This window comes from Felis catus, chromosome D1 (assembly GCF_018350175.1).
Source record: "Felis catus isolate Fca126 chromosome D1, F.catus_Fca126_mat1.0, whole genome shotgun sequence".
NCBI lineage: Eukaryota > Metazoa > Chordata > Mammalia > Carnivora > Felidae > Felis > Felis catus.
The window spans coordinates 112,680,520-112,819,929 of record NC_058377.1 but is presented as its reverse complement, the minus strand read 5'-3'; the positions used below and the strand labels follow the sequence as shown (position 1 = coordinate 112,819,929).

The 139,410-nt window shown below is 59.0% G+C and overlaps 2 protein-coding genes across 17 annotated transcripts in view; one reads left to right on the top strand and one right to left on the bottom strand.

The window, feature by feature from the left end:
• NADSYN1 (NAD synthetase 1) overlaps window positions 1-33,291 on the bottom strand; it is a 37,438-nt gene extending 4,147 nt beyond the window's left edge. For 2 of the 12 annotated variants that reach the window (XM_045039693.1, XM_045039691.1), the window contains exons 1-18: window positions 33,135-33,291; window positions 31,324-31,384; window positions 28,257-28,373; window positions 26,429-26,482; window positions 25,925-26,014; window positions 21,400-21,451; window positions 18,109-18,197; window positions 17,887-18,004; window positions 17,072-17,203; window positions 14,617-14,691; window positions 13,748-13,872; window positions 13,227-13,275; window positions 12,707-12,809; window positions 12,140-12,308; window positions 11,283-11,418; window positions 10,335-10,480; window positions 1,669-1,800; window positions 1,054-1,123 (exon numbers count right to left, since the gene is read on the bottom strand). In XM_045039693.1, coding sequence (XP_044895628.1) covers window positions 1,054-1,123; window positions 1,669-1,800; window positions 10,335-10,480; window positions 11,283-11,418; window positions 12,140-12,308; window positions 12,707-12,809; window positions 13,227-13,275; window positions 13,748-13,872; window positions 14,617-14,691; window positions 17,072-17,203; window positions 17,887-18,004; window positions 18,109-18,197; window positions 21,400-21,451; window positions 25,925-26,014; window positions 26,429-26,482; window positions 28,257-28,373; window positions 31,324-31,384; window positions 33,135-33,219 — 1,803 coding nt within the window. In that variant the 5' untranslated portion in view covers window positions 33,220-33,291. Of the gene's footprint in view, window positions 1-434; window positions 665-1,053; window positions 1,124-1,668; window positions 1,801-10,334; window positions 10,481-11,282; window positions 11,419-12,139; window positions 12,309-12,706; window positions 12,810-13,226; window positions 13,276-13,747; window positions 13,873-14,616; window positions 14,692-17,071; window positions 17,204-17,886; window positions 18,005-18,108; window positions 18,198-21,399; window positions 21,452-25,924; window positions 26,041-26,428; window positions 26,483-28,256; window positions 28,374-31,323; window positions 31,385-33,134 lie in introns of those variants that run through there. The other 10 variants (XM_023238968.2, XM_023238965.2, XM_045039694.1 and 7 more) reach the window with 9 other exon arrangements.
• A 2,964-nt stretch (window positions 33,292-36,255) lies between these two features.
• Window positions 36,256-96,844, top strand: DHCR7 (7-dehydrocholesterol reductase). 5 transcript variants are annotated; one of them, XM_045039699.1, is made up of 16 exons: window positions 36,256-36,399; window positions 40,476-40,605; window positions 43,563-43,666; window positions 44,229-44,451; window positions 45,817-45,907; window positions 46,708-46,921; window positions 49,095-49,299; window positions 49,719-49,850; window positions 71,604-71,741; window positions 75,870-75,998; window positions 79,178-79,288; window positions 83,692-83,776; window positions 87,187-87,348; window positions 88,137-88,325; window positions 90,166-90,347; window positions 96,549-96,844. In XM_045039699.1, the coding sequence occupies exons 3-16, from the start codon at window positions 43,569-43,571 to the stop codon at window positions 96,690-96,692; spliced, it is 2,103 nt and encodes a 700-aa protein (XP_044895634.1). In that variant the 5' UTR covers window positions 36,256-36,399; window positions 40,476-40,605; window positions 43,563-43,568; the 3' UTR covers window positions 96,693-96,844. The 5 variants fall into 5 exon arrangements, with proteins under 5 accessions (XP_044895634.1, XP_044895637.1, XP_003993820.2 ...); XM_045039701.1 differs by lacking the exon at window positions 36,256-36,399 and adding an exon at window positions 36,421-36,545; XM_045039700.1 differs by lacking the exon at window positions 36,256-36,399 and adding an exon at window positions 40,141-40,259.
• The last annotated feature ends 42,566 nt before the right edge of the window (window positions 96,845-139,410 follow it).

Sequence of the window (139,410 nt, the reverse complement as noted above, 5' to 3'; positions counted from 1 at the left end):
CAGAGCGTGAGCGGGAGAGGGGCAGAGAGAGAGGGAGACCCAGAATCCAAAGCAGGCGCCAGGCTCCGAGCCGTCAGCACAGAGCCCGACGCGGGGCTCGAACCCACGAACCGCGAGATCATGACCCGAGCCGAAGTCGGCCGCTGAACCGACTGGGCCCCCAGGCCCACTTACGCTTACACTCTGAGAACAACAAAATGTCGCTGACGGACCCGGACGCCCGGGGCAAACAGGACACCCCCGTTCGAGCCTCAGAAGGCCTAATGTGGTCACGGAGCCAACGGCCACCAAACGCAGCTACGGATTCAACACAACTGCCACAGAAGCCAAGCTGTGGGCATGGCAGAAAATGACTCCAAGTTCACACAGAAACTCAAAGGGCCCAGAAGAGCCAGAATTGCGCCGAAAAAGAGGAGCGCCGTCGGAGGACTCACACTTCCCCGCGTCACAGCTCACTGCAAAGCCGGGTGGCACCGGACAGGGACGGGCGCTCACGGCAGAACGGAGCCCGGAAGCACCTCTCCACGCCACGGGCACCGGACAGTCGGTGGGAGAGACGTCCGTCCGTCCGCACGCGCGAGGCTGCAGCCGGGTCCCCTCCGCACCACACGCGGCGAAGTCTGCCGGGTCGCAGACTTGAATACGAGGGCTGAAACCACAAACTCTTGGAAGAAGAGGCAAAGTCGATCTTCGTGACGAAGGAGCCGGCAGCGACAGGAGGAAGAGCGCGGCCCTGCCCAGCCCCGACGGCTCGCGGGCCGGCACGGACAGAGGGGTCGGGAGCGCTTCTTTCGAGGTGGCGCCCCCCCCCCACCCGCAAGGGACCTGCCCCTCTCACCCCCCCTCCCGGGCGTCGGCCTCAAGGAGCCCGAGTCGAACGCACGTCAGAGGCCGGCGGCGGGACCGGCAGTGGGCGCGGGGCTCCCCGGCCAGGAGCCTGGAGATGGGAGAGGGGTCCCCGCGGCACAAAGGAAGCAGCAGAGGCGCCCGGCAGACACGAGGAAGTGGGGACACGGGGAGGGAGAGCGGTGACCGAGCCACCACTGCCACTACCTCGTCCGTCTGGGACACCCGTCCGTCGGCCAAGGGCTCCAGCTCTGCGGTGGCCGGTGCTGCCAGGATGCTGCGGCCAAGACACACAGACGTCAGTCCTGACGGCTGCCTGGGCGCTCGCGAGCCCCGCGGGAAAACCCCACACCGGCTGTCCCCGGGTGCCCCGGCCAGTCCCCGGCAACGCCCCCCACCCACCCACCCCCCGCCAGTCACATGAGCACCGCCGGGCCGGGGCTGGCGGTGCTGGGCTTGCCCAGGGAGACGGGTGTGGATGCCGGGGGGCTCCACGCCCCGGGGCAGGAGGGGACGGCGGGAGCCCCCACACGGGGCTGCTCCGCTGAGCACTCTGCACGTGGGGACGGGTCATGCTTTCTTGTGGGGCCAGCCTGGGCGCCGCAGGGTGCCCGGGAGCATCTAGCCGCCGGGATCCCCAGAACGGTCCCCAGGTGCCGCCCCATGGCCAGGGGGTCTGGGGGAGCCCCCGCCCGAAGGCGCCGGCCTGGCCGCGGGACCCCAGGTGCCCGCTGAGGGCAGGGCTGTTGTGGTCAGGCGGCAGGGAGGCGTGGGAGGGGGCTGTGCCGGGCGCGGAGGGCCCGTCTGGAGGGTGGCACTCACCCCTCCAGGGCGGGGAGCTGGAAGTGCTCGAGGCAGAAGTGGACGAAGGCCCTGAGGTCCGTCTTGCTGATGCCGCCTATGGGGTTGATGTCCGCGCTGGAGCAGTCGTACTTGGTCAGGTAGCCGAGGAGGCTGCGGGGACAGAGCACACGGTGTCCACGCGGCTGAGCCGAGGCGCCGTGAGGCCCGCCTGGGGTCCGGTCCCGGGCGAACACACCCGGAGCCAGAGCTTGGCGGGCTGGAGGGTCTCGGAGGAGGGTGGCCTGCCGCAGCGGTCGGTCCACAAAGGGCGGAGGCGGCAGGCGACCGGGGGAGGCACTTGAGCCGCCCGGGAAGGCGTCGGGGCCAGGAGACCGATTCGGGAATGGCCAGCATCCAGCTGGGAGCGGCGCGTCTGGAGGGCGGGGCCGGGGCCGGTGGGACATGGGACCGAGGTGTGAGGTCCTTAGGAGGGAGGGCCCCCTCCACAGCTGTCAGCACCCCTCCCAGATACCCCTGCGGCGGGCGGAAGATGGCCCCCAGTCACCCCGTCCTATACCCAGAACCCGAGAACGCGTGACCTGTGGGCAAAAAGGACTTCGCACAATTGAGTTGAGGCCCCTGAGGCGAGATGGTGGCGGTGTTTTTGAGGGAGGGAGAGCGAGCGAGTGCATGTGAGGGGGGAGGAGCAGAGAGAGAGAGACAGACAGGGACAGAGGGGATCCCAACCGGGCCCTGCTCTGTGCCATCACAGGGCCTGACGCGGGGCTCGATCCCACAGAGCAGGAGACCCTGATCTGAGCCGAGATCCAGGGTCGGATGCTTAACCGAAGGGGTCCCCCCGGCGCCCCTCGCGGGGAGGTTTTGACCTGGATTACCAGGTGGGCCCTGAACGAAGTCACGAACGTGCTGAGTGGTGTAGGAGGGAGGCAGGGGCCAGAGCCAGGGGGCCGCGAGCAGAAGGGGAAAGACGCAGGGAGGCTGTCCGCTGGCTTGGGGTGGGGGAGGGGCGAGCCAAGCAGCTGGGCGCCTCCAGGAGCTGGAGACAGCAGGGAAGGGATTCTCCCGCCAGCCTCCAGGGGGAACCAGCCCTCCCCACAACCTGAGGCCTGTGCTGCACACTGTCGTCGAGAGTCCGCTGTCACGGCGGCCGCGGGACACCCTCCCTCCACCGTGTTCTCTCGCCTGCCCTCTGGACGGTGGCAGGTTTCCGCTGGCTCCCCAGGCCCCCCCCCCCCCAAGGCCATTCCTCGCCCTGCCCCTCGCGCCTGAACCTCCTGGTGGTGGCCTCTGAGGGTCCCGCCCCGGCCGGTGTCGCCAGGCACACACGGCAATGCTCCCAAGCACACGCTCAACACCAGCACAAGGACACCCTTCCCCCACCCCGTCCGTCCTCCCCCTGGTCCTGTCGTCCTCCCCCTGGTCCTGCCGTCCTCCTCCTGTCTGTCCTCCCCCTGGTCCTGCCGTCCTCCCCCTGGTCCTGTCTGTCCTCCCCCTGGTCCTGTCCATCTTTCCTCTGGTCCTGTCCATCCTCCCCCTGGTCCTGTCCGTCCTCCCCCTGGTCCTGCCGTCTTCCCCCTGGTCCTGTCTGTCCTCCCCTTGTCCGTCCTCCCCCTGGTCCTGCCGTCCTCCCCCTGGTCCTGTTGTCCTCCCCCTGGTCCTGCCAGCCTCCCCTTGTCCGTCCTCCCCCTGGTCCTGCCCGTCTTCCCCTTGGTTCTGTCTGTCCTCCCCTTGGCCCTGCCGTCCTCCCCCTGGTCCTGCCATCCTCCCCCTGGTGCTGCCGTCCTCCCCTGTCCATCCTCCCCCCGGCCCTGCCGTCCTCCCCCCAGTCCTGCCCGTCCTCCCCCCGGTCCTGCCGTCCTCCCCCCGGTCCTGTCCGTCCTCCCCCTCTGCCTGCCCGTCCTCCCCCCGGTCCTGTCCGTCCTCCCCCCGGTCCTGTCCGTCCTCCCCCCGGTCCTGCCGTCCTCCCCCCGGTCCTGTCCGTCCTCCCCCCAGTCCTGTCCATCCTCCCCCCGGTCCTGTCGTCCTCCCCCTCTGCCTGCCCGTCCTCCCCCCGGTCCTGTCCGTCCTCCCCATCTGCCTGCCCGTCCTCCCCCCGGTCCTGCCGTCCTCCCCCCGGTCCGTCCGTCCTCCCCCCGGTCCTGTCCATCCTCCCCCCGGTCCTCCCCCCGGTCCTGCCGTCCTCCCCCTGGTCCTGCTCATCCTCCCCCCGGCCCTGCTGTACTCCTCCCGGTCCTGTCGTCCTCCCCCTGTCTGTTCTCCCCCCCGGTCCTGCCGTCCTCCCCCTGCCCGTCCTCCCCCTGGTCCTGTCTGTCCTCCCCCTGGTCCTGCCGTCCTCCCCCTAGTCCTGCCAGCCTCCCCCTGCTCGTCCTCCCCCTGGTCCTGCCCGTCTTCCCCTTGGTTCTGTCTGTCCTCCCCTGGCCCTGCCGTCCTCCCCCTGGTCCTGCCATCCTCCCCCTGGTGCTGCCGTCCTCCCCTGTCCATCCTCCCCCTGGCCCTGCCGTCCTCCCCCCAGTCCTGTCTGTCCTCCCCCTCTGCCTGCCCGTCCTCCCCCTGGTCCTGCCAGCCTCCCCCCGGTCCTGTCTGTCCTCCCCCGGTCCTGCCGTCCTCCCCCGGTCCTGTCCATCCTCCCCCCTGGTCCTGCCCATCCTCCCCCTGTCCGTCCTCCCCAGTCCCGGGAGCACTTGGCCCCTCCAGCTTCCACCCACACAAGTGACCTTCTCCTGCTGTTCAGCTTCTCCTGACTCCTACCAAGGAGCGAGGCCTCGGGCGTGAGGCCCCCAGGGCACCAGAGAGGGACCGTTAAGTCCCTGGTGCTGCCCTGGGCGGGGCTCCCTTCCCTGCACCCCAGGGGTCCCTCTTACTGTGAGCCTCCCCCGCTGCCTCGGGAGCTGTCAGCAGCTCGGAGTCGGGGAGGGTCCGGAGGTGCGGTGCCCGGGGCGGCCAGCAGACCCACCCAGCAAGGCTCCGGCCTCGTCTCTCTCTTGGCATCAAAGTCCAGAAGGGAGGAGGGCACCCTGGGGGCAGGAAGGCCACGTTTACGCGTTAAACACAAGACAGGCTTCCACCTGAGCTGCAGCCTGAGCGCGCGCACCGGTTGAGCTCAAGTGACAACCTTTCTGGGGAAGTCACTGCCGCGGACCGAATGCCCGTGTGCCCCCAGATCCACATGCCGAAGCCCCAACCCCCGTGTGACAGGCTCTGGAGGTGCGTCTTCAGCAGATCACGAAGCTTAACCGAGGACCCCAGGGCAGCCCAGGGCTGATGCCTCCAGGGCCGGGACAGCGAGGCCCCCGGCACTGGCACTTTCGTCAACTCCAGCAGCCGACCCCTCCTGCTCCCGTGAGCGTAAGCAAAGCCCAAAGTCCCCCACCTTCCTGCCCTCTCTTGGCCCACATCCCCGTGCCCCGCAAACCGAAACCCTCGGGGCCACGTCCACTGCCCGCCGCTCCCTCTAGAGCCTTCACCGCCAGGTTCCGGCCCGGGCCCCTCCAGAAGCCGCCCCGGCCCTGCGGCCGGCCCCCGGGCCCCCCACGCCTGGTCAACAACCCCATCAGGCCCCGAACGGCCTCTCTGCCTGGCTCTGGGTGCCCCTTCCTCTCCGCCAGCCGGCTCCTCCTCTTGGGTGGGACCCCCTGATCTGCAGCCCCCTCGCATCGGAACCTGGGGGACCCCGGACCCACTCCTCCTCTGTCAACATTCGGTCCCACGGTGGCCCAGCTGGTCTCGTAGCTTTGATGGCATTTCACCATCTGCACACTCCCCGGGGCAGGGGTGTGCTTCACTTCACCCCTGGGTTTCTCCAGAATCCCATGTAACTGCCCAGCACACACCTCCACACGGCTGTCCACAAAGCCGCATTCCCGACACTGGGCCTCGACCTCCCCACCCGGTTCTGCACCCGGACATCTGACCACACACACGCCCATCCCTTCGGCTGCTGGGTCGGCCTGGGCACCGCACCTGACCTGGTCCACCAGCAAAGCCCGTCGGTCCTCCCCCTGATGGCAAGACAACCAGGGGCCAAGCCCGCTCGCCGTCCCCCAGCCCCACCCCGCCAGGTCGCCCTGCCAGGCGTGAGCTACATGGGTGGGAGGAAGCGGACCGCGGACCCGCTGCACCGGTTGAAAAACCCTGCAGGATCGTCCCACCTCGTTTAGGGAAAGGAAAAGTCCCTACAACCTGCGTGCCTCCCAGCGCACTCCCCGACTAGACCCCACGCAGAGACTGGCCACGGGGGAACGGGGACCAGCCGCCTCACCTCCCGCAGCAGAAAGAGGTTTGCAGTCACACGGCTTCCCACCTACTCTGGCCGTGGCAGGTGGTGGCGAGACCCCCACCCAGGGAAGCGGGGACCTACAGACGCAGGGGAGGGGCCGGTGGCACGCCCCCTTGTGGAGCCTTCTGGACTCACCGGCCCCTCCAGGACGGGCCACCCTCTCTGCAAGGCTGTCCTTACCGCCTCTGGCGGCTCCTCCAGCCCTCCTCTGCGCTCATCACTGACCTCTGACCTGCCCCTGGCCATTCAGGGCCCCGACAGGGCCCCAGCCTCCTGCTGTCAGTGACGGCGCCCCCAGACCTCAGAGCCTCCTGTCCGTCAGGCTCTGCGCAGACGCGCGTGAGCACAGTCGTCTCAGAAAGGCCTGCTTGTGGGGCGGGTGCTCGGCCGGCACCAGGGATCTGGGGTGCTCCCGCCATTCCCTACTGGAAACCGTGGCCACGGTTTCTAAATTCCTGGTTCAAACACCGCTTTATGCTGAGCACTGCTCTCCTTCCGGGAGCCGAGGCTTGGTCTGCGCCAGGCAGAGGGTGGCCGTGTGACCGGCCCCCAGGGCCAACGCTGGGCGCAGGGTCTCTGAGAAGCTTCGCTGGTGGTGGGTGCTGCCCACGTGCCGTCACGTGTGTTGCTGGGGGTCGGTTGGGGGGGGGTCCACTGGGAGAGGATTCTGGAAGCCGGGGCCTGGTTTCCTCCATCCTCCGGCTGTAGTCGACCGCAGCCCCGGGTCCGCCCGACACGGAGTCCCGTCTGCCAGCGGATCGCGGGACAGGGACGGCAGCTCGCTCCCGCAGCCTTCCCCTCCCCTTGGCGCTTCTCGGCTCCCCTGCCCCCCTCTCCCTGCCGGGCTCGCTGGGCTCCCTGCTCCACACACGTGTGTGCGCAGCGGCACGACCCCGCCTCCAGGGCGTCCCCGGTGCCGGGCCGCCCGCCTCGTCCCCGACCCGTCCTGCTCGTCACCAGCTCCCGTCAAGCACCCAACGCCTGCTGTGCGTCGTCGCTCGGCCCGGTGACTCCGCTTCCTGCTTCACCGAGGACGGTCACGGCCCCGACCCCACGCCACCCAGGCCCGCGTCTGTGCCGTGCACTCTGCTGGACACACTAGCTGGGCTCCCGATAAAGCCGACGTCTCGCTTCGCCACCTGCTCTCACCTCCTCGGGACACCGGGACAGCTCCCCAGCTGCGTCCCCCCTCCTGCGTCAGCAACACTGTTCCTCCCTGCCACACCTCTCTCATCAGCTCTTGAGGAAACACCTTCCTTCTCGCCCCACTGGTCTTGCCAGTACCACCCTGCCCCTCCCCTCTCCTGTGGTGCACACTTCTGGCAAGAACGGACTCGTGGTCCCTCATCCACTGCCCACTCTCCTCCAACCCGCCCCAGCTGGGATCCCGGCACCTCCTTCAGACAAGACAGGGCTTTTCAGGGAGACAACGGCCACCCTCTGTCCCGGGGGGCTCTCACCACAGGACGTTTGCACACACCGTTATCTGGGCTGCATCTCCTCTCCTGGCTCCTGAGGCCTTTGGAAGCCAACTTCTCAGACAGACCTTCCCTGGCCACCCCAGTAACAACCTCAACTCCCAAACTCTCCCTCTGCCTGCCCTGGTTTTTCTCTGTAGACTTTCCCCACCCTATGTACACGATTAAGTGCTGTTATCACCCGTCTCCTTCCACTAGAGTAAAACCACAGTTACTTTTCTGTTGTGTTCACAGCACCAAGAATGCCCAACACGTGGCGGGCGTTCAACATCCCTTGAGGAACAAGCACACCGGAATGCAACAGACCCGAAGTTAGCTTAGAAGCAGTTAAGACACAGAATCAGAAACCACTTTGAAAAAGAACCAGCATGACAGAGGGGACAGACCTGACGCTCTACCCCGGGATGCAGGCAACGGGGAGATCGTAGACGGGGACGCTGCATGGGACAGTCGGCCCCACAAGTACAAGAAACGCACACAATGGAAGAAACACCGTTGGAAGTAAAATACGAGAAAAGTGCCTGCAGCTGTAGACAGACTTCCAAATACCTCCCGGAAAGGGTCTGGCAGCGAAATGTGATGGGAAGAGACGAACACGAGAACCAGCTGTCAGACAGAAGTGTTCACTTTCTAAACTGACGTCCAGGAACATGTCACACCCAGAAACCCACTCCCACCCTGGAAAAAATCGTGATTTTCTGCTAAAACACGAAATGCGATGGACAAGAGTTGTGACAGGGAAAACGGTACAACGATACAATTACATAATAGATCACACTCTTCTTCAGAAGCAAACAAAACAGAACACACCCATGTTGTCAACTACTCAGGCTCCGAATACGCACGAGCTGTCACATCCGTCCTGAGACACCATTTCCTTACAAAAGCACCGAAGGCAGCAGAAAAGCGACGAAAATCGACAAAATGTTCACAGGAATGGCGAGAATTTTCACCAGCCGTAGGGTGCTAACTCTAAATTGTCGTAATTAGGAAACAGGATCCAAAAGCCCAATATAACGTTTAACAGAAAACACACTTGCAGACAAGCAAGGATGTAGAAAGATTAAGACACTCATGCCACGGATAGAAAGACGGATGGATGGATGGAATGATAGATGGGTGAATGGATATATGCATGTATGTATGGATGGATGGATAGGTGGATAGATGGACGGGTGAATGGACGTACGTATGGATAGATGGATGGACACATGGATGGATGGATGAATGAGTGGATGGATAGGTGGGTAGACGGATGGGTGGGTGAGTGGATGGATGGATGGATGGATGGATGGATGAATGAGTGGATGGATAGGTGGGTAGACGGATGGGTGGGTGAGTGGATGGATGGATGGATGGATGGGTGGGCGGGTGGGTGAGTGGACAGATGGATGGGTGGATAGGTGGACAGACGGATGGGTGAATGGATGTACATATGGATAGGTGGATGGATGGACAGATGAGTGAGTGGATGGATGGGTGGGTAGACGGACAGCAGGTGAGTGGATGGATGGAGGGACATATGGATGGATGGATGGATGGATGGATGGATGGATGGATGGATGGACAGATAGATGGATAGATGGATGGGTGGATAGGCAGATAGATGGATGGGTAAATGGATGCACGTATGGATAGATGGATGGACACATGGGTGGATAGATGGATGAGTGGATGGATGGGTGGGTAGACGGATGGGTGGGTGAGTGGATGGATGGATGGATGGATGGGTGGGCAGGTGGGTGAGTGGACAGATGGATGGGTGGATAGGCGGACGGATGGGTGAATGGATGTACATATGGATAGGTGGATGGATGGATGGATGAGTAAGTGGATGGATGGGTGGGTAGACGGATGGCGGGTGAGTGGATGGATGGAGGGACACATGGATGGATGGATGGGTGGGTGGACAGATAGATGGATAGATGGATGGGTGGATAGGCGGATAGATGGATGGGTAAATGGATGCACGTATGGATAGATGGATGGACACATGGATGGATGGGCGGTGAGTGGATGGATGGGTGGGTAGATGGATGGGCGGTGGTGAGTGGATGGATGGGTCGGTAGACGGATGGGTGGGTGAGTGGATGGATGGATGGGTGGGTGGGTGGGTGGACAGACAGATGGACAGGTGGATAGGTGGATAGATGGATGGGTGAACGAGTGTACGTATGGATAGATGGAAGGACACATGGATGGATGGACGGATGAGTGAGTGGATAGATGGGTGGGTAGACGGATGGGCAGGTGAGTGGATGGATGGGTGGACAGACAGACGGGTTGGTGTCTGGGTGGACAAACGGATGGAAAGACTGATGCATGGATGATCAGATGAATAAATGACAGACAAGGTTCTCGAACCCCTTCCGCTAACAAGGAGCAAGTGAGACGCCCGAGAGAGGCGGGGACGGAAGCTGGAGAAGGGGCGCTCCCAGCCTCCGCCGCTCACCCTGAAGGTCAGCTGAAATGTACCTGGAGCACAGCGGGCTCTGAGTTCTCCTGACCAGCAAAGACCACGGAAAGTATTTCCAGCCCACGTCAGAGACGGGCTCTCTGGCTGGGAGTGAACACTGGACGCAGAGCAAGGGCGGAAGACGTGGTGGGACTGCCTGGGGGAGGGGGGGGGGCGGGTGAAAGCGTGTGGGGTGGGGTGGGAGGGGTGACAGATTCCAGACGCGGCACCATGGAAGAGCCCAAGCCAGGCGGAGCTGGCCCGAGCAGGAACGGTGGCGGGGAGCCAGAGGGAGACAGTGTCGACCCGTCTCCATACCTGAGTCATCGTGAAGTTCGGGAGTGATGACGTCCTGGGGGTGCCAGACACGCCCTGAGCCGCGGGGTAACGTGACCCCCACCCCTGCCACCATGTGTCTCACAGATGCTGTGAGAACTGGAGGGAGCCTGGACATGCCGCCTTGGGGAGAACTCACCCTCGGAGACCTGGGTGCTCGGGAGTCGGGCACACGCACCTCTCATCCACGTTGGCCGATCCGAGCACCAGCAGTCCACCGCGAGCGCCCCGGGCCCAGAGGCTCAGCTGAGCAAACAGATAGGCCACGACCATCCGTATCCGAGCCTGGGTGACACAGCGGTAAATGTCACCCCGTGCCGGGCATGGGGCACACACACACTGGCACCCTGCTCCCCGTGCAGCTCCAAAGAAAGAGTCCAAGTAACACGAGAGCTTTCCAGCGTCCAGAGGAAACAGGGTCCTGCGATAATTGTGTGCACCGAGCGGCCCCCGGATCAAAGACGGAAGGACCGGAGCCGGGGTGCGGAGGGAGCTTCGGTGGCAGGATGGGGCTGCACAGAACTCTCGGCCACTCGTTCCACCCCCTTCACAGCTGGCTTTGCTGGAGGAGGGAAGGGCACCGTGGCCACGAGAAAAGGGACAGTGATGTGACAGAGCCCAGTGGCTGGAGCCCAGGGTCCCTCTCTCCCTCCACCCACCAGCCGGGGCCCGGCTCCCCTGCGGCAGCCCGACCCCTGAAGATGCAGGAGCCTTACAGGCACACTCACGCACACGCGCGTGCACACACCCCACCCTCACGCTAACACACGCTCCCGTGCCCTCTTACGCTCACGTGTGTGCACGCACACCCCCCCACGTTCACTAACACACTCTCATACCCGCACGCACGCACTCACGTCCCCTCACGTATTTTCACACACCCACGCCCGTGCCCACACACCCCCCCCGCGCTAACACACGCCGTCGTGCTCTCACAGGTGCACTAGCACGTGCACTGAGACGCACACACACACACGCACCCGTGCCACCGTCGCAGACACCCACGGCCGGTTGCTCTCGCGGATGCGCGCACCCCCCCCGGCCTCCCCCGCGAGGCCCCGTGACGCCGGCCCGGCTGGGGGCGCACCTGCACGTTCTGTAGCGCCAGGTTTTCCCGGCGGCTTCCTCCGTGAACTGCGAACAGGGGCCTCTTCCCCGTCGCCAGGCTGAAGATGCCCACGACGGCCTTGACCGCGGGGTCGATGTCGAGACCGATGTGGTGGCTGTGAGGGGGAAGGGCAGGTGGGCGCAGGGCCGGGGGCACCCGGCGCGTCCGCGTGCGGCGCGGCCACCACCCCTGTCGAGCTCAGGACTCCCCCCCGCCCGGCCCCCCCGGGGAGCCCTGTGTCCGGACGTGCCACGGAGACGCCCACGGTACGTGGTGCTGTGGCTGGGCCGTTTCCCTGGGCACCACGCTCTCGGGGGTCCTTCCGAGGTAGCGGGTGTCAGAAGCCCCTTCCTTTCTGAGGCCGAGCGACGTCCCGCCGCGGGCACGGACCGCATCTGCTCACTGCCTCGTGTGCCGAGGGACACCGGGCCACTCCTACGTTCTGGCTGCCGTGCTCGACGCTGCCGTGGACACGGGGGCAAAACGCCCGAGTCCCCGCTCTCAGTTCCTCCGGGGACGCGCCCAGGAGCACTGCTGGGTGGGGGCCGGTTTGGGCTGAGAACAGAGGACTCTGCCCTGACCGGAGAGACGCCCTCCCCGACCCTGCTCCGGCCCAGGGAAGAGGGGGGCGGGCCCTCACAGCGCCAGCCCACTCCCCAGAGCCGCGAGTGGGGTCCCGGGCTCCCACACCGGGTGGCACATCAGCCCCGGTGGCCGGTGTCTGGGATGCCAGCGGGGGGCGGGGACGGAGGCGTGGGAATCCGACGCGGCTACAGGGGGCGGGGGGAACAGACACGGTTTCCCTAAAACCGGGCTCGCACCAGCGGCCCCTCTACCTGCCGATCTGCCGGGCCAGCTCCGCGGCTCTGTCACGCGTCTCCCGGGAGGAGTTCTCGCTGGCCATGTAGCAGGTCGTCAGCACGCGCCCGCAGAGCTCTCGGGGGTCCCGGGGCATGTAGTCGAGCTGGTCCACGATGGTCCGGACGTCGGCCAGCACTTCCTGATCTGAGACCCCGCAGACAGCAGGCGGTGCTCAGGGCCCAGACCCTCTCCTCTGTCCCGGGGGCCGCCCCCTCCTACGCAGCAACCCCCTCGCTCCTCTGGAGCGCACGCCACGGGGATGTCTGACACAGAGCGCGTGGGGGCGGCTTTCGACCCGGGTTTGCCCGACCCCGAGGCCGTCCGTGTTCCTCCCTCCAGGCCACGCTTCGGGCACATGGCCACGGCCGCCCTGGCCCAGAGCCCCGGGGAGGGGCTTCACTGGCCTGCTGTCCCCAGGTCCTGTTGCGACATCTGAGCACGTCGGCGGAGCCTCCCTCACCCTTGACGGCCGGGACCCGGGGTTCCCCTCACCCCGTCCTCTGAGCCCCGGAGCCTCGCTCAGACCAACGGACGCCACCTACTTCCGTTATTCACGGCCTCGCAGACCTGGCGGCACATGGAGTAGACGAGGCAGGCGGTGGCCGCGCTGTCCACGCCACCACTCAGGGGCAGGAAGAAGCCGGCCTGGAATGGGTCAACCAGAGGCGGGTGTGGGCAGGGCCTCGGAGAAGCGACGCGCCCAAACCTCAGCCCAGCTCCACCTGCAAACCCTGACGGGCACCCACAGCGCTCTCGCCATGGGCCGCGCGTTCCGGATGGATTATTCTAGAGCGAAAACAGACCTCGCGCTGGGATGAGCATCTAGGACTAAACCCCGGGAAGTTACAGACGTCACGACACAGAACCAGTGGGACGTGTATTCCGTTCCCTCTGGACGTCATCAGACGGGACCCCAAAGGCGGAGCCAAACCCCCGGGGGGGCGCTCTGGCGTCTGGCTAACGTGGATTAAGCTCCTGACCGAGGCAGAGCGAAGCAGGGCTCGCGTCGGGGGAAAAACCCACCAGCCCACCAAGAACCGAACAAAACGCTGGAAATCTTACCTGCTGGCTGCGTCTTAAGAAATCCCAGAGCCAGCAGGCGGGTCCAAGGCTGCAGAAGAATGCGAAGCGTTAGGGCCGGGGGCCGCGGACCCGTCGGCAATCTACCTGGGGGCAGCTGGCGAGGCGGGAGCGGGGCCAGTGAGAACGGCCAGCAGCGGCTGGGCCCAGCGCCTCGTGAGAATTAATGCTCTCTTGTCTCCAGACAGCCCTGCGAGAGGGGGGATGCCTTTGGCTCGTTTTAAAACAGGAAAACCGAGACGCAAATGCAAAGGGCAGGGCTAGTGTGCCCAAAGCCCCCCGCACGAGGGAGCGACAGGGCCGGGAGGGGGAGGGGAAGCCAGGCCGTCCGGCTGCGGCTTTGGCGCCCTCGACCCCGAAGCAGCGCGGCCTCCTCCTAACCAAGCAGCCGCCCCGGGCAGGCGGTGAGGCCCAGCCGTCCGCGCTGGCTCGGGCCCCTGCAGCGGGCGAGGGTAGGGGCCGCGGGGACAGCACGACCCCTCCGCGTGCTCTCGGGCGGCCACCTGATCTCCTTGGCGGGACTGTGGTACTTCCACTCGAGGGGCTCGGACAGAGGCTCCAGCAGGTCCTCGCGGGACGAGAGGGCGAAGTCCACCTTCACTCGGGGGTAGGGGCTCGCCTTGCTGGCCTGCCGACGGAGATTCACGACAGTGACGCCCCCTCACAGGCCGCTAGGGCCGGCCGAGGGACAGACTGTCAGCCAGAGGGACGTCAAGCCCACAGCGGTAGCCCCAGCCCCGCGGGGCAGCTGGAGCCAGAGACGGGCGGTGGCAGGCTCGGAAGCCTCGTGCGCTGAGGTGGCCCCTCCGGGGATTAAAGCATAGTGACCGCGTGGCCCGGCAGCCGCGCTCCTAGGCGCACACCCGGAGGAAGCGGGAAGAACGCCCGCACAAAAACTCGCACGCACGTCGACAGAGCGAACTCCTCACAGACCCGGCGTGGGGACGATCTGAGTGTCCTCGGCGGATGGACGGTCACAGTGTCGTCCCGCCCAGGAAGAGGCGTGAAGCCCGGACACCCGCCACAACGCGGATGGGCCCCGCAGACGGCCTGCTCAGGGACAGAGGCCACACGAAGGCCCTCAGGTTCATGGTTTCATCTCCGTGAAACGCCCACAGTGGGCGGGTGGGGGGCCCGGGCTGGGGGCGGGATGCGGAGTGGAGGTGGGCGGGCACGGGAAAGTCTCCTTGGGGTGAGGAGGTCCCCCGCTGCCAGGACACCGACGAGGCGATGGCTGTGCGGCCCCGTGAGCGTGCCACATCCCCCAAATCACGGGGTGCCGGGGAACATCCCAGGAAGCTGCTGTCACAAAAAACCACAAAGGGCTCCGGGGCCTTTGTCAAACGTCCCGCGTGTGTCCACGAGAACTCACCGCCAGGTTTCGAGATGAAATCTCCGCCCTGTAGCTCCGGACGTCCTCCAAATCCAGCGTCGCGGTGAGAACTTCCTGGAGGAGGGGGGTTTCGAAGGGAAAGCGTGACTGCTGGGTAACTGGGCGGTTTTCGCAGACGCGCCAAACTGCACCTGAGGAGTCCCACCTTCTGTGGCAGGGACTGGGGAGCTGTGGGCCCCTAGGGGCCCAGGGAGAGGGGACAGCCAGTGTTGTTGCTGACCTGCAGCCCCGCCCTCTCGCTGCTGCCCCCAGAACCTCCAGCGAGGTCGGACACCTAGCAGCGGTCCCCTAATCACGGCACAGGATTCTGCTGATCAGTATCGGCCGGGACCTCTGAGCCAGCTTCTCTCTTCTTAGACAGACGCATGGGAGACAAGGGCCCCTTTGCTGCTTTGGACGTGGTTGTGTGGAGACGGGATGGCTGGAGCTGCTGCAGCCATCCTGTGACCATGAGAGGCAACCCAAGCTCCAAGCCCACACAGGGGAAGGACAAGCCGGACAATGGCAGACGGGTAGGTCAGAGCCTCGGCAGTCCACGCCAGTGCCCTGCCTAGATGTGCTGCTGTGTGACAGCGGGTGACACTTCTCTGCCTTCAAACCCAGGTGAGACAGGAGTATGAAGAGTCAAAAACACCACAAAATAGGAAAAGAATAAGATTTCAAAAAAATCACAAAAGAGAGAATTTTAATTTCATTTTAATTTGTCATATTATTCCTTTTTCTACAAAAACAACTCCTGATCAAATTATGTCACTGTGACGTTGTCTCTTCACGTACAAGTGTGGGACAGTGGGAGCTAACCGGCACAGCACAGGGGGACACAGGATGGCCGTGGCCACCCTGCTCCTGCACCGGCCCCGTGGGCAACTGTTGCTGTCAGCACCGGGCCCGGGCCACTCTGGACGTGCCACAAAGACCAGCAAAACGGGGCTCGCGTCTGTCCTCCCATCATTTCCGGAAGCGAGAGGCCGCCAAAGCCACCCAAAGTGCAGACCCCTGGGGTCCCAGCCCCAAGGCCTGGCCAGGGCCCAGAACCTACTCCTCCCGGTACAGGTGGCCCCCTCCACTGCCAGTCAACCCTGCGCAGGGCACCCGTGGCCCTGACGTCCGCCCGCCGTCCCGGCCACACCGACCCGGCCTGAAGACAGTGGGGCGTTCCCGTGGGACGCAGAAGAGTGGCGCCTTTTGCACGAACTTGACCCGCCTCTACCGTGGCTGCTGCCGAACACCTGAAGGCCTGTGGGGGTGCTGTCACCTGGCGAGCACGGCCTGGGGGACAGCTGGGAGGGAGGGAGCGTCCCTTCTGCCAAGCTCCCGCCCCCCTCCCCCCAGCAGGAGAGCATCACGGAGTTCACTCGCTCCGCTTTGAAACGTGACTTCGGTTTCACACCTGCTTCCCTCCTAACCCCAGCGGGGCGGCGAGGGGACCAGCGTCTCCTCAGCGAGCCGAGTGCAGAGGAAGCCAATGGGAGGGTTCGCGACCTGGCGTGAGCTCGCGCTGCCGCGTCCCTGCGGACCTGTCTTCCGCTCCCACCTGCCCCCGAACTAGCTTTCCCACCCGACCCCCCGAACACGGGTGATGCCGCGCGAGGGCCCCTCGCCCCCGCGCAGCCGAGGGTCACTTGTGGTGTCCGCACGGCTGGCGTTCGTGTCCGTCTCCCGAGAGAACAGCCATTTTTTTGTTCTGAACTTGAAAGACCTGTCGGCGCACAGACAGCACGGACACGCGCCCTCGCTGCAGAGGGCGCGTCTCCCTCAGCTTCTCAGAGGTCGGCCCGGTCAGGGCAGGACGGGACAGGTGTCTCAGCCTGCCTTCCTGGTTGTCTCCCGCCCCCCCGTGCCCCAGGGCTGCGGCGACGCCTCCTCTGAGCTCGCCCCAGGCCTCCCTGCACAGACGTGCCTGACCTCAGCCCGCTCGTGTGTCCAGGGAGACCAGACGGCCCACGGAGGGAGGCCTGCCCTGGGGGAGCCTCGGGGCTCCCAGGACTCGGGGCCAGGGCGCTGTGAGGCCCACGGCTAACACACGTGGCCCGGACACGTGGGGAAGAGCCAGCGGGTTGCGTCAAGTGGCCTCACCGAGCTCCCCTCCACCCCGCTTCTACGGACGAGGCCCCTGACGAGGGACACCCTCCTGCGGGGACCGGGCGGTGCCTGCTCACTCCCTGGGGGACCGGGGCTCACCAGCTCTCCTGTCACGACACAGCCCGCCCCCCACAGCACCTGCCTGCTCGCCTGCCCCCCGAGGGTGACCGTGGGGCCGGGTCCTCCCCCCAGGCCGTGCACGTGTGACCCTCGCGCTGTGGTGGCCTCATCTGTCCGGGCGGGGCGGGTGCTGGCCGCGGGGTGGGGGGGGGGCCCGGAGACGACAGCCCAGCACGAGGGCTCGGTCACGGAGAGGAGCAGACGCCCCTGGGGTTTGCGAGCTCGCTCTCACCACGTCGTCCAGGGAGAACTGGGAGCCCTGCGCCAAGATGTGGCCGTTCATCGCTATCAGGGCACAGCCATCGTAGTACAGTCGGTCCCCGTCACAGCCCTTCTGATTGGCCAGCAAGTAGATCCCGCCGTTCTGGAGAATGCAGGGGGCACCGACATCACCGTCCCTTCCTCGGCCCTCCCAAGGCCTTAAACAGCGCCCTGCAGGGAACCCCCCAGCCCCCGCCCCCGCACTTCCCCACAGAGAAAGTGCCTGCACACGGGGGGGGGGGGGGGGGGCGCACAGTAGGGCCCGGGACAGTCACCCGCCGGCCTTCCCAGCCTCCGGGCATCACGCCCAATGCCCCTCCCCTCGCTGCCCCCCAGCACCCCTCACGCACTGACTGTCGTCTCTGACACGGGAGGAGGGGGGTCACGGAGGACAAACCCCACAGCATGGAACAGAGACCCAAACCCGCCCCTCGCGGGGTCACGCTGCCCAGCAAGGGCAGCACCTCGGGACAGCTCCCTGCGCTCCAGCTCGGAACCACTGAGCGTGCGACCAGCGCGTCACTTGTCCCTCGATGGTGCCTCGGGCCCCAGGGGCCTGACGCTGGGGCAGGAGGTGCCCTGCTTGCCTCACAGGGTCAGGGGAGGTCGGGCGCATGAGGCCCCAGAGGGCGAGTCAGCGCCCGTTTGCAGAGCGCCGGCCGAAACTGCGGGCACCGATGTCTGTCGTGCGGGCCCAGCCGTGCATGGGCACCAGGGACTCGGGGGTGTACGGACGGACGCGGCACGGGCCCGCGGCACGCGTGCTCCAGCATGCCCAGCGCCTACCTTGGTGGTAGCCATGGTCACCAGATCCACCCTGGCGTGGGCTTTGCGTAGCACGTGGTGACTGCCCGAGGCGTTGGTGAAGATCTCCACGCCGTCCAGGCCCATGTCCACGTGCGGGCTGCGGGCAGACGGAGGTTGACGGTAGGATGGGCCCCGTGCCCCGCCCGCCCAGCCCCGCTGTCTCCACCCGCGGCCACCCGCCAGGCCGGGGCCGGGGCTGACCTGTGGGGCGTCCAGAGCTCCTCACAGATCTCGCTCCCGATGCAGGTGTCGCGGGTGGCCAGCACCGCGTCTCCAAAGGGCACGGTTTCCTGCGGTCAGAGGACAGGAGGGCACGAGACCCCTTGGCCGTCCCGTCTGGGCTGCGGCCCGACCTCTCTGCCCTTTTACTTCCAGCCCCAGTGAGTCCCTGCCCAGCTGGGGAGCACTCCCCACCCAGGCGGCCCAGCATCTCCCCTGTTGACTCCCGGGGCCTCTGGTCACAGCGTTCACTAGGCAGGAGCTGTGCTCTGAGCTGCCACAGGGCCCTCTGTGGCCCCGGCAAGCCGACACTCCACTCCGGAAGTTTCCATTGGCACAAATCCCCATCGCCGTCATCGTTATTAAGAATAAAGGGTCTTGGGGCGACTGGGTGGCTCAGTCGGTTGGGCGGCCGACTTCAGCTCAGGTCACGATCTTGCGGTCCGTGAGTTCGAGCCCCGCGTCGGGCTCTGTGCTGACAGCTCAGAGCCTGGAGCCTGTTTCAGATTCTGGGTCTCCCTCTCTCTCTGCCCCTCCCCCATTCATGCTCTGTCTCTCTCTCTCTATCTCAAAAATAAATAAACGTTAAAAAAAATTAAAAAAAAAAAAAGAATAAAGGGTCTTGGGGCGCCTGCGTGGCTCATTCGGTTCAGAGCCTGACTCTTGATTTCAGCTCAGGTCATGATCCCAGAGTCGTGGGACTGAGCCTCATGTCAGGCTCTGCACGGAGCATGGAGCCTGCTTTTCTCTCTCTCTCTCCCTCTGCCCCTCTCCCCTTGTCGTGCACATGCTCTAAAAATTAAAAAAAAAAAAAAAAAAAGAAAGCAATAAAGGGTCTCGTTTGCCCAGGGTCACTCCACGCCTGCCAAGTCCCGAAGCCCTTTTCGGCATCATCCGTGCTCCTGACAGTGTGACCGGATCGTCCCACCCGTGCCAGGAATGACCCAAGGGTCATGCGAGAAACCTGAGAAAAGTGACCCCGCTCCTGAGTGGCAGGGCCAGAAGCAGGCGTGTCTGTCATCAAGAGCCACGTTAACAAGCCACGAATGGCGGCATCCCAGGGCCGGGGCAGAGCCTCCCCCGGGCCGGCAGACGAGGCACCTCGTCTGCAGACGAGGCAGACGAGGGGCCTCCGTGTGCTGACCGGTCAAGCGGGAGTGGGACGCTCTCAGGCACGCGGACAGCCCTGACTTGCTGTCTTGGTCCAACTTGGCTCCCTCTCCTGATCCCAAAGCTACAGACGCGGCGAGAACTGATCCTGAGACAGGGAACACGGCCGAGCACGCTGGGTCAGGTTTCATGATGCGTGTGCGTGAGTCCGACACCCTCAGCTGCCGAAGGCAAGACCCACAGCGTAAACCTGGCCCTGCTCCCCGTGGCTGCGAAGAAAGCCCTCACGCGGGACCCCATGCTGGCCGCCGGGCACCTGGCAAATAGCCCACGGGGACGGCCGGGACCCACACGCCATCTTGCCGTGAGGCGGCCAGGGCTCAGGGCCACGGGGCCCAACGTGTCCACGTGTGGCAGGTCTCGGGCTGCCCTTCCCTTGTTCCCGAACACGCCCCGGAACTTAAATCCGCGGACGGTCACCGGGGCCGATTCAGGCCACCACCCTCGGTCAACCGCCAAGCCAAAGCCCTGCAACTTCAGACCACACCCCACAAGGGCTCAGTCATCTCCAGCGGCAAGGCCTCCAGGACATACTGGGACCCCGCAAGGATGAAACGGGGTGCAGCTCCCCGTCAGGGCTGTGCCGACATGCTTCAGACACGGGCTCCCCGCCAGACACACACACGGACACGGGGAAACGCACTCATGGGCGCGTTCCGCGTTCTGGGTCAGGAGGATTTTCAAACTAGCCCGCTGCTACCGTTCACGGTCAAATGAGTTTCCGGGACACATGGGAGGTGACCGGACCCGGCTGAGCACCCCTGCCCAACCTTGGCTGTGCCCGTCCCGGAGTGTCCATACAGGGGCTGCTGAGCCCAAGCCGGCCCCTCGAGGAGCCTGGCTCAGGAATCAAACCCAATGGCGGTGATGGAATCTGGCTCCTGAATGGGGGCAGCCGCCCAGCGGCCAGGCAGCCGCCATCTTCCAGGGAAGAGGCAGAGACGGTCAAGAGGCAAATGGAGCTGGAACCCGGGAGGAAGGAGGGAAGAGGGACCCCTGGTCCAGCTCGGGTCTGTCCCTAAGGTCCAGCTGAACCCCTGCCGGGCCCTCCACTGAGGGAGTCCGGACCCTCATGAGCTGCCGAAACGGCAGTAATTAGGGGCGTGGAGAACCTGGCGGCCTGGGAGGAACTGCGTCCCACTCAAATTTCTGTGCTGGGGTCCTGACCCCCAGCACCTCTGAATGTGACTGTATCTGGAGCCGGGACTTTCCAGAGGTGATCAAGGTGACCACGGGGTCCTTGTAAGAAGAGGGGATCGGGACACAGACACGCACAGAGGGACGACCCCGCGAGGACACAGGGAGAGGATGGCCGGCCACACACAAGGAGAGAGGCCTCGGGAGGCCCCGGTCCCGCCCACGCCTGGACCTCGGGCTCCGGCCTCCAGGACCGGGAGTCAAGTATCTGCTGTTTAACAACAACCCGCACCCCCTGCCCTCCGTCTCTGGTGCTGTGTTATGCAGCCTGAGCAAATTAACACACTTCACACCAGAATGGGACCTCGGACAGAAACCAGACCAGTCAGGCCTCCCCCCCCCCCCCCCCCCCCCCGAACACCTGCTCTGTGCCCCTGGCTTCCAACCACCCGTGGGAAGTGGCCAGAACAGGGTTTCAGCTGTCACCCCAGCAGCTGCCACTAGGAAGAGGCTGGACGAGGCCCCCCCCGGCTAAGGTTGGAAGATCAAAGCTCTAAAGGCCTGGCCCAAGCCAGCTCCAAAAGACAAGAGATTTCTGAAGCTGGGCCTTCACAGAACGAGCAGGCAGCCAGGTAATGTCTTGCTTGGATTTTATAACTAGAACCCTCACACACCCCCCCCCCCACCCCCCACAGCTTCCCGGGTGACCCGGAGGCCCAAGCACCAGCCCCGGCAAGGTGGGGCGGGGACCCCTCCCCCAGCTCCCCCGGGGCCCCAGCACGGTGGGCCGGGCGGGAACGAGGCAGCACCGACAGGCCGGGCTTCGGGGGTGCCACCCTCCCTCCTCGTGCAGGAACCTCTCCCCGCACGCCAGCCAGGTGCCGCTGTGGCCTCGGCCCACAAGGGCCTGCCCCCACGGCACACCACGGCCTCCAAGAGCGACAGGTTCTGTCCCCAGAGACTCACCTGCTTTGTCAGGCTCTGCAGCATCCGGGGGAGAAAATACTCCTCTGTTTGCCTGGGAGGGAACAGCACAGATCTGAGGATGAGCATCTAAGCCCCGGGGGAGGGATGGCATCCGAACGGGGACAAAAATCGGCCCGGGAGCTTCCAACCGATGTGGCAGCAAAGGACTGTAGGGCATGCACAGGTGCCCCGAGCGTCCGTTCAAGATAAAAAGACGAGGATGGGCGTGTTGGCGAAGATGCTGTGCATTTTACTCGGTGACACCGTGGCGCCCAGTGAGCTCCCGCCGGCGGGCTTCCCGGGGCTTTGGTGCCCGGCACTCCCGAGACACACGTCACGGGCATGATCTCCAAAGAGGGGGCGGTCCGGGTGGAATCCCTGATCGGAGTCTCTGAGTCAAGATCACGCCGCGCTCGCCCAACACGCAATTACAAGCCTAAACGATAAAGTTACGCTCCAAACGGAGTAAGACGGACCGAGTCGAACACCTCCCATGCCGCCCCCGGACAAGGCATCCCCAGGTGCCACGCTGAAAGGCAGAAGGCACGAAGCGACGCCTCCCGAGTCCGACCGCAAAGGGGCTGTTACGGGATGCCGCCCGAAGACGTTCTGTGAGCTGCGGCTCTTGCTCCCTTCTCAGAATTCACGGGAGCCTCCCGCGGTGACCTCAGTGGTCGCTGCCTAAGTAAACCACAAAGCTGGGAAGCTGGAGGGCGATGCCTTCTGTCCCGCGCTAAGGCCGGGGACAGGACCTCCCAGCCGCCTCGCCGCCCCACAGTGAGTCTGCGACCCACCATTCACGGTTTGCCGCCACGGGTGTCGCTGCGTCAAGATGAACTTTAGAGGGAGGAGCCGGCCGAGGCCTGTCCCTTCCTCCGCCTGCACCCCCCGCAAGATGCACCGAGCACCAGCCCGGAGCAGGACCGCCAGGGCACAGGCGTGCTCACCTCCGCTCTCCTACTCTCTGCCCCGAGGCCCGCCCTCACCTTGTACCCCGCCGGTGCGTTTCGCAGGTTCACCGAGAGCCAAAAGACGCCGCGTAAGAGTCCCGTGCTGCTGCCGTAGCTGGTCACTCGAGGCTCGGCTCAGGCCGGCCCGGGTCTCCACACCTGACTGTTCGCACAGCCTGCCCCTTTCTCCGGCTGGACGCCCCTGCTTCTCAACCAATGCCGTCCGGAAAGATCCCAGCAGCGCACTCCCGCCAAGAAACCATCCTTGGCCGTGCTGAATACAAGTCTTCTCCGCCCCCCGGGGGCAACAAGAGCCCCCGCGACCCCTGTGCCTAGATCTGGGGTCCGTCTAAGAACATAATGAAAACGAGTAGGTTCTTAAAGTCTCTGCACTCGAGCACCAGGTTTTTGTTTGTTTTGCTTTCTTAAGAGGCCTGGAACTGCACTTTGAACCTGTCGTGGGTCCATTACGAGGGCGGGGCCACAGTAACCGGCCGTTTTATCGTTTTATCGTCTGCACTTTGGCACAGCTCCCAGGTGGCCTTAATGTTGCCAAAATGCGAGCTGGTCGCTCCGGCTCCCCGCCCCTTCCACAGGCTCGAGGAAATGCACGAGGCTGAAGGAGTCACCGTGAGACCCACGCGCCCGCCCCCCCCCACCCCGGGCAAGAGCTGGCACGCTCCCAGTAAATTCAGAGACAGCACGACCCCATAAAAAGTCTCAAACGAGAGATGATCGGATGCTGGAAAAAGATGAAAAGTGAGCTTGTGAACTGGGAAAGGAATCGGAAAGATGTGCTGATCTGGGCAGCCCCGAGCAGCACCAGACCGGAGCCTCCGGCAGACTCCTGCACAGGGCGGACTCAGGGGATGAACCCCGGAGGAGGTACAAACAAACGGGCAGAGAAGAGGAAAGACACGTACGATATCCAGGGACACGTGACCCGCACACAGCGGAGGCTCCCGGACAAGAGCGAGAGAACGAAATCCTTTGAAGATGGGAAATTAGAAAATGTTCCTGAAATCAAAAACCTGACACTCACGTCCAAGACACTCACGGCTCAGGGCGCCTGGGGGCTCAGGCAGTTGAGTGTCCGACTCTTGGTTTCGGCTCAGGTCGCGATCTCCCGGTTTGTGAGTTCGAGCCCCACGTCAGGCTCTGTGTTCAAGCCTGGAGCCTGCTTCAAGTTCTGTGTCGCCCTCTCTCTCTGCCCCTCCCCCGCGTGCACTCTGCCTCTCTCGTTCTCTCTCAACAATAAAATAAACATTAAAAAACAAAGAGAAATGATGCTTGATGTAAGGAAGTATGAGAAAATGAAAAAGAGCTCTTAGAGAATAGAAAGTAGAGGCATGGAATCTTCCAGGACGTGGGAAAGAAAGGTCACGACAATTAGAGAAGCTGGTCCGGGAGAGTCTGATCTCTGATCGAGAGGCGTTTCAGAAACAGAAAACGGAGAAAACAGAGCAGGAATCGCCCAGAAAGGACACGACGTTCACCCAAAACACGGGGGCCCTGGAGAGCCGAACACGGGAGCCCGGACACCCGCACCACGGCCCACAGGATACAATTTTAAAACACCAAAGACGGGGCACCTGGGTGGTGCAGTCGGTTAAGCGTCCGACTTCAGCCAGGTCACGATCTCGCGGTCCGTGAGTTCGAGCCCCGCGTCGGGCTCTGGGCTGATGGCTCAGAGCCTGGAGCCTGCTTCCGATTCTGTGTCTCCCTCTCTCTCTGCCCCTCCCCCGTTCATGCTCTGTCTCTCTCTGTCCCAAAAATAAATAAAAACATTGAAAAAAAATAAAACACCAAAGACGAAGAGAAGCTTCTGCGAGTGCCCACACAGAAAATACCCCCAAGAGCGAAGAAGAATCCGCACGGTGAGCCCTCACCGAGGGCACAAGCCTCCAGGCAATCCTTCACACGATACCTCCAAAACTAGGAAGGAGCATGATTTCTAACCTATAATTTGTTTTCCACTCTGCAAAGCTGCTCATCACATGAAGAGACAAATGAAAACACCTGCAGGCAGGCAAAGGGCCAAAAGTCCACCTTCCGTGGGTCGTTACTTAGAAAGTGCGACTTTGTGATTTATGATGAGAAGGCACATTTGGTCTTTCTGGAGCTGAGCTCCCGAAACCCTTAGAATTTCCTGCGACAGGAGCCACCCGTGTCCTCGTTACGTCGTTATGTCGCGAGTGGCGTGGAGAAGGGCCCCAGGGAGGGGCGCTGGCTGCCTGGGGAGCGGGTCGGGGAGCTGGACTTTCCGTTCCCGTCCCCAGACCTGGGGAGAGAGCCAGGCTGGGGGTGGAGTTCAGGGGCCAAAGGCCAACGACGTAACCAATCAGGCCTGTGTAAGGAAGCCTCCGTAAAACCCCGCAGGATGCGGTTCCGGGTTCGGGGAGCTCTTGGGTTGGTGACCGCGTGGAGATCCGGCGCACCTCCGTGCTCTCCCACCCGGCTGTCCAGAGGGACAGTGTTAGAGCCGTGATCTAGGAATTGAACCCAAGGTGGGGGCGCGGAACCTCGAGAATCTACTGGAAGCCGTGTCCCAGCGAACGAGCCACTCGTCAGAGAGGAGGCCGGACGCCCACCAGCCCGGGCGAGAGAAGCCCCACGTGCCCGTGCCGGAACCGCGTGGCAAGTACAAAAACCCCGTCTTCCCACATAAAAATACCGACCATCCGAAAATCTAACGCTGACGTTCTGTTTCAGCGGCAGCAGCGACGATAAATGGAAAGCAGCAACCGTTAACAGGAGGACAGGGCAGGGCTGCTCAACCGGGGACGGTCTTGCCCCCGGGAGACATCTGGCAACGTCTACAGACACCTGAAGCTGTCACAAAGGGACGTATCTACCGGGAGGTGAGCCGCTGCGCAGCTTGCCACACGGGCGGCAGTCCCAGAGCGACCAGTTGTGGGGCCGAGAAAGCCTGGCACACGGGGTAACTGGAGATACAAGGTGCCCCGCGAGATTTCTGTGGTCTGTGACAGGTCATCTGTATAGCAGCAGCATCAAATAGCGGTACTTAGGGGCGCCTGGGGGGCGGGGCTCAGTCGGTCAAGCGTCTGACTTCGGCTCAGGCCATGATCTCACAGTCCGTGAGTTCCAGCCCCACGTCGGGCTCTGTGCCGACAGCTCAGAGCCTGGAGCCTGCTTCGGATTCTGTGTCTCCCTCTCTCTCTGTCCCTCCCCAGCTCACTCTCTCTCTCAAAAATAAATAAACAGAGGCGCCTGGGTGGCTCAGAAAGTTAAGCGTCCGACTCCGGCTCAGGCCATGATGTCACGGTTTGTGGGTTTGAGCCCCGCCTCAGGCTCTGAGGAACCTGCTTCAGATTCTGTGTCTCCCTCTCTCTCTGCCCCTCCCCTGCTCGTGTTCTGCCTCCCTCTCTCTCTTAAAAATGAATAAACATTAAAAAAAACAACAACAGCAGTACCTAAATGGCAGGAACTTGTCCCAGACTCTTACGTCTCTCCCCCCGTGACCTGGGCCAAGGCCACACACAGGGAAGACCCGAGACAAGCGTCCACAGGGCGGTCACAGACCATGCCCCTTGGTGCCGGGCACCGTGACTCACCGAGTCCTGGACCAGGGGGTAAACCAGCGTAGCTCCCGATAGTTGCCCTCGTTTGCCAAGGCCATTTTGGGCCTGATGAGCAGGATCCTCCTACAGGTGGGAAACCGAGGCGGCCCCTGAGATGAACATCCGGTCACGAGGGGCACCCGTGGGTCCACGCACCCCGGACGGTGGACGGATGACCACAGAGCAGCCGAGGCCCGGCAGGTGCACGCCGTGCGAGCAGCCGACGTCCAGGGGCCTTTAGGGGAATGTGACAGACTGCCCTCCCTCCGAGGACTTCTGGCCAACAGGGCCACGTGTCCCCAAACCCCACCCTGAGGTTTCTCTCCACTGAAGGTGGCAGTGCTGGGCGGAGGCCAGGGGAAGCAGTGATGTCACCTGCCCGGGGCATCGGCCCCCACCAACGACCGGGCGTTTCCAGAAGACGCCTCCTAGCACAGGGCTCCAGGAGCCATGTCTGGGGTGGGGCGTGCGGGTTCCCCTCTCCCCGCGGCCACCTACCTGTTGAGAAATATCACCCTGCAGTTGTAGCGGACGTTCCGGTGCATCACGGGCCTGCGGAGAGAAGGCACACACACGCGTCCGTGAACGGCAAGACCACACGTCTGTTTTAATACGAAGCCTCCTCGGGCCCTTGAAGAGGGTCACAAGGCCCCTCTGTGGCTTTTCTCAAAGCTAAAAACGAGCCAAGGGCTCTGCCCCGGTTTAGGCTCTGAGACAAAAGAGGCTCTTCTAATGTTTATTTTTGAGGGAGGGAGGGAGGGAGAGAGAGTGTGTGCCAGCACATGGGGGAGGGGCAGAGAGAGAGGGAGACAGAATCCGAAGCGGGCTCCGGGCCCCAAGCTGTCGGCATAGAGCCCGACGTGGGGCTCGAACCCTCGAACCCGGAGATCATGACCTGAGCTGACATCGGGCACCTAACCGGCCGAATCCCCCAGAGCGCCCCCGGGGCTCTTCTAAAGGAAACACAGTCAACCCCTCTCGCGGCTGTTCCTCCTCCTGGAACGTTCTCAGACCTGTCAGTGGCCTCCTCCCTAGCTCTCTGCACACACCCGTCACCTTCTCACCTCTGCCCCCTCCCGGCCTCACGCACCAGCTCTGTGCCTTCCCAGTTCTCCCTCAGACCACTCCTGACCTGCCACCTACACCCCTTTTAGAAGGTGGGTCTCCTAGGGGGTGAACAGATTCGCCCGCCGCTCTGACTGGACCCCCCCCCCCGACCACCTGGGGTGCTCCCCTCTGGAGGTCAGGGGCAAAGCTCCAGAAGCCGGTGCTCTGCTGGCCCCGGGTGGGGGCGCGGCTGCACAGATCAAGGATAGGAACGTTTTGTTCAGGAGCTTATAGGCCCAGATAAATGCTAGATTTCGAAGGAACATGTCTCCATAAGTTGGTGGTTAACGTTTTAAGAGCGAAAACAGGATTATAAACGCCAAGCCAACAGAAGAAAGCAGAGCACAGAAAACCAACCTCAGACAAGGGCAAACAAGAGGACGACAAGATGGCCAGGCCACTTAGCACAACCACAGGGACCAGCCCCCGTGGCAGCTGGATCAGGAGCCCAGGGACGGCCCCGGGCCCAATTCCTCACCTTCCGTGGCGAGGGGAGCTTTGCAGAAGTGATGACTAAGTGAGGACGCTGAGAGGGGGAGGCAGCCCGGGACCACCCGGGGCTGCCCAGGACAGTCCCAAGTCCTTACGTGAGGGGGGACGGGTCAGAGTGCAGGCACGCGCACAGAAGCGGAGGTTGAGGCGAGCCTCCGCTGGCTTCGAACCCGGAGAAGGCCCCGAGGGTTGCTGGCCTCTCTCTCCCTGCGAGAGCCTCCGGGCTGACCCATATTTAAGACTTCCGACGCCCAGAAACACAAGACAAAGTTTTTGCGTTATTTCTGTGTTTCGCTGCCACCATCTGTCACGGCAACAACAGAACAGGGAACAAATACAGTCCACGTACCGCCACCGATCGTGATAAACGTGGACACAGCGGGTTAAAAATCCCATCTGTGCGCTGCTTATGCTAGGCCCTGGCTCGTGTCACAGCGACGTGGAAAATGAAGCGATGGGTTCGCGTATGGTGCACCTGCACCCCCCACGCCTGCACCCCTGGAATCCACACCCCTTATGCCTGCACCCCTGGAACCCACCCCTCGTTCACTTGCACCCCTGAAACACACACCCCTTACGCCTGCACCCCTGGAACGTGGCCCCCGCCCGCCTGCACCTCTGGAACCCGCGTCCCACGTACGTGCCCCATAGACGCCTGTGCCCCTCGGAACCCGCGCCCCACGCACCCGCCCCCACGTACGTCTGCGCCCCTGGAACCAGCACTTACATTCCCACGTCACAGATGATATCCTGAGTGACTGGAGACTCCAAAAGGGCAGCCAGGACTTGGAGCGAATGCAAGAGGGTGTCCGACTCGTAATAATGATCCCAGCACCCGTAGCCGCTGCAGAGGAAGGGAACAGCCAGGTGAGACCGGGAGACATACCGGGGCGGGGTATGAGGGCGGGGAGGGGGGCGGGGCCCACGGGCCAACCGGGTCAGACGTGCAGGGGCGCGACCAGGCAGTGGGATCTTCTTAAAGCCTCCTGGCTGATTCCACTGCGCAAGCAGAGCTGGGACCGCCGCTACAGAAGAGGATGCATTTCACGGGAAATGAAGAAACCCCAGGCCCTTTCTCTTCACTTTCGGTTACTATGAGAAATTCTCTCCCGTCAAGTGTCTGCCCGTGGATTTTTTTTTTTTTAAACTTTTAATGCAGCCCAAATCACACTGATCTACAAGCAAAAGAAACAAGGCTGGGTCCACAGGAACGTGTTTCCAAGCAGCTAAGATCGTTAATATCGTTCCAAACACCATTCACAGGGAGACTCCTGGTTCTTGCTACAGACACTTGTGCTGGAAGCAGGCCGAATGGTGTCCCCTCCCCAGAAAGGTGTGTCCATGATCCTGGCCCCCAGAACCCGTGAGTGTGACCGTATAAGGGAAAAGTGTCTTTACAGAAGTAGTTAAGGATCTCGAGATGAGCCCCGATGGCCTGGGCAGGTCGTGTATCCAACAGGAGGACACAGAGAAGGGGGGGTGTGTGTGGAGCTAGAGCCGGAGGGACGCGGCCACAGGACAAGGCGCTGGGAGCAGAAGCGGGAGGAGGCAGGACGGATCCTGCCCTGGAGCTTCTGGAGGAAGTGGGGCCCCGCCAGCACCCCGAGTCTGGACTTCTCCCGAACCGCGAGAGAACAAATTTCGGCTGTTCGAACCCCCCCCCCCCCACCCCGGCGTGGGGAGCTCCGTTACGGCACCCCAGGAGACGTGTGAGGCGCTCCGGGACATCGTCGAGGGCGAAGACGGGCGTCAGGGCAGTTTCCGGGAGATGGGGGGGGTGGGGGGGGGCACTAACAACGTGCGGAGTGTCTGTAAACTGCTTCTAGGCGTTCAAAGGCTTTTCCGCCTACCACGCAGCAGCCTGGAAGCGACGTGCCAAGTGCTGGGCAAACTGCGCACACGGACGCAGACCCCCAAAGTGGCACTTGCGTATTGAACGCCTGGAAAGCATGCCTCCCCTCCTCTGCTTCCGAGAGGAAAAGCCACGGTGGTGAGATGAGAACGAGCTCGACGAGATGTCCCGTGAGGGCTCAAGCCCGGGGCTAGCCTTTCCTCTCCAAGGGCGGAGTCCTGCTCCACGGGATTCATGGCCTGGCAGCTCCCAGGCCACACAGGCTACCAAACAGCAATGCGATGCCAGAAGTCACGTGCCTGATGTCCAGCCATCGGTTGACGCCTCGCCCCTTTGGCCGGCCGGCAACTGGAGGGGCATCTCATAGCGGGGGCTGTCGGCAGGTGCCCCCGGCCCATTCTGGGTGGGCAGCCTTCCATCCGTGAAGCCTGTAAAACGGACCCAGAGGACACAGCCAGCCTCTGGGGTGAAGGACACCCCAGACCCACGAGTCAGCCTGCCGCAGTGGCACTGGCCCCTCATTCTCCTTCCAAGTGTCCCTCTGGGGTGGGAGCTGCCTGGCACCAGAGACAAGAAGACGGCGTGCCCAGTGAACGGACTTGGCTCGACTCCTGCCCCAGCTTCCTCTGTGCAGACTGTTGCAAATAACTGTGAGCCTGCTCGGCAGGCTAGAAACCACTGGGAGCCCAGCTCAGCTGGGCCCTTATCCCTGCTTGATGCGAGTATGCCGCCCTGGGGTCCTGTAGCTAAATTCCTCCCCCTTTTAAAATGACAGGTCCAGGGGGCGCCTGGGTGGCACAGTCGGTTAAGCGTCCGACTTCAGCCAGGTCACGATCTCGCGGTCCGTGAGTTCGAGCCCCGCGTCAGGCTCTGGGCTGATGGCTCAGAGCCTGGAGCCTGTTTCCGATTCTGTGTCTCCCCCTCTCTCTGCCCCTCCCCCGTTCATGCTCTGTCTCTCTCTGTCCCAAAAATAAATAAAGGTTAAAAAAAAAAAATTGAAAAAAAAAAATGACAGGTCCAGATTTGGAGACCGGAGGGTGGGGTGGGGAGAGAACAGGGCAAAGGAGGACGTAACCTGGAGGTGTCTGGGCAGCGACTGCACCCGGGGGACAGGGCCGTTGAGGACAACCCTCCAGTGGGAAGAACAGACCGAGACAGGAGCTCAGGACCAGAAGTCACTCGGACAACGCGGGACCCCAGGGCTCTGGCCGCCGGCTGAGAAGCATCGTAAAGACCAGGTCCAGTGCAGGTGAAAACGCTCTTGGGTATTATGGGAAACACCACCCGAGCTGAAGTCAGGAGTCCGAGGACAGAAATCAAGCTAGCTAGAAAAATGACAGGCGTGGCCTCAAGGACTAACACAATGATGCCTGCGAGGAGACGCTTTCTGTCTACACAGCCCCCAGGAGGGACTTCTGATTCCGCAAACGGCGAGGACCTGGACACACAAAACGGGAACACAGAGGAGCACGGAGGGCGGCTGACGTGTGTCACAAACGAACCGCGGCTTGCAGTGTGGCAACCAGTTGCTTCCTTTTGAGGAAGGGACAAGGAGGAACCAGCTTCCCGATCACTGGAAAAAGGCAGGGCAGAAGGGGTCGCCGACTCTCGCTTGTGGAAAGATGCGGACACAGTGAGTGAGACCTGTTTGTGGCCGGCTATGAGAGTGAGGACTTGGGAAGGGTGGCGGCAGACAGAGCGGCCCAGCCCGGGCTGCTGAATCTCAGCTCCTCTCATGACCCGACACGGGGCTCCAGGCTTGCCCGGGCGCCCTCGCTCGGTGACGTGAAGCAGGCCCGCTCACGGGTTTCTGACGCCCCTAAACAGCCCTGCACGTCCACACCTGTCCACACCTGCCCCCTTCCTTGCCTTTCTGCTGCGGGGAGCTGATGTGGATACCTCTGCCTTCCCCGCCCTGGGAGTCTCTGTGTGCCAGTCTCACCATATTTCCAACTCTGGTCCAAGCCTGTATGTTGCTCCTTTGCATTTGGCAATTTCGATACCTATACATGGAGGCAGAGACAGAAAGATTTCAGTACCTGCAACGTGTTCAAGGGCAGAAAAAACACCGCTGCAAGCCAAACAACAACCAAAAAGCACTCGGTGATCTCTCTGACCCCAGGCAGCCAAGGACCAAGGACAAGGACGAGACCCCCCCTTGCACACCCTGCTTACACCCTTTGGAAGCAAGATGCTGATCCTTAGCCCCTTGGGGGAGGGGGAGGAGGAAGCAGTCAGTCCCTGGTAGTTTATTAACAAGTGGATGCGGAAGACCATGTGCAGGGAGGAGGCAGGCCTCCAAGGAGCACAGCCTATGGCGGCACAGGGAACCTCTGCTTGGGGACAGCAGCGCCCAACTGCACCTGCGGACAAGAGGCCAAGAGAAAGGAGACCCCGCTCTGGCCACCGACCGCCTTGCTCCAACCCGATATGCTCTGAGCCCCGAGGAGATGAAAACAGGTAGATGTTGGGAAAAAAGAAAGAAAAAAAAAAGGATGACGGTCTGGAGGCACGTGGCTGAAAAGATGCTGTCATTGGTGCCATTCCGTCGTGGCTGTTCTTAGTGAGCCCTCTCTCGGGAATCGGCTCAGAACAAGACGGCTGGGGTAACGTGAAGGACGGCCCCTTCACGTGCAGGTGTGGGCCGCTGGACCTTCCACCATCAAAGAGAAGCTGGTGCTGAGGCTCACGAGATGCTGGCCCCGCGACAACCACACCCTAGTCTCTAAGCTTGCAGGCTCACCCCTTACTCTGCTTGCCTCTTGGGGCCCGCTTCTCCCAAAGTCTGCCCATCAGGAAGATCTGTAGGCACCAGAGACCGAAACAGCCCTCCCGCTGGTCCTAAGGGTTGACTGGCTTCAAGTTCATGCACTCCTTGCTTGCGGCCTAAGTCCTTGGTCTGTAGCAGAACTGACCCACTGTCCTGAGACCTGCAGACCACTGGCCTTGAGGAGAAAAGGACCGGACTCTCCCAGAAGTTAAGGCCTGACTGCGTTCGGAAACGGCGGCTGCAGATGCCAGCAACTGTGCCCAGGGTCATGTCCACATGCGACTGCCCCTCCCCCCCAGGCACCTGCTTCTCCCGCACCTTCTCCTTCAAAACCCTCCGGCTCCCCACCCCCATGGGGAAGATGGCCTTTGACACATAAGTCCAGCAGGTTGCCGGGTTCCTGAATAAAGCATACTTTCCTTTCCCCCTGTCACTTGTCTCTCCAGCAGCCAACTGCAAAACCGTTGTTTGGAACCAGTTGGGTGCAGGCTAAGCCGCACGGGACCCCAGGATCATCTGAGGACAGGCAAGCCTCATCTCTCTCATCCCCACCTCTGCCTTCCCGGTGACACTCTTCCCAGTGCCCGTGTACAACACGTGTTCCCACCAGGCATGACAGACCACCCCCAACTCAAGAGCAGCCCTGGGCACTCGCGGGGTGGTCCTTCTGCATCTTACCTGTCCCCACGCCCACCCCTACGAGCTTCACAGAGCAAGGATGTGCGTGTAACAGAATCGAGCCAGCCGGCAAGCCTGGACCTTGCCCCCGCCCCATCCCGCCGGCCCCCAACCCCGTCCCCCCGCCCCCCCAACCCCGTCCCCCCAGTTCCACCGAACCCCCAACCCCGTCCCCCCTCCCCGCCTCCCGGTTTTCCCGTCAACCCCCGTCCCCCTACCCCGGTCCCCCTCCGCCCCCCTCTACTGTCCTCCCTCGCTCCCCCCAGTTCCACGACCGGCCCCCACCCCGCCGCCCCCAGACTCACTCTTTAAAATCCTCTGCAAATTGCCCTCGAAGTCCAGAGCCCATTGGTTGAGCGCGCAGGTGGCCACGGTCACTCTCCGACCCATCCCGGCGGCAGAGTCCCGGGCACTTCCCGGCGCCGCGCGGGTCCTGCCGGGACTAGAGGGCTCTGGAAGGCGGAGCCCCGGCGGCAGGCCCCGCCCACGCCCCGCCCGCCCGCGGCCGCGCCTGCGCAGAAAGGAGGCCGGCCCCCTCCGCGCCCCGGGTTGCAGGCCCGCGACCCAGCGCGGGGGGCGGTCGCTGGGTGCCGGAGAGCGGTTCCCCGTTTCATTCCGCACCTCCCCACGGAGTGCAGCCCGGGTGCCTCGGCGACTCGGCTTTTCCCTCTCCTAGTGTTAGATACGCTGTTTTCATGGTTTTTCTGCGGTGTGGCGCTGCATGGTGGTTTCGGAGCACGAGCGATCCGTTGCGTGCTGGAGGCTTCCGCACCGTCGCGGCGCTGTGCCAAGGCGCGCGCGGTGTCTCCTTCGCGGCCGCCTGGCCTTTCCCTGGGTCTACGGGCGCCTGGGTGGCTCAACAGTTTGAGCGTGGGACTCCTAATTTTGGCCGAGGTCTTGATCTCACGGTGTGTGGGATGGAGTCCAGCCTCGGGCTCCCCGCTGGGCGTGGAGTCTGTTTCTCCCTCTCCCTCTGCCCTTGATTACCTGAGCGCCCTCCCTCTGTCTCTCAAAATAAGCATTTTATAAAGTAACACTTGTTTATGCTAGACAGTTGGGGAACTTGAGAACTGCACATGCTAATGTATTTAATCCTCACTCTAACGCTTCCTTCTTGGTAGCTTTCATTCTCGGAAACCCCTCGGTTTTTTTCAGGCTTCTGCTCCAAGATCTCTTGCCCCCAACAGCTGATTCCAGGCCTAGGGTGGGAAAGAAATACACTTCCAACATCTGGTTGCTGCAGGAGATAAGGAAGTGCTCAAAGAATGATGGGGACATGCTATTTTTAAAAAAGAGGGGTGCCTGGATGGCTCAGTCAGTTAGGTGTCCAACTGGCTCAGGTCATTATCTCCCAGTTCATGAGTTAGAGGCCGGAGACAGGCTCTGTGCTGACAGCTCAGATCCTGGAGCCTGCTTTGGATTCAGTGTCTCTCTCTCTGCCCCTCCCCTGCTCGTGCTCTCTCTCTCTCTCTCTCTCTCTGTCTCTCAAAAAGCAAATAAACATTAAAATTTGTTTTAAAAATTCAAAAGGAGTCACTCTGAAGGGGCTCCCACTGGCTAAATATGGGACAATATCCAAAGATAATGTCCTCTTTTGAAAAAAGATTAAGGACAGTACAGACAGTAGAGAACTCAGTGAGTAAAAAAACCCATTAGTCCATACTGACCAAGAAATTAAGAGAGGGAAATCTTTTCCAAAAAAATGTCAATAAATGTGGAAGGCAAGATGATGAAATTAGAAAATCACCCCTTTACAAGAAGTAAATGACTCAGGCAAGAGTCCTCATTAAATGCAAGATGACTGGCTAAAAAAAAGGTTATCTGGGAGCAACATAGTTACAGTCTCAAAGTTTCACTCCACGGATTATTTATTAATTACCGAAGGAAAAATGGAGACTTCTGGCCGCAGCCACCTGATCACCAGTAATGGGATGCAGGGGCATCCCGCGGCACCTGACATGGTGCGTGAAGACATCGCATCATCTCTTTAGTACATTGTCCTGCCCCAAATGCATTACCTAAATGGAAGGGTGAGGAAAACAGCCAAATCCAAGTTGAGAGACAAGCTGAGAAAAGCTTGCCTCTTTGACTCTTCAAAATCGTCGTGTCATGAAAGGGCCAAAAAGACACACGGAAAAGAAAGAAAGAAAGAAAGAAAGAAGAAAGAAAGAAAGAAAGAAAGAAAGAAAGAAAGAAAGAAAGAAAGAAAGAAAGAAAGAAAGAAGAAAGAAAGAAAGAAAGAAAGAAAGAAAGAAAGAAAGAAAGAAAGAAAGAAAGAAAGAAAGAAAAAGAAAAAGAAAAAAGAAAAGAAAAGGAAAAAAGGCTGGGATTGTGCTCTAGATTAAGGAATGCTAAGGAGCCTTCACAACTAAATGCATGGTGATTCCCAATTGGATACTGACTTTTACTAATAGCTGTAAAGGACATTATGGGGACAATTGGGGGAAGCTGAATATGGACATTAGATAATAGCATTGGGTTGATGCGAAATTTCCTGAGGGTAATGCATTTTATTTTGGTAACGTGAGACATGGATGCTGAAGTATTTAGGAGGAGGATGTCACCTGCAGTGAATTAATAGTTGAGGATAAAAAGTGGGGTAGAGGTGATAGAAAGAAATAAATTGTGGCAAACTGTTGTCAGCTGCTGAATCTAGGTATATGGGTGTTCACTCTAGTCTATGTTCACCTGGTTTGTATGTTTGACATTTTTTCAAAATAAAAAACTGCAGGGGAAAAAAAAACAAACCTGTCACTATGAGGGACACAGAGATGTGCCAATCAGATCCGGATGCAAACCGAGGCCTTCGTCCCAAATGTTGGCTTGCAGACACCTTCTGTGGCCCATCCCTCCAGGGGCTGCTCGAGTTGCACAGCGGCCCTTCCCAAGGCCATGTCCTTGCAAGGTTGGCCCTGTGCCCTTTTCCAGACGCAGGAGCATGTGGCTTGGGCATTCCTGTCCAGGAGGACGGCTGTGGTGTGCTGTTATCACCGGAGCTGTCCCGTGAGCAAACACGTCGCCCAAGGCCACCTTGCGTCACAGCTCAACTTCTCCCTCCTTCCACCCCTGCTGCTTCTTCCCCTCCCACCTCGCAGGGTGATCCCGACCCTAAACTGCGTCTCCCTCACTTCTGGGGAAACCAGACCCGCCGGGCCTCCCAGCAGAGCCCCCTCCGACACCCCCAAATCAAACTGGGACACGCTCAACCTCTCCCGCCCTGCGAGCATCCTCGCCACACCACCTTCGTTATCTGACACCATCCCTATCTGACGCGGCCCCGGCAGGTGCGGGGTCCCGCTGGCGCCGCCCGCCCGCCCGCCCGCCAGCCGCGGGGCGGGCCCTCGGCCGTCAATCTCGCGGCCCGCCGGCGCCGAGTGGCGCCTGCGGTGGCCCGGAGTCAGCTCAGGGGGTGGGGCGAGGCGCGCGGCCAATCGCGGGTCTCGGGGCCGCCGGCCGCGCCGGGGCCGATTGGTCGTCTATAGGAACGCGTCTGCCTGGGGGCGGGGCTTCGGGTGGGCTCCGCCAGGCCGGGACTCCGGGACACGGGCGGGTTCGGAGCCGGGCGCTCAGGTGAGCGGGGGCCGTGCAGCAGGTGGGGGGCCCGCGGGTCGGCGGGGCGTGCGCGGGTCGAGATGCTGTGCGTGCAGGTGAACCGGCGGGGGTGGTCGAGGGCGGGGTGCCCGCTCTGTGCCCCCCTGAGCTCTTCCTGCAGCAACGTGAGTAAAGAACCGGGCGCCACATCGGGTGCCCAGATTTAAGACGCGGGCAACGAGGGGCTGCCCAGTGGAGGGAAGAGGACCTTTTGTATCCTCTTGGTAGCGGAAAATGAGCCGCTCAGAAGAGCGCAATTCGGCGACTTTCTTCTTGATAAAATGTTGAGGAGTCTTTTTTTTTTTTTTTTTTTTGGATGCATATCCAGTTTACTTATTTATGTATTTATTATTTAATTTATTTTTATTTTTTTTTCAACGTTTATTTATTTTTGGGACAGAGAGAGACAGAGCATGAACGGGGGAGGGGCAGAGAGAGAGGGAGACACAGAATCGGAAACAGGCTCCAGGCTCTGAGCCATCAGCCCAGAGCCCGACGCGGGGCTCGAACTCACGGACCGCGAGATCGTGACCTGGCTGAAGTCGGACGCTTAACCGACTGCGCCACCCACGCGCCCCTTAATTTATTTTTAAAATTTACATCCAAGTTAGTTAGCATATAGGGCAACAGTGATTTCCAGAGTAGATTCCTTAATGCCCCTCCCCCCTCCCACAGCCCCTCCAGCAACCCTCTGTTTGTTCTCTGTATTTAAGAGTCCCTTGTGTTTTTGTCCCTCTCCCTGTTTTTATATTATTTTTGCTTCCCTTCCTTTATGGTCATCTGTTTTGTCTCTTAAAGTCCTCATATGAGTGAAGTTATATATTTGTCTTTCTCTGCCTAATTTCGTTTAGCGTAATACCGTCTAGTTCCGTCCACGTAGTTGCAAATGGCAAGATTTCATTCTTTTTGAAGGCCGAGTAAGACTCCGTTGTATCTATATCCCACATCTTCTTGATCCATTCATCCATCAGTGGCCATTTGGGCTCTTTCCATCCTTTGGCTGTTGTTGATAGGGCTGCTATAAACATGGGGGTGCATGTGTCCCTTCGAAACAGCACACCTGTATCCCATGGATAAATGCCTCCTAGTGCGATTGCTGGGTCATAGGGTAGTTCTATTTTTAGTTTTTGGAGGACCCTCCACACTGTTTTCCAGCGTGGCTGCACCAGCTTGCATTCCCACCAGCAGTGCAAAAGAGACCCTCTCTCTCCGCATCCTCGCCAACATCTGTCGTTGCCTGAGTTGCTCATGGGAGCCATTCTGACCAGTGTCAGGTGGTGTCTCGCTGTGGTTTTGATTTGTATTTTCCTGATGGTGAGTGATGTGGAGCATTTTTTCATGTGTCGGTCGGCCATCTGGATGTCTTCTTTGGAGAAGTGTCTATTCATGTCTTTTGCCCATTTCTTCTCTGGATTATTTGTTTTTTTGGGTGTTGAGTTTGCGAAGTTTTTTATAGATTTTGGATACTAACCCTTTATCTGATGTGTCGTTTGCAAATATCTTCTTCCATTCTGTCGGTTGCCTTTTAGTTTTGGTGATTGTTTCCTTCGCTGTGCAGAAGCTTTTGATTTTGATGAGGTCCCAATAGTTCATTTTTGTTTCTGTTTCCCTTGCTTCCGGAGACGTGTGGAGTAAGAAGTTGCTGCGGCCGAGGTCAAAGAGGTTTTTTGCTGCTTTCTCCTCGAGGACTTTGATGGCTTCCTGTCTTACACTTAGGACTTTCATCCATTTTGAGTTTATTCTTGTGTCTGGTGTAAGAAAGTGGTCCGGGTTCATTCTTCTGCGTGTCGCTGTCCAGTTTTCCCAGCACCCCTTGCTGAAGAGACTGTCTTTATTCCATCGGATATTCTTTCCTGCTTTGTCAAAGATTAGTTGGCCATACGTTTGTGGGTCCATTTCTGGGTTCTCTATTCTGTTCCATTGACCTGAGTGTCTGTTCTTGTGCCAGGACCATACTGTCTTGATGATGACAGCTTTGTGATACGGCTTGAAGTCCGAGTCTGGTTTGTTTGTTTTTTTTCCAAAAATACATGAATGGCTGGGTTATGGGCGATGAGAAACAGGGGCCGTGAGAGGCCCGTTGTAAAGTTCAGAATAACTCCTGATAACAGCTAATCTTCCTGGGTGCAGTGCCAGGTACTATTCTAGCAGGCAGCCAAGAGCGTTTCTGGGAACCTTCTCTGAACAGTACCGGGTCGGGTTTGGAGACTTGTTAGTCTGAGAGTAATAGAGACTGAGAAATACAGACCTGCCCAAACTGAACCTAAGATGAAAACGGATGATAAAGATCAGAATCTGTGAGAGGGTGATTAGCTGCTCTCCTGGTGTGAAGACAGTTCTTTCCAGAGGCCGGGTAGACCTGCCTGTCCACCCAGCATCTACTCATAGGAATTTATGGGGTCCAGGAGGGCTCTGAGCACTCGATGCCATGACCTCATATCCTTGAGTAAGTGGGTGACAGCTGCTTTGTGGATGAGGAAAACAGGCCTGGCAAGTGTTGCCACAAGTCGAATTCTAAGCGAGCAGCAGGATCCGGTCCTGCTGAGAACTCACAGCCTTGATGGTGACCGAGGGACCCCCCCCCCTCCCCGGGCATTTACTGCACCAGCCCCCAGGATCTCTGCCATGGTCCTGGTGTCTAGTGCATCCCCAAATTACTACATCTTCAAGATGCCAAAAAGCTGCTAAGTCATCTGTTGTGTGGGTCTCAGCCCATAGAGAGTGATGCTGTGGCCCGGAATGCCCGAGGCACCCTCCTGGGCTCATGTTACTGTGGCGGGTCCCCCCTCCCCACCAGCATGGCCGGATCACCCTTTGGGCCCTTATAATTGCAGGACCCACCTTAGCAACAAGCACTGGGGAGCTCCAAGGAGCAAGGTTTATCACTCACAGGTCCTGGAGGGTACACAGAATGCCCAGAGCCACAGTGAGCTCATGGGTGGGGAGAGAGAGAGAGAGAGAGAGAGAGAGAGAGAGAGAGAGAAGAGAGAGAGAATAGATCTGGGGCTCTGCCTTCTTTAGGCTCAAGGGTGGAGGCCTGAGGTTTCATGGGTTCACTCTTTATTGGCCAGTTAAAACATAAGAGTGGGAATAAGGGCTTGGGAAGAAGTGAATCCTGTAGCGGTCAGCCATCTTGGTCTTCTAGGGCTTTCTGAAAGGGTGGGAGTGGCCTGGTTCCTTCTCTGGTCGTTTTGCTGGTAGCTGGGTCAAGCAGCAGCAATATGTTTATTTGGGATGGATGTCTTTGCCACAAATGCCTTGGCAGTCAGAAGCTTGAGGTCAGGCACTTATACTGCATCATCCTCAGACCCTCAGGACCGATGTCCCTTTAGCTTTGGCCCGTGGAACTAAAAAACCAGTTGAGAGAGCTGACCAGGGTGCCGGAAAGCCCCAACCATTTCCCTGGCTCATCTTTAGTGTGGGACACTAACCATCCCATCCCTCATCCAGCTTTAATAACAGAACCTCATGCGCATAGGCCTTCATGACCCCAGACACTCAGGAAGGTCACTGGGTCCCGTGAGTGTACAGAGGGCCAGGCTCCGAGCCCAGGTCACTCTTGCTGCTGCTCTGTGTTCTGAGGCTCTCACTGGCTCCTAGAATGTACCAATGGAATGTGCTAACTCTAGGGGGCTTGATTCGGGCTGATGCACGCATGAGCAAGCTTCTAGAAATGTTGCAGAGGCTGCTTGGTATAAGTCTTCAAAGGAAATGCCTTTTGGTTCATTGCTGTCCGTCAGGTCTGCAGCTGCCTGTTAAGGCTCATGTCTGAGGTGACGCCTCCATGGAGATCTCTATTCAGTGCCACCCATTGTCGTCAAGTACCTACCATTTGCCAGGTACTGTGTGTACTAGGCAAAGAAGCTGGGTGGTAATACTCCCTTCTTCCTCCCCTCCCGTGCGGGCTGTCTTCCACTTTTGAACCTTGGCACACTGACCTTGTACTTCTTGCTTGGTTCCAACAGGCCTTGAATAAATACTGTGTGGGTCCTGATCTACCTTCGGTCCTGAAATGTCAGCAACCTGATGTATTTATCATCTTTGTGTCCCTGCAGGACTTTGTTCAGTGGGTTGAGAAGGATCAAGCAGGCCTTGTGAATCATAAGAGTCTAGAGATTTTAGAGCGGCCCATTTGAGAAGGAAGACTTCAATTCTGTTGTGAAATCCCTACACAAGAGGTTGGAGGTAAGCATGTCTCAGCACTGTTGTTCATGGGCATAGACAGTGACTTTTTAGCTTTGAAAAAGTAGACAGCTGGTTCATCAACTCCTGTCTGTGAGTCTTAGGAATAAAATAAAATATACCCCAAATACCTCCGTCTCCCCTGTTTCCACATACCTTTTGCCAAGAATATGACTTACACGTTTATTATAGGATTCATTGCTTATGCCTGAGGGGACTCCTGGGTGAATGAATTCTATAATCTCAAAAAATACTTATTTGGGCTTATTTTAACCTGTAGAAGATACACTTTTTCCTTTTAGCAGCGTTTTCTGTTTGGCCTTTCCACACTTAGTTCTTTTTTTTTTTAAAGTAGGATCCACACCCAACGTGGTGCTTAAACTCACAACCTGAGATCAAGAGTCTCATGCCCCACTGACTGAGCCAGCCAGACGCCCCTACCACACTTAGTTCCGAGCCTACAGGTTTCTGGCCATTTTGCAGTTTTCTACCATGTTTAATCAAGGTGACTGCCATGCACCAGGCTCTGTATTCGGTTTTGGGGCTGTAGAGTTGGAAGGTCCATAAAGAGTTCTTCACCCTGCCTTGTACATCATAGACAGACATTCCATAAACTAACCTGTGAAAATTAAGTGATAACGGGTACAGTTCCCACACTGCAAATGAAAATGCTTTTTGTCGCTGAAATTTTTTTTAATGAATGTACCTTTGTATTAAAGTAACTCATGCTCGGGGCGCCTGGGTGGCTCAGTCGGTTGGGCGGCCGACTTCGGCTCAGGTCATGATCTCGCGGTCCGTGAGTTCGAGCCCCGCGTCGGGCTCTGTGCTGACAGCTCAGAGCCTGGAGCCTGTTTTGGATTCTGTGTCTCCCTTTCTCTGACCCTCCCCCATTCATGCTCTGTCTCTCTCTATCTCAAAAATAAGTAAATGTTAAAAAAATTAAAAAAAAAAAAGTAACTCATGCTCACTTTTTCCAAAAGAAATTAGTGTTAAAAGGCTGATGCATAGAATAAACAGCTCCCTATTTCATCCCATAGTCTTTGTTCCCAGAAGCAAATACTTTTCATTCTTGTAGTTACTTCTGTGTTGCTGTTTTTACCCGCCTATTTTTAAATGATTTGCTTTTGTCACTCCCAACTTCACATGTCCTTCTGCATCCAAACATCTACCAGCCTGTAGCCAGATGTTACGTTGTTATGACAAAGTTGCTAGTATTTACTGTTAAGCCAACTAACGTACTACAATTATGGTGTTTGTTGTTGTTTTTCCCCTTTGTATGACTTTTTATTTTTCCTGGAGTTTGTGATTGCCTCACTTTTTCCACTTACTCAGGTTTTTATGCATCTGTCATTATTTTTTTTCTGAATGCTATAACAGAGCTTCATATATATCCATAATTTTTCTACAGACTCTAACACAATAAAATTCATCATTTCCATTCTCCCTCCTGCTGTAGCCATTCATTTTGTACCAAGGCGGACTGGTTACTGTCTGCTGCACTGCACAGTTCTCATCCCTTCATCTTTCTCTCGGCTTTCTTTTTGTAGTTTTCTTGGATCCTGTGTCTTCTCTGAATAATAATTAACCTGCAAATGGAATTCTAGGTTGCAAAAAAGTTTCCCTCAAAGTTTTTAAAGTTTTCCATCGTTGTCTTCTAGAATCCAACGGGTTGCTGATATGATTCTTAATCCTGGATTTTTTTTAATGTTTATTTATTTGGCAGGGGGAGGGGCAGAGAGAAAGAGGGAGAGAGAGAATCCCAAGCAGGCTCCATGCTTAGTGCAGAGCCCGACATGGGGCCCAATCCCATGACCATGATTTCGTGACCTGAACCAAAATCGGAAGTCAGATGCTCAACCGAATGAGCCATGCAGGCGCCCCTCTTTTAGAGCTTTTCTCTAAAAGCCTTTAAAATCATGTGTTCTTACCTCCAGTGTTTTGAAACTTCACTGTTAGAACTTATTCTGGAAGTGTAGATGTCACTGCTTCCCCCTTGGACAAGTTCAGTTCTTTCACCTTTTTTTTTAGAGTGATTATTTATTGAATGCACTGTCCTAGGACTTGGTAGTAGAGCAATGGATAGGACACGTGGTTCCTGCCCTTGGGGAGCTTACATTCTAATGGAGGGAGGCAGTCAATAGACACGCACTCAAATAAATTAAAGAATTCTACATAATGAGGACATGAGAAAATAAAGTAGCAGGTGGAGTGCCTCAGCAAGGGACTACAGGCAGTGTAGAAGCACTGATTGGCCTGTATATTGGTTCAAGATGAATGGCTATGGGGGAGAGGGGGCATGGAAATGATAAATTTTATTGTGTTTGAATATGTAGAAAAGTTGCTGGTATGTACATTAGCTGTGGTAGAGCATTCACAAAAAAACGTTAGCAATAGGCGCATAGAAATCTTCACAAATGGAAAAAGTGGGGCGCCCATTAACTCCAGGAAATATAAAAAGTCACACTAAGGAGGGGCCATTTTACAAAAGTCCCGAATGAGGAGACCTGTAAATTAAGTTCTAAGCAGAAGCAGCAGGTGTCATGAACGAGATGAACCATATCCAAGGGGCGTTAAAGACCCCGTGTGCCTGGATTGGAAGGTATGAGGAGAGAGGGGTGGGGGGGGGAAAGCAGGCAGGAGGGGATCGCAAGAGGCCTCAGAGCCATGGCTGACCCGGTTCATGCGGTAAGAGGGCGTTCTGCCGCAACCTGGAGAATTAATCAAGATGAGCGACAGAAGTAGGAGGGCCAGGTGGGAGGTTATTGCAGATTCCGGGAGAGAGAGACTGAAGTGCAGTCTACAATCTCTTCCCTGCCTGGAACCTGCCATCCAGAACAAGGTAGCGAGGAGGCTAGTAGAAGAGCCAGTCCTGCAGAAGTTCCGAGCAGGGGCAGATGTGGGAGATAATGGTGGCTGTTCTCCGTGGGACGATCTGAGTAGGACGTGTCTTCTTTCCTCAGGGCCCAATGGCTGCAAAGTCCCAGCCCGACGCTCCCCAAACCAAGAGTCGGGACAGCTTTGCCAACGGTGGGGCTGCCACTCAGGGGCAGTGGGGCCGTGCCTGGTAAGGCCTTGACAGTCTTCCCAACTAGAAAATGGAGCGAGATCTTAGTGAGAGGTGGCCCACCCTTGGGATCTTACGGACCGATCAAAAACACGAGTTTTATCATTAAGACTAACGAGAGATAAGCCGTCGCCCATTTTGTAAAGTAAGGGATTGGAGAAGGAATGAAAAGCTGGCTAAAACGGGCTGGCTCTGGTGGCGCAGTATCCTGTTGTCTGTATCCTCCTTGGATCGGAGGGCGTGGGGACTCGGGAGTGGGGGAGTGGCCCCCGCGGCCCGGAACCGGAGAGCCTCTGGCCTTGTGGGTCGCGAAAGGCCTCCCAGCGTTCGTATTCCGGGCTCCGGGCTTCCTGTGGATGTCCTCAGATCTGTCAGCCTCCCTGGAGCTGGCGGTGGAGCACGCACATTGAGCGGTCCCTGCAGGCAATGGGGAGCCCTTTGCACCGAGAGCGAACGGCTGTTGGAAACAACGGGACCCGTCCCCACGTGCGGTGCGTTGTCGAGGAGGCCACGTGGCTGGGGGGGGGCCCCCCGCGTGACCGCCTGCCATCTGCTGTTGCAGGGAGGTGGACTGGTTTTCGCTGGCCAGCGTCCTCTTTCTGCTGCTTTTGGCCCCTTTCATCGTATACTACTTCATCATGGCGTGTGACCAGTACGGCTGCTCCCTCACTGCCCCCGTGGTGGACCTCGCCACCGGGCGCGCTCGTCTCGCAGACATCTGGGCCAAGACGCCGCCCGTGACAAAGGAAGCGGCCCAGCTCTACGCCTTGTGGGTCACGTTCCAGGTCAGCCTCCCTGGAGGGTGGTTGGGGCGCGGCGGGCGTGCGGCGTCCCTCCGGCCGGGAGAGTCCTGGCCGTTGGTCCGGGAAATGGGATCTGGGCTCGGGTTGGCGCTCTCCTTCCCAGGACCCGGCAGGGCATCACGGTGTCTGACGCACCTTCAGTGGGAGCCTCCCCGTAGTTCAGGGGCGTGTGCAGCCCTGCAGGGACATGCCGAGAAGTAGGGAGCGAGGCCCTGTGGGAGGGAGTGAGGCAGGGCTGGCCCGGGGAAGCCCCACGCACGACGGGAAGCGTATCTTATCAGTAGCCCCTGAGAAGGAGCATTCCGGCCCCCAGAGGTGCGCTCTCGGTTACGAGAGACCCCACTCGGCAAAGCCAAGGCCTGTGTTCCCAGCAGGGGGCCACACGGTCCTGGCCACGGACGTCCTCGACTCCGTTGTGACCCCACTGGCCTCTGAGACCAGAAGTTCACCAGGAAGGAGCTGTTTGCACAGAGGACCTGGTGAACAGGGAGAGCTGTGTATCATCTGAATCCAGGGAAAAGGTGGCGGGAGAAGGCTCCCTCCACACCCCGGGTTTCCTGCCCTAGAGGAAAGCTCCGGCCGTTCGTCGCGGTTTCTCCTCAGGGTGCCAGCTGGTGGGCGTTAGAGCCCCTGTCGTTTCTGGTCTCTCGGTCCCGTTGGGTGAAAAGATGAGAAGGGGCAGCAGGAATCACAGAAGCCTAAAAGTAGAGATATCGGAGGCCGAGCGGCTAAAACAAACGTTACGCAGCCATCCGAAGGAAGCACCCACCTGTGCTACAGCGTGGACGGACCTTGAGAACATTCGCTGAGGGAAGGGAGCCAGTTACGGAAGGCCCCAGGGCGCCGTGATTCCATTTATGTGAAACACCAGGGTGCGAAAGTCCGTAGAGACAGAAAGTGGGTTAATGGTGGTTGGGGGGGCAGCGGGAGGGGTTGGGGAGCGACTGCGAATGGGGGTGGTGAATGTGTTGCGGGTGGTGGTGCTTGCTCACTGTGTAAATGCGCTAAATGACACTGAAAACGTGTCACGAGGGCGACTTGTACGGCCGGGAATTCTTGCAAATTTTTAAATGGCTCCAGAAGTGTGAGTGGGAAGGGCTCCCGAGCAGGAAGTTCATTACTGGCTGCTTTGGGCCAGTAACGAACTTCCTGCTCGGGGCTCCTCCCCCTTCAGAGCCCCCGGCCGGCCTGCCTGCCTGCCGCCAGGGCTCCAGAGCCACACACTCTTCCAGAAGGAGTACCCGACCGTAACCTGGATTTCTGCCACGGGTCGCGTCGGTTAACGAAAGCAAGGGTCAAGCAGACCCCCCAGGCCATGGGTCAAGCAGCTTAAAATCCCCACCGCAGGTGCTTTTGTACTCGGCGCTGCCTGACTTCTGCCATAAGTTCCTGCCCGGCTACGTGGGAGGCGTTCAAGAGGGCGCCGTGACCCCCGCAGGTAACCTGAGCCCGCAGGCCTCCCTTCTCCTCTCCCTGCCTCTTTGTCTCATGGGGCCTGCCCTCTCCCAGGCGGCTCCCGTCCCCAGGTGTGCTCACACTTGAAAGTGTGACAAAGTGACAAAATGAGTGTGAATTTTGCTCGGCCACTGCCGCGGCCCCGGGCCCCGATCGTCTCAGGGCAGCCTGGGACTGACCCGGCCGTGAGTTGGAACATCAGGCCCTTCGGTGAACAGGGGGCCGAGTGGTCCCCGGCCCCACGGCCGGTTGTCACAGCTGGGATCCTGGAGCATCTCCCCACCGAGAACACCACAGCCACCAGCAGCATCCAGGAGGGGTGGCTCCTGTTCAGGTCACCAAGAGCCCTGCAGGGGGGGACGCCACCCCTGTCCCTGCCTGCAGACAGCCCCCAGGGCCGCGGGGAGGCTGTGGTGCTTGCTGACAAGTATGTTAGGGGCATCCTCACTCCCTAGCGAACTGCATCCATCCATCCACCCGTTCACCCACCTACCGGAGCTCACTAGGGAGAATCAGAACCAAAGGGTGAGTCTGCCCGTTCCCTCGTCCAAGGACCCCGAAAGCAGGAGCAGTTAATCCCCGGACTAACAGCGTGATGTGTGCTGCTGGCATTTTGGCCCGGGGCCCCGAGCTGTAGGGGAAGCTGACTGGCTTCCGGGCCTTGGCCTGGGTGTCCCAGACGGGCCCCCGAGCAGCAGCCGAGGCCCAGAAAGCAAGTAGGGCCTGGGCTGGCCGCCCGTTTTCAGGCGGAAACGCTTTGATTTTTAAATCGTCGCTCTGCAGGGGTTATTAACAAGTATGAAATCAACGGTCTGCAGGCGTGGCTCATCACGCACCTTCTCTGGTTTGCAAATTCGCACTTCCTGTCGCTGTTCTCCCCCACCATCATCTTCGACAACTGGATACCGCTGCTGTGGTGCGCCAACATCCTCGGCTACACGGTTTCCACCTTCGCAATGATCAAGGGCTACTTCTTCCCCACCAATGCCAAAGACTGGTACGTTCTTCGGCGGCTGGTCAAGCCTAACGTGGGATGTGGATGCTTCCACCCCTAACCTTTCTCTGTGACCTTGGGATAGGAGTCGTGAAGCCCTGAGGATCGAGAATCCTTGAAGGGAGAGCCTGATGGAACCCGCTTGATTCTGGGGAACATCCTTTCTATGTGTCTGGGGGCCTTCCTCTGCCTTAGGAAGCATGCAGTTGAAGGTGGCCAAGTCCATCTTTGGCCGAGTCGTCACCTGTAGGGCTGTCACGGGAGCAGGGAAGTCAGCCCGTTGCTTCCATTTGGGAACATGAGTGTGGCCTGGAACAATCTTAGTGAGGAGTGTGGTTATCTCGGTGGCTTCAGTGTAGCACTTCCCAGGGAGAGCCCTACTGGTTCCTGCCTTCTCACGGAAGTCTTGGGTTGTGCTCCCCACAGCCAGCCTTCTCTTCACCTAGCTCTTTATCCATCCACCCACCCATCCACCTACCATCATCCATCCATCCACCCATTCACACACCTACCCAGCCACTCATCCAACCCATCCACCTACCCACCCACCCATCCATCCATCTATCCATCCATCCAACCAACCACTCATCCATCTAACCCATCCACCCACTCATCCATCCACCATCATCCATCCACCCATCCATCCACCCACCCATTCACCCACCTACCCACCTACTCATCCAACCCATCCACCCACCCATCCCTCTACCATCATCCATCCACCCATCCATCTACCCATCCATCCACCATCATGCATCCATCCACCCATCCACCCACCCACCTACCCACCCATCCATCCACCCATCCATCCTCTATCCACCCACCCATCCCTCCACCATCATCCACCATCATCCATCCACCCACCCACCTATCCATCCATCTACCCATCCTTCCATCTATCCACTCACCCATCCATCCACCATCATCCATCCACCCATCCACCCACCTACCCACCCATCCATCCACCCATCCATCCCATCCACTCACCCATCCACCTAACCCATCCACCTACTCATCCATCCACCATCATCCATCCACCCATCCATCTAATGCATCCATCCATCAATCCATCTATCTACCTACCTACCCATCTAACCATTCAATCCATCTATTCCATTCATCCCACTTGTTCATCCACCTGTTCACCCCTATCCTTCATCCCTGGCTCCTTCAATCCCTCCATCCATCCCTCCCTCCAACAACAGATGTTGGTTGGGTTCCTCCTGTAGATGGGTGTCAGCAGTCACAAACAAGATTCTTATGCTTGGGTGCCTACATTTTAGTCCCAAATACATTTAGGGGCCCAAATAAAAAGAAAGTGTGTTTCCGTTAACTCTTGCTCTTGGGAAATGTCTCTGGATGACGGTGCTTTGTGGTCTGTGTGGTAATTAGGTAATGAGGCTGATCTTCTGTGGCTCATGCTAATCGTCTTTGCTGCTTTATAATCAATCGCCTGTTGTAGACTTTGTATGTTTTGCTTTTTTTACTTAACATAACTGAGGCACGTGGACGTGAAAATGTTTTTGCCATTAACACAGAAACCCCTATGTGTCTGCAAGTTATTCGCGAGGAGGGTCTCCATATCAGTCATCTTGGCTGATTCTCTGGTCACCCATTGGGAGGGCTGTGGGGGAGGAACCGGGGCAACGAATGTCCAGCAAGGGTTGGTGGTGGGCCCCCAAGCCAGGCACCTTGCTCTGGACTCGCTACCCTTCCTCACTCTCTACCTAGGTGGGATTTATAATTTCACTTGCCCGTGGGGACCCGGGCACCGGGAGTCACCGCAAACTGCATGCTTGGCTATGCAACGAAATATTCGTGAAGTCAAGCCAGTTATGCAGCTCAGCCACGCCAGGCCTCAAGGGGGCCTGGAGGAGGGTGGGGAGAAGCCCAGCTGGTTGAGGGAAGACTTAAGCAGAAAGTGTGCGCTTTCGTGGGACGCAGTGAGCACCTCAGGTGCCAGGTCTCACGGTGGCTCTGCCGGGCCGTAGCCGAGTGCCAAGGGAGAGCAGGGAGGCCTTGGGAAGCGAGAGGGGCCGGTGTGCGTCCTCCGGCTGCCCGCATCCCTGAGCTGACGCAAGGGCCAGGCTCGACGCCCTTGTCCATGTGCACACACGGGCCTCTTGTCGCGAGACGGGCTCCTTAGCGAAACGTATCTGCTGTTTCTATTTTCAAGCAAATTCACGGGCAATTTCTTTTACGACTACATGATGGGCATTGAGTTTAACCCCCGAATCGGGAAGTGGTTCGACTTCAAGCTGTTTTTCAACGGACGCCCTGGGATCGTTGCCTGGACCCTCATCAACCTGTCCTTTGCAGCCAAGCAGCGGGAGCTCTACGGCCAAGTGACCAATGCCATGGTCCTGGTCAACGTCCTGCAGGTAGCCTGTCTGCGGCCAAAGGGGAGGGAGCTCCAAGGCTTGCTGGGCCCCGGGAAATCCTGAAAGCCAGATGCGTCTTGAAGAACCTCACTCCACTGCTCTTAGAAGGGAGTCGGGCCCCTGCCCGTGCATCTCTGAGGAGCGGGCTAGCGAGCACGTAGCGAAAGGTCCCTCATTGTCTGCCAGGCGCCGCGCCGGCCCTGCGGTCTCATTGGGCTCGGAGCCTCTTTCCCGGCAGGCTCTCTCAGGCTAAGGGCTCCCTCGCTGGCCTCCCGGGCCCCCCACGCCCCAGCCCCGTGGAGCACGTCACCGAGGAGCTCGGCGACACCCCGCGTGCCATCTCCTCATCTACGCGGGCGTGGTTTTCCCTGGGGCCCCTTGGTGGCCGTGGCCGGCACGTGACGGGTCCTGTTTTGTAGGCCATCTACGTGCTGGACTTCTTCTGGAACGAAGCCTGGTACCTGAAAACCATTGACATCTGCCACGACCACTTTGGGTGGTACTTGGGCTGGGGGGACTGCGTCTGGCTGCCGTACCTCTACACGCTGCAGGTGAGGAGCGGGGTGGCCGGCCTGGCGGGGCTTGCAGCTCTCTGGTCCCCAGGCACGCCCAGGGTGGCCCTCGGCAGACACAGCCAAGCACGTGCTGAGATCCCCTCTTGCACAAGTGGGGGACAGTCGAGTCTGGAGACGGGAGGCTGCCCCGTTTCCAGGAAGAAGGAGGCTTGGTGCATTAGTGAGCTTGGGCCCCGGGACAGATACCATAGACAGGCGTGGACAACAGACAGCCACCGTCCCCGTCCCGGAGGCCAGAGCCCGAGGTCCAGGCGTGGGCAGGGCTGGGTTCCCCTGAGGCCTCTCTCCTAGTGCGTGGACAGCCGTCCTCTCCCTGTGCCCTCACGGGGTCGTCCCTCTGCGCGTGTCTGGGTCCTCATCACCTCTTCTTTTTCTTTTTAATATTTATTTATTTTTGAGAGAGGGACAGAGTGTTGAGTGGGGGAGGGGCAGAGAGAGGGAGACACAGAATCCAAAGCAGGCTCCAGGCTGTCAGCACAGAGCCCAACGCGGGGCTCGAACCCATGAACCGTGAGTTCATGACCTGAGCTGAAGTCGGATGCTTAACCGACTGAGCCACCCAGGCGCCCCTGATCCCCTCTTCTTACAAGGACCCTGGTCACACGGGTTCAGGGCCCACCCTGGTGACCCCGTGCCACCTTGCTTACTCTTAATAGACCCACTCTCCAGGTAGGTTCACATTCTGGGGTCCTGGGGGTCAGGGCTCCAACATAGGGATTGGGGGGGGGACACAGGTCAGCCCATGACACTTAAGAAAGATGACAGGGTGTAGACTTTCGGTAAAAAGGAATCGTTTGGCTGAACTGGGTGATGGGGGGTGGTATTCATATTCACACTTATTCAAATCTTAATGCTTGAAGGAAAAGAGGATTTCTTACCTTTTTTTGTTCCTTAAATACTTGACGAGGGTCTGTGTGGCACCAGGCATGTGATGGGGACGTGGGAGCAAAGGAGACGTGTGTGGGCCCTGCCCGCTTCGGGCTCGCGGCTGGTGGGAGAGGCCAGGCAGCAGGCAGCCCGGTGCAGGGAAGGGGTGCTGGAGAGACGCGGGGTCATCGGCTCCTGAGGGAGGGCCCAGGAGGAGCCCCCGGCCTGCCACCGGCAGCTGGCAAACGCATCCGGAGATCAGCACGGCCTGGCTGAGAGCGGGACGGCGAGGCTGGCGGGTGAGGACGTTCCAGACGGGTGGGCTGGCACGTGCCGTCTCACTGCACGGAGAGTTCAGGAGGACGTCGGGCCCGGGCTCTGAGGGGGAGACCCTGTGCCAAGGAACGGCAGTCTGGAGTCCTCAGGAGAGGCCTGGCCTGCATCGCAGAATCGAGGTGTGGAAGCGCTGGCCTGGGGAGCCGCAGGGACCGGGGTTCAGACCGGCGGGGGAGGTGGCCTTGAATGGCCCCAGGCATCCCTGGAAAAGGAGGGCAGCACCGTGTCGGGGCCGGGCGAGGCCGCGCGGGGGCACCGGAGTGGCGCTTGGCGGTGTGGCCCGGCTGCTCGGTCGCTGACCCCCGTCCGCCCGCCCGGCACACCACGCGGGGCTGCCTCGGGGGCAGCCGGGGGGTGCCGGGGGCGGGCCTCGCATCAGGCTCCCACGCCCTGCCAGCTCCCGCGAGAGCCCCGGCTCTGCTGCGCTGGCTGCGGCGGCTTGGACGCCCTGGCCGGGTGCCACCTGCTCATGCCGTGAGTGAGGACGTCCGGGGTCAGAGAGAGGGTGTGGTCAGGGCTCTCGCTTAGCCGGCAGCGAGCAGGGTGGCTGCCTGGGCAGGTTGCGCGAGGGTGGCAGGAACCAACGTGGGAAGGCTCGGTGACCTGCGCCGGGCCCGCACGGGCGAGGGGTTCCGTGCTTACAGCCGGTCGTGCGAGGCCCCGTGACGTGAACTGGCTGATCCTCTCTGTGCAGCATCCGGAACCAGGGGCCCCCGGGGAAACAGGGGAGTCGCAGCAGAGCTGGGCTGGGGCTCCGGGTGCCCCGTCCCCGTGCCGTCTATAACTCCAGGTCCTCCCTTTGAGTGCCCGTCGCCGTCTGCCCAGGACCCGTGTCTCCACCTGGCTGCTCGCACGCTCCCGGGCTCCCCAATTCTGTGAACAGAATGATAACAGATCAAACGTGTACATGTACAGACGTGCATAGATCATGAGTGTATGTGATCACACATCTGTGTCTCTCACTGTGAACCAGGCCTTGTTTTGGCCTCTCTTTGTATGTTGTATGTGTATCATTTCATATATCACATCATATATGTATCACATCACATCATATCACATATATCACATCATATATCAATCACATCATGTGTCATATCACATCACAGCTGCGTTAGAGTTCTCTCCACACCCAGAACTAGTGGGGTGTTGATGCACATCTACGTGTATACATACAACTGAATGTATGCCTGTATACATATGTGTGTATATATTCGCACATATATACACATATTCACACACAGGAGAGAAGCAGTAACTAACTCGTGATCATGGGGCCCAGCAAGTCCGAAATCTTCAGGGCGGCCAGCAGGTTGGCGGTCCAAGGATGTTAGAGTCGGCTGGAATCTGAAGGCCGTCCGTCTGCTGGCGGAATCTAGTCTTGTTCTGGCGGGAGTTTGGCCTTTTTTTTTTTTTTTTTCCTTGAAGCCTTCAACTGATTGGATGAGGCCCACCTACAGGGTAGAGAACAGGCTGCTTTACTCAAAAGTCTACCAGTTTAAGTTTTATTTTATCTCAAAAAATACCTTCCCAGCAGCTATCTGGGCACCGTGGCCTCGCCAAGGTGGCATCCAGTGAAAATTACATTCAGATGATACTTCTATCGTATGTTACGCTTAGGCTATATACGATGTACGTGTGCGTACGCGGACAGGTGGGAAGGCAGGTAGGTACGCGGATCCGTTTGCCATGCACCGCGGCGGGTGCTTTTACCCACGGAAGAGGAAGCCGGCGTGTGGGATGGCGGGGCGGCTAGTCGGGGGATGCGAACCCAGGCCGTGCTGCTCCCTCTCGCCCCGCAGGGTCTGTACCTGGTCTATCACCCGGTGCAGCTGTCCACCCCCCACGCCGCGGGCGTCCTGCTGCTGGGGCTGCTAGGCTACTACATCTTCCGGATGGCCAACCATCAAAAGGACCTGTTCCGCCGCACGGACGGCCGCTGCCTGATCTGGGGCAGGAAGCCCAGGGTCATCGAGTGCTCCTACACGTCGGCCGACGGGCGCAGGCACCACAGCAAGCTCCTGGTGTCGGGCTTCTGGGGCGTGGCCCGCCACCTCAACTACACGGGCGACCTGATGGGCAGTCTGGCCTACTGCCTGGCCTGCGGCGGGGGCCACCTGCTGCCCTACTTCTACATCATCTACATGACCATCCTGCTGACCCACCGCTGCCTCCGGGACGAGCACCGCTGTGCCAGCAAGTACGGCGGCGACTGGGCGCGTTACACCGCCGCCGTGCCTCACCGCCTGCTGCCCGGAATCTTCTGAAGCCCCGCCCCGTGGGAGGGGCCCCGAGCCCGGCCTGCTGGGGCTGCCTCCCGCCTCCCCCCAGGAGCTTGCGACGCCTCGTCTGCGAAATGGAAAGAGCCCTCTGCGAAATGGAAAGAGCCCGTCGCTTGGGGCGTCCCCTCCCCTTGCCCCTCGGCGAGCCCTGGGGGTTTCTAGGGCCTGCGCCCACCGGCAGAAGTGACGGGCGTTTCCCACGCGTGTTCCGCGGGCAGGTGGGGGCCCCCGCTCACCTCGGGCAGCCCGCGATGACAACGTCTGTCCTCCGTGTCGTCAGCCCGAGCTCCTGTGCTGCCCGGACATCTTCGGCTCCCTACCGCTTAGTCTCTCTGAATCAGTTGGAGGCGCGCTGCACCAAGAAGGGGCTCCTGTTTCTAGTCTCGGTGATTCCGTTTCATTCCCTGGTCTTTCACGGCTTGGGGGGTGCAGTGGGGGGGGAGGGACAGCCAAGGCGCACGCCCAGAGCATGCCGAGGTCCCGGCACCGGCCGTGGCTCCCGTGTCCGGCCCTCTGAGCATCCGGCCGCCAGCCTCGGCCTGCCGGCCCTCTGCAAGGGCTCTGCCTGCGTGCCTGGCGACTGCACACATCGGCTCAGGCGACCCAGAGAACCTGTGTACCATCCAGGCGGCCTTCTCCAGCGAGATCTGAATCCCAGCCTTGAAGAGGGGGATGTCTTCCAGGTGAATTTTTTTTACCCTGGGCACTTGCCCTTGACCCTAGGGTTTTCTTGAAAACTCTTTAGCATTACTGCCTTCGTTGACTTGGTAATTCTTTATATTAAACTTGCCCTGTCCAAACTTCTGCGTGGTTTCTGTCTCCCGATTGGGCCTGACCGGACGTGAGGGCTCCGTTTCCGGTATGTAGAGGGGTGATGAGCTGCTTGGGCACTGCTTCAGGGCTGTGGGCACTCACGGTGGGCATTTAGGGGACTGGCGCCAGCCTCCCCCCCCACCGCCCGCCAAAGGAAGAAATCCCAGCGTGGCTGCCTGCCCACGGGAGTGAACAGAGGTGCCGGGAAGCAGGCACCAGGCTTGCCTCCTGCCTGGAGAAACCAGCCGCGAAGGAGGTGTGAGCAGGGCGGCGGGCGGGGCCGGGTGGGGCCTCCCCTGCTTCCATTAGGAACAGGCTGAACAGGCTGGTGGCTTTCCCAACAGCCCAAAACCGGTGAGAGATGAGAGCTCGGGCCCCACCCAGGCTTGGAGGGAGGGTGGTTTTCCACCTTGCTGCTCACCACCCCCCACCCCTGCCGCCCGTTCATTCCAGCCCCTGGGCTGCGGGGAGGCCCAGGCGTCCTGTGTTTATCACAAGCCACATGTGTGGCTTGAATACTGGCCAGCCTGGGGAACCAGTGTCCTGGATGGCCCTGAGTAGAGCGGACCCTCCTCTTCCTCTCACACATGGAGTGGATTCATTTCAAAGAGGCTAGAGTGTGCTGGTTGTGAGCTCTGACCCTGGGTCCGGCGTGGAGCGGCTGTGTGACCTAGATCAGGCGACTTACCCTCTCTGTGCCTTGGCTTCCCATTTGAGAGGTCGGCAATTACTGTTTTCACGCCTTGCTTCGAGAGGGCTTCTCAGGCTGTGTGCAGAAGAGTTGTGGGTCCGAGTCTTGGATCTGCCCCTGCCCGCTAGCCCAGTCTCGTTCGTGGTAGCTCTCCCGAGCTGGGCCGTGCTGATCCGTGTTCTGTGTGCTCAGCAATGGCGAGGCTGGGCCGTGACCCTTCTTGCCGCTGCGTCATGCAAAAGAGGCCCAGCGTCTCCAGGCAAGGGCAGGGTGAGCCTGGGAACCCCTCCTCTGTGAGCCGTGAGACTGGACCACGGGGGCCACTGTGTTACAAGACACAGGAAGTTCTCAGGAGGGGCGAAGCCTCTGGGAACGCGGCCTGCCTTCTGCCTCCTCCCTGGGAGAGGGGCTGCTGGACCCCCACGGCCAGGTGGGCTGGCCCGGGCCCCAGGGGGGCCAGCACAGAAGGGACGGTGAAGGCTCGTGGCCGGTGGCGAGGTGGGAGGGGGCGCCGCTCTGGAAAAGGGTCAGTCTGCCTCCCTTGGGCCTCGCCGGGCGTCGGCAGCCCCCAGGACAGGGCGGCCGCCGGAACCTGTGCGGCCACATCCAGAGGGGCTGCTGCCCACGAGGAGCTTAAACGTGGCACATCCTCCTCCCCACTGGGCCTTGGAAGACAGCGGCCCTTCTCCTGGAACCCGCCGTATTGGCCCCCGCGGTGTGCCGTGAAATGTTAACAGCTGCCTGCCTTCTGGTCCCTGTGAGCACGGGCCTCTGCCCCCCGGGGCTGGCGGGCTGAAGGTGCTAAGAGCAGCTCAGGGTTTGAAGCGGCCAATCCCCAGTGACACAACCAACGAGAGGCAGAGGCCACGCTCAAACGCAGCGATGTTTGTTTCCAATCCTGCAGTAACCTTTCCAATCCTGCAGTGGCCTCCAGCCTGGTGGCTGAAAACGACACACATTTATTTTCTCACGGGTCTGGAGGTCAGAGTTCAGAACGGAGTCTTAACGAGACTAAAGGCATAGGTGGCTGGGCCCCGCTCCTCTGGAGTCTCTCCGGGAGGGTCCCTGCGCCTCTTCCAGCGTCCCCAGGCCCGCGGCCCGGTCCCTCCAGCCTCTCTGCCTCCCATCCTGCAGCCAGGCACGAGACAAAAGTGAGCTCACGAGTGGCAGGAAATGCAAACTGCAAACGAGCCACGAATATCAGAGAAGCCGGTCGGTGTTTCCAGTGATTCAAGGAATAAAAGTTAACACCGTGGGACACTTGGTCTTCTTGGTCCCACTGGCAAGTTTCATCAACTCCCCCCCCCCCCCCCCAGCTGGACTCTGCTCAGGTTGGGAGGAGGCCAGCACTGCGCACTGACAATGCAGCCTTTCTGGAAGGCAGTTTCAGCATGTGTGCACGGAGGCTTATACGTACGCCCCTTGCCCCTTTAAGTCAGCTCGAGAGGTTAATTGAGTGAGTTGTGTTTCAGTGTGGAATGTAATCCCCACGTCGCCTCGTTGTGTCCGCCTCGCTGTGCGTGTCTCTGTAGTTCAGCCACATCTCCTGGGCTGGAAGGTGGTGGCCTGCTGCGGAGGGCGTCCTGTGGGTCTCAGAAGCGCAGTCCCCCCCGGGTCACCAGAAGCAGGTGTTCCAGGGGTATCCTTGGGTGGTGACTGGGCTCCATTTGCTGCAGGCGCGCCGGTGGGCGGGGCCGGCCTCGACTTTGCTAGTGCGCCGGTGGGCGGGGCCGGCCTCGACTTTGCTGGTGGGCTGGTGGGCGGGGCCGGCCGCGACGGCGGGCATGCTGGTGGGCGGGCCCGGCCTCGACTTTGCTTGGGCGCCGGTGGGCGGGGCCGGCCTCGACTTAGCTGGTGGGCTGGTGGGCGGGGCCGGCCTCGACTTTGCTGGTGGGCTGGTGGGCGGGGCCGGCCGCGACTTTGCAAGTGCGCCCGCGAGGGTGGGCGGGGCCGGTCACGACCTGCGGTCAAGCTGGTGGACGGGACCGGCCGCGATTTTGCAGGTGGGTTGGTGGGCGGGGCTGCCCCCTCCTCCCGGGGCGGGAGTGGCTTTGGAGGCGCGCTGGTCCAGGCAGTGGCAGGGCAGCAGTTGCTGTAGGGGGACACAGGTCTTAACTTTGGAGGGGTGCCTGCTGGGGTGAGCAGGTTGGAGGGACCTGTGTGCAGGGGATGCAGGGGCAGGGTGAGCGGCGCTAGCGAGATAGATGGAGAGTGTCAGAATTGGCACCCACCAGCGTCAGGCCAGTGGTGCTGAAAGAGGACAAGGAAAATGGTAGCCCACCAGAGCTTCCGTTCCTGGAGAAAGTTCCTGCAGATCCCCGCCCCTCCAGAACATGTCCTAAAATCGGTCAATAAATGTCCTTCGTGAATGGCCCCCGCCTCTGTGCTGGGTCTTGGACTGAGCGACGTTGCACGCTGGCCCTGTGAAGCTAGGGTCTTACATTTCTGTAGCCCTCCGGCTCTCCCAGAGTCAAGTCCGGCTGATTTTGAAAGCCAGACATTATGGGGGCTCATCTTTCCAGTGCAGATCCCTGGAGGGGTACTGGAGGTGGGGCTTGAACCCCTGGCTCCCCAGGAAGAACCTGGAAGCTGAGGTATCCACCCTCCCCACCCACAGATGGGTCCCTGCCCTGGGGGTTTTGTTCCCAACCAGCCTGCGTCTCTGCCCCACTACCCTTCCTGATGTGGCTTTTTCTGCACATGTTTAGCTGTGGCTGAGCTGTTTTGCAAGGAGAGTTGCTCTATGGGGAGCTGCAACCTTGGTGTGTCTGTGGAGGTGGCAGGGGGGTGGGGGGGAGGTGAGCTAAGGGTCTCCCTCCTCCACTGCCTTCCCATTCAGTCTGGAAATTACAAGCGTGATTATAATCAAGTTTTACATGAGATGCTTGCAGGAAAGACATGTATGCACCCACATGCTAAGACTCCTGAGAGCTGCGTGGTGGGGTGGTGGGTTGATTTGATCATCTGTTTTCCTGTGTTTTTATTAAATGTTATTTTTCGGTAACTCCTCTGTAGGGTTGCATTACAGATTAGGAATGTTGCCTGTGACTGGGGCAGATCTGAGCTGTTTGTAGACCTTCCGTCCTGAGCGGGCCAGAGAGAAGAGGGAATCCGGGCAAGGGAGGAGGTGGGGTCTGCCCTGGAGATGTGCTTCCGGCAGCCGTTGGGGCTGGGTTTCCGTGCTGCTGTGCACGGGACAGAGCCACTCCGGGAGGGACAGGGGCCCAGGCATGGGCTCGTACCTTTCTTGTCTGCAGGAGGGGTTCTGTTGAAAGTGAGTGTTGTTTGCCAGTTAGGTCAGGAGAGGAGAAAAAAGGTCAGGCCACGATGCAGTCAGAGTCTCTGGATGTGGAGTAGAATACCCCGTGCAGTATTAAGGCGTGAGTCTGCTGTGCGCATTGCTTTTCTAGGGAAGGGCAGATTGCTTTTACCGCACAGAACCCCCCTGCCCCTTACCGAATGCTGATCTTCAAATCTATGAGGGAGTGTTTGCAAAGCATGCCCTGGGTGTTGCTTGGGAAGACCACAGTGACTGGGGGACAGGGGTGGGATGGGTGTGGACCGGCGTGGCTTCCAGAAACTTGGCGTCCCTCCTCTCGAGAGTCACCAGAGAGGAAGGACCCTGCACACGTCAGGCAGCTTCTGTCACCTCAGAATGTGGGTGGGGTGGGGGTTTGCAGAGGGTCGTCAGTATGGCCACCTGGATGAACAGGGATCCTTCAGGAGGGCTCTTGGTGACAGGCAGGTAGCCAGGTAACCTCACCTGTCTCGAGACTTTACATACCTCCCAAACACTGGGACCTCCAAAGGTCCCTCTCTGATGCCTGTTGCCTGAGCCCTGTGCACACATCCAGATACACCCTCCACACCTCGCTTGGGTGTCTAGAAGGCGTCTCAAGCTCCACTCATCGGCAGCTCCTGATGTCTCCCCCAGAATGTGCCCTCAGGGGTGGTAAGTCTGCCCTGGTAGTTTCCTGGACCCAAACATGCAATCGTCCCTGACTCGCTTCTCTCCCCCCCCATCCAGTCAGAGGCCAGTCCTACAGGCCACCCCTGCAAACTGCCTCCAGGGTCTGACCACCTCCGGCCACCCCACGGGACCACCTCCCGCCACCCCACGGGACCCCAGCCCCAGCCTCCGCCCGCCCTCAGCTGGAGTGGTGCCGTGGCAACCCCAGGGCTGGCCTGCCTGCCTCTTGCCTGGCCGCCTGGTCTGTTCTTAGCCCCAGAGCCGGACTGGTCCTGTTAAACACGAGTCAGAGCACGTCACCGCCACGCAGAATAAAAGCCAAGGTCGTTTGAAGGGCCTGCATTGACTCAGCAATGTCCTCCAGGGCCCCCAGTGCTCTGCAACTTACAGACCTGAGCACGGGCTGTTCCCTCCGCCTGGAGCCCCCTCCCCAGACGTGGTGTGGCTCCCGTAAGGGCCTCGAGACTTTCCCGAATGTCCCCTTCGCAGTGAGGCCTTCCTGACACGCTCATCCCGGGCCCCTGCCTTATTTTTCTTCACGGAACCTGCACTCCAGGCACAGAGTATCAATCACCGGCTTACTTTGTCTGCCCCTCCCCCACCACAGCCCGGAGCACAAGCTTGGGGAGGGTGAACCTCTTGTGACAAAAGTCAGGGAGGGAGGGCGGGGGCTACGCAGGATGCCAGTGCCAGGACTCTTGCAGGCCCGTGGGGAGGAGACACCTGCCAAAGTGGGGGACCCGGCTGGTGGCAGAGTTCCACGACGAGGCATGGGCCTTGTCACCCTGCCCTCCGAGCACCTTCGTGTTGGGGTCCAGGGGCTCACCAGTGCTTATAGCTCCTGTCTGGCTTCTGTAGGAGCTAGGTAGTCCTGAAGGCATGTCGCTTGATGAGCTAGAGGTAAAGAAACGGCGTAGGGACAAGCCAGTGGCCGGTGCAGTAAGTGTGGGGGGCACAGTGAGAGGTGGCCGAGCCTTGGAGGTACCCCCGCCTGCCTCTCGCGATCTGACCACGGAGGCCCGGAGAGGTGACTGCACAGTGAGGACAAACACTGCAAATCCTGAGACATAAATCAAGGGGAAAGATCTTCATGACAATTCTTAGGAAAGAGGCTCCTGGGGAGGGTCGGCTGGACGGGAGCGGGGGTGGGGTGGGGGGTGGGGGGGGCGGTGCCGCAGTGCCCTGCCCCTGCCAGCACCTCCTAAAGGCAGGACGCGTGGGGGCACCCTGTTTGTTTTCTGCAAGCACTTTCCTTCCATTATTAATTTTTAAATATAGGCAATATGCCCAGCAATTGTACTTTTGGGTATTTATCCCAGAGAAATGACTCTGAAATAAATCAGAAATCACTGGGAAGTCTTTCCACGGCCAACGGTCAAACTAGCTGGTGCGTCCATACTGACGTGCTGTGGCCTGAGTGTCTGTGTCCCTCCCCCCCCCCCCCCCCCATCCATATGTTGAAACCCTAGCCCATCATCAGTGGGATGGTATTTGGAGATGGGGCCTTTGGGAGGTAATTCGGGTCAGATGAGGTCGTGGGGATAGGGCCCCGTGACGGAACTAGTGTCCTTATAGGAAGAGGAAGAGACACGAGGTCTGTCTTTGCTTTGTGAGGACACAGAGAGCAGGCACCCTTCTGCACACCGGGGAACAGGCCCCGAGCCAGCCAGTGCCTTCACCTTGGACTTCAGTCTTCAGGGGATGAGGATAAGTCGTGTTGCTCAAGCCCTCAGCCCGTGGTATCTTATCATGGCGGCCGAACCGACTTGGCCGTGCAGAATACAGCTCACCGATAAAAAGGAGTGACTGTTGATGCACACAACCTGGAGGGATGTCTAGAGAATTCCACAGAGGGAGGAAACAGATCCCAGAGTTACGTGCTATGCGGTTCTTGTCATAAAATGATGGAACCGTAGCCCCAGATCGTGGTGACCAGGAGTCAGGGGTGGGGTGGGGTGGTTCTGAAGGGCAGCACGCTTTTGACGGAATGTTCTGGAACTGCACCGCGGGGGTGGACACATGAGGTCTTGCTACAACACAGTCGCATGGAATCACACACACACACACACACACACACACATACACACACACGAGGAATCTGGGCGAGACGTGTGGGCTGTGTTAATGTCACCATTCTGGCACTTTGCATGTCTTCCCATTGCGGGAAGAGCCCCTGGAGAACAGCCGGGCAGGGGGCCGGCAGCTGCTGCGGGTGCTTTCTGTGGAGACCCCCTGGGGGCACAGGGAGCTGGCAGCAGGGACAGAGTGCCCCTGTGCAGACGGACAGAAGGGCGGCCCAGAGCCCGCGCACCCTTCCCGCCCCTAGCCGCGGGGCAAACGCCCTCCAAGTCCCTTCCACGCGGTGACTCACGCAGTCCTCACCCGGACCCCAGGGGTTCGCCGTTCCTGCCTCTCCTGTGGGAGGAAACCCAGCTCCAAAGTCTGCGCCCTCGAGAGCTGAGAGCGTGCCTCCCGCGTCAGGACCCTTGAGCTTAACCGCCGAGCTGTGAGTCCTCTCTGCTCTCAGGAGCTTGTTCGTAACCTTTTATCTCTTTCCGTACGTGGAATTCTGTTTCCAAGCCCGCAGCGCTCAGAGCGGCGACCTGGAGGGAAAGGGGACTCCTCCAGTCGGGTTCTGGGCGCCGGTGATGGGGGCTGGCATCCGGGTGGCCGATCCGGGGTGTTTGCAGACATGCAGCGGGACCCTCGACACACAGAAGCAAGGCTGTTAAGCTGACCGCCCCCCGTGGCGCCTGCGGCCGCCTGCCGACCAGCAGAAGCAGCGTCACCGTGCCCCTGAGTCAGCACGGGTTCCAGAAAGCCAACCGCCTGTCTGTTCAGCCCTACCCGCCACGACGGGATGTGTGTGCCAGCCCCACGCTGGGCCATGCCCGCTCCCCTCCGCTCCGGGCGCGCACTGTCCTTTCCAGCAAGGTGCCCACAGAGGGGGCCCGCGGCCTCTTCCCACCTTGCCTCGTCCGGGCCAGGACGCCGGGCCCTCCTCCAGAGCGACACCTTTCCCTGCCGGGGGCCGAGCGCAGCTCTGTCCGGCAGTCGTGCCCTCCGACCAGCTCCCACCGTGCTCCATCCTAGACGGCAGCCTCCGCAGGTCAGGCCGGGGGCTGGGGTCCCTGCCGCAGGACAGCTCCGCGGAGGCCCCAGGCTCCACAGCGACTGAACCAGGACAGGGCCCGGGAAAAGCACGACGGTGAACGTAACAGCTAAAGACGGCATGCGGGGCCATCTCCGGCCGGGACTGCTGTCCGGGTCGGTGCAGGGCCCCAGGGCCACCCCTGCATCACAGCACAGTGCCATTGTGCTGCGTCGTGATGGCCCAGGCTGCCAGGAAAAGACCCCTCACACCGGCGTCCCTGGCTAAGGAGGCAGGCAGGTTGGTGGCTTCCCCGAGGGCTGCTTGCGTGTCTGGAAAGCGGGCGTGTTGCAGGAGGGTTGCCGTCGACGGAACGCCCCTTCCCGGGTGAACAGGGCCAGGGAGGCTGGTGGGTGCAGGCGGGGCAGGTGGCTTCTCACCGCGTTTTGTTCCAGCAGCTCTGCGTTCACCGGGATGCTTTCACTGCTCAGTTAAGGTCTGCGGGACTCTTCTTTAAAAAAAAAATTTTTTTTTAATCTTTATTTTTAAGAGAGAGAGAGAAACAGAGAATGAATAGGGAAAGGGCAGAGAGAGAGGGAGACTCAGAATCCGAAGCAGGCTCCAGGCTCTGAGCTGTCAGCACAGAGCCTGATGTGGGGCTCGAACTCCGGAATGGAGAGATCATGACCTGAGCTGAAGTCGGATGCTCAACCGACTGAGCCACCCAGGCGCCCCTAACATTTATTTATTTTTGAGAGAGAGAGACAGAGCATGAGCAGGGGAGGGGCAGAGACAGCGGGAGACACAGAATCTGAAGCAGGCTTCAGGCTCCGAGCCGTCAGCACAGAGCCTGACATGGGGCTCGAACTCTGGAATGGAAGATCATGACCTGAGCCGAAGTCGGACGCTCAACCGACTGATGCGCCGAGTCACCCAGGCTCCCCAGACTCTTCCTCGTTTTTGAACAGAGAAAATGTCACTGGGCACCACCAGAAACTGCTGAGTAGGCACCAGGCCCCGCAGACACCTCGTCTCTTCCCAGGGAACACGAAGGTGAGAAGGAGGAAGCTTCTCCAAAGCCCCAAGGCTCTGAAGAACCCTAGGCTGCGTGCACTTTGGGGGTTTGTTTCTCCCATTTACGAACTAGCAGTTTTGTGTTTTCTCTGGATGCTTCCTTTTGCCTTCTTCCTCCAGCCTTTAAAAAAGACTTCTTTCCGGGTGGGATGGAACCGAATCACTGCTGTGGCCGCGTGCAATTCTAAAATCATCTGGGACCGGAAGTCTCTGTGGGTCTTTTTCTGAACTTGAAAATACCGGGAGTCTTTTTGGGCTGGAAATAATGGCCTGCACAGAGTAGGTCCGCAACAACTTTTTGAGCGCGTGGATCAATGGGCAGTGAAATCCACACAGGAAGCTTTTTAAAAAAATTTTTTCATTTGAGACAGAGAGAGAGCAGAGGAGGGGTGCAGAGGGAGAGAGGGAGAGACTCCTAAGCCGGCTTCACTCAGTGCGGAGCCTGATGCGGGGCTCAACTCCATGACCCTGGGATCGTGACCGGAGCCAGAATCAGGAGGTGGACGCTCAGCCAACCGTGCCACCCAGGTGCCCAAGGACGGCCTGTTGGCAGAGGCTTCTCTGTCGACCCCGCTCGTCCAGGAGCAGGCAAACTTTTTCAGTCAACGGCAGTGGGAAATACTTTGCGCGTCGTGGGTCATGGGGTCCCTGTCAGCTACTCGACTCTGCCGTGGCAGTGAGAAACAGCCACAGACAGTATGTAAACCACCGGGCATGGCTGTGTCCTAATAAAACTTTATTTACTCAAACAGAGAGCGGGCCAGATTTGGCCCGCGGGCCAAAGCGTGCGGAGCCCCGCGCTCCACGGACTATCACTTCAACAGGGCAGAGACCACATCTGTGTTCCCGCGGGACCCAGAACCGGATAGTTTAGTTTAGTACAAATGTATTTTACCACGGTGCTTAAAACCTATTTTAAGAAATGCGGTCAAGTTACTATGTATTGTATTAGGGGCTAAATTGAAAGGCTTGAAAATACCGACTTTGCTTCAGAAGGAAAAGCACGTGACCCCATTACCTTTCTGGCTCTCGGATTTGGGAGCCAGCTCCGTGAGAATTGTGGTCTGGGGAACGGCCAGCAGGGGACACCCCGGGCACCCGGGAAAGGAAGCAGCGTGGCATGAGGAGCCGCAGAGTAAATTCTAGAGTCTCAAGGGTGGGCCCCATCCCAGGTTGTGCTGTGCGCACACCGGGGTGCAGGACCTGAGATCCTGGGTGGGAGAGACTGAGCCAGAAGCCTTCTGCTGACACCATGGTCCTTGGAGGCTTGCGGTGCTGACGTGCAGCATTCACCAAATAAACGCTTCGTTTTATTCTATTAATAATTTTTTAAGGTTTATTTATTTTGGGGGGGGGAGGAGCAGCGAGAGAGGGAGACACAGAATCCGAAGCGGGCTCCAGGCTCCGAGCTGTCAGCGCAGAACCCGACGCGGGGCTCGAACCCACGAACCGTGAGATCATGACCTGAGCCGAAGTCGGATGCTCAACCGACTGAGCCCCCCGGGTGCCCCGAACTGCTTCATTTTAAATGGCAGAGGGATGCCCTCATTTCTAGCCCAAGAAGCACGACATCCTAGGGGAGCAAGGTGATGACTCTTGGGGCCGCATTATTTAAATAACTGACCAGCCTCTGTCTGGGGGAGAAGGTGCATCCTGGGAGAGGGCACATGTGGGACTGAGCCTCGCCTGGGTCTCCCCTGAATTCAGCTCCGGCCTCAGCCTGCACGCCTCACGACTCCTCCAGATGAAGGGACTGTTGCTGTTCAAACACACCCCCTGGCTCAAATGCACGTACAGAGGAATAGGGAATAGTACGCAGTGCGGAACGCAAACCACGGCTACGAGCATCCATGCAGGAATGACCAGACGGAGCCACGGAAGAAACGTCCAGGGAGACTATTCCACCCACGTAAAAGCCAAAAGCAGGGAAGCACAGTGTCGTCTTTAGGGACTGATCCAGGTGTGGTGACCAGTAGAGGGAAGTAGGAGAATTGTCAACACACTTCAGGGTGATGGGCGCCCCTGGGAGCAGGCTCAGTGGGGACAGGTGCGCGGGGTGTGGGCGGGGCCTGCTGCCTCACACTGGGCGGCGGGTTATTAGTTACTCACTAAAACAGGTAGGTGTCTCTGAAACGTCTGTGAACGAACGTTATGTAAGGAGGAAGCGTGGACCCGGGCCATCTCTATTCGTGACCGCAGGGTTTGCGGCGTGGTTTTCTGTAGGGGAGTGGATGACGGATGAACCGCACCTCGCGTGGGAGCCAGGCTTCGAGGTTCGGATGGGAGACGTGACATCGGGCAGCCGTGATGATCCAGACGGGGCGGGGCAGGGGGAACCGCAGGGTCCTAAAGCAGAAGACCCCCGGGGGTGTCCTTGATCCGGCCGATGGCCACGCACTGGCCGGCTCAGAGGTGCCAGGGCCCCGGTGTGGCCGGAACCCCGCTTGCTCCCTGACACCGGCTGGGGACTGTCTGGGTACCTGTTGGCCCACTAACCTCGGGCCCCCGAGCCCCGGAGCCCACCCTTCGGCTCTTTGGCCCCAGGACCCGCACAGCATCGGTCCGTGCTCACTGCCGGGACTGCCCCCTGTACCGCCTGCACCCTCGCGGCTTTCTCGGGAAACAGGGGGGCCCGCTGTTCCTGTTTGCCCAGGACCGAGTTTCCGGGGACACGGTTCTTTCAACGCGAAAACCGGGAAAAGCTGGACGAACCGAGACACGTGGGCGATTTCACCCGGAGTTTGTTACTCAAATATGGAGGAGGGCCTGGTTGTATTCTGACTGATTGCGTACCGTGAAAGCACTCCAAACATCCTGTACGCCTTGTGTCAATGCTCCGTTTATTCCAGAAGGGTCCGGAGAAGGTTCGGCTTCATTCTCCACAGCCATCAGGTAGCTCCTGTGACACCTCCGATGAGTCAGGGCTCCCCAGGGTCCGCGGCGTTTTGTCGGGTGATGCTGAGCCAGCCCCACAACTCGCCGAGGGCAGCTGAAGTCAAGGAAACAAAGCCTCCAGGCAACTGCTGCTTCCCAAGAGGCTGGGGGTGGTGAGAATAGGACAAAATGCTCTTTTAAAAAAGTTTCTGTCTTTATTTTTCAGAGGGGGTGTGGCAGAGAGAGAGAGAATCCCAAGCAGACTCCGCACTGTCAGCATTAAGCCTGACTCGGGGCTCGACCTCGTGAACTGTCGAACCCTGAGGTCATGACCTGAGCCGAAACCAAGAGTCAGATGCTCAGCCAACTGAGCCACCCAGGTGTCCCATGAGCGAAAATGCTTTTCAAGCTGGGGCACCCACAATCACTTGGTTTCTGTAATCAAAGATGGTCTTGCCTGGGGTTGTCAACCTTTTTCTGTAAGTGGTCACAGGATAAATATTCTAAGCTTTGTGGCCGTCTGGTCTCAGCTGTTCAGTTCTGCCCTGGTGCCCCCAAAGCCGCCAGACGCAGTAGGTGAGTGAGTGGATGTGGCCGTGTTCCGACGAACCTTTATTTGCAAAACAGTCAGTTGGGCCAGATGCGGCTCATGGGCTGGAGGTGGCTAATGCCTGGTTTAGACCATTGCTGTGTGACTTTTGATAACCTCCTTAGCTTCTCTGCGTTCTCTGTGTGCCTGTGGTGAGCAGATAACTTTGAGCCATTTGACAACAGATCATCAAGGTCGTGGGAAGGGCCATTTATTAAAAATACAGAGACAGTTGTAGCAGAGCGTATCAGTCAGCTGTTGCCGCGTAACAACCGCGCCAGACTTCGTGGCATTACAACAGCAACTGTTTCACTGTTTCTCATTGCTCTGTGCTTCGGCTGGGTGAGGGTTCTGGTCTGGGGTCTGTCGTGTGTCGGGGGCCACCTAGTAGGTCACCGGTGCTGGATGATTGAAGATGAACTTTTGCACATGTGTGGCAGTGGTTGGCCATTGGCCGGCTGTCTCAGTCTCTGGCACATGGTGGTCTTAGCACAGCAAGAGGGGGTCGCAGAGCTCACACAGGGTCACCTCCATCACATGATGTTGGCCCCAGGAGGAGGCACAAACCCAGCCCCGATTTCAGAGCGGGAAAATAGGCTCACCTTTGTAACAAGAGAAGTTGCAAAGAGGTGACGGCTGTTTGCTCAGTAGCCAGAGGTCTGACTTTACTCCCCTGTGCCTGACTCCTCAGTGAAAAATTGAGGCTGGTGAGCCCCAGCCCCACAGGGCTGCTGGGGGCTTATATGAGCTCACTTAGACCTGCATCTTGCATGAGAAAGTCCTCTCCACGTGGGGGCTGGTATTAATGTGTCAGCGAACCCCACAGATGTGATAGCAGTGAGGGAGGAAAGATTCGAAGACGCCCAAGACCATCTGGAACGTGCCTTTCACTTACTTCCCCCAAGACCATCTGGAACGTGCCTTTCACGTACTTCCCCGAGGCCCGCCCCACTCACCCCAGACTCCGGGCCTGTGCCTGTTTGTTCCCCTGTCTGGAATCTGTCCAAGTCTTCCAAAGCCAACTCGCAATGCGGGCTCCTATTTATAGCCTTATCACGATGACTTAAAGGTGTTTTTTTTTTTTTATGTTTATTTATTTTTGAGAGACAGCGAGAGAGCCGGGGAGGAGCAGAGAGAGAGAGGGAGACCGAGAATCCCAAGCAGGCTCTGAGCTGTCAGCGCAGAGCCCGATGTGGGGCTCAGACTCACGAACCGTTGGGTCATAACCTGAGCCGGAGCGGGACGCTTCACCAACTGAGCCACCGAGGTGCCCCGTGGGTTGGATTCTGCCCTGAGTTGGTTGTCTGGACTCTGAGGCGTGTAAGGAACGTGAGGCTAGAAATGGTCACAGGCGTGGTCTGTCCATTCACGGATGTGTCTGTGCACCTGTGCGCACATCTGCGTAACCACCAGGCCCGGGGCTCACACGGGTCCCTGCAAAGACTTGGGCCCGCTGACTTACCTTCTGTTCTGTACCACTCCCACAGCCGCTACACGTGCACACACACACACACACACACACACACACACACACACACACGTGCGCACGCGCTCCCTCCCACCCCAACCTCTCCTGTCTGGGAAATTCAGATTATTCAAAATACCATAAGGAGACGTCCTTCACACTATAATCGTGGTCACTCTTTTAACAGTTCATAAAACACGAGGCTTCACATTCACGTGCTCGTCTGTAGTCACAACAGCCAAGCGGGCGAAGGGCCCATCAGGCACACCACGAACCTGTCCTCTCACATCCATGGTGGAGGGAGGCGGCGGTCAGGCACAGGGCACCGGACGGATGTACGGCGCACTTCGATTCCCGCCGCATCAGGTTTGCCGCGTAGTGCCGAGCGCGGGGAGTTGGATGTCACAAAGTGATGAAACTGTTCGGAGAATCACCTCTAGGAATCAGATCCATGATGGGGCGCCTGGGTGGCCCGTCGGTTGAGCGTCTGACTCTTGATGTTGGCTCAGGTCGTGACACTGGGCTCGGTGCTGGGCGTGCAGCCTGCTTGAGATTCTCCCTCTCCCTCTCCCTCCGCCCCTCCCCTGCTTGTGTGCCCGCGCTCTCTCTCCCTCGACAGAAAAAATCAGGTCTGTACTGACTGATCTCTATGCCCCCTTTATCTGCCCACTTTTTAGTTTTATTGAAAGAAACGTCAGGGCTCGTTTGCCTTAATCGCTGGGCTCTCCTGGAGGCCCCGGGTCAGGATGCGTTAAGTCTCCTTGGGTGATTGGGGGACCCCCCCCTCCCCGGGCGACCCCATATACTCCCTGGGTGGCGGCATTAAGCACCCCACAGGGAACCTGGCTGGTGGGGCTGTTGTTTAGAAACTTAACGTGCAATAGCTTGTAGGTGCCACTTTGATATCCCGATGACAGCTGATGGCGTAACGATAGTAACGGTTAATGTCGACTGAACAAGTCGTGTGGACCAGCCGCGGCGCCTGCTCAGCCCAACACCTGCGAGGCGTGCGCCAGACAGAAAACGGCTCCCCGGGGCCGCGTACCCGCGGGTGTCGCCCGCTTTTCCTGGCGAGACGAGCTCCACAAGTGCGTCCGCGGACTCCGTCGCTCGACGGATTAGCGTCGGCGCCCCCGGCCCCCCGCGATCTCAGCCGCAGGCGTGCCCGCGAGACCCAGATTCGCCTCGCTCACCGCGACATCTCTCTTGTAATCTGCAAATATCGAAACTCCAGGCGGTGACTTGCTGAGATCACAGAGTCCATCGCAGAACCAGATCCCAAACCGCCGCCCGCTCCTGCCCACCGCCCCCCCCCCACCCGGGTTGCCTCCGCCCGGGGCCTCTCTGATCCCACGGGGCCCACGGGTGCTGTAGCACAAGTATAGTTACCTGAGCAGTTTGCACTCAACGATGGCCTGGCTTAGCCACTCACGGTTGGGGAAAAGTTGATCAAGAAGAGTAAAACAAAATAAGTTTAAAGAAAAAAGAAAGGGAGGGAGGGAGGAAGGGAAAGAGGGGAAGGAAGGAAGGAAGAGGAAGGAAGGAAGAAAGGAAAAGGAAGGAAAAGGGAGGAAGGAAGAAAGGAAGCAGGGAGGGAAGGAGGGAAGGAAGGAGGGAGGGAGGGATCAAAGGAAGGAAGGAAGGAAGGAAGAAAGGAAAAGGAAGGAAGGAAGGAGGGAAGGAAGAAACGAAGGAGGGAGGGAGGGAGGGAGGAAGGAAGGAAGGAAGGAAAGAAGGAAGGAAGAAGGGAGGGAGGGAGGAAGGAAGGAAAAGGAAGGAAGGAGGGAGGGAGGGAAGGAAGGAGGGAAGGAAGGACACCCCCCCTCCCCAATGCCTGTGTCTGAGTCTCCCTGCCGAGCCCTGTGTAGGCAGAGCTAAAACCTTCAGTCAAAGTGAAAAGAAAATGTTCAATTGTATGAAAAAGGACCGTGTTCATTCCAATGTGTATAATAATAAGTGATAGGAAGGGAAATAAGACAGAATGAGGGGACTAATAGCGACCCCTCTGAAGAGCGCTCTCCTGGCCGGGAGGTCACATGTACGCCACGGCGTGAGGATGAGAAGGGTCCAGGAAGATGGGGATACGGCCCTTTTTCGCAGCGGTCGGGGCCGCGGCCTTTGCCCCTGCTGTTGGTGTCCTGTGGGTGCGGTAATAAGTCCCCGCCAATGGGGGGAGGGGGCTCAAAACAACGAGAAGTCACTGTCTCCCGGTCCTGGAGGCCGGAGGTCCGAGATCAGGGCTGGTTGCTTCTGGGGGCGGGTGCGGAACCTGCTCCCGGCTTCTCTCCCGGCTTCTGGCGGTTGCCAGCGATTCTCGGCGTTTCCCTGGCTGGTGGGCACATCACTCCGATCTCTGCCCTGTCTTCACGTGACCTCCGTCTGTGTCCAAATTTCTTCCTCTTACAAAGACCCCAGTCGGCGGGTGAGGGCCTGTCCCAGTGCATGACCTCATTTGAACTTGATCACCCTTTTGGCGAAAAAGGTCACATTCACGGGTGCCAGGGGGCCGGAGAGCCACATACTGTCTTTTTGGGGGGCAGGGACGCTCTTTGCCGACACATCCCTCACCAGTGCCCTTTCCTCCCTGACAGTGCCACACTCGAATGCCGCTGCTGCCGTGGGGTTTGGAGATGTCAGGCACCCCGTGCTGTGCCGCCGGCCGCCGGGGCCGCAGTGGCTTACGACCGACCAGCGCCTGGGGGGCAGTGTGCGCGGGGCTAGCTGCTGGTACCGCGCCCGTGTTGGTGCAACCAGAGTCCCGTGGGGAGGGAAGGCCAATCTGCCGGCGGCGAGCAGGGCCGCGGCCACGTCCTGCTGAGGCAGATGACACAGCCCAGGGCACGGCATCGGTCTCTGCAGGCCTGGGGGTGCCAAGGGGGCGGGGGAGGATGAGGAGACGAGGCCCGAGCCCCTGCGCTTGCCGGCGAAGCAGCCTTGGCGGGTGAGGTGGCCAGGGCAGGAGCAGAGCTTCGAGAGGGGCCTGGGCTGCTGCTTCCGCACGTGTCTGGTGGCATATGGACCCGGACGCTTCACGCGGGTCGGACTTCGGCTCAGGCCGTGATCTCGCGGTCTGTCGGTTCGAGCCCCGCGTCGGGCCCTGTGCTGACGGCTCGGAGCCTGGAACCTGCTTTGGATTCTGCGTCTCCCTCTTTCTCTGACCCTCCCCTGTTCATGCTCTCTCTCTGTCTCTCTCTCTCTCTCTCTCTGTCTCTCTCTCTCTCAAAACTAAAACATTAAGAAATATTTTGAGGGGCGCCTGGGGGGTTCAGTCAGTTGAGCGTCCCACTTCAGCTCAGGTCATGATCTCGTGGTCTGTCAGTTCGAGCCCCGTGTCAGGCTCTGTGCTGACGGCTCGGAGCCTGGAGCCCGCTTCGGATTCTGCGTCTACCTCTCTCTCTGCCCCTCCCCTGCTCATGCGTGCGCTCTCTCTCTGTCTCTCAAAAATAAATAAACATTAAAAAAAATTAAAGAATTTTGAAAGCCCACTAGTTCCGGAAACTGCCCTCAGCACCCAGACGGTGACTTGACCCGGCGGGGGGGGGGGGGGGGGGCCACTACAGGCTGGGGGAGGGGCGACTGCACAGCCGTGAGCTCAGAGCCCACGTCCACCCTGATGAAGCACCTGCCCTGCCGTCGGGCGCCTCGCAAACGCTCGAATCACCCTGTCGTGTCTCCCACAGCCCGTCCAGGCCGCGCTCAACACGATGGACGTGCCCCTCGTCTGCGACTACGGCTCGGGCTTCAGCAAGGTGGGCTTTGCGGGCACGGAAACCCCCCTGGCCGTGTTCCCCACCCTCCTCGGGAAACTTCGACACGACGTGAGTTGCTCTGACCGTCGTTGCGCCCAGGGCTGCCGGGGGGTGCGGGCGACGCGTCTGAGGCGCCGTGTTTGGCTCCCCCAGGCCTGTTCTCAGGACCGGATTTGCTGGTCCATCTGGTGATTGATTCTGTGTGTAAGAAATTCAGGTTTTTGCGTCGAGATCTCAAGGAGAACTCACTTTTCTGCAAATCCCGCACAGACCAAACAAAAGTCACGTGCCGGCCGGAGGCACCTCTTCCTGAACCTTCTCCGGGGGCAGCGGATAGGACATAGGACGTGTTCCAGCTCGGCCGGCCAGACCTGCGTGTCCTTTGCAAGGTGGCCACTCCCCCCTCCACCCCCGCCCCACTCCCACCACCGAGGGCCCTGCCACGTCCTGAAACTTCTTCCACTCGAAGCAGCTGTGAGACGCTCAGTTCACATAACAACTGTAACTCACTGAGTTGACGTGAGCCTGGTGGCCCTACCGGGGAGTTGCTGTGGGGCCCTTCTCCCCGAAGAGGGGCCGGCATCTCTGAGAGGAAACGTGCTCATGTCCCTGTGTGAGCGAGCAGTAGAGGCAGGACCTCCCCCCCCCCCCCCACCTGCCTTCAAGGCCCCGGTGCTGAGTCACCACGCTCCTCCCTGGGAAGCCTACCCATCCGTGAGAGGGGGCACCTTGGTCACATGGGGAGCCCCACATGTCCGGGTCCCAGGGTGATTACACCTGGGCTCTGCATCACTTGGAGCAAATCAATGGCGATGTTTCTCGCAGGCCGCTGGACTTTTAAGACCGGCCTTCCTACCGGGACGTGCTGGGGGGCAGAAAGCCAGAGAGTCCCTGCCCTTCCCTAGGTGGGTCACGGCAGGTGCCTGCGCCCTCGCTGGCTGGCCGGCCCGTTTCTTCGAGATCGCAGGGCTTAGCGGCGAAGCGTGGGGGGCTGTGGGGTCAAGAGACCCACATCCGAACACCGGCCCTGCCTCCGCACTTGTGTCACTGGGGGCAAGTTGCCTTTGGGGCTCCGACTCCCCGTGCACAGGGTGGGGTGAACGAACACACACGTGCCACATCCGGGGGAAGCTTCAGTGAGGTGGTGCCCGAATGCCTGGCCCGGAGTCTGGCCCCTCGCGGTGTGGAAGGGGGATGGAGATGATGCTCAGGGTGCTGGCGGTGAGGAACGTGAGTGTCCTGATTGGGGCGCCTATGACCGGTGACCACGGACCTATTGTGTCCCAGCTCTGGAGGCTGGAGGTCCTAAATCAGGTGTGAGCAGGGCTGAGCTCCCTCCGCCAGTGCTAAGGGACCATCCTTCCTTCTCCTCCAGGTGCCGGGGCTCCGGGCGCCCCTGGGCTCGTGGCTACGCCCCTCCAGCCTCTGCTCTGTCTCTTATATGGACACTTGTCACTGGATTTAGCCCTCTGCCCCCCAATAATCCAGGATGATCCCACCTCAATATCTTTAAATTAAAAAAAAATTTTTTTTAAGGTTTATTCGTTTTTCAGAGACAGAGAGAGGGAGAGCATGAGTAAGGGAGGGGCAGAGAGAGAGAGAGAGAGAGAGAGAGGGAGACACAGAATCCGAAGCAGGCTCCAGGCTCCGAGCTGTCAGCACAGAGCCCGACGCGGGGCTCGAACTCACAGATCCTGAGATCATGACCTGAGCCGAAGTCGGACGCTCAACCGACTGAGCCCCCCAGGCGCCCCTCAATACCCTTAAACTAATCACATCTGCAAAGACCTTGCTTCCAAATACAGTCACATCCACGTAGGTTCCGGGGCTTAGATGTGGACACATCTTTTGGGGGCCACCCTTCAACCCACTACAGCTGGGTTCTGCCTATTGTCCGTGGGCCCCGACATCATCCTGCTGTGCGGTTCTCGGGCTGGGACGCCCCTATCACCGGCTCCCCGTGGAGGCAGATTGGGAGGTAGAGGGAGGAGGCGGGCTTTCCTTTCCGTGTTCCTGCCCTGTTCTGCCCTGTGTCCTGCCCTCTCACAGCTCCCCGCGGCCCACCAGTGGCCCTGGGGCTGTACTCTCCGGGCTCCCTCCGTGTTCCCTGCCGGCTCTTTCAAACTCCCAACGTTGCGTAACCGTTGCCCCTCATCCAGTCCTTTGAGAATCTGTTTTGAAATCCTTGGCGTGGCATCTGTGGTCCCAGCAGGTGCAACGATTCGTCCTGCAACGTGAAAGCTCCCACCGCCCCAGGGGAGGGACAGATCCCTGTTAGCTGTGCAGAGAGTGGGACAGTGGGAAGCAGGATTGTAGATAAAACGAGTTACATATGCAATAAAGCAAAAAAATCACAGGGAGAGAGATCAAATTCCTCGCCAAAATAGAGACGAGTGGCCATAATGAATTACAGTAAATGGTGGAACTGAGCTGGGAGCACTGTTTCGGTGAGGCGCTGGGCCGCCGCCCTCCCTGCCTTCGGGGGCCAGCCCCAGGCAGCAGGAGGGACGCTTCTCTGTCCAAGAGGAGTCAGCACCTGCCGGGATGCTCTGCGTGGGCTCACATTTCGCTCCAGATACGAGCCCCGCGGCCCCTCCGTGCTCTTGGGTCTGGCGGCGAGCCGACAGTGAGAGCCCTGGCGGGAGGCCCCGCGCCCCAGAGGGGCACTCGGTCCACGGCCACCGGAGTGGCCGCTGCGACCCCAGCCCCATCCAGCCGGGCATTTCAAGCGGCGGCTTCAGACCCCGTGACGCGCTCGTCCCCGCCCCGCAGGCATCCCTCGCCCCGCTCCCCTCGCTCGGGAAGGTTTGGCCAAGCCAGAAGCTTCCGAGGCAGGGCAGCGTGGACTGTCCACACCCGCGTGTCCCCTCGGGTGATGAAGCGCGTTCCCATCGGCGGTCTCTCTGACTTGCTCCCCGACGGCGCCGCGGCAAGGAAGGCGGAATGGGAGACGTTCCATCCGACGGGGACGGGGTGCGGCGCGGAGAAGGCGAGCGGCTTGCCGGGGTCTCGCGGATTGTCCCCCAGCCCAAACCCCTCCGCCTGGAGAGAAATTCCTCAGGCAAAAGAGCTCTGCGCGCGTGAGCTGTGGTAGCCTCAAGAGCGGGCCTCTCTGAAATCCACGCCGCCACCGCGGCCCGGCATCCCCGTGGCACAACGGCTGCGTGACAACAAGGCCACGCTTCCTACAGACTGCTGAGCACGGCAGGGATCCCCAGACAGACCCGTTTCGGGAAACACGCGCCTCCCTTCCCGGACGACCGGCTCAGGAGCTGCCCGGTGGCCTCGCCGACCGCCCGCCGTTCCAGGACACCCATCCAGCCCTCCGTCCTGTACCCAGACTCGGGCTTGGACCACAGCCTGGTCGGGCGCCCTCGTCTTCCCACGTAGGTGGGTTCCTAGCGAGACCCTCACGCCTTTCGTGCTGTGTTGGTGTCTGCTTTTTGGCAGATGCAGATTCACACACGGACCAACCGGCAAATCCCTTCTGGATGACGGAATAAACGGTTCACCTCGCCACAAAAGCAGTTAGGTCCGTCTTCTTAAGGGATGACAAACTAAATTCGCCTGCAGACCCTTCCCCCGGCGGGTTTCCAGGGTGAATGCAGCAGCCGGTGCCCCTGCCCAACACCGTGCCCTCCTCCACGGCTCCCCCCCACCCCCGTTCCCCTCGTGTTTCCCACCCGCAAAGTGGACAAGGTCAGTGTCCTCAAGAACACTTTTTTTAAAATGACTTTTCTTTTTTTTTTCTTTTCTTTTTTAACGTTTATTTACTATCGAGAGACAGAGAGACACAGAGCGTGAGCAGGGGTGGGGCAGAGAGAGAGAGAGAGGGAGACACAGAATCCGAAGCAGGCTCCGGGCTCCGAGCCGTCAGCACAGAGCCCGACGCGGGGCTCGAACCCACGAACCGTGAGATCACGACCTGAGCCGAAGTCAGACGCTTCACCGACTGAGCCGCCCAGGCGCCCCTGGGGGCACTTTGACCTTGCAGGTCATTTTGCTAAAACGTCTCAGTGGCATCTTGAAATGGCACGCAAGCTTGAGAAGGCCACCACCGCCAGCGCCGTGACCTGGAGCGGTCCCCCAGCTGCACGTCACAGCTCCTCGCCATTGCTCCTTGTGCATCAGCACGTGGAAGCCGAGTGGAGGTGAGTCACCCTCGAGAGCTGACCTGTCCTGGCCTGTGTCTTTCAGAATCCGCTGGTGGGGATGGGCGAGGAGGACTGGTTCCTCGGAGACGAGGCTCAGCATAAGCGAGGGGAACTTAGCCTACAATATCCCATCTCCCGGGCAACCGTCACGAACTGGGCCAACATGGAGAAGGTAGGCTGCAGCTCCTGCTGGGGTGGGACCTGTCCACGGGGCCCCTACTGACATTTGGGGGACATATCTGCTCCCTGGCACTGGCGGGGGGGAGGTGCCCTGGCATCCGGGCCTCTCTCTTGGTCCCTGTGGACGCTACACCACGCTACGAACCACACGGGTCGTGGGGTCTGAGACCCGAGCCTGAATCCTGTCTCCACGACTTATCATCTGTGTCATTTTGGACGAGTAACCAGCCCCCTGGTCCTCTGTTTCCTTACCTGTAAGAAAGGGGTATAATTTTTTCTTGCGTGTAGTGCTGTTGTATGGATTCGAGGAAATGGATAAAAAGTCCTTAATCCACTCCACGCCTGTTTAAAGCAACAAGCAGATAAACGGGAGATGACAAGCGTTGGCCTTGGGACCTCACGCAGGGCTGGTGGGAACGTAAAATGGTGCAGCCACTCGGATCGCAGTACGGAGGTTCCAAAACATGAAAGAATCGAAGACAAGGGCAGGAAGAGACATCTGCACACCCACATTCACTACGGCCAAGGTGTCCATCGGCAGATGGATGGATAAACGGAATGTGCTGCACACGTGACGGACTGTCACTCCGCCTTGAAAAGGAAGGAAGTTCTGACACCTGCTTCAACCGGGCCGGACCTTAAGGACGTGAGGCTGAGGGAAATGAGCCAGGCAGAAAAAGACAAAAACTGTGTGATTCCACCCATACGAGGACTCTTAGTCGTCAGATTCGTGGAAGCAGAAAAGGTGGACGGCGGGCACCGGGGGGCTGGGGGAAGGGGAGTGGGGAGTTAGTGTTTAACGGGGACAGAGTTCTGGTTGACGACGGTAAAAAATTTCTGGAGACGGATGGTGTTCAAGGTTGCACAGCAGTGTGGATGTACTTACTGCCACTGAGCCGTGCGCTTTTTAAAAAGGTTGAATTGGTATGTACGTTTTACCGTAAGAAAAAAAATTCCGTAGGTCAGTGCAATACAGACGTATTCAGTACGGCTATTTGAACCACTCTGTCTTAGCAACCGAAGGTTCTGATCAGGGTCTCCATATATGGCTGAAGTTTGCACGCTGCCTAGGAAGATCTATTAATTATCTACGCTGCATAACAAATCACCCCAAAACTTAGAAGCTTAAAACACCGATGGCCATCTACTTCCTCTCACGGTTTTTGTGGGTCAAGAGTTTGGGAGCGGCTCAGCTGGGTGGTCCTGGCTTGGGGTCTCTCATGGAGCAGCAGTCAGGAGTCAGCTGGGGGTGTATCATCTGAAGGTTCGACCGGGGCTGGAGGAGACATTTCCATGGTGGTGCTCCATGGGGCTGGCAAGGTGGTCCTTCTTGGGGACTTTCTGCAGGCGCCCTGGAATGCCCTCACAGCATGGTGGTTGACTTCCCCTGCAGGAAACAATCAAGGCGGCCAACGTGAAGGCTGCGATGGCTTTATGATGTAGCCCTACGGGCCACACACGCCTTCACTGTTGGTATATTCTGTGGGTTGCACGAGCCAGTCCTGGTTCAGCGGGGGAAAGGTCTGCACAGGGTGTGGATGTCAGGAGGTGTGTGTTCATTGGGGTCGTCTTGAAGGGGTTGTGGGAGTGTCGCTCACAGACACTTCCTATCTACGCGGCTGAAGTGTTGGCTCTGATTCTGGCTGTAGCCCTCCGTTAGCATGTCACAGGGAATACAGAAACTGAAGCGGTGTAGACAGGTCTTTGGAGTGTGCGGCCCACCAGCCCCTGGGCCCCAGGCTGCCTGGGCCGTAGCCTCCACCCTCCCCTCCCCTCTCTGGTGCAGGCTCAGCTGCCTGGCTGACCCAGTGGAGCTGACTTCTGGTGTGTTTTCAGCTGGTTCAAGTTCTTGGTTCAACGCTTGTCCAAATACCGGGGTCATTGCAACGATCCTCCCCCATGGTACCCCTCCTTCTACCTCACTCTCCCCCCATGTTCACCCCCACACAGCCTGTCGAGTGACTGTTCTACATCTGATCGTGTCACTTCCCTGCTCCAGTCCATAGTGGCTGGACATCCAGCTGCGAGCCCACCCATCTGGCCTTTGTGTTTCATGGGCGCCATGTTGCTGTGTGTTTCCGCGTCCCCCCTTCCTGAAACCCTTCCTCCATTGAACTTCCCCTCACTTCTGTTTTCAGTTCCCCATGGAGCCTCCTCCCCAGAGGCAGGCAGGAGCATTATTCATTGCTTGTTGAGCACCTACTGTGCACCAAGCGCTCGGTAGGTGCTGTGGCCTGAGTCTTGTCCCCCAGTTTCTTATGTCGGAGTCCTGCCCCTGAGCACCTCAGAACATGACCGTATCTGGAGATGGGGTATTTAAAGAGGTGACCAAGGGGCGCCTGGGTGGCTCAGTTGGTGAAGCACCCAACTTCAGCTCAGGCCATGATCTCGCGGTTCGTGGGTTCGAGCCCCGCGTCGGGCTCTGTGCCAGCAGCTTGGAGCCTGGAGCCTGCTTCGGATTCTGTGTCTCCCTCTCCCCCGCTTCCTCAAAGGGGTCACTGGGGTGGGCCCTGATCCCATGTGACCGGGGTCCTTGTAAGAAGAGGGGATCAAGACACAGACACGCACAGGGGACAACCCCGTGAGGACACAGGGAGAGGATGGCCGTCCACACACAAGGAAAGAGGCCTTGGGAGGCCCCGGCCCTGCCCACGCCTGGACTTCGGGCTCCGGCCTCCAGGACCGGGAGGTGTTGTTTAAGTCACTTGGGCTGTGGTCTTTGTTACGGCGGCCACAGGAAACAAATACGCTCGGTTTTCTACAAACGTTGTGCCAGACCCTCTACGATGCCCTCATGACCCTCTCCAAGGAAGGGAAAGTTTTCCATTTTATAGACGAGGAAACAGCACATAAGAGTCAAGGTCCTTTTCTGGGCCCACGCCTGGTGCCACGCTCCCCCCACCGCTGTGTCTCGGGGCCCATGTCTGCTGCCCAGTCAGACGAGGACTAGGCCTCACACATCGTTGTCTGCTCCCCGTCCCGACTCCAGGCCCGGCACACGCATGGAGCTTCTGTGTCTTGTCTTGTCTGCAGCCGCTCTGTCCTTCCTGCTGTGAATCACATAAGCTACCGCGGAAGCCACTTTGCAGGGTAGACAGGTTCCATCCCACTTCCAGAAGATTGGCCGTGGCTCACGGACGTGCCTCACCGCGTCTCCTGCTCTCTCCACAGATATGGCATCACTCCTTCTACCAGGTGCTCCGCGTCGCCCCGGAGCAGCATCCTCTCATGGTGACGGAGCCGCCTTTAAACACAATGTCCAACAAAGAGAAGATGTCACAGGTGAGGGGCCACGTGGTTAGGGTTAGGGTTAGGGTTAGAGCAGGCCACGGGGAGGGCAGCTCTGGCCTCCCCTTGAGCCTTGAACCTCGGGGACCCCCTCAGGGCGTCATCCCTTTGCTCAGCGAGATGAAGACACAGGAGAGATCTGTCCCCTTTGACCCTGGCGGCAGGCATGACAGGTGCCACGGGAGAGCTCACCAAGGGGTCACCAAGTGGGTGAGCATTTGGACCTCGCAGCCAGTCTATGGGCTGGGCAGTTACAGTCCCTTTGCACAGAGGAGGAAATCGGAGGGTCTAGGGGTGGAAGTAGACAGGGCAGGTGGCTGGGAGGCCCGCTGGGCCCTCGAGGCCTGACCCTGTGGCCTTGGTCTCTCGGTGCGGTTTGTCCTGCTTGGAGCTCCAACCTGCCTTGAGAGCTCCCACCTTCCCCCTGGGCCTGCCCCCCGGCAAGGAGTTGGTGGTGTGTGTGGATCGGATCGACCAGGCTGAACTGGGTTGAGCTGGTTCTCGGAGGCTGTCAAGGACGGGCCGGGGAAGGAAGGAGAGTGCCCCCCAGCAGAGCCCTCTTAGGGCTGGAGTGAGGTCCAGGTGGGGAGGGGCCGCGGGGCCGCCGCTGGCTGTCCAGGTTCCAGATGCGTCATGAGGCTTTGCCTAATGAGGTCGTCCAGGAGCTAATTAAGGAAACGGCAAAGTTCTGCCACCTGGCCCACAGCCCCTAGAGCCCGATGGTGTCCCCTGCAGTGAGCAGTGACCCGGAGGGCAGGCCAGCGGCCCCCAGCACCACCTGCCCATAGAGGAGGCCTGTGCCGTGGCCCAGAAACAGCGCCATCAATCACGGCACGGGCGTGAGCTGCCGCCTCGTTTAACACAAAGCCCCGAGGGGGCCGACGAATCTTCCTCTGCACATGGATAGGTGGATCGCAGAAGTGGGCCATGGCTGGGCTCCACGTGGACATGGGCACAGAGCCCACGGCTTTGAAACAGCAGGGATCCAGGCTGAGAGCAGCGTGTGCCCATCAGAGCCCCAGCGAGCTGGAGAGAGAAGAGGGAAGCGGGACCGTCCCTCACCCGAGGGCGATGTGCCGCTTCCGAACTGTCTCAGGGCTCTCCGGAGAAAGAGTGGGACACACACACACACAGACACAGACACACACACACACACACACACACACACACACACACACACACGTGTATATGTAGAAAGAGATCTGTTTTGAGGCATTGGTTCACACGATTATGGAGACTGACAAATGCCAGGATCTGCAGGGCGAGTCAGCAGGCTGGAGCCTTTTGCTCCATTCAGATCTTCAACTGATTGGACGAGGCCCACCTACCGCGGGGAGGGTAATTGGCATTACTCAATCCATCGATTTATGTTAATGTTTATTATCCAATGTCAATATTAATGTTAATGTTATCCAAAAACATCCTCCTCGACAACCTCAGAATAATGATTGGCCAAATGTCTGGGCTCCCCGTGGCCCAGGCAACCCAGACACGTAAAATTAACCCTCACACAAAGCGCTGCGCCGGCCACACAGCCTGTCTCCGGCACTTGTCCACCTCTCCGGGGTCCACTGCCTGTCTTCTTGCCCTGGGTCTCTCTGAATTCACCCCCTAATTATATCAGGGTCCCAGCAGGAAACCAAAGGGACCCTCACGTGGGGTCATTTTGATGAGACTTTACTGAAGAGATTATATACAAAGGCAAGCCTAAGTTCTAGAAGAGGGACGTGAACGAGAGCTCTGGGCTGGTAGCAGGAAGCTGTTGCCTGCTAAGCCCAACAGAGCCCGGGGGGTTAGTAGCCCTGAGAGGGCCTCTGCCAGGAGCCGTGGCCTCGGAGGGACCAACAACGAAGGAGCAGGGTGATAGCTGTACTCCTCCCCTCCCCGCCTCCCTCAGACCTCTCTCCAGGGTCCCCACGGGCGGAACCCAGGGGGTCGCCCACAGAAGGGGGCCCGTGGCTACAGTCCAGGGCAGAGACTGGTCAAGAAGGATGGAAACTTCTGCAGGAAGACGGGGGGGGGGGGGCAGCCAGCAATGGTGGCCCGCCCCCCGGCACAGGGAACAGCACCGCCGTGCGGAAAGATAGACTTTTCCCCATCTGTGGGCTCTTCCCTGCAGAGTCCCTCTGTCCCGACGCCAGCCTCCCAGGCTCCTCCCGGAGGCTGGGACAGACTGAGAAGGGCTGGGCTGACTTCTCCCGGAATCAGTCTGTGTGTGAGCAGGATGCCTGGGGCCATGGCCCAGCAGAGAGGCCAATGCGGGGAGCAGCCCAGTGTGTAGGGATAAGCCCAGCTTGGCCTCAAGACCCGGATTCTGGCCCAGGCTCTGCCAGCACGTGTGACCTGGGGAGGAATATGCATCCTCAAGGTGTCCTGATTTCCCCATCAGAAGGATGGTGATGGTGTCACCCTGGGGGTATCGCGGAAACGAAATGAATCGAGGCCGTGAGATGCGTGTCATGGGGCTTAGTGGCTGTTGAGCATTCAGTAGATGCTGCTTCCTGTTCCTCGGCCTCGGAATTCTCATCTGCAAAATGGAATTTTGATCGCACGAACCCAAAGACCCTCCCAAGCTCTGTGACCTCCGGCCTCACCTCAGGCCAGGAGAGCTGAGGTTGGGTTTTGTCTTTGTGCTTTTAGGGGCAGGGTCTCTAGTTGGATCACAAAAGCTGCCCGTCCATACCCGCCACTCCTCCACCAGGATGCAAGTTCCGGGGGCACCAGAGAGAGTAGCACAGACTCCCAGACACTGCCCCCCTGCCCTGTGTCCTTTGAGGTGGTGTCTGTGTCCGGGCCTGGCCTTCCACATGCCACGTTACAAACGCACATCCCGGTGGCCTCCACTTGGGGGCCATTGGGAGTAAAGCCGGTACGAATAGGCGTGAACCAGTCTTTGCAGGGACACACGTTTTTGCTTCTCTTGGGTCAGTCCCCTAAGCCCCCCCCCCAGGCGGCTGCCCCCAGACGCATGCTTAGTGACCCCCCCATGGAGTCACACGCTCAGTGGCGGACCCGGCTCTGTGGAACATCGTTGTCTCAAATGCTGACTTTACTGGGTTTTGGGGTCTTTGGCTAGAGGCCGGCCGGATCACTCCTCAAGCAGCCTGCACCCCGACCATTTCCCTTATTGTCCTGTCCCGCTCAGGGCCACCGCTCGCCTGCCCTGCTTGTCCCCACAGCTAGGGACAGCCCCTAGGCCCAGGAGCCCGTGAAATTGTTCAAGGGAGCCAGCCCACAGGGCTCCCTCCAAAGCCAGCTAACCACCCTGCCGGCTGCCCACAAGGGGCTCCCCGACAGCTCCAGCTGGCTGTCATCCTGTCCCCCAGGTGCCACCCTCCCGTGGCCCCGCCTGGCCGGTTTGGAGCTGCAACAAAGTCTGCCTTTCAACCGTCCGAGTGACCCCGTGTTGGTCCCACCCTCAAAAGAATCTTTAAATTGAGGCGCCTGGGGGGGGCTCAGTCGGGGACGCATCTGACTTCAGGTTGGGTCACCATCTCGCAGCTCGTGAGTCTGAGCCTTGCGGCGGGCTCTGAGCCGCCAGTGCGGAGGCTGCTTGGGATTCTCTCTCTCCCTCGCTCTCTGCCCCTCCCCCACTCACACTTTCTCTCTCTCTCTCTCTCGGACTAAATAAACTTAAAAAAAGGACCTTTAAATTCCTGTGGCACTGTCTTGAAGGAAAATCACTTGCTCACTCAGCCAGCGTCACAGAGGCAGTACCTCATCGCGTCTGGCAGCCCGGGTTCATGTCGCACCCCTGACACCTGCTCCCTAACATGTTTGTCCACTGGTCTCCCATGTGGACAGGGGAGGACGGTGTCACATACCTCCGGGGGGACGCCGCGGGCAGCAGGATCAGGACTGTGTCTCCCCTGTTCACGCCTATGTGCAGGCAGTACCCAGGAGAGCGTTCTTGACCAAGCCAACGGTGAGCTTTTGCTGTCGCCATTATTACAAAACAACAGACCATCCCAGGTCAAAGTGTTGGGATTTGCGTAAGGTCCGCCTACCCTCCAAGAGCAGAAAGGGTGAAGACGTGGAGAGAACAATGGTGGCGCCGGGAAGTCAGCACCATCCCCGTGGGGATAACACGGTGGTCTGCAAGATGTTGCGATGCCCTCACATCAGTCTTGTGACGGTCTATAAGGTCTCCCCCCGCCATAAGGTCCCCGGGAAGAACGTGAGCCCGCGTCACAGGCTGGGAAACGGTGTCACAGGGCTCGTCAGGGCAGAGCTGGGGTCAAGAGTGGCACGCTCCCTGACCCCGTTGCCTGGATCTCTGGGGCAGCCAAGTGCCTCCTACCGGTGGGCTTTGTGAGCCCGGGAGCTAAGGGGAGACCCACCCGCTCCTCCAGCCTCTGGCCTGGCCGTTAGCACGGTAGTGTTCTTGTTCTCCGCAGATCCTGTTTGAGACGTTCAACGTGCCCGCCCTGTACTTAGCCAACCTGGGAGTCCTTTCTCTATACGCCTCTGGCCAGACCTCCGGTGAGTGGCCCTGCTCCTAACTCCCCTTGTGTCCCTCCCGGGCCAGCAGTTTGCTTCCACTCAGCGCATGTCCTTCCTCCGCAGCTGTACTGAGGTGGGATTTGTGCCCGGCAAAGTCAGCGTGTCCACGCTGTGCAATGGCATAGGTTCTGACGCGTGGATACGCTCGTGTGGCCATCCGTGCGGTCGAGATGACGAACGTATTCGTTGCTGCTAAACCCTTCCCCTCCACTCCCCACGCCCTGCTCTAGTCTGTCCTCAGATGAGATTGCATTTTCTAGAAATTTGTATAGATGGTTGGGTATAGGGGGCGCCTGGGTGGCTCAGTCGGTTAAGCGTCCGACTTCGGCTCAGGCCATGATCTCGCGGTCCGTGAGTTCGAGCCCCGCGTAGGACTCTGTGCTGATGGCTCGGAGCCCGGAGCCTGCTTCCGATTCTGTGTCTCCCTCTCTCTGCCCCTCCCCTGCTCACGCTCTGTCTCTGTCTCTCTCTCTCAAAAATAAACATTAAAAAATTTGTTTTTAAATGTTGTTGGGTATATACCCTTTCTTCAAAGATTTTCTTTTTTTTTTTTTTTTTTACGCAGCATAACTATTTGGAGAGTCCTTCATTTCCTTTTTTCTCGCCAAGCAGTATTCCGTTGTGTGAACTCCCTGTAGTTTGCTTATCTCTTTACCTCCGGATGGACATTTGGGTTGTTTCCAGCTGGGAGCTATTATAAATAAAGCTGCCATGAACATTTGCCTACAAGTCTTTGCGTGGACACACGCTTTCATTCCACTTGGGTAAAGACAGCTAGAAGTGAAACGATGGGGTCAAATGGTAAGTGTATTTTAGCTGAAAAAAAAAATCCGCCAAACTAGCGGCCAGCGTGGTTGCGTGCTCCGCTGGGATTTCAGCAGCCGCGTGAGCGTGCAGGTTCCCCCGCAGATTGGCGTGGCCGGTTTTTGTCATCGTGGCCCTTGAAGCAGGAGGGCGGTAGTATCTCGCGGTACCGTTTGGTGTGCGTATAGATGGCCAGTCGGCCCCGCACACTTGTTGAAAAGACCCTGTGTTCTTCATTGAATTGCGTCTGTGCATTTCTTCTGGCAAACCCATTGTCCGTGTACGTGTGGGTCTATTTCTATACTCCGTATTCTGTCCCGTCGATCTACTCGTCCACCTGTGGGCTGATGCCACATTGTGTCGATGTCTAAGTCTTGGAATAAGAAGTTAGTGTGGCAGCTTTTGGTCTCTTGTTTTATAATGTTTTTGGTTTTTTTTTTCCGGAGAACATTCCAGGTTCTTTGCATTTCCATATGCATTTCGGGGTCCGTTTGTCAATTTCTATCAAAACAGCGTCTTGGGGCACCTGAGTGGCTTAGGTGGTGACACATCCATCCCCAGCTCAGGTGATGGTCTCATGGTTCGTGAGCTGGAGCCCCGCATCGGGTTCTCTGCTGTCAGCGCGGAGCCTGCTTGGGATCCTCTGTCCCCCCCGCTCTCTGCCCCTCTCCTGCTCTCTCTCACTCTCTCTCTCAAAAATAAATAGACATTGATCAAAACCCAAAGATGCTTTTTTTAGAACTGCATTGGATTTATAGGTCTCTCTGGGGACAACTGATATCTTGACAATGGTGTCTTCTAATAAACATAGAGTATCTCCTAAGTGTTCTCTAATTTCTCTGGGCAGCGATTTGTGGTTCACGGTGTAAACATCAGGCAAATCTTTCATCCGATTCATTCCCAAGTATTTTATATGCTTTGATTGTATCATAAATGGTAGCCTTATTTAACTTTCCGATTGTTCAATGCAAGTATACAGAAAACAAGTGTCTTTTGTATAATGATTTGTATCTCGGCACCTTCATTAAACTCTTTTATCGGTGCCGGTAGGATTTTCTACTTAGGCAACCCTGTTGTCTATAGTTTAACTCCTTTATTTCCAAACTGGGTGCTTTTTATTATTATTTTTTTTGTTGTTGTTGTTTTCCCCTTGCCTCATTGCTCTGGCTAGAACCTCTGGTACAATACTGAGTAGAAATGGAAATGGTGGAAGCAGACATCCGTGGCTTGTTCCTGACCCCAGAGGGAAATCATTCAGTTTTACATTACTAAGTGTGTTGTTAGCTGTAGCTTTTTCATAGACATCCTTTCGAGGAAGTTATCGTGTATTCCTAGTTTGACGAGAGTTTTTTTCTTTTTAAATCACGAATGGATAGTGGATTTTGTCAAATGCATTTTTCTGCCCCTACTGATATGGTCATGTGGATTTTTCTCTCTTAGTTCTTTAACGTGGTGAATTGCACTAATTGATTTCTGAATGTTAAAACAACCTCGCATTCCTGAGATAAAACCAATTTGGTCATGATGAGTTAGCCTTTGTCTATATTTGCTAAAACTTTGTTTAGGAGTTTTGGGTCTGTGTTCACGAGGGATCATGGTCTGCCGTGTTCTTTTCTTGTGACGTCCTGTCTCTCAGGGACCACTGAGACTGTCCTTTGCTGCTTGATGTCCGATATCTTGAGAACTGTTGTTTCCTGTATTTTATTCTCTGTTTTAGGTGTTTCAAGGGTGTGTTGGGGGACCCCCTCCTTGTTCCATAGCTTACCTGGACACGGAGGTCTTCTTGACCCATTTTGGCTTCATTTCCAATGTGAGGACCTCAGGACGCCTGGGTGGCTCAGGTGGTTGAGCGTCTGACTTCAGCTCAGGTCATGATCTCACGTTCATGGGTTTGAGCCCCACGTTGGGCTCTGTGCTGACAGCTGGGAGCCTGGAGCCTGGAGCCTGCTTCGGATGCTGTGTCTCCCTCTCTCTCTCTGCTGCTCCCCTGCTCACATTCTCTCTCTCTTTCTCTCTCTCCCTCAAAAATAAATAAACATAAAAAAAAAAATAAATGTGAAGACCTTGGTTACCAGATCCAACAGGTGAAAAGAGCCCACCGCCCAGACCCCTGGTCCGCTCTTAATGGCCCCATGTTGTGCTTTCACACAAAGTGAAACCTGTGTCCCCATGACCACATCACATCTTTTGGACTAGCACAGAGACCTGTACTTTGCCTTGCTAACTAAAAAGTAAACCTCCTTCACCACACCCAGCCTCGTCTGACAATCGAGTTGTGCCCGAGTTTTTTAGGGAGAGAGCTATTAAGAGCAGAATATTCTCCCCCTCTTACCCTTTGACAACTGTTGCTAACATCTGTGTGTCTGGTTGAGTAAGAAAATTTGCAGGTGTTCTGTCCAAAACCCTTGGCCCTTGGCCTGATCCAGATAGGCTTTATCCTAGCACACCCCCCTACAGAAGGAAGTTTATTCCTCAGACCCTTTGCCTTATCTTCCTATTATCTTCTTATCTCTTCCTGGAGACTTGACATTGGTAAGGGATATCATGCACCCTGTGTTATGATGCCAACATGTTCTCTTGTCTAGGAACAGCCATTGAGTCTGGAGAAGGAATGACGTACTTTGTGCCCATCGTTGATGGCTGTCCTTTGCATCAGTCAACCATCCAGACGGACATGGCAGGCCAAGACCTAACCTCGTATCTCCTGCAACTATTGACAGACGGTGGGCACTCGTTGGTGAGCACAGGTAGGAAATTGCCATTCTTGTCCAGGTGAGCCAATCCCTGGGGTGTAATATCCTTCTTGGCTTGTTCAACCTGCAGCCCTCAATTTATAAAGCTAAGGCTACTTGACCGTGATTCAAGTCTTACAAATAACTTTACCTATGTTTAGGGACACCTAGTGACTGATAATGACAATGGGGATGATGGTGATGAGGATGATGATGAGGATGATGATGATGGTGACGGTCATGGTGACATGATGACGACGATGGGCTAAGCTTTACGGAATAGTTACTCTGTGTCAGCCACCCAGAAGGTGGGAGGGGTGCGACCTTCCAGATGTTTCCGGGTGAGGGGGCCTGGCTGGCTGGGGCAGCTGTCAGCAGGAGGGGGCAGCCCTGAGTTGTTCGCGACCAACATTCACAGCAGGTGGGGATCGGGGCAACAACAGCAGCCCCTGCTTTAACAGGTGATGAGATCGGGTTTGATCGTCCAGCCCCTAGAAACACACACCATCCACAGCAGGATATCAACACGTAACACGCAGGCGGTTTCCAAATGTTTGCACCTCGGGTCGGGACACCCCTGCTCTGCCGTTCTCTCCCACAAGCCCAGGCCCCCGGCATACGTTGCAGATCACGAGGCGCTGGGATCTGAGATGAAAACGGGAACAGGTGCTATGATTGTGCCGCCTCGTCCCCATCGCGAGGAGCTGAAGCTTCAGGAAGGTGCTCCCTGGGGACGGGCTGCCTCTGTGAACCATCTCAGGCCACGCCCTTCTCTGTCTGGCCCTTGGCCTTTCCCCCCATAGGCGACCGGGAGCACGTCCGGAGCATAAAAGAACAATACTGCTACGTGGCTTTGGACTTTGACAAGGAAAAAGTAAAAACGGACGCGCCTTCCTACGCCCAGAAAGTTCAGCTGCCCGATGGCCAGGAGGTCACCCTCGGGCAGGAGAAGTTCTTCTGCCCCGAAGTGCTTTTCCAGGCGGACCTCATGGGTGAGTGGTGGGAAGGGGCCAGGGGTGAGCCCAGATGCACACAGTAGGGCCGCTGTACGGGGGACGGAGCCCGGCAGTCACAAGGGAGGCGCTGTCTTCAGTAGTGAGTAGGTGCCCATTTCTAATTCCTGTGGGAGCAACTATCACTTATTGAGCACCTACTGTATGCCTGTGACTCTGCCGACCTTTGTACGCGGGCCTGCAGCCTTCAGTCCTGCCCCATGTGCCGTGGCTCACGTTACAGGTGAGGAAACCCAGGGCAGAGCACTAAACACTTGTCAGGTGTGCCTGAGTCCCCGGCTGGACCCCGCACTGCCCTTCCGCTGTGTGACTCCTACTCCGCCTGCCTACACAATAATTTGAAATATGCAAACGGAGACAAAACAGAAGGGCGAAAACCACAGATTCTGAGGGAACCGGAAACATTTTGGCTGATGTAGAGATTTTTTTTTTTTTTTAAAGTTCTAGGACAGGTAACACAGTGTGGTATTAGTTCCAGGTGCACGAGTTAGTGAGCGATCGTTTTTGCTCTGTGTTACAACCCCCCAGCTCCACCCACGTTGCTGTGAATGGCAAGATCTCATACTTCTTTGTGGCTGGGGAATATTCCCGTGCGTGTATACCGCCTGTCCTTTGCGGGGCTGTGGACAACAGCCAGACCATGGGAGCAGCCCCAGTGACCTCGCGGTCCTAGAGGAGTACTGAGTCGGCTAAGCTCCCTGGCAGGCATGGCAGAACAGGAACGATGGGATGGACTGTAAAGTTCCTTGATGGGGAAGGTTTCCAGGTCGTCACGGAAAACCAGCCGTCTCCTGGAATCCATTGGTGAAAATAATTGTTTGCATTCATGAGGGACGGAGGGGAACAAGAGCGACAAAACCACTTCCCCGGGATTAGTAGCTAGGATTAGTACCTCGTCAGGATGTGGCTTTTACAGGTGGCGCGGGCGAGCTGAGTTTACCTCTGCTCTCCTCGCTGGAGTTTGCGGGGGATAAAGGCTTCAAATGGTCCTCCTCCGCATCTGGGGGGACCTCAGTGAGCGTGAACGCGGCCAACCCCGTGATGAGAGCCGAGCATCGGCGGCCCGCGTTCACGTTCATTGGGCCAGGCACGTTCTCGATGATTCTGGCGAATCAGCCTTTTCATTCTTCATCCCAAGGCTGTGCGGTAGGTCCTATCCCAGGTGAGGAGAGGGAGTAACCGTCAGGCACCCCCGGCCACCCCTCCCAGAAGCTCTCAGTGCGGAACACACCGGAATACACGCCCTTGTCCTTGAGGGCTCTTCTCTGCGTACTTGTGTTTATGTCTATGGACTAATGATGAGTCAAGAAGATGTCAGCTAGACGTATTGTGGAGATCGTTGTGCAATATATACAAATAATGAATCATTAAGTCGTACGCCTGAAACGAATACAATGTATGCCAATTACACCTCAATAAAACATAATTTCTTTTTTTAAAAAAGGAATCATCAGTATAATTTTTCAAAGGCCACCCGAGCAAGGACGTTGCCTCTGCAGAAATCTGTTCAGAAAGTGATAGGCCGTGGCATTAAAGGTTAATAATTGTCAGTAACATCTGAATATAAATCATCTCAGATGAGAGAGGAGGAGTAATATTTGTGTATTCAGCCGTCAGCCATTGAGCCCCACACATAAGGGCCCTGTGGTCGGTGGTGCTGATGTTTGCCCACTGCCCTCGGAGCCGAGATCCGGGGGGAGCCGTGACCCCCGCCCCCCCCCTCCACCCTGTGCTTGCAGCTGGGAGGAGAGATCCCAAGGGTGCAGCCGGCCGAGTCTCTGGCCCCCAAACTTCTGTCTCTTTCCGCCCGTCCCGACAGGGAGAAACGACCTGGGCATCCATATGAAGGCCTTCCAGAGCATCAGCTCCTGCAGCCCCGCCCTCTGGAAGATTCTCTTCGGCCACATTGTCTTGTCTGGAGGTACCGGCTCCTGTTCCGGCCTGCGGTTCCGGATGCAGAGAGAAATATCCGCCCTGGTTTCCCCTACAATTAACGTGAAGGTACAGTCCCCCTGATCCACCCTTTGGGGGCTTCCTGCGTTCATCCCGCGGATATTTCTGGAATAACAGGGTTTCTGGTGTGCCAGGCACGTTGTCAGGTGCTCGGGGAAGCATCAGTAAACAGAAGTGTGGAAGATCCTCGGTGCTTACGTTCCAGGGGCGTGGGGGGAGCCATAAACAACACGAATCCGCACAGTAGGGAATAAATGTGTTAGGAGGGGCTGTAAGTCACAGGGGAAGCCACGGAGGAAGCAGGGGTGAGTGGTCAGGGTGGGTCTCCTCTGGAAGGAGCAGGGGAGCCACGGGGATATCTGAGGAAGCGCAGAGGGAACAGCCCCTGGGCGGCCCAGAGGCGTGCTTCCAGAAGGAAGGGCTGGGAGGGGCTGGCCGGGGCTGAGACAGAAGGGCTGTGTGAGGCTTGTACCCAGAGGACGGGGAGGTTTGAGCAGAGCCAGGCTGGACGGCGGACTTTGGGGGCGGGGCGCAGACTGTCAGGTGCAGGTGTCAGGTGGGCCGGGGATGTAGGGGTGAGGGGCGAGGGTCGCCAGCGAGGAGGCAGCCTGAACGGCCATCCCTGCGGTGGGGTGCGTGGCTCGGGGAGGTAAGTGGCGCTCTGGTGCCAATCGGAGAGCAGACCAAGGATGTTACAGAGTTTGGAGCTGGGGCGGGGGCTCTGGCGGGCTCCACGAGCCCAGGGAGGGGTGTAGACGGGAGGAGGACGGGCTCAGGCGGCCGGGGGAGAGGCAGGCCCGAAGCCCGTCCCCTGCTTGAGGAAGCCCGTCACCCTGCCCGGCCCCGGCCTTGCGCCGGCTTCCCCCGTCGTTCTTGGCACCCTGTAAAAGCGCGACGTATATATTCAGCTTTAAGTTAATGGCCTCTGCCTTCTAGAGGGGTGTTAGCTTTACGGAGAGCGGGGTAGAAAGGGGACAGTTCTACGCACTCCCCGCCTCGGCCCGTTGCACACACATCTAGCTCGAGCGTGATGCGTCTGTCGCCCAAAAGAGCCGGCATCGGCGCCTCACTACCGACCCGAGTCCCCGGCTCGGGGAAGGCTCCTCCCGGGCTCCCACGCTCTGCCGGTTTGGGGGGACGTGTGGTGGCGGGTGTCCACCCCGACGGTCTGACGGAGTCGCTCCCTGCCCTGGGGCTCCTGTGCCCGCCTGGTCACCCCGCCCCTGCTGCCGGCGGCCACTGGCTCTCTCCCGGTCGGTCCCCAGGTTGTCCCTTCCCCAGAACGTCCTGGTCAGACTGACTTCTCTTTGGCCCTGGTTTTCACAACTGCTTTTCTTGTTTTCTCCCTATGGAAGTGGCTCGCGGTCACGGCAGTGGCTCGCGGTCACGGCAGTGGCTCACGGTCACGGCAGAAAGCCTACAAGTAAGGTCCAGGTAAGGGGTTGGGAACTTCTGGCCCCCTTAGCACGGCACAGAATGTACCTTGCTGACTGCGTCTCTAACTCGACCGAGCCAGCTCGGGCACAAACCCAGCCTGGCTGGCCGAGGCTGGAGGGACAGACCCACCCACGCCGTGTGGGTTCAATAAAGGCCTCCTTCCCCCTCGGCCACCGAGATGTCCTCGTGCAGCCTGCTCCTTGCTTGCTTCTGGCCTCGCAGCCTCTGCGGCTATGCGGCGTCCCGTGTCAGCTGGGCCTCAGGTAGGCCGCGGGCCCCCCCGACCTGCCGCGCGGGGGCCCCCACAACGGGCTCCTACGTTGCAGCTCTCGGGAGCCCCTGCCGGAGACGCCAGCCCCCTCGTGTCCCGAGGCCCCCGCTCACCGCTACCCTTTGCACCCCCCCGCCAGGTCCAGGTACGGGCACTCGGCACGCCGCGTGGGCGGGGGCTGAGCCGCTACGTCCCCGCAGACCCACGGGCTCTGCCACCAGCACACCCACCAGGGTCCAGAGGCGGGAAGTGTGGACGGACTGAGTCCCTCTGATCCTGAGCTCCCCAGCAGCCACCTCGTGCCTCAGCCCGGCTGTCAGGCCTGCTGGCAGGTGGGGGGCTCTGAGAGAACTTTCTGGCTCAGTTCTCAGTGTCTTCTGCTACCTGCCCAGAGCCCCACCTGCCCCCTGGCCTACCTGCTTCCCTCCCTCCCTCCGTCCCCAGCCGGACTTGGTGGTGGCCGGACTATGGTGGCCGGACTTGGTGGCCAGACTTTGGTGGCCGGACTATGGTGGCCGGACTTGGTGGCCAGACTTGGTGGCCAGACTATGGTGGCCGGACTACGGTGGCCGGACTTGGTGGCCAGACTACGGTGGCCGGACTTGGTGGCCAGACTATGGTGGCCAGACTATGGTGGCTGGACTTGGTGGCCGGACTTTGGTGGCTGGACTTGGTGGTGGCCAGACTTGGTGGCCAGATTATGGTGGCCGGACTACGGTGGCCGGACTTGGTGGCCGGACTTGGTGGCCAGACTTTGGTGGCCGGACTTGGTGGCCGGACTTTGGTGGCTGGACTTGGTGGTGGCCGGACTTGGTGGCCGGACTTTGGTGGCTGGACTTGGTGGTGGCCAGACTTGGTGGCCAGACTATGGTGGCCGGACTTGGTGGCCAGACTTTGGTGGCCGGACTTGGTGGCTGGACTTGGTGGTGGCCAGACTTGGTGGCCAGACTATGGTGACCGGACTTGGTGGCCAGACTATGTGGCCAGACTATGGTGGCCAGACTTGGTGGCCAGACTTTGGTGGCCAGACTTGGTGGCCGGACTTTGGTGGCTGGACTTGGTGGTGGCCAGACTTGGTGGCCAGACTATGGTGGCCGGACTTGGTGGCCAGACTTTGGTGGCTGGACTTGGTGGCTGGACTTTGGTGGCTGGACTTGGTGGTGGCCAGACTTGGTGGCCAGACTATGGTGGCCGGACTTGGTGGCCAGACTTTGGTGGCCAGACTATGGTGGCCAGACTTGGTGGCCAGACTTTGGTGGCTGGACTTGGTGGCGGACTTTGGTGGCTGGACTTGGTGGTGGCCAGACTTGGTGGCCAGACTTTGGTGGCCGGACTATGGTGGCCAGACTTTGGTGGCCAGACTATGGTGGCCGGACTTGGTGGCCGGACTTTGGTGGCCGGACTATGGTGGCCGGACTTGGTGGCCGGACTTGGTGGCCGGACTTTGGTGGCCAGACTATGGTGGCCGGACTTGGTGGCCAGACTTGGTGGGCCACAGTGACATTGAGAGTGAGCGCAGGGCGGCCATCTGTGCTTTGGGCAGCGTGGGTCCATCCTCCCTCCCCGCCCCTGCCACCGGCCGGCAGTCGCTGGGACAACAGAGAAGATTCGCGAATACCCAGGAAAGGCAAACCCGGAGACGCACAAGGTCTCCCACGTCGGAGCCCTGTTTGTACGCATGTCATAGAATGCGCAGGAGGGCGGGACGCTGTGACCCGCCCATCCCTTCCATTGCTTCCTCACCACGAAATAGTAGCTGTCACCGGCTTCCGTGCCCGAGAGGCACGCCCACACAGGGTTCCTGAGTCTGCAGTCGGCCTCCACGATCGCGTGCTCAGTGCCGTCCGTGGCCTCGGGGAGTTGGCACGGGCCTGCCTCCTCCCTGCGGATGCCTGCGGCCCCATTATTTCATCTTACCCGCCGTCCCAGACCTTGGCCCCTCGGGCCCTCGTGCGAGGCCCCGCGCCCTTCACGCGCCGGCTCTCGGGGGCACTCAGCGTCAGCGCCGTGCCCTGCAGTGAGGTCACTAAATCAGAAGGGAAGGCACAGCTTAGTCCCGAATGGAAGTCAGGGGCGTGTGACCTCCTGCCTCCGTGCACTGTGTCCCGACCACTCCCGCAGCGGGAATCTGTCCGGCCGTCAGCTTTGTCCCACCCTGCTGGCGGCCGAGCTGACGTGTGGACCAAGCTTTTCCGCCCACCCCTTTTCTGAGTCCCCAGGGAAGCCCTCCAGCCCCCCAAAACTCCTCCATATGAAGCTCGAAGGTGCACCTGTCTCCCTTCACTGCCACCGCCTGATGCCCTCCCGTCTGGACTCTCCCTGGAAGGGAGGGGGTGCAGCGCACTTAACCTCCACGGCGCCCCCCCGGGTCCTTCCTCTGAAGGGGGAGAACCGCTTCCGAGAGCCGCTGGTTCCCACGGGCCAACCTTCAAAACGATCCTTCCTCCCGACAACCCAAATCCTGCCCTAACGAGATTCTTGGGATAAAGCTCTGGTCACCATTTACCCTTATTTGTTTACAATTTTTTTTTTTTCTGCCTTAGAATCCACGTCTACACGTGGATTTCCTGAGCCAGAAACGTGTGCTCGGCGTCAGGCTACTTGAACAGATGGCCAGCTTGTGCCCGGGAGCCGCTGGCCTCCGGGCCGGTCGGCACAGGGGGACAGCGGCTCGCGCCCGTCCGCTCGTTCGGGCACGGGGACGTCGGTTGCTTTTCTATGCTTTTCTTTGCTTTTGCCTTTTTGGGAACCGAAGGGTGGCTGACACACGACGTCACGTTAGCTTCAGGGGTGAGACCCAGCGGGTACGTTGTGCTCACTGCGGGTGTGGGGGGCACCTGCCACCAGGCAGCCCGATGACAGTGCCACGGTGGCCGAGTTCACCTGTGCCTTCCCCCACTGGAAGCCCATGCCTCCCACCCCCCTTCACCCCTTCTGCACGAGGCCCTGGTTTTAAAGCTCTTCCAATTGGCCAGATGGAAAGCACCCGGTGGCTCTAATTCGCGTTTCTTTAATTCCTGCTGAAGGTGAGTACTTCTGCGGGTCTCCCTGCTGTCGGGAGTTTTTCCTCTTAATTTTCTTTCTTATATCATTTTTTAAAAATGTTTCATTTTCTTTTTGAGACAGACAGAGACAGGGAGTGAGCAGGGGAGGGGCAGAGAGGGAGGGAGACACAGAATCCGAAGCAGGCTCCGGGCTCCGAGCCGTCAGCGCAGAGCCCGACGCGGGGCTCGAACTCACGGACCGTGAGATCACGACCTGAGCCGACGTCGGATGCTTAGCCGACTGAGCCACCCAGGCGCCCCCTCTTTATTTTCTTTTCTAAACTTTCTTAAACCTTTTGCTTATGTCAACCCTTTGGCCGTTTTTCTGTTGGTAGTTTTGCGTTCTTCTGAATGCGTGAACCGTCCCAGTTTTGGGCAAGCTTTTGTTTGCTTTTGCGTGTGTGTTCAGAGAAGATGCAGAGGTCACAGGTGACTCTTCCCAGTGACAGCCTGCGGGTGGCAGCAAAGACGGGCGGAGGATGTGGGTGCCTGGGACTGACTGTCTCCTCTCTGCCTGATGCCTGGCCCTGAAGGTGCTCTGTTCCCCGCTCCTGACTCACCATTTCGGCAGCGTTTTTTCTCTTAACCAACAGCAGCTGATGTTTTCGCCCCAGGCAGGGTTCTGTGGTGTGACAGAGCCGGTGAGGGACGGTAACTGACTCTGGTGACTCATCCTCCCTCACCCCACTGCCACCTGGACTTTCCAAGTCCTCGCCCCAGATCCCCTTTCCCCGCGGATCCCTGTAGCAGTGCGTTTGCCTTCTCGGTTTACAAAAACAAGGCTGTCCTCTCCTGATGTGTCCATGGGAGTCAAGGAAAGGCAGTGAATGCGCCGGGATGACAATCATCTGACCTTGCGCAGGTGACTCGAACCTTGCAGAGCAGTGGTCCCCCCCTGGCGATGGGAACACAGATGTCTGGCTCCTCCCGGCCCAGAAGTGCCCCGACCTGGCTCGGAGCCTGTCCCCTCTCCGAATCCAAGGTGCGGGGAACGCACGTGGGGGCAGGTGTCGATGCGGGAGTCAGAGCGAGGCACGGTGCAAGTCTCCAGGGCTGTGCACCCCAACGTTCAAGGGGTTTCTCGAGGTTGTTTGTGACTCTTGTTTGCTTATCCGTATTTTCTAATTTTTCTGCAAAACACCCATGCCTCCCACATGGACTTTAACCAACTCGGAGATGTGCTGTAGATCTCAGAGTGAGTCTCAGAGCCAAGGGTGACTCCTTCCCGCTCTTGCTCCTTTTGTCCCGTGGTTTGAAGCTACGGGCAGTCGGCACGTGCACCGACAAGCACCTGTAAAGGTTGGAATGCATTGCATTTGCACGGAGGGAAGAAATGACCATCCGTGAGGTGTGTTCAGGGGGTTTATGTCTCAAATTTGGAGTAGTGTTTTGATTCTGGTTTCTTTCTCTCCCTCCTCTGACCCCTCCGCCCCTGCCTCGCCCCCCTCCCCTCCCTCTCCTGCTCTCCCCTCTCTCTGCCTCCTCCACCCTATCCAGGTATCCACCTGCCCCAACTCCACGTACGGCGCCTGGGTGGGGGGTTCCATCCTGTGCTCGCTTTCCACCTTCAAGGACATGTGGGTCACCAGCCAGGAGTATAAGGACATCGGTTCCTCTGTCATCAGCAGGAGAAGCTTCTGATTTGTGGCTTTGTGGATGCCATCTTCTGGCCCACCGATGCCAACTCCACCTTGGCCGGGCTGATCAGTGCTGAGAACCAGCTCGAACGTGAGGGTGGCCAGTCCTCCCCGGACTTCCATCAACCTGGTCAATAAAGGACAGACAGTCTGGGCAAGGCTGGCAACATCTTGGGAAACGCTCACGGGCAGTCGCTTTGTTGATGCAAGGTGACAAAGGGGAGGGGATTTCTGCCGACCCCCATGGATTGGTCAGCGCGGCTGAATGTGTGGCAGCAAGGGACATCACCCAGGCTCAGTGCCATAAACGAAAGTCTGTTTCCCACTCACGCTGCGTGTCCGTTGAAGGCCAGCGGGGCTCTTTCCTAGATTGTCCCCACGGCAGACTCTGACCCACAGAGCAGACCCTGTCTGGAACGTTGTCATTTACTGGGGGTGAGGACAAGAGTGCCCGGTGGGCCTTTCACTGACAATGAAACACTCCAGCCGGACAGGGACACAGGGCACATCTGCCCACAGTGAATTATCCGGAACAAGTCACACGGCCCCCAAGCACCACAGGGGCTGGGAAGTGCCATCCTTCTGCAGACGTGACACCCCAAATGGGAAGGATGAAGCATGTGCTCTGGTTCAGGAGGGCACCGTTGGGGCGGCAAGGGGCCTGGTGTCCTTCTGGTGGCTTTAATCCTCATGCCCGGCTGTGAGATTGGTTTATTAAGGCTGATTTCATGATTCAGGAACTGAAGCTAACAGAGGCTAATTAACTTGGTGAAGGTCATTACACAATGACTAGGATTTCAAATCTGTGGATAAACCTTGTAGGGGTGCAGAGGGTGAGCATTGCAGGGGAGAAGGAACCACAGACAGTGCAGAAGCATTTCCCCCACTGAAGACACGTTTTCCATGTGGACAGAGCCCTGGGAGAGTCCCACACACAGACGCTGCCTGATGACACTTCCGAGCATGGAAGGCGATAAATAAATTCTAGAGGCAGTGAGAGAAAACAGCAGCAAACAAAGAATCCGGTGAAGAAATGGGCAAAAGACATGAACAGACACTTTTCCAAAGAAGACAACCAGATGCCCAGCAGACACATGAAAAGATGCTCCACATCACTCATCATCAGGGAAATACAAATCAAAACCACACTGAGATACCACCTGACACCTGTCAGAATGGCTCACATTGACAACTCAGGCAACAACAGATGTTGGTGAGGATGCCGAGAGAGAGGATATCTTTTGCATTCTTGGTGGGAATGCAAACTGGTGCAGGCACTCTGGAGAACAGTATGGAGGTTCCTCAAAAAATTAAAAATAGAACTACCCTCTGACCCGGCAATTGCATTACTAGGTACTTATCCAAGGGATACAGGTGTGCTGTTTCAAAGGGACACATGCACCCCAATGTTTACAGCAGCACTATCGACAATAGCCAAAGTACGGAAAGAGCCCCAATGTCCATTGATGGATGACTGGATCAAGAAGATGTGGCACACACACACACACACACACACACAGGAATACTACTCAGCAATGAAAAAGAATGAAATCTTGCCATTTGTGACAACATGGATGGAACTAGGGGGTATGATGCTAAGTGAAATTAGTCAGAGGAAGACAGATCTCTTATGATTTCACTCATGTGGAATTTGAGAAACAAAACAGTCGAACTTAAGGGAAGGGAGGCACAAATAAGACAAAGGCAGAGAGGGAGGCAAACCATGAGAGACTCTTAAATACAGAGAACACACTGAGGGATGCTGGTGGGGCTTTGGGTGGGGGGATGGGCTAAGTGAGTGACGGGCACTGAGGAGGGCACTTGGGATGAGCACTGGGTGTCATCACGTAAGTGATGAACCACTAAATTCTATTCCTGAAACCACTATTACACGATATGGTAACTACCTTGGATTTAAATTTTTAAAAATGGGGGAAAAAAGCAAGCAGGTAAACTCTAAAGTACAGCTACCAGGAAAAATCCAGGATGCCAGCTACGTATGACTTTCAGAAGTACAACCACCAGCATCTAGAAGAAGCACGTCCCAAACACTGCATGTGGTTTTATTTGCTAAATCTGGCAAGTGTACTGGGAAAGGAAGAGGTCCAAGTGCATCCACACTCCTACCTGCAAAGCAGGTGCCGGAAGAGAAAAAGCTGAAGGACATTTCCCACCTCGTCCAACCGGGCTTGAGATGTTGGAAGGAGATACTCTGGCGGCAAAGACCCAGAAAATTTGCCACCCCCCTCCGCAGACGCGCACAGCCACGCAGGACCTCCTCCCCGCTCCGGGCAGTGGTGCTTGAAGGTATAAATCAGGGTACCTGTCAGGTAGTAAGCCCTTACGAACACTTTTCTTACTTGTGAGCAGACAACTAAATCTAAAGTGGTGCGAGGCAGACGGGCCGCTGCCCTTTTTCATATTCTGACTTGTGTACCATATGCATCAAACTTTAAAACGTCACTTTAGGGGGAGCCCTGGGGGGTGGCTCATGGGTTAAGGGTCTGACTTCAGCCCAGGTCACAACCTCGCGGTCCGTGGGTTTGAGCCCTGCGTCGGGCTCTGTGCTGACGGCTCGGAGCCTGGAGCCCGCTTCGGATTCTGTGTCTCCCTCTCTCTCTGCCCCTCCCCCACTCATGCTGTGTCTCTCTCTGTCTCTCAAATATAAATAAAAGTTAAAAAACTAAAAAAAAATCACTTTAAATAACTTGGGGGTAACCAATGGGAGATAATAATGAACAGCACATTTGTGGCATGAATTTACAAAGGAAAGCTGGAAAGGGACACACCAGGGCATGGGGACAAAATAAGCAGATGTCGAATAAAATCCAAGCAAAATCATTAGAAGAATCAGATATTTCACTTACGAAGGGTGAGGAGCAGCCATATTTGAGATGTAAATCTTTTTACCTCTTTCGGTGCATGTAGCTTCAAGGCTCAGCAAGTGAAGGGGATGGGATCTAGAATACCCTGAGAACATCTCAATCTAGAATACGCCAATAACTTCTCGATCTAGAATATGCCAAGAGCTTCTCGATCTAGAAAACGCCAAGAGCTTCTCGATCTAGAATACGCCAAGGGCTTCTCGATCTAGAATACACCAAGGGCTTCTCAATCTAGAATACGCCAAGGACATCTCGATCTAGAATATGCCAAGAGCTTCTCGATCTAGAAAACGCCAAGAGCTTCTCGATCTAGAATACGCCGAGAACATCTCAATCTAGAATACGCCAAGAGCTTCTCGATCTAGAATACGCCAAGAGCTTCTCGATCTAGAAAACGCCAAGAGCTTCTTGATCTAGAATACGCCGAGAACATCTCAATCTAGAATACGCCAAGGGCTTCTCGATCTAGAATACGCCAAGGGCTTCTCGATCTAGAATACGCCAAGGACATCTCGATCTAGAATACTCCAAGAGCTTCTCGATCTAGAATACGCCAAGAACTTCTCAATCTAGAATACGCCAAGGGCTTCTCGATCTAGAATACGCCAAGAACATCTCGATCTAGAATACGCCAAGAGCTTCTCGATCTAGAATACGCCAAGAACATCTCCCATTCGGGATTAACACACCCCTGATCGCAGTGTTCATTTGTGTCCCCGTGAGTGACCATGCCGTTCTCCCAGCTGCTCAGCCAGAACCTCTACAGTAATTCTTTATTTTATTTTATTTTTTTAGTTTACTTATTTATTTGGAAAGAGAGAGACAGAGAGCGCGAGTGGGGGAGGGGCAGAGAGTGAGGGAGAGAGAGGATTCCAAGCAGGCTCTGAACTCTCAGTGCGGCACCCCATGCGGGGCTCGGACTCATGAACCATGAGATCATGACCTGAGCCAAGACCAAGAGTCGGCCATGCCACCGACTGAGTCCCCCGGGCACCCCCACACCCCTGAAGTCATTGTTGATGCTTCACGTCCACGGCCCACATAAAAGATTGGCAAATTCTGTCGGTTCTACCCGCTAACAACATCCAGAGTCCAAGTACGTCCCACATGCCGCTGCTCTCCCAGAGGCCATGCCTCCACCGCCTCCTCTGGGCTTGGCGACAAGCTGCCCCCTCCCACCCAGCGGCCCGCGCGGTCTTTGGGACACAGGTGCCATCACGGCACTCGTGGCTTAGGAGACACTCACTGCAGCCTCACCGACACACCTCCCAGCCACCAAGATGGTTATTAGAAAACAAAAACCCCAGGAAACAAGCGTTGGCGACAGCGTGGGCAAGTCGGACGCTTCGTGCACAGAATCACCGCGCGAGCAGCTGTCCTGCCTCTGGTGCTCACCCGGAGGCACCACAAGCAGGGAAACGTGTGCACACGGCCTCCACACCGCCCGTGTCCATCGCCTGCTGATGGCGTCCACCCACACAAGGCAACAGTAGTGAGCCCCAGGGAGGAGATTCTGGCACCTGCTTACAGCCCTGGGGACGTGACGCTGAGGGAACCGGGCCAGTCACAAGGGCGCAGATGCTGCGAGATCCCACTCCTATGAGGTCCGTGGAGTCGTCAGACCTGTAGAGACAGAGACTGGATGGGCGCTGGGGCGGGGGGAGGGGCCGGAGGTCCGTGTGTCGTGGGGACAGAAGTTCAGTCGGGGACGATGGGCAGCTCTAGAGACAGATGTTGGTGACGGTTGCGAAATAACAGGAACGCACCTCATGCAGGTGAGCCGGGCACTTAGACACGGTTAAGACGGTAAAATCCGTGCCGTGTATATTTTATCACAATAAACAAAACAGTCCCCCCGGTGGCCCCTCATCCCACAAGGAGACATACAGTCTCAACTGGGTCTTTGCCTATGTGACCTGCCGGCTGCCGCCTCTGTGATGTCATGCTCCCTGCGCTGTGCCCCTCACTCCCCTGCTCTGCACGCTGCTCTGACTCACTCCCAACCCGGGGCCTTTGCACCTGCCAGTCCCGCTGCCCGGGACACGGGGGCCCCAGACAGCTGCTTCCCGACTGGCTTCCTCACGGCGCTCAAGTCTGTGCTGAAACTTTCTTTGGTACGGGGCCTTCCCTGACCGTACGGCCCTACCTCCCACCACTCTGCCCTACTCACCCCTGGGAGCTCCTATCACCCCCACCTAGTGTCTGTCTGTCTGCGAATCGTCTGTCCCCAGCCGGACCGCCCGCTCTGCGGGGGCAGGGACTTTGTTCCCTGCTGAGTCTTGGCACACTGTCCCCCAAGACGGTCAGCAGGTACTTGGTGAACAAATGAATGAGTGAATGAATGACAGAGATGAACAGAAGGGAGAAACACAGGTAGTTGAGAACATCGTGGATCGGTGTGCAAACTCACGGGGAGATTTCTTCGGAATCGGGTGGACTGTAGATTCCACCGGCTTCGGGGAACAAGGGGAACGTGAGAAAGCTATTGCTCGACACCTGCCAAGTGGAGAGGCACGCCCGCGTCTCTGGGGAGGCTTGTGGGGGGCCGGGCCCCCCTCGCTCACTGCTGGGGGTGCGTCCCGTCGGCAGGGCTCTGGGGGGCGCTTTAATTGCGATCCCTCCTCCCATATTCTAGTTCGTCTTCTCACTGGACGAGGTTCTGTTCCCGTAGGAGACCCTTCAGCGAGGGCCTGCTGGCGACAAACTCTGATGTCTGTCTGACAATGTGCATATTTGGCCCACCCTTAAAAAAGAATCTTCACTAACAGCTCACGTGCCGTGAAAGCGTCCCACTTACAGTGTGTAACCCGGTGGTGTTTGACGTGTTCACGGAACTTGTCACCAGCACCGCTGTGATGAACCCAGAAAGAACCCGGTCGCCACGAGCCCTCACTCTCCCCGCCCTCCCCGCCCTCCCGTCTCTGTGGATCTTCGTCTCACAGTTTTATGTAAGTAGAGTCACGCGGCCCATGGCCTTCGGGGACTGGCTCCTCTCACCGAGTGTGTCTTCGAGGTCCATCGACGTGGTGCGAATATCAACAATCCTTTCCTTGTTACTGCTGAATGACGCCCCCTTGCACGGAGGGACCCCATTTTGTTTTTAACGTGTATTTATTTTTTTGGGGACAGAGAGAGACAGAGCATGAGCGGGGGAGGGGCAGAGAGAGAGGGAGACACAGAATCGGAAACAGGCTCCAGCCTCTGAGCCATCAGCCCAGAGCCCGACGCGGGGCTCGAACTCACGGACCGTGAGATCGTGACCTGAGCCGAAGTCGGACGCTCAACCGACTGAGCCACCCAGGCGCCCCGAGGGACCCCATTTTGTTTGTCCGTTCGCTTTTTGACGCTCACTGCTTCCAGGGTAGACGCATAAGCTCCCTCCCCGCGGGCTAGACCGGATCGACCTTCGGCTGACCTTGGGTGCCGTGGGGTGAAGATGGCTGGAGGCCGGGTCCCAGAATCCCTGCCCGGAGGAGAAGCACTGAGACCCTTAGGCACTCAGCCAGCACACTGGTGTTGGGGTGAGCCGTGGGCACGGCGGGCTGGCCGCTAAAGCAGCTGGTGCCTCCTGGACCGATACACGCGGGGACACACCCTGGGGGGAAACGGAGGCACTGAAGCTTGGTTTTATCACGTGAGCCCAGAAGCCAGCCAGACCTCAGGCTTCCAGCTCAGTCAGATGAAAAACATCGCCTGCCCGTTTTCGTTCTACGCGTTTTCCTTGAGCTTTTCTTTATCACCCGGGAACCAGCTAACCCTACGCGATGCAAGGTACGATCTGCCATAGCCAACTAGGAAATAACATTCGGGAAAGATAGCGCCACACCCGGGGAGGAAAGCCAGGCGCGTAAGACGTGGGAGACTCACAGGAAGAAAACCGCGAGCTTCTACCGGCACGCCAAAGAGGATCCGGACGTGGGGACGGGACAGCGCGGCCCGGCCCGAGAGGACAACGCGGGGGGGGCCAATCTGCCAACAGGCTCCTCCGCGAGGTGTGCAGACAATAGCCTTTCCTGACAGCCGGCAGCCCGCCCCGGCCCCGGCTTCTCCCCTTGCCAGCATGGCCCAGTGGCATGGTCCCGGCACGTCACAGGCATTAGGCTTGGGGTACAGCTGGTCTGGACAGGAGGTCAGGACCCTTATCGTCCTGCGCTCTTTCTCCCTTCTGGATACTCCTCTGGGTGTGGCTTGCGGGAGGTTTAGACCCACCCTGCCCTTCCAGGGTGGACGTATGACCAAAGCCTGACTGAAAAGTCCCAGGGAAAGCTCAGCAAGACAGGCCAGGGAGACTTACTTCCAGGACATGGCTGCTGGGCAGCCGCTCCCTCCATGAGGATACCAGCCTCTTCGATGACAGTGTGAGCTGCTGGCAACGATCGAGGTGAAGGGGACACTGCTTGAGACCGAAGCAGAAGAACCTGGGGTGGGGAAGGAAGAAGAGAAAGAGAGAGACTGAGATTCACCACAGCGCTGCTTGAACCAGCTAGGCCTGAACTCCACCTGAGGACTCATTAGTTGAGAGGCCGGTAAATCTCACTGTTGTTTAGTCTAGTTGATAATTAAAGTTGATTCTTTAGAGCAGACAAGGTCTGGGACACAATCACGTGACTTGTTGGGGATATTTAACCTTTTCCTTGTCTGTGTACGTGAACCCTAATTTTGCGCTTGGACTTAGTCTCAGATGTGCTTTTCCAAACACCCAGGTTTAGAGCGTGAGGATTGGATGCGTTCACCCACTCCCTCGTTCTCGTTCTTTCCAAGAGCCCCCTCCGCGAGGGTTCGTGCGGTGGGGTGGGTCGAAGTCAAGAGGACCCACGTCTGAGTCCTAACTCGGGCACACTCTAGTTGTGAGACCTTGAACCACTCGGGTCCCCTCTTCCAGTCTCTGTTCTGCCAGCTGCGAAAGCGGGTGTGACCCAGCGAGCGGGACCTGCGAGGTTTTGTTCCGGAAGGGTCCTGATAGAGCCGCGCGTCTCCACGTCTTTGCCATCAGCACCGTGAGCCCGTGCAGGTTCCCCAGAGCGGAAGCCAGCCTGGCCGAGAGGGCCGTCTCTGCCCCACACCCCAGCCGCCAGAACAGCCGACTTGCACAGAAGGAACGTTCTGTCGTCCCCGCGTCCCTCTCCCACACCCGCCGTCCAGATCCTCTGGCTAAAGTTTGGGAGCACCGACGTGTACCGGGTGCCATATGTTGGTGCTCGGCACGAAGAGATAAGAGGCGTTGCCCCTGCCTCCCCTGAACTCAGCGAGTGTCTAAGGGAGGTTTTGGGGTGCAGGGGGTGCTGGCGTGAGGCTCAGAGAGGTTCGTGGGTTCCCACCCCGTGTTCCATGTGGCGGGAGAGAAACAAATCACTGCCCAAGTGTCCACCACAAGGCGCGTCTCACCTGACTGGCGAAAAGTCCTCCTGGGGAAGAAAGAGCCGAGGGGGGTTTAAACCAGGAATAGACCGCCACCAGAATCCAGGCGGGGCGGGGTCGCTGGGGCTCAGAGAGGACGAGAGCCACCCACGTCCAGAGATCAGCAGGACGTGGGGTCTCCCGACCTTCCGTGTGGCCTCCCCCATTAACGCTTGTGCCTCAGAAAGGGCGATCTGTCAGGTGTCCCATCGGCCGAGGGCCGTCCTTTGCCTGGGTGGCCTGCAGGTGGCAGAAAGAGCCAACATCCTGGGGCTGGGGACGCGGGCTCTCCAAGGAAGCCTCTGATTCTGGTCGTCCCTCCCCTTGGCCAAGCTCCCCCAGCTGTTCTCGGCTGATGGCCTCCAAGCCTGTCCCTAGAGGCTGCTCGGAGCTTGCTTTCTCGGAACGGAACGTGGATGCGGGATGTAGGGGGAGGTGTGGACAGTGTAAAGTCGCCCGTGGCACCCCAGAGGGCCCCATTTGGAAGCTCCCAGCCCTGCCCCGGCACAGGCGGCCCATTCCCTTTCCTCTTGGAGGCTCCGGGGAGCACCTCCTGGCGTGATTCAAGATGGGGCTACCGAAACCTTCCAGGAGGTCCAGCGGGGCAGTGGAGTTTTGTTCTAGCAGGTTTGTCCAGACAATGGCTCCTGGTCATGGTGCAGAGTGGTGTTAGGATCTTCCACATGAACAGGGGGTGGCTAAGAAGCAGCTCTCTGGGCTTGGAAAACCCCAGGCCGCTGGGCCACCACCTGGGGGGTGGGGCTCGGGGAAGTCTGAGACCACCTGCATGCGCTGCCCACCCCCCCCCCGCCCCACCATGGCCTCCGTGGTCTGGGGAACTCCCCTTCCCTGGGGCCAGGAAGTCACCCGTGGTCTGGACATGTCTGAAGGGGCAGAGGGGCACGTTCTCCAGTTGGGTGTCACTCAGCCCCTGCCCGCTGTGTGTCCAGGGACGTCAGGTGAGCACGGCCCTTGGTGCCCTGAGTGGTACGGGTGGAGGGGCGTTCCTGGGCCTGGGGCCCCAAGCGGGCTCAGAGCATGGATGAGGTGGAAACTCTGGCTTCCTGGGTACCACAAAGTAAGGTGAGGGTCAAGGAGCCCTCGCAGCCAGGAATGAGAGGTGATGGAACTAGGGGCCTCCTCCCCAGAGGAGCTGCTAGCAGGGACCCCTGAAGGGGAGGGGTGGGAGCTCATGGAAGTCACACAGCAAGTGCCTACAGCCAGACCACAGACCACAGCAGCGGCACTGGCCAAGGGTGGGATGGTGTCCTCACCCTGGACAGTCAGGTAAGGAGCCATCTCTTCTCCCCGCCTCCACCCTATGCACATTGGAGCACCCAGTGCAGCCAAGAGGATGGGGCGTGATATAAACAAACCCTTCTGCCCTCCTCACTCAGCTGCTCCCCTGGCAGAAGTCAGGGCTGGGCAGTGGGAAGGGGACATAGAAAAAGGTCTTTGAATCAAATGTGACATCCACTCACCCACCCACCCATCCATGCACCATCCACCCATCCGCCCATCCATCCATCTGCCCATTCAACCATCCATCCATCCATCCATCTACCCATCTGTCCATCCATCCATTTATCCATCCGTCCACCCATCCACCCATCTGCCCACTCAACCATCCATCCATCCATCCATCCATCCATCCATCCATCTGTCCATCCATCCATTTATCCATCCATCCACCCGTCCACCCATCCATCCATCTGCCCACTCACCACCCACCCACCCATCCATCCACACATTCACTCACTCATTCATCCACCCACCTATCCATCCATCCACCATCCATCCATTTATCCATCCATCCATCGATCCAAACATCTCCCCTTCTCTCCATTCACCCACCCATCCAAACATCCATTTATCCATTTCTTACTTTGCCTGAGCAAAAGTCAGGGCTAACGTAGTGGGAGAGGGGTACTAAGGGAGAAAGGCCTGAATCAAACAGGACATTAACAATCCTAAAACAAACAGGACCAAGCTGCAGAAAAAAATAATGAGGCTGCCTCATCCCTAATAAAAGCATAACTTGTCAGCCCTGTCCTGAGAACCCTCTACATGTTACCCCCTCAGTCTGCACTGCAATCATGGAAGAAGGAGGAGTTACAGTTATCCCTATTTAGAGGACACACATACAGGGGCACCTGGGGCCATACGCCTAAGGCTCAATCCCAGGCAGTTGACTGGCCCCAGTATCCTCTCCACAGTAACCAGAAGTATCTCAACAGCAATAGAATTGGGTGAGCTCTCCCCCAGACTCCCTGCTGTTCAACGAGAAAGAGCAGGGGTGAGACAGGGTCTGACAGCATAGTCAGAAGCAACTACTGAGAAAACGATCCACATTTGTATCCCCGTGAGTCCAGAGTCCTCAATAATAGGTTCCATACACACATACCCAGAAATCCGGCTTGCCTGTGTTCTCCAGAGCAGTGTGACTATCAACATCCAACATGCAATGAATCATAACCACTCAAGAGTGAGTTTCTCCTATTAAATACACAACAATTAGTGATCCTAATAGTCCATTACAATTTAATTGGATGCTGAACATTGCTTTGTTAAAAGCCAGTTGAGGGATTAGGGTAAATAACAATAAACTCAGCCTCCAGATGACTTTCCTATTCCTGGAGAATTGGTCCTCATCCTTGGCTGGGTTACTGTGTGTAACACAGTATGGGCAGCTCAGACCCCAGGGGCAGTCATTCCCCAGGAGTGACTTCAGGTATCATGATGCTCTGACCTGGGCAGGAGCAGTGAGGGAGATTGCAGGAAGGCTCAACTGGGGCCATTCTGCTACTCCCAGGGTTTCCTAGCCAAACTACAATTTCAAGTGCAGTGCACCCCTCCCCAACTGATGCAGGATGCCACAGCAGCTCTGGGTGCAGTCACTGGTCCCAGCCCAACCTGTGTCTGTGTACTTGAGTGCGGGCTGTTCAGGAATATAGAGGCTGGGCTAGAGATGATCTGAGGGTACTACTTCCTAGTTTTTATTTTCATTCATCCATCCATCCATCCATCCAACCATCCAACCATCCATCCATCCATCCATCACCATCTATCCATCTCTCCATCCATCCAACCATCCATCATCCATCCATCCATCCATTCATCACCATCTATCCATCTCTCCATCCATCCATCTATCCATCCATCCATCCATTCCCACATCCATCCATCCATCCATCCATCATCCATCCGTCCATTGCCATCTACCCATCACTCCATCTATCTCCATCCATCCATCCATCCATCTCCTCAACCATCCATCTATCCATCCAACTATCCCTCCAACCAACGATCCATCCATCAGTCATCTACCTATTTATTCCTCCATTCTTCACTCATCTGTTAAATACTGAGGTCATGCTGTGTAAGTATACAGGTTTTTAGTCAAACTGCGTGTATCTGAAGCCTGGCTCAAATAGGCTCTGTGACCTTGAACAAGTTACTTAACTTCCTATGTGGCGCAGTGTCTTCATCCACAAAATGGGGACAATAACAGGCTCAGAAACTCACCTTGTGGGTAATTCATGCTCAAGAAACTGTCATTATCACCAAATCTTTACCAAGAGTTGTTGGGAGCCAGATGCTATGGTTTTAAAGAGAGGTGCAGAGAATGTTCTGAGGTGCAGAGAATGTTCTGAGGTGCAGAGGAGTTTCTGGGGGCGGCTTCACGGAGCGGTAGGGTGCTCGGGGACCATGTCATACTCAAATTTCTCAGACGTGGGGAGAAAGGGAGATCAGCTTTGGAACCTGGCAATTACACGTCTTATGCTACTTGGAAACAAAGACAACACTGTCATCGATTCCTATGTCATCTGTTAAAGTCACGGCTCCCCTGCTCGTTTTTACGCAAAGCGCGACACCACAGGAAGCTGAAGAGATCCTGCGTAAGATCCTGGATTAACGCGTCGAAAGTGACTTGGCGTTTTGAACCCAAACCAGTTGATTTCCTGAATTTTGGTGAAGAGAAAAACCCTCAGTTTCCATGTCTCCAAAAGAGGTCAGACCCAGGCGACGGTCAAGATGGCCACACACGCCGGCCAAAGTCGGGGTGCATCCAGGCTGCCCCGCCTCCGAGGCTGCCTGTTTACGGACGATGTTGACTCTGCAAGTGCAACGCTTGAGGGAAAGGGGATAACTTAGGAGGAAAATGGCTGATTTAAAAATAAAAACCATGCCGTGTAGTAGTCAAGCTGACTTGACTAGTGGTATGGAAGCCTGCCCGTTTGCTCCCTGCCTGCCGTGGGGGTGAGCCGGCCGGCCGGTCCGAGGTCAGGAGTAAAGAGCGGGACAGCAGTGGGTACCGGTCTGTCCCCAGCACGGTGTGGATTCCAGAGTGCCGTGGGCCAGCGTGTTGGGCGAGATCCCAATCTCAGCGCACGACAACCTTTGTGGGATGCTCCAGCGGGATGGAGGCCTGAATTTTAAGGAAAACGTCTGCAGAACGCAGCTGAGCAATCATTGGCTTCTCCTTGTCTGAAGGAGGATGGAATGATGGAGAAGGGGGACCTTGGAGCCCTGGCCCAGCTCGGGCAGCTCACGTCAGCTCTCTGAGGTTCTCTCTGCGCATCAGTCCTGGGCTCCAGTCCTCCCTCCCTGCCACACACACACACACACACACACGCACTCCCCATCTCCATCTGTACCCTTATGCCTGTACGTATGTCTATCTCTATCCTTATGTCTCTCTGTCCCCGTCTCTGTCCCCATCTCTACGAAACAGCACGTGCAAGGCATTTTGTCAGAGCTTTGCCGCACTAGGCGTTGGCACGAACCAGCGGCTCTGGAACCTGACGTGCCCGAGAATCATCCGGAAGGCTTGTTGAAACACCAAGTGCTGCCCCTCCCCCAACGCCCAGCATTTCTGAGCAGCAAGAGATCCCCTTCTAACTAAGGTTCCCAAGGCGATGCCGATGCTGCCGGCCCGGGGACCCCACTTTGCGTCCCCGGCATAGGCGTTTCCTATTGATATCTGAATTGGTCTTTGCAGGTTATGCTTCCTATGTGTCTCCGCCACAAAGCAGAATCTATTTTGTAAAGATTTAGAGATTTCTAAAAAGTGTCTTTGTAAATGCATCATTGTGTCACGAAGGAACAAGTGTATTGTCATGTTTAGTTAACAGATGGACCTAATATATTGACCCAAAGTGTATTTAAGGTGCTCAGAGAGAGGGTAGAAAGTTCTAGAACTTCCCTTCCCCCAAGCCGGCCCAGATAGGGGCCCCTCAGTAGCCTGTTCCATGATTCTTTGAGGCCGTGGGGGATCCCTGTCCCTGGCCAGCTCAAGCCTTAGCGGGTGCCCATTTGCCAAAGCCCCGTGTCTGCGCCCTGACGGCGGTCCCTGGCGCGTTGTCTGAAAATGGGCCGCGGTCCTCTCTTCCTCCCCTCCCCCTCTTCCCGGGGAAATTTAGACAAAAGCTGGCAGCTGTTCCCATTGGCCAGGAGCAGGAAGCTGGGCGTCTAGGAGGGGGCACTCTTCAGAAAGACGGATGACTGGAACTTGTTTCTCCAAACAAAACAGATTATATAACCCTGACCCCCACCGTCCACAGGGCGCCACCGAATTCAGAAATTCAGACCTGCTTCATCTCGTCCTTGCCATACGTCCTGCTTCGTCCTAAGCAAGGATTTCACACTGGTTTTTACTCGTGACAGCTGTCGCATCCCACAGCTGTTGACTCGGGGTTGCTCTGCCGCGGTAGGCCGTTGGGGAGCAGGCGCTGCTTGGGAAAAGAGCGAGAGTGGGGAGCGGATGGAGAACAGAGGTTGGGGCCCCCATCCCAGCTCCCTCTGGTGTCTTCCTGGTCTGCGTTTCCCAGAAGGCCTTGCAGCAAGTGGTCCAGTTGGGATTCGTCTAATTGAAAGTGCGCAGAAGGCAGGGGGACAACCACTGCTGGTGACTTCTGGGAGCTGTCACTAGACTCTCTTCTGGTGGCCGTGGTGGCCGGCCTCTGGAGCCGGAGGACAAAGCTCGCAGCTTCCCGGTTGAGCAGGTGACTTCGGGTCAGCAAGGAGCAAGGGGCTTTGCTGGCTCAGTTTTGCTTTCAAAGTCGCTCCCGAATCTGCAGCTCAGAACCCGTTTCTTCAGCCTCGCTAACGCTCCCACTCGCCCTGGGGTAACCCACGGTGAACCCTTTCTGTTCTAACCGGCTGGCGCGGACCCTGTTTTCCGCAACCGAGCCCCGACAGGTGCCACGCAGGGAGGGGCGCGTCTTCTGGGAGAAGGGCTCTCATTTTCATCAGCTTCTCGCTGGGGCCATGACCCAAGAGAGCCCGGAGGCCTCACCCATTTGTGATCCGCGGGAAGTGCTGCTGGGTCAAGGCGGGCGTCCGGGGAGGTTTGAGGAGAATGCTTCTAGAAAGCTCTGCTAATTTGTGCCCTGCCCATCTGGACTTTCAGATCCGGGGTCTAATTAACGCACTCGCCCGCAGCCATTTCACCTTCAATTCAGTTCCACAAAGTCGGTGATTTGTTTCAGACACACGCACAGCGTAAGCCTCACCGGGTCCTGTGCTAGGAGCTGGGGAAGCAGACGCGCCTGCCGCAGGTCCTGCCCGGGGACTCCACCTCTGCCTACGGAGGAGAGTCCCCAGGAAACGAACCGTGGCTATATGGGGCCATTACGGCCACAGAGACGCGTGCAGCCACCGGTGGAGGGAGCAGAGGACGAGAAAGCACCCCAGAAAATGCCTGTGAACACCCACCGTGGCGGGCGGCAAAAATGGCCACAAATTCTGCCCCTCCCCCAGGGGGCAGAGCCCACGTCTCCGTCCCTTGAACACGGGTCGGTCCTGTGATGAGCCCGGGACAACGGCAAGCGTGACCCGAGCCGGGGCTCCAAAGCGCCTGTGCACCGGCTCGTCTCTGGAAAGGCCGCAGCCACCGGCGCGTAGACGGTGGGCACACCCGGGTTGGTGGAGGCACCGGGCCCGTAACCCCGTTAACTCCAGCCGCCTGTCCGCCAGTCCAAACGCGGGTGGGTGTGGACCCACTGGGCAGCAGCCGCCCTCGGACAGGGAGTGAAGCCCGTGGGGCCCAGCCTGCGGTTGGGGCACCTGGTCACGAGCTGATGAGCCGTTGTTCTTTTAAACCACCGAGTGGTGGGGCCGTTACGCCTCCCCTGTGCCCAGATGGCTGCCAGGCAGAATTGCAGTGGCAACGGGCAGAATATTCTCCGCTTTCAGCTGAGGCATCACACCCGAAATGGCATTTGCGTTCGGAGCAGGGCCCCGACCGCCTGTGTGGCGTCAGTCTTCTGGAACTTTCTTCCCGGTCTAAAAGAGGGTACCAGTGGCTGATGGTCCCAGTGCTGTGCAGATTGAGTCCTTTGACACAAAAAGCCATGCTCCGAGCAAACTGAGAGGCTGCCTGGTCTGACGGGCTGTCCATCACGGTCAAGGACGGGGGCGCGGGGGATGAGGCACGGGCGTGGTAGGCACTGACTGTTCGTTAGTTTGAGTTCTAGCCCCGCCTTTCAGCGTGGACATGACCTTGGGGAAGTCCGGGCACCTGTCAGAGCTGTCACCTGTCATTTGCCGGCTGGCCACCCGGGCTGACAACGTCAGGTCCCCGGTAACCAGGGGGTGGGAGGCAAGGGCTCGGTGCGCACACGAGCCTGCACCCTCTTGCTCCAGGCTGACTCTCTCCGAGAGAAAACGGGCGGAGGAGTGACCTCGAGCCTTAGTCACGGCAGGGGCCACGCCTCCAACAAGCTGGGTGACGCCACGGATGGGCCTGGAGGGCGCTGCGCTAAGATAACTGAGCCGGACGCAGAAGGACCGACGCCCCACCCTCTCACTTATATGTGGGATCGAGAAAGTCCAACTTGTGGAAGCAGAGAGTAGACAAGGTGGCTGCCAGGTGCTGGGGGAGGGGGATGGGCGGGTGACGGTCACAGGGCACAGAGTGTCACTCGAGTGGGACCTAATAATGGACGGCAGGTGACTGCAGTGAACCGTTTGTGTTGTGCGCTTGAATGACAGGCCCGTCCCCCCAGAGGTCCGGGAGCAGAGCGCGAACAGCCAACGGCGGCTACAACGCAGAAGCGGCTTTAAAACGTTTTGTCTTTAAAATGTGCAGTTAGTATTCCCTCTCCGTAATACAGCTCTTTGTGTTGAGGTGAGACACTGAAATCCCTCGCCAATTAAATCGCCGTTAAATCTCCCTCCGGAGAGGAGTCCAGGGAAATGTGCCCCTCATCCTGTGAATTCTGGTCCCCTGGCCGCTGCTGGGTCCCCCCCAGCCCCCAGCCGGGTTCCCCCCACCATCCCCTAACCTGGCCCCCCCTTTGCCCCCAGCCGGGTCCCCCCCACCATCCCCTAACCTTGTCCCCCCCTCTGCCCCCAGCCGGGTCCCCCTGCCCCCATCGGAGCTCAGCCAGGACGCCTGTGAGCACAGCTGACGTCTGCTTGTGATGACGGAACGTTTCCAAACCCCAATCAGGCAGCGTCAGTGCAGGTGCCGGAGGGAGACTGGACGAGGCCGTCGGGAACCGCAGGGACTTTTTGAGAGTTTAGGGGGACTCCGGCGGCCTGGAGCGTCGGGTCACTGTATGTCCTCTCGCTTCCCTCCCCATCGCAGAGCCTGACTGGCCTGAGTGAGCCGGCGGCCTGCTCCCTGCCTGCGCCACTGTGGGGACAGCAGGTGGGGACGGCGGGTGGGCGGTCACCTGCTCAGAGCCCACAACTGCCCTGACGAAGCTGCAGCTCCCCTCGAGGAGACAAAGGTCGTTCCGCTGCTACCTGAGCTCCAGCTGCTGCCCAGCTCGGGGGGTGCAAGGGCTGGAGGGGGGCAAGGACAGGGGGGCCGAGGGCAGGTGGAGTTTGAAGGCGGGCGGGGACGATGGACACTGGGGGGTGAGGGCAAGCGGGACGAAGGAAGGTGGGGGTGATGGCCACTGGGGGGCAAGGGCAGGAGGGGGCCGAGGGCAGGAGGGGACCGAGGGCAGGCGGGACGACGGAAGGTGGGGGGTGATGGCCACTGGGGGGTGAGGGCAGGCAGGGTGGGAGGGTCTGCGGGCCCAGCGGAAGCCGGTTCCTTTGTCAAGGGGCTGACCGGGCACCGAAGGAGGGCACAGCAATTTGCCCAGAGGAGGATTCGCGAGCGAGGCACGTTTTATCAAGAGGATTGACCGCAGGCCGGCACGTTGCCTTCCCCGGCACCTTCCACAGCTTTCTACAAGACGAGGAGGGTCCCGGGGCCCTGAGGTTTGAGCCCGGAGTCAGTGCAGAAGGCAGCCTGACGTGGGAGAGGCAGCTCTGGGCTTTGAGATTCGGGGGCCACTCTTTGCAGCCGTGCGCCTGCCCGCACGGCCCTCCGACTCAGGCCTACCCGCCCCTCGGCGGGCCAGGGCCCGGAAGCCCCAGCCTTGGTCTGGCGTGTGGCGGGCCCCGAGTGGTCACGGCCCAGCTGTGGACTGTCCCTCTTCGGGGACAGCTGCGGCCTAGGCTATAATCAAGCCAGCACATGACGGGACATCCGAAGCCCTGGGTTCAAGTCCCAGCTCTGTCCGGGGCCTGTCCTCTGAGACCCAGCTTCCGCATCTGAGATGGGCGTGGCCGGCGGGGCCCGGGGCTCAGGCGACGGTCCCGGGGCGATGGCTGCGAATCACGTGTTGTCCTCTGCACGGCACCCAGGCCACAGGCTAGAGGGGGCAGAGCCCGCACCTGGCTCCGGCCTCGGGAGGCTGTGACATCATCCCTGTGTGTTCTGGGCAGCCGCACCCTGGGCACCCAGGGCATCTGGTCCCGCAGCAGTGAGTCTCCGACTGGGGTCCACGTGGGAGGTCGGCCCCTCCTGCTCGAGCGGAGACTCCTAGGGAGCCGGGTTGTCAATCCTCTCACCTCAGGGGGGCCCAGGCACCTCCCCCGGGGTGCTGTCACATCTGGGGACGCCGGCCCGTCCATGTGTCATCTGTGCATCCAAACTGCCTGGTTGGGGGAGAGCCCCGCCCACCGCAGGGACCTCATGAGAGGCGGTGTTCAGTGAACCTCCTGAAAGTGCCCGCTTGGGCTCCTGCCCGGCTGCCCAGCCCCCTTCACCACCGTCCTTGAGCGAGTCCGTGCGTCCCGCGTGGGGCCACAGGGCCTGCCCCCAGGAACTCACAGCGCACGACGCTCTCCGAGCCCCTGTCTGGGGAGGCCATTAGGCCGCGTCTACACAGCACGGGCCCGGGCGTCCACTGTTCCCATTCTGGACTGCCACTCCCTCCCCGCGGGACCGAGACATGGGACAGACTCTGCTTCTCCCAAACTGGGGTCCAAAGAGCAAAGCAAGGTCATGAGGCCTGCCCGCTGGAGTCGCCGCGAAGAGGAAACGGGGCCAGGCTACTGGGCACGGTCGCCCACCGCCAGCTCCGTGGCCTCTCGGTAGATACTCGGTGCCGGGAGACTCCCCCCAGCTCGGTGCCACGCGGGCCGCCTCCTCGGGGCACGTGGGAATACGCAGACTCAGATGGCCCAGCGGGCAAGTCAGCCCCCGCCCCGGGCAGGACCTGGGTCTGCGAGTTTGCACCCTCGGGTCCAGGGCTGTGCGCGAGTGAGAAGCGGCCGCCGGTAGGTGTCGCCCTGACTCAAGGTTGGCAGGTGGCGCTCCAGCCTGACTTTGCAAAGCGGTGAAGGTCGGCGGTGCTCTTTTCCGCCAGCGTGTGTGCGCGGGGGACAGCGTGGCCCCTGGAGGGGGTGCCTGTGTGCCCGTGGAGGGCGTGTGTCGCGGTCTCCGGGCATTTAGAGAGCGGGGTGGGCTGCACGAGCACGTTCCCCACGAGCGTCCGGACGGCAGAGCACCCCAGGGAGTCGCAGCCTTGCCGGGACTTGATTTTCCCGGCTGTCACCGAGGGCGGTGGCCCCAGCACGGTGCAGGGTGGGAACCACCAGAGAAGGTGTGGGACGGGGGGGCCTGTCCCTCGGTGAGCGTCAGTTGCCACGCGTGTCGTGCTGTGTGGTGTCCCGCGTTCGGCAGGCCTTCCGAGCCCGTCGGGGGCCTGGCACCGAGCTTCCCCCTCGTGCGGCTGGAGTCTCGGGGAGACCGGTCAGTGAGGTGAGGGAGGCAGGCGCCGGATGGAGCTCCTTCCGAGGCGCTGAGGCCCCAGATGCCACGTGCCGCCCCCCAGTGTGGCGACCGTGGCCCCCGGCGGGCGCCTCCCACCTTGTGCCCTTGGCCCTGCCTCGACTTCCATAGCCCACGCTTTCGTTAACGTCTCCACCCTTGAACCATTTCGGGGTAAAACCCCGCGAGGACCCTGACGAGGCGGCAAGCGAAATGGTGAGATTTGCATCTCAGAGCGACTTGCAGGCAGCGTGGACGAGGCCGTGGACGAGGCCACGGCGGGACGCGGCGTCCAGAGCCGGAGACCGGGGCCACGTGATCCGTGTGGGGCCTGGGCGTGTGCCAGCAGGGGTGCGTCCTCCGTGGTGGGCCCGGTCAACACTTTAGACTGCAGCAAACACTGCGGCCCGGAATCTTCTGGTAGCTTCGAATCTTTCTCTGAAACGCACAGAGCAGTGATGATGGGTTCGTGGAGCGCCGGGCCTGAATCCTTTCCTGAGAGGAAATCCCAAGACTGCCAGGCCCATCCCCCACGTCCAGGGCCCCCTGCTGTGCCCAGCCCCTGCCGGACCCCGGCTGAGGGGCAGACCCCGTCGCCCGCACCCCCCGGAGCGGCGCTGGCCTCGGCGGCGGGGTCGGTGAGCCAGGGGCCGGGACGCTGTGGACGGCAGGGCCCAGCCCTGCCCAGGAGGCAGCGTGTGATCCATTGCGGCCGTCCCAGTGCCAAGGCCGGACCGCACCCGTGGCCTGTGGGGCAGACACCACCAGCCCGACGTGACTCGCCCGACAGAGCCCTTCCCACAGGGAGCTGGGCCTGAATGGGGAGCCGGGCCTGAGTGGGGAGCCGTCTGTCATCACAGGCGGGGAGCAGAGTGTTGACTCCGGCCGTCCTACACGTCAGTCGTGGCTTCCTGTGCCGCTGGCTGGGCCGCTGCTGGCTCAAGCGCTGGCCTCCCAGCCCCCGGGCCGTTCACCCATCGACAGGTTGGAGACGAAGGGGTTTGGGCCTCCCGGGATCAGAGGGCTTGAGCCAGTAGGGTCCCAGGAAACAAGAGAAGCAGAAACCCAGGAGAAGGCAGGCAGCGTGTGCGTGGAGAGAGAGGGACGTCAGCTCTGAGCCAAGGTTCTGCTCTGCCACTCGCGGGCAGCACGGCATGGCCTTGGACTTAGCTCCCGGACCCACGTCCTCGTCGGTGAACCAGGGACAACGGGACGGACTTTGCAGTGCTGTTGAAAAGGAAGGACGCGTGTGAAATGTGTACCACGGCGACACTCGGCCAGAGGTCCCTCTCTCTGTGGTTGTAGGAGGGCCCGGGATTTGATGGCACCCTGGCTTCCTCCCAGCTGCGGGCCCCTTGGGCTCGGCCAGCAGGTCCAGGGGATCCTCGGAGCCCCCAGCCCACACCGGGGCTCGGCGGATGGGCCTGTCCACTCAGACCCCAGCCAGAGCAGGACACCACAGCTCCCGAGGGCCTGCTCTTGGCCAGGAAATGCACGGAGACCCCTTTAACCCCACGAAGATGCAGAGCTCAGGCCCCCAAGGTCACCCAGCTACCAAGGACGTGGGGGCAGATGTCCCAGCCCTTCTCCTGGCCCAACAGCCACCTGCAGTTCCCAGCTGGAGGCGCTTTGCACTTCTGAGCAGAGACTCGAGGTCAGGGGAACCTGGCTGGGGGGGTTGGGGAGCAACCGGCGATCGAGGCGGGGTGTCCAATCGCTTCTGCCTCTCAGTAGACAGCCACACATCAACCTGATAAAGCCGGCACCTCGTGGAACTTCCCAAACGGTCGTGGGGTCTCCAAGAGGACCCTCAGGCCTCAGGCCTCTTCGTCTTAAAAGATAGTTTAATTATTAGAAGGGGTACACACAGGCCCCTCCCCTCTGTCACCTCCCGCTGAGCCGCCGGCCAACATCAGGCAGAGCCCCGGCAGAGGACGGTCTCAGACCCGGTGCTCCACGTACCCCACAGTCCTCGAACCAGCACTTGGGCCCGAGGGTGGGGCCCATGAGCCCCAGTGGGCGCTCTCATGGCCATGAGCTCAGATGGCCTCCAGGCAGGTATGCAGGTGAACAGCCAAGGAAATCTGAGGCAGACAATGGTCTCTGTAGGCTCACACAGCCCGAGGAGGATGAGGGTTCAAACCTGCCCCAGAAATCCCAGCTACTCCTTTCCAGAATCCAGGTTTAACTTCGTTCCCCAGAAGGAACCCTGTGAGAACCACACCTCCAAAACCCTCTGGTCACGTGTCCCTGCAAAGTGAGAAGCTCAGGGCGTCTATTTCTTCTTCATTGAGGTCACCACCTGCCTCGGGTTGAGGGATCAGGTCGTGGGTCTATTAACCCCTGCACGGATGGCCTCACTTTGGCTCGGCGACCTCTTTCCCAACCCCGTGTAGAGGCACCTGGGATGGAGGGATAGATTGGGTGCATGGATGGGTGGGTGGCTGGATGGATAGGTGGGTGGCTGTGTGGGTGGATGGTTAGGAGGGTGGATGGATAGAGGGGTGGCTGGGCACTGGCTGGCTGGCTAACTGGAAGGATGGATGGATGGATGGATGGATGAGTGGGTGGATGGTTGGGAGGATAGATGGATGGAGGGATGTATGTATGTATGTATGGATGGATGGATGGATGAGTGGGGGGATGGTTGGGAGGGTGGATGGACAGATGGAGGGATAGATGGATGGATGGGTGGAGGGATGGATGGAGTGGGTGGATGGTTGGGAGGGTGGATGGATAGAGGGGTGGCTGGGTAGCTGGCTGGCTGGCTAACTGGAAGGATGGATGGATGGATGGATGGAGGGATGGATGGATAGATGGATGGATGGATGAGTGGGTGGATGAGTGGGTGGATGGTTGGGAAGGTGGATGGATAGAGGGGTGGCTGGGTGGATGGATGGGTGGATAGATGGGTGGCTGTGTAGGTGGATGGTTGGGAGGGTGGATGGATGGATGGATGGAGGGATGGATGGATGGATGAGTGGGTGGATGGTTGGGAAGGTGGATGGATAGAGGGGTGGCTGGGCAGCTGGCTGGCTGGCTAACTGGAAGGATGGATGGATGGATGGATGGAGGGATGGATGGATGGATGAGTGGGTGGATGGTTGGGAAGGTGGATGGATAGAGGGGTGGCTGGGCAGCTGGCTGGCTGGCTAACTGGAAGGATGGATGGATGGATGGATGGATGGATGGATGGATGAGTGGGAGGATGGTTGGGAGGGTGGATGGATAGAGGGGTGGCTGGGTGGATGGATGGATGGATGGATGGATGAGTGGGTGGAGGGATAGAGGGGTAGCTGTGTGGGTTGATGGTTGGCAGGGTGGATGGATAGAGGGGTGGCTGGGTAGCTGGCTGGATAGCTAACTGGAAGGATGGATGGATGGATGGAGGGATGGATGGATGGATGGAGGGATGGATGAATGGATGGAGGGATGGATGGATGGATGGATGAGTGGGTGGATGGTTGGGAAGGTGGATGGATAGAGGGGTGGCTAGGTGGGTGGATGGTTAGGAGGGTGGATGGATAGAGGGGTGGCTGGGCAGCTGGCTGGCTGGCTAACTGGATGGATGGATGGATGGATGAGTGGGGGGATGGTTGGGAGGGTGGATGGGCGGGTGGTGGGTAGGTAAGTAGGTAGATAAAGGATAGACCAGAATTGGATGCAGATGGGCAGACAGATGCTGTGAAGGAGACCACCCCCCTTGGCGCAGGCTCCCCCTCCCACCTCTGACCCCAGGGACCCTCCTCACTGCCTTTCTGCAGACTCGGGATGATTTTGCCATGTTTCTCCCAGTGCAAGGCTCCCCTTTATGAATGTGGTGATGAAGCCTGTGGTGTGCACGAATCAGGGTAATTGTGCCCACTGATGACACACTTCATCATGCCCAGACTGGGGGCTCATGATAAGCAGAGTGAAGGAGACAATCCCCACTGCTGCAGCTGACGCTCTGCCCAGAGTCCAGGCTGAGCAGGGCCCGGGTCCAAGATAGGTCACCTCTAAATGGCACCGATGCCTTGGGTCCTGACTTTACTGCTGACCAGCTGGGCGACCCGGGGCCAGGAGCCCGACCTCACTGAGCCTCCATCTTCCAAATGCTGGGTGTCATCCCCCGTGCTCCCTTAGTGTGACGTTGGCAACAAAGGGAACCAGATGCTCTGTCAGTTGCATAGCGTCTAGCGCACCCAGAGATGCTGGCTATTATCACTGTGCTCAGTGATGGTTCCAAGACCGGTTGTACCAACAGGGAGCACGGTGAAAATGATGGTAGTGGTGATGGTGGTGACAATGATGAGATTGGTGACGGTTGTATTATCTCCCATTTGTTGATTGCCCCATACCGGGAGGTGCTCAGCTGGGTACTTGCCATGCAATTCATTGTACCCTCACATGTCCCCATGGGGAGCTACTAATACCACCCTATAGTGCATCCTGAAAGGCAAGCCCCCAGGAGGAGACTCTGTGGGTACAGGGGCCAACATCAGGGCTGGAATTTGACCCCGGAGCCTCTGGTCTCCAGACCCTGCTCCCGGTCACTGCACGCATCTATCTCCCTGTCCCAATGGTCCTACATCCCCAAAGCATCCTGAGGTCAGCCCCAGAATTTCCAGCCACAGGAAAGACCTCTCCCCTTGTAGCCAAGCCTGCAGGGCCCTGCTGTCCCATCCCACCACTGGGAATGCTGCCTCTCCCTGGACAGCCAGGGTGCAGGCTGAGGGGGTGGGGGGGACCCACTGTATCCCGGGTGTGACTATGGAGCTTCTCCCGTGTCTCAGGCACCATGGGTTATGGTCCTGGCTCTGCCCTGCCTCCTAGCCCAGGTTCCTCATGGGTCTAGCTCAGGAACCAAACAGACCGGTGAGCTGGTGGGCTGGGAGGCAGAGGAGAGTCCCTTAGGGACAGGGGACCATTGGTGGAGAGCCTGGCCTTGCCAACGGTGACAGGGACTGGGCAGCCCTCCCCGGGAACTCACTCTAATCCACACAGGAGCATCCTTCTCCTTGCGTTCCTGGCCTTCCCGGTGCCTGTGGTAGGGTCTTCCCTCATGGTAGTGGGTGCCCCGTGTCAGCCGTCACTTAGAGACGCTGGCCATCGTCTCCGCCTCCTGAAGGGCCTGGGGCCACCACTACCCCGCTGGGTGGCCTCTGGGCTGCTGCTGTGGACGTCCGCTCAAAGTGGGCAGCTACCAGCGAAGGGCCACTTGGAGACGGGGGGCGGATGGAGACCCCCAGTGCAGCACACCATGGCAGCCCAGGGCACAGGTGGTCGTCTGGCACCGACCCTAGTGGCCTTCCTATTTGTTCCCACCGAGTGCAGCCTCAGCGTCGTGACCCAGGCTGTACTACCCCAGGGCAGGTACTGCTGGGCGTCTCCTGATGAGACCAGCCTCAGCCTCGAACCCAGCATGCTTGCTTCGGCCATTGTCTAGTTCCCTTCCACTGTCCAGCTCCAGAAGACTCTCTCTGCTGGGCCGGGAGAGTCCGGGCCCTCATTTTGGGCCCCCAAGACCAGCGGGCACCAGGAAAGGGCCCCCATCCTCCTTATTCCAGCCTTGGGGTCCGCCTTTGAGAGGGAAACAGAACAACAGTCTGGAAGTGTCTGAGGCCCAGCTGCCGCCCCACCAAGGGTGAAGCACCCGCTAGGCGAGGCCGCCGATCACAAGCCTAAAAGACTCCCAGGCTCTCGGCTCCTGTGTGACCAGACACTCCCTCTGTTCCAAGGCAGAGGGAGGTGAGCACTCAGTGAGGTCGCCATGATTAATGGGTGACACCAGCTTGTCCCAGAATTGAGGAGGAAGTGGGTCATCTTAGAGGACCTGGGCGAGAACACGCACGTGTCACCTCTGAGTCTGCACACACCACCAGCCAATGGGGAGAAACGTCTAGAAGGTGTCAGGAAGCAGAAGTCGGCCTAAAACCACAGGATGGTGGTGGATGGCAAGTGAAAAGATCAGGTGTGATTAGAGCTGGCATTAGACACAAAGGTAGAATATTCTTTTGTGTTTACTCGGTCCACAGGCACCCACACCTTGCGTAAGATTTGGGTTAATCTCAATACGGTTGTTGATTCAAAGATATAGAGAGACTCACATATATTTGTAGATTCAAAAACAGCTTTAGATAAATGCTTGCATGAGACTCTTGGCAGGATGGTGGGGAGGAGCAGGGACAGCTCAGACCTGGAGTTTGCTCCATGAAAGGGATATAAACCCAACAAAACAAAGCCAAAGCAAATAAAGGAATTTCTCTGTCTTGTATAACTGAAAAGTCTAGACATCGATCTTGTGTATCAGTTAGCCTCTGCTGTGTAACAAACCATCCCAAACTATGATAATACAACCACCATCGTACTATTGCTGATGAGGTTGAGTCAGCTGGGCAGTCTGGCCATTAGCCGGGGCAATTAAACTGAGGACCTGACTCATGAGATGGCCGGTTGGCTCTGGCTGTCAGTCGGTGCTGGTGGTCGAGGGGTGATGGGGCAACGGGGCCGTGTATGTGTCTTGCCCTCTAGCAGGCTGGCCCAGGAGCAGCAGGAGAGAGCAGCCCTACACACAAGCTCTTTCCTAGCCTCTGCTTGTGTCATATTTGCTACCACTGCCTTGGCCGGAGTAAGTCACAAGGCCAAGCCCAGATTCAAGCAGGTGGAGAAGTAGACTCAATCTCTTGCCTGGAGGAGGACTCTAAGGTCACAATGCAAAGGAGCATGCTTACAGGGAAGGGAAAGAATGTGCGGCCATTCTTGCAATCTACCACACTGGACTTCAGCCTAGGCCTGATCCAGGGATTCAAGCAGCAGCTTTGGAATCTCCCCATCCTGTCTCTGCTCTTTTCTATGTCAGATGCACTTGTAGGCTGGCTCTCCCCGTGGCATAGCAAGCTGGTCACCGGCCGCTCTGGGACTACAGGACAAAAGACTGTCTCTCCCAAGGTTCTGAAGAAAATCCTGGAATGGCCTCTCCATGGCTCTGATTGGATCATGTGCCCATCTCTGAGCAGACTTTGCAGTAGAGGAATGTGAAGCTCTGATGGCCTCCTTCAGGGACCAGAAGGGAGAGTGAGCTCCACCCAACCACATGGACAGAGGAAGGTTGGTTGCCCAAGAAAACCAGGTGCCAACACCAGAAGCCAGAAGATGCTCAGTAGGCAAAAGAAAGGCAAACACCCATGGAGTGCCAGATAGCCACCTGAAGTGTCTGTTCATATGTTTTGCCCATTTTTACTTGGGTTGCTTGCCTTTTTATTATTGAGTTGTAGGAATTCTTTATATATGCTGGATGCAAGTCCATGGTCTTAATAAATATTTTGTGAATATCTTTTCCAAGCCAGTGATTTGTTTTCCTTTCCTTTTGTTTTCTTAGTGGTGTCTTTTGATTTGATGAAGAGAGTTTTTAATTTTGATAAAGGCTAGTAATTTAGCTTTCTTGTTGCTATTTCCTATGTCCTGTCTGAGAATTGTTTTCAAAGTCACAATGATATCCTCTCGGTGTCTGTTCTAGAAGGTTTACAGTTTTTGTTTATACATTCAGATGTGTCGTTGAATTGAGTTTTTCTTTTGTTTTCTTTTGTTTAAATGTTTATTTATTTTGGGAGAGAGACAGAGTAAATGCACAAGTGGGGGAAGGACAGAGAGAGACAGAGAGAGAATCCCAAGCAGTTTCCATGCTGTCAGTGCAGAGCCCATGTGGGGCTCAGTCTCATGAACCGTGAGATCACGACCTGAGCCGAGACCAAGAGTGGGACACTCAACCAACCGAGCCATCCAGGCGTCCCTTGAATTGATTTTTGTGTATAACGGGAGGTAAAGGTTGAGTTTCATTGCTTCCCGATAGATATCCAGCTGTCCCAGCACATCCCAACTGCCCTCTGTGGCACCTTGGAATTAACATAGAACTCAGTAGCTGGAAGACACTAGAAACCCCGTGCTTGTATGTTAAGCAACACATTTCTAAGTAACCCCTGGGTTGAAGAGGAAATGACAGGGAAATTGGACTAAGGAAGGGACTGTCCTCAATGTCACTGATGATGTAGCTGCAGCCAGGCCAAGCGGGGACCTCCATGCCTCTGCCTCCCACCCCCACGCCCCATCCCACCCCCATCCCCACCTCCACCCCTGACCCCCATCTCGTCTCCGGAGTCTCCTTGACAAAGAGGCCAGCCGCATGCCCCCCCCCCCCCCCAGAACACAGAGCGAGATTCACAGAATTGGTGCTCTCCTGGAGAGGCTGATACTCTAGAGAAACATCTGAGGTCAAACTTGACCTTCTCTTCAAGTCCTCCGTTTCAAAGGGCACTCGCCCACTCAGCCCTCCACTCAACGCGTGTGGAGCTTCCCTCAGGCCGCGGGGAAGCTAAACCGCCACAGTCCTCACTCCCGTGGGGCTCCCGGGTGGGGGACTCAGACGACAGCATCTCAGCAGATACAGAAAGTAAGCAGAGGCGCGTGTGTTCTATCAAGGAAGCAAGGGCTTCCTAAGAAGGCGGGGAGCAGAGCAGGACGAGCAAACACTCCCTTGGCATTTGGCTGATCTTACAAAAACCCCGGCCCCTCCCTCCGCCTGGTACCTCAGGGGCCACAGAGAACTGCCGGGAGGCAGGGGTGGCTTGACCCCTGCCCAGGGCACAGGGCGACCCTCAGGGCCACCTGCTTGTCCCACTTTAGACCGTATGCCCCTTGCACACAGCCTAGTTCTGGGTAGATGCTCAGGGCACCCTGATGTCATTGAACCGAGTCCCCCTCCTTGGGCCCCGGTCACTCGAGGAGTGGGGACCGAATGGGAGAGTATACAGAGCGCCTGTTCTTTGTGGCCCCCATGGGGATCGGGGAGCTGTGCCACGGATGAGGGTAGCTGAGCCTGAGTAAGCTTTGCCCTTGACCCCTTCAGCCTTTAGGGCCCTCAGGACTGGACAGGAATTTAGGGCCCGCTCGATCCGAGTGCCAGCTCGATCTGGGACCCTTTTGTCATTCCCTTGCATGTGACCACGCTGGTGTCACTTGATTGCCTCTGTCGACAGGCCACTCTCTGATTCCCGGGGCAGCCCCATCATCTTAGGAGGCGGCCGGGAGCCTCGTGTGAAGGAAGCACAGTGTTCTGGGATACAGAGTTCTTATTACAAATCCATGGCTAGCCCTTGAAATCCTTCTAAGCGTGCCTATACATTCATCAGAAAACCCTGTTTTCTGTGTCGTTCTGCGGACTAGTCAGAAAAGCCAAGCAGTTTCTTTCTTCTAAGATCCTGGGAGGAGTGGCCGCCTTGCGTCTGGCCCCACGGGGTGCAGGCGAAAGCTGGGGGCGCCCCGAGCCCCTGGCGCAGACTCGGGCCGAGCAGGGGGTTGAGAGTCGCGGCAGGGGCTCTCAGACCCAAGGGCCCGGTGGGCGATCTGGGCCAGCAAATCTGCTCACACACCACCTATTTTGAGAAACGAGGACATCAAAAATAGCAAGGCCCTAATTCCACAGCCTGGAACTCTCGTCTAGAGAGCCGGTAATAAGCTAAGACAATAACTCCCAATCCCGTGACATTTTCACAATAGAATCTCTTTTCGAGTGCTTCAAACTCGTCGAGGGAAAAAAAAATTGGCTAAATGGTCTTTAAAGACGGCAGGGCTGGGGCAGGAGAGTCTGGCAAAGTCATCAAGGATGGCCCCTCTGGCCCCTCCACGGGACGTCGGGACTGGCCAGCCCGAGGGGGTCTCGCGCCCTGACTCCACGTGGCGTGACATCTGCCAGCAGGAGCGCGGGCGGTCTGGGCAAATTCTGGCAGAGACGAGGGAGATCGCGGAGGCCTCCGCGCGTGCTCGGCCGGTAGGGCCCCAAACCCGGGCGGAGGCTCGGTCTTGCTTCAGACAAGCCTCACACGGGCAAAGCGGCCGGAGGTTGACGAGTTCTAGAACTCAGGGTGTCTAGGTGACTGCTCCCCCTGACCCCGGACCTTGCCGGGAGCCTGGGCTGGGGCGAGGCCGCGTGCACACCGGTGGCCGCCCAAACCCACAAGAACAAGCAGCCTCTGCACTTCTAAGAGCGCTGTGCGGGAGCGGGTGTTTCCGGGGATCCTTCGCCGCCCATCACGAGTCTCCAAATCCTGATGAAACCCGGGCTTTGGGCGAAGGCCCGCGGCGGACGCTGCCTGGGCTCCCGACGGCACGCGTTCTGGGAGGGAGGACGGCACGACCACAGCAGGCGGCTGGCGGCGGACAAGGGAGAAGGCAGCCGGCCCGGGGACAGACAAGAGGAGGAGGCGGCCCCCGCGGCCCCGGCGAGGGGGCTTGGATGCCAGGGGCCGGGATGGAAAAATAAAACCCGAACCGACCATGCTTGACAGAAAGAGCAAACGATATGGGGGCCCCCGGGTGGCTCAGCGGGTTGAGCGTCTGACTCTTGATTTCGGCTCGGGTCACGATCCCACGGTTCGACAGTTCGTGAGGTCGGGCCCCAAGTCAGGCTTAGTGCTCACAGTGCGGAGCCTGCTTGGGATTCTCTCTCTCTCTCTCTCTCCCTCTGCCCCTAATAAATAAATAAATAAATAAGGCAAATCCTGAATAATGATTCATCCAGAATCTGGGGGGCCACCGCTTGGAGAGAAACTGCTGGCTGAAAGGCAGGGAGACGCATAACTATTCCGTAGATATCGCCTAAAACTGGCAGGTCGAGGGCTGCACAGAGCAGTGTTTGTTTCAGAAGTATAGATGACCCAGGGGCCCCCGGGTGGCTCAGTCTGTTAAGCGTCTGATGTCGGCTCAGGTCATGATCTCACGGTCCGTGAGTTCGAGCCCCGCATCGGGCTCTGTGCTGACAGCTCACAGCCTACAGCCTGCTTTGGACTCTGTGTCTCCCTCTCTCTCTGCCCCTCCTCTGCTCATGCTCTGTCTCTCAAAAATAAATTTATAAAAAAAGTTAAAAAATAAAAAAATAAAAATATTTTGAGGGGCGCCTGGGTGGCGCAGTCGGTTAAGCGTCTGACTTGGGCCAGGTCATGATCCCGAGGTTCGTCAGTTCGAGCCCCAGGTCGGGCTCTGCGCGGACAGCTCGGAGCCTGGGATTCTGTGTCTCCCTCTCTCTCTGCCCCTCCCCTGCTTGCGCCCTGTCTCTCTCTCTCTCAAAAATAAACATTAAAAAAAAATTTGGGGGCACCTGGGTGGCGCAGTCGGTTGAGCGTCCGACTTCAGCCAGGTCACGATCTCGCGGTCCGTGAGTTCGAGCCCCGCGTCGGGCTCTGTGCTGACGGCTCGGAGCCTGGAGCCTGTTTCCCATTCTGTGTCTCCCTCTCTCTCTGCCTTTCCCTGCTCACGCTCTGTCTCTCTCTTTCTCTCTCTCTCAAAAATAAAAAAACATTACAAAATTAAAGAAAAAAAGGGATTGATGACACGAACGCTGAGGACTTAAATAAGCACTGAAAGCAGGTGTCTCTGAGGAGGGGCGGGGGGGGTCAGTGTCTTCACCCGCCCCTCAGCACCGTTCGACGCGCATATCCGGGCGTGTGTGCACACGACACACGTATGTGCACACAGGACACGCACACACGTGCAGAGCGTTTCACACACACACGCACACACACAACACGCACACACGCGCGCTTCACAAAAGCATAGAAGGATCTGGCCCTTGCCTCCCCTGAGGGGAGTGTGACACGGGTGATGAGGGTGACAAGGGGAGGAGACGCAGGGGCATCTCTGGAGAAGCCCAGACCGTCCCGTCATCAGGGGAATGTGCCGCGTTGAGCCCTCGATTTCCCTTTAAAGCCTGCACGGCCTTGAAGACCCTGAGGCCCCTGGGACAGGGTGTGGAGCCAGGAGGTGACAGGGGTCTGGGCTCACGTTTCTGCCCACGTGTTGCCTTCTCAGCCGGGAAGCCAGGGTCCAGCCCCTTTGCCCACGGACGCCGCTGCTGCCCTGCTGCTATGGGGCTGGCCACACGTCCCCCTGCAGGAGAAGGGGCGCCAGGCGGTCCTGCGCTCACCCCCGGGGGCACCGAGCCCCCCTCGGACCCCACATCTGGCCCCCCAGAGTCGCTGAAGCGTGGGCCCTCTTCACCTGCCGCCCAGAGCTGCAGAGGCGGGCTGCCATCCGCGCACCGGGCACAGGGCGACTGTGGGCCCCGTGCAGGAGACGGAGACCTGGCCGCCGGCCCCTCCCCTGCCTCCGAGGTCCCCCAGCCCCTCCCGGGCCCTGTCATCCCCGGCCGGCGGCTCGCCTGGACAAGGCTGCCCGCCACGGGGACACTGCCAACTCGTGGTTGCGGGTCGGTGACAATGTCGGCTGGGGCTTGGGTCTCACTGTGGCAGAAACCGGGGGCCGCGAGCCCCCGCCGGCCCGGGGACCTGGCCTCGCCCGGGGAACGCACCTGCACGTTCTCATGCTCAGACACGCGCAGCGAGCTGGCGGGTCGCTGCAGGACAGCCACGGGGACGCAGCCCCCGCCCAGGTCGCTCCTTCTCTCCAAGCAGAGCCGCACCTGTTTCCCACTTCCCTATTGTGTCACTTTCCCCCGACGGTCTAACCCTGCTCCAGGCTCCGGGCGACAGCAGCCAGGCCCTGGCGCCCCGTGGGAGGCCACGATGGGCCGGGGGCGGGGTCGTGCAGCCAGCCAGACACGGATCCAGGCTCCAACCCCCCAGGCCTCAGTTTCCCTCGAGGAGTGGGGAGAAAATGCAGATCCGCAGATCCTTGTTCTGATTCCCGTCCTCTGGCGTCGTCTCCTGGCCTCCCCCCTTCCCGCCAGGCCAGCCGTCCGTGTGGCAGCTGAGTCTCTGAGGTGAGGCAGACACAGTCGCACGTTTGCAAATCAGCGCGTTTCACGGGGGGGAGGCGTGTCGGCGTGTTCTAGCACCTCGTCCTCTCGGATGAGCCGTGTACCCCAGAGCAGCTGAAAGAGGCGAGTCTGGAGCTCAGACCACAGAGAGAAATTCCTGGCGAGCCTCTTCATAGCTGTGAGCCCCGGGGGTCCTCCCTCTGAGCCGGCGCGGAGCAGGGACTCAGCGGCTCTGGGGCCGGGGTGGGGGGGGCGGAGGGGACAGGGCAGGGAGGGGACCTGGGCCTGGAAGCCGGGACAGCGGGTGGGAGAGGGGCCCCCCGGGCCCGGGGACCACACAGCCGTCAGCGTCTGGGACTGGGCGCCAACGCCCCGGGCTCGGGGACGCGCTGGGAACAAGGACGGAAGTTGAATCCTTTGCACCGTGTGGGGTCCGTTCTCTCGGACGACCAGGCTTCGCTTTCATGCCAGTCTCTTTCTCTCTCTCTCTCTCTGTCCCTCGGGGCACGTGGCCTATGGCTGCTGGGCTCAGAGTTTTCTGAGAGGAGGAGCAAGTCCCCGGAGGTGCCCTCGGGCGGTGACAAGAACCCACAGCAGCCCCGAGCCCTGAGAGTCATCCCTTCTGAGTCTCCTTGGCTCCCGCCGCAGACAGAGGACGCGGACCCGGCGCCCTGTGGGTGTCTGTCCCCTGCTGACCCAGCTCGGCGCTCCACCACCCACAGCGGCCCTGCCTTCCCACCCGCGGGCCCGACCCCCTGTGGGCGTCACCGACACACCCACCCGCCGGTTGCCGCCTCTCCTCGACCCCACGGGACGCCTCCATCTCCCCCTTCTGGAAACGCTCTTCCGTGCGGCCTCTGAGCCACCACGGTCCCGCGTCAGGAGAAATCGGGGGCGGCTTCAAAAGGGGCAACCGATGACGACGACACCACAGTGTCCCCGACCGTGCTGTCCAGCGTGCCTTCCTGGGTCCCCACTGCCCTCACCGAGCTGCTTAATAGGCCGCGGACAAGCGTGCCAGACCATCCTGTGGGACACAGAACCACGCAAATGACCTTGTCCACGGACACCAAATTCACGGCGGTGGCCGGAGCGGAGCGGCTCTTGTCCCGTGCACGGAACAGCGTCTCCAGACTCCCCACCGCGCCTGATCTCTTTGGAACTGCGCGTAACATCTGCTTGGTCCCCTCAGTCATTAACGAGTTAAACACAACCTTCCGTCCTCACGTTACACCCGCGAGAGCCACGGTTTTGCCATTTTGAAGCGTTATTCTTCAGCGCTGGCGCTCACTCCTGCTTTCCTGGCCTTTCTTTCGTCTTCTGCTGCTGACGGCTGCACGTCAGCGTGGCCCCCGACGTGCCCTCCGGTCCCCGCGCCTTTCCGTCCACCAGCCTCCCTCCAGCCAGTCCGGCCACCGGCTTCACGACTAACCTCTGTCCCCAGCCCCGCCCTCTGCCAGGGGCCCCGGACTGGTAAGTCTGGCCCCTCGACACGGCCACGGGGCCACCTGGCACGTGTCTCAAACGGGTCCCTCAGACCCGTTGCGCTTTCCTGGGCTCCCGGCTCAGTTAGTGGCTCAAGGCATAAATCTTGGAGTAGCCCCCTACTTCCTCTTCCTCCCCCACCCCACGATCGGTTTCCCAGCTGCCACCCCCGCCGGGTAGAGCCACGTGACAGGGACCGTGAGCTGCACGTAGGTGGGTGTGCAGGATGGAGCTCCGGGGCCGCGAGGGGCGGAGCAGCCGGGACCCCCCCCCCGTCGCTGCCAGAGCGCACATCAGCGCCGCAAGCGACGTGGCCACCCTGATGACACCCGGGGGGCAGCCCCACGCCAACACGTGCACCTCAGACGGCCGGGCAGGGCGCCAGAAGGTGTCGTGGATCGCCACACCGTCCCCGGGCTGCTGCCGCGTGCGGAGAAAGGTCCCTCCCTCGTGCACGCCGGTGCTCAGGAAACCAGTGTGCCTAAGAATCGCCCGGAAAGCGTGTTAAAACCCAGGTTCCTGGACCCCACGCCCGGAGATTCTGCCTCATGGGTCTGCTGCTGGGTCCGTGAATTTTCTTTCCTGGTAAGCTCCCAGGTGACCGCTGACGACCGGCCACACCGTGAGCGGCGGTCTGGTGAGGGGGAGGAAGCAGAGACAAGATTGCGGGCAGGAGAGGGAGGCACCGTGGTCGGAGACTCGTGGAAGTCACGGGTATAAGGCAATTAACCCACGAGCCCTCGCATGGCAGGGGCCACGTTCGATTCATCAACACCCTCACTGTAGCCTTCCCTCCCTCCGCGTCCCCGTATCCTGCCTGTGTTCTAGTCCGTCCGAACCCTCGCCGTTGGAGGAGCTGCTCATTGTCAGATGCCACACTGTCCAGACATCGTCCAGGCCCTGTGCGCTGCTCCTGGGGGCTGGGGGAGGCTGGCACTTGTCCTTTCGGGCCAGCTCCCCGGTGACGCGGAGCTGCTGGTCCACAGACCACACCTGGAGTTGCAGAGAGCCGGGGGTCCCGTCCCCAGCTCTCGGCACGCATTGGGGGGGGGGCTGGGAGCAGCCCGTGTCCCTCCCTGCAGGCCAAGGGGGAGCCACGGGGAAGTGTCCCCCGTAGCCCCGCCCCCTTCTCCCCAGCCATGGCATCTGTCCACTCCGCTGTGACGACTCTTGGTGGTTTCCTGAGTTAGTTTCTCCAAGCAAACAGCTCAGGGCCTCCTGGTTCCCTTCTTTAAGTCACGGCATCCCTCGCCCTTTGGGGGCGCCCCGACGGGGGGGGGCTGCGAAGGAGGGTGGCCATCCCGCTGAGCATCGGCGGCTGCCGGCTACTCTCCATGAACCGGACTTTTCAGCCCCAGCTTCCTGGTGGGGAAGACAGCGCAGACCTTCTCCCTGGGAGCAGAGGCTCGGGACGCTGTGAGTCCTCTGAGGTGCTCGGCGTCCCCTGGGAGGCACTCAGGGGAAGGGGCTCTCGGGCTGGGGGGAGGGACACAGTGAGCAGGATGGATGGGGCGCTGGACCCTTCATCCCGGCCTGGAGCTGACTGTGACTCCCTGCAGAAAAAACCTCTGCCCAAGTCCAGCAAACCCGGACAGAGCGAGCCTCCAGATCAGGGTTGGGGAGGGCGCAGGGGGAGGAATGGGGGGGAAGGGAGAGGAAGCCGCTCTCGATGCAGCAGCCGCAGGGGCTGGGCCGTGTTCTGCGAGGTGGCGACGCTTCCCGCGGGATCTATGGCAGAACGGGCTGGCGGGGGTGCCTGCCCAACGCCACATAACCTCGCCTGGCAGTTCAAACTCAGGGTCCCCCTGGATCCCGAGCAGAAGCCCCCGGGGAGCAAGCCGAGGTCCGGGGCCCACCCCCGGCCTGAGCCACCCAGGCGCCCCCACTATATTGTATTTCTTTTTTTTTTTTAATTTTTTTAACATTTATTCATTTTCGAGAGACAGAGACAGAGTGTGAGTGGGGGAGGGGCAGAGAGAGAGGGAGAGTGCAGAGCCGGATGCGGGGCTCGAACTCAAGAACTGTGAGATCCTGACCCGAGCCGAAACCCAGAGCGGGACACTCGATCCAGGGAGCCACCCAGGCGCCCCTGGAAAGCCCACCACTCCAAAGTCGGCTACGGTGGGGACTTGTGTTTGGAATGACCATCTACGTATTTTAGGACACGGTCACAGAGCCCAGTGAGCCATGACAGTGATGAACCCAAAATGCGCTCTGGGACGACCTCTGTGTCCCAGGCATTCCCTTTAAATGCTGCACTGCCTTTTTAGGCCACAGCCAAGCATCCACAGTGCTCCCCCAGAGAGCCCGAGAAAGAGGATGGGGACTCCTTTAAGCTCCAGAAACATCTGGGGTCACAGCCGGGAATCCTGTGAGTCGGGGGGAAGTGCAGGCTGGGGGTGTTTTCCAACCCCGCGGGGCTCCAGGCTACCCGCCTGGAGGCCCCTGGGCTGTACCCTCTGTGCGCGGTGCCTCCCAGGGCGAGGCGTGCGGGCCGCACAGTTCGGGAACCCGTCTCCCTCCCCCTTCTCTGGTGATGCATGAGAACACAGAAGAAGCTTCCAGTCTGTCTGAGGGGAAAGGAGGATGCTGACGCTTATCACGCAAACGTGTTTCCTCTTCGGAAAGTGCTGGAGGCAGCAGCCCCCTTGGACAGAGCGCGGCGCGTAAGTGCATCGTGGGTCTGGGCGCAACGGGGCCGGGTCACGGGACCGGGAGGATCACAGGCACGAGAAACAGGCTCTTTGGAACATGAAAACGAACCATAATGACCCGGAAGGGTGTTGAGGCTTCGTCCTGGACTCCCGACGGCGGGGTACGTGACAACGCTTGTAATTTCGTGATTTGAGAGGGCATCGATTCTGGAACACGACCGCGTGTGCGTGTGCCTCATCGCTGAAGAATCGGCTGGTCTTAATAAGCTCTGGGGCAAACGCCACCGGCTTTCAGGGACGCATTGCCTAAAAGCCATTTAGCTGCCCGCAGATCTCCGCACGAAGCGAAGGAAACATCTCCCGATGAGGATTCAGAACACGAATTCCCAGAGGAGGCCACGGTGCTGGGCGGCCAACAAGGCACTTCGGAAGCTCAGAAAAACGGCCAATAATCGCTTAGTGTAAGCGTGGTGTCCTGAATATTGCATGGGGCACACTTGGGCTATTAAAACAGAGACGCCAACGGAACCGGCCGACCTGTCCTTTACCAGGCAGCCCCATCTGGGCAGCCAGCTTTTCATGGGGGAGCTTAACCGCCTTCGACAGACTGTTTCTGAAGGTTGGCTTTTCGTTTCTGAAAACGTGAAGCTCTTCACAGAAAAGAGGAGACCAGTTCATAAGGAGTCTGGCGGGCTGGCGCTTGGCTCTGTCAGCAGAGCCCCCGCTCAGACGCGCTCGCGGCAAGGGCACGTCTTCACCGAACCCTGCAGGGTGGGGATTCGGGTAGGGCTCCGAGAGTGGCCGGAATTCCTCAAGCTCACACGGCAAGACACCCAAGGCTCTTTAGGCGTAAGCGGGAAGAAAAACGGACGCCGACGGGTGTGAGCAGAGTAGACGTTTATTAGAAAAATAAAGGCTTGCACGCGACATTGTCAGAAGGCAGGGGCGCGTTGCCCCAAAGCTGTGCAGCCAGAGTTGCAGAACCGGGCAGGGGAGCAGGCCGTGCACCGGAACCCTCGCCCCGGTGCCAGACGTCCCAGCCCGGACACCTGCTGGCGGGCCCGGGTCGGGGCACACTGATTGGCCAAATAATACACGGCAGATGCATCTGATTGGCTGGGAAGTTGCGGGGCGGTGCATCAGGTTGGCCGGGAAGGTCGGGACAGCGCGTCTGATTGGCCGAGTGGCTCGGGACACGTACACCGGATTGGCTGGATCCGGCCGCGTTCCCAGGCCCGGTGCCCAGGAAGGTGGGCCCCCGAGGGGCCAGGGGCTTCCAGTTCGCATCGCCAGCAACCGTCTTCTGTGCTCAGCGCTGCACCATGGGGTGGAAAACCGAAGTGAACCCAGGCAGCCCCGAGTCTGAAGCCCCCTTCCCCCCGTTGCATTTCACCTGCCGCCCCTCTGCGACCCTGGCTGCTGGGTGGGCTGGGTGGGGGGCCACGGGGCGCTCCCCCCTCTGGCCTCCGGGTGCCGCACAGAGCTCAGCCTGCAGACACGCGGCTCCAGCGAGGCTGCCTGTAAGTCGGCCGCAAAGACGCGTCGGCCCCGCAAGGACGTCGCAAGACCCCACCTTCTCCCCTGATGTCCGCTCGTCCTCGCAAATCGGTGACCGTTCGGAGCAGCCCGGCAGCCACGCGTCCCCGTTTGCCAGGCCAGTCCCGCCTTACACCTTGTTGCCCCGGCCTCACTGTTGATGGCACCGCCGTCGTTCCCCGAACCGTCCAGTCTGGATGCGAGATGTTCGCGCCACCGAGGGAAGCTCCTCAGGGAAACCCCGAAGAAAGGGTTCGTCACCTGCGCGCTGCCATTCTGCTGCTGTGTTCCTGGAGGTGCGCGTGGCTCCGACCGCTTTTTCCCATTTGTATGTCCGGCATTTCCTGTTACTTTCCCCAGAAACACGAAAGGACATTAACGAGAAAGACCTCTGGGCCTCTGCTCGCATGATCACATTTTCACTCGTGGCTCAGCACCATCTGGGGACCTGTCTGCAGGTTTCTGCAGCCGGCGACGCATCTCTGTCGCACGCGCTTGGTAAACGCAGCCGGGTAAATAGCAAGGTTTTCCCCGGAGCCTTCTTCCAGCTGCCGGTGGTGGTCCTGGGCCACAGAGCAGAAGGTTCCAGGCCTGTCCTCCAATGTCCGGGTTCTGTGTAGGCTCTGGAACGGCGAGGGTTTGCGGGGTCTAAAGCCCCCTGCCTCCCAGAGGGCTGGGCTGGCAGCTCGGCAGCTGAACCTTCACCCGGCTCACTGCACCCACCCCCAGAGGGCAGCCGTAACGTCAGATGCATCCTTCACCCGGCCTCGTCCCCGCTCCGTCCCCCTGCTTCCCTGGAAGCCCCGCTCCGCCTGAGCTCTGCCCAGGACAGTGGCCTCGAGAGCCCAGCTGGGCTCCGGGCTCGGAGTCCCGAACACGGCGAGCCCGTTCGCTTTCCGGCACAAACCCCGGAAGGGAGGCGGGGTGTTAGGAGTGGGTGCAGGAAAAGTGGCCTCGGGAGCAAGGAAAGGCAGGGACCTTCGAACCTGGAGAGCTATCGTCTCGGGGAGCGTGAGAACTGGGTTCTATGGAAAGCGGCCCCCGGGCAAGGAGAGTGAGCCCCAGGAGGGGCCGAGCTTCGGGCTGGAGGTTCCCTTCGGCGTAGCATCAGCTCCGGCAGGCGAGCGCCCGCTGGGTGCCGGCTCCCTGAGGCCCGCGGCGCACGCCTGACCTTGGGGAGGCTGGTGACCCCCCTGCGCTGTTGGTCCCCTCCCAAGCGGAGAGTATCTGTTTACTGTCCGGTCCCGCGGCCGGCACCTGTCGTCCGATCTGGCTCAGCCTCCGCCCCCGCTGGGGACCGCCGGCCGCTCTCTGAGTGAAGAACCTTCTGGTACTGAAGTGACCTGTAACTCGTGGAGGCGGCTGACAGGCCTGTGCCGCTCGCCCACCGCGCGTCCACAGTCCGTGTGACCGAGGGGGTGGCCCTGTCCCTGCTTCACGCTCTGTCCAGGTGGCCACAGGATGAGGGAGGCAGCGAGTTCCCCGCTGCGGTGACCGGGTTCCTGGGGCTGTGGGTGACGGGCAGGGACGGGGATTCATGCACCGGCCGGGCCTTGCTGCTGGAGGCTCTCACAGCTGCTTCCACGCGAGGACCGTCCGACAAGCTTCTGGGGAACCACAAAGGGCTCCCGACCCCCGGCCGAGGACAACCCCCCAGGTGGGAGCTCACACTGACCCTGCCCGGGACCCGGTGGGCTAGTCCTCCAGGGCAGCGACAGCGAGGAGGGGGGGAGACAGAACGGTAGGGAGGGCTGGCTAATGGGCCAGTGGGAGGGGACTCCCGGGGCCCGGCTGGCAGGAGATCACTAGCATCTAGGCCCTGCTCAGCGTGGGCAGCCCGGCGGACACAGATGAGAGGTCCCGGGGTCCAGCCCGGCTCTCCGCCCCCTCCATCTGGTGTGAAGGCCGTCCTGCTGGGAGGGCTTTTAGCCGTGGGAGCCAGTGGCTGTCTCGCAGCGGGGAGGAGCGGGGAAGAAACTTCTTTCAGGACAACTCCGAAAGGGCCCCAACCCCAGGCTTCCGATTCCAGACCAGCCCTTTGTCCAGTGCCGCGCCGACCCCCAGGCCCTTGTTTCTGTCCGTCCGTCCACCCTCGCTCACCTGTGCTGGACCCTCGCTGCCTGCCGACACCGGGGAGGTGACTTTGGCATCGCTTCCTCCAGGCCTCCTGTAAACAGCCCTCTGGAGAGACGCGCCCGGCCCTGCCCGGTGAGAGCGGAGGGCCTGGGGTAACAGCAAAGGTGGGGTCCACACGTGAGCCCAGGTCTGGCTGCGGAGCCCTGCTTGCCCATCACCCCGCACGGCGTCGCTCCCGTACCGGACGGCAGACCCTGTCCGTTCAAAGCTCGAAGCGCCGAGGGAGCAGAATTGCCACGACCCCTTCGCGGTCCTGGCGGTGCCCGGCTCCCCAGGTGTGGGTGGCCTGGGGAACTTGCTGTCCCAGCTGCCTGCTGGAGAGGATTCCTGTGTTTGCAGAGGCCAGAAGGCTGAAAACTCCGTTTCCCAGGTGCCCCTGCAGCTGGGGTTCTGAATGCAAATTGGACGCCGTGTGCAAATCAGCGTTCTCCAATTGTACACCAGCGAGAGCCGGGGGCGGCCGCGTCTCTGCGGGTGGGCGCAGCCGTGGCTGGGGCGCCCCTGCGGTCTGGCCACTGGCTTCCTTGGCGTCGACAGGTGGCCGCGCAGCTGGCACTAGCTGAATGTTCTAGAAGTCAGCCTTTCCAAGGACAGCCTCCCGATCAGCCGCGTCCCTGGCCGCGAACGTTTCCTGACAGCCTCTCCTGAGGGCGAATGGAAGCACGCGTTGAAACTGTGTCCGTTTAACAGAGTCAGGGACCAGGCACCAAGGGGATGACCAAAGCAGTGTCCCTCGTGGGGCCAAGACCGCTCCCCCAGCTGTTCACTCCGGGGAAGGAGGGCTTGTGGCGGGGACTCTGGTAAAAGGTACTGTGTCAGCACGGGGACCCCTGCCCGCCTTGACTCTTGGCTTCCAGGGTCAGTCTCCTTCCCCAGGGAGCTTCGCCAGCTCGTCCTCGGGGCGATCCCATTGGAATGGGAGTCGTGTCATCTGTAGGAAATGAGTAAAAAACACGGTAAGACAAAAACGGACTGTGCCACTTAGGCTCCACTGTGATAATGCGTATGACGCACAGATTCGTGCAGATGCTTCCGGTCGTGAAATCGCATAATCTCGTACCCTCCCCTTCTAAATCTCCACGGCGAGATGCGACGTTTGCCTCGGGTGTGTCTGGACACCAAACTGAGCTTGAACGAGATGAGAGGGAAGGGAAGCGCTGGCCCATCCTTTCCCGAGTCATTGCCGCGACATCGAGCCGCGGTGCTTTTAACGTCCTTAATGCGGCTGAGGGTCTAGGGAAGCCGTCGATGGTCCCATTTGCTGCTCGGCCCCAGTGACCAATGAGCGGGGTGCCACCAGGCCCGGCTCCTGCAGGGCCCCGCAGAGCAGCGAACCCCAGGGCACGGGGGGCCCAGAGGCAGCTCTCCGCTCCCGGGGTCGATGCGGGAGGGAACGGATGGGCCGGCCCCGGGCCGGCACCCGGGTCAGGGAGGGGCAGCCTGCCGAGGGGCGCAGGGGCCGAGGGGGGCGTTCTTTCACCGAGATTCTCTCTCTTATGACCGCCCCCCGCCCCCAACTTCTGGGGCTCGGGCAGCGAATGCCCACCTGCCCTCCCTGCACCCAAGAGACGATAGTAGAGGGGAGCCAGGAAGAATGAGTCAAAAGGCAGAAAGCGTCGGTTCTGCGGGGTCACTGAGTCCTGGGCGTGCTGTCCGGTGCAGGGCCCACAGTCCGCAACATGGGCTTCTGTCCTTCCGAAGCGGCGGAGAGTGGAGATCTCGCGTCAAGTGTTATCACGAGATGATAATCATCACGGCGATGATAGCAAATGAGCGGGAGGGAGGGAGGGAGTGTCGGGGGTGCCGGGTGGGGTCGTGGAGTAGACGGTGGCCACGGCCTCTCGGGTGCACACTCACCTCCCAACGCGTCAGCTTGTGTACGTGAATTAGGCACAGCTCTCTGTACATCAAGTTAAAGGCAAGAGACGGAGACGCGGCTGGGGGAATCTCACAGCTCCCGCCGGGCAAACAGCGATGCTCACGAAGGGGGGTGGGGGGGGAGCTTGTCTCTGCCTTCGTTTCAGTAGCTGGAGCCCCTGTGGGGTGACGGAGAGTTTGGTGGAAGGAACTGTCTTCCCAGGAAAAAGAAAGTGTGCGTTAGCATAACATCAGATCTCGGCTCAGGGATCCCAGCGCCTTTGCTTGGGGGGCGAGAGCCCAGGCGGCCCTGGGGGTGCAGCCCGTGGCTCTGACCCCCTCGTGGCGGAGGCCGGAGCTGGAGGCAGGGGTGGGCGGCAAGAGCCGATGGCCCGACTCGCCTGCCCCCGCCCCTCCCAGGTGAGAATGCCACCAGGTGCTCCTGGGGTCACGTGGGGAAGACAACCCCCCCCCCCCCACCTCAGGTACCCACCTGTATACACCCAGTCCTCTTAAATCCCCGGAACTGACGTGATCTGACTTCCTGCGAAACAGCACCCCTGCCCTTGCCTGTTGCAATTCGTCCCTTTTGTTTACAAACGGAATGTTCCTTCGGCCACTGGTGGCTGTTTTGGAGGTTAGATTTCTCGTTAGCATCTCATGATTTACCCATTTAGCCCCTCCCCCCTCGAGCCACTGTCCTCGCCGGAGTGGCCCGGCGAGTGGGGCCGGAGAGGGTCCCGGGCTGGATCCCGGAGAACAGGGGCAAGGCTTGGGTGCTAGGCGGTTCCCCCGTCCACAGCGGTCAGGATGGACAACCAGGTCCCAGCAGGGTCCCAGCCTCACAGCCTGGAGACAGAGATCACCGTGCAGATCTGCAGGCCGGGGAGCAGCCAGGGGAGACGAGCCAGGAGGGGCTGGGCCAGACCGGAAGTCACAGCAGGTGGCAGCCAAGGAAGGCCGTG

Excerpts from the sequence above, each read along its gene's own strand:
- DHCR7 (XM_045039699.1), top strand. The coding sequence starts at position 43,569 with ATGGCTGCAAAGTCCCAGCCCGACGCTCCCCAAACCAAGAGTCGGGAC. Across the intron at positions 49,300-49,718 it reads TCCTGGTCAACGTCCTGCAG|GCCATCTACGTGCTGGACTT; the intron begins GTAGCCTGTCTG and ends CCTGTTTTGTAG. Across the intron at positions 83,777-87,186 it reads CGCCTCTGGCCAGACCTCCG|GAACAGCCATTGAGTCTGGA; the intron begins GTGAGTGGCCCT and ends TCTCTTGTCTAG.